Consider the following 121,896-nt stretch of genomic DNA (forward strand, 5'->3'; position numbering starts at 1 on the left):
GATGTACTCAGCCTGTCTTGTCCCTTTGAACTGGGTTCACCGGGACATGATTAGATAGCCACTTTGTTTGCTTTTTTGTTGCTTCTGGTGCTTCCTCATCCCCCACCCGCCGCAACTCAAACTCATCTTTCGTGTAAAAATCCCACAGGGTGCAGTAAATTAGAAAGAGAAAAACCAACACTGTATATTTACACATATATGTGGAATATAGCAAAATGTTAGACTATCTTAATTGCAAAGCAGAAATAGAGAACAAACATATGGACCCCAAGAGGGGAAGATGGGGTGGGAAAGAATTGGGAAGTTAGGATTGACACATATATACTATTATGTATAAAACAGATAACTAATGAGAACCAACTGTATAGCGCAGAGCTTCCCTGGTAGCTCAGTTGATAAAGAATCACCCTGCAATGCAGGAGACCGGAGTTCAGTCCCTGGGTCGGGAAGATCCCCTGGAGAAGGAAATGACAACCCACTCCAGTGTTCTTGCCTTGAAAATCCTATGGACAGAGCCTGGCAGGCTGAAGTCCATGGGTCGCAAGAGTCAGATGTGACTGAGTGACTAAACCGCCACAGTGAGAATGTCCTGCACGGCTCAGGGAACTCCACTCAGCGCTCTGCGTGGGAGGGAAATCCAGAAAATGGGGATGTATGTACACATATAGCTGACTCAGTGTGCTGCTCAGCGGAAAGTAACACAACAGTGTGAAGCAGCCACACTTCAGTAACAATTTTTAAAAATCTCACAGAAACAAGTCACTAAAGTATAAATCCTTACAGTTCCATAAGGTTGTATTTCATAGTTAAAGAATAACTGCTAATATTTGCATGTTGCTTCTTATGTGCCCAAAATTGTTATAAATGCTTTATATAAGGAGCTTTTTCTTTCTTTCCATCAACTCTGTGTTGCAGATACTAATATTATCTCCATTTACCAGGTTAAATTATTAAGAATTTTAGTTGCTTTATTTGAATTCCACAGTACTTGAGGGCTAGAAACAACCTTGAAAGTTCATTTAGGTGATCTCTTCTTGGCAAATAGAGATGTTTCCAAGAGTTCCAGGATAATCATAGACCCATACCTGTGAAGTAGGTTACAGATGCTGTGAAGAGATGCTGCTCCCCACCCCCAGAATTCATATGTTGAAGCCCTAATCCGTGGGGGTGATGGTGTTTGGAGGTGACTAGGTTTGGGTGAGACATGAGGTCCTATGGGAAGAGACCAGAGAACTCATCTTGTTCTGCCTTCACCACATGAGGACACAGCAAGAAGATGATCATCTAAAAGCCAGGGAGAGGCTTCCCAGGAGCCAGACTGGCTGACCCCTTGACCTTGCCCCGCCAGCCTCCAGGACTCTGACAAATAGGTTCAGGCCACCCAGTCTATGGTATTTTGTTACAAGCATCCTGAGATGACTAAGGTGACAGGTGTCTGCAGGACCCAGTGCGGCCTGTGTCTCCAGTCCAACCTCAAAGCAGGGTCCCCGCCCCCCAACTGTGGCACTGTGGTCACAGCACTTCATTCTGTTTCTGCCACGAGACAAACTCCCTCTATGTCTGGGTTTCCATAAATTCTGCTCTGTCTCACACTCCCTGGTAGACAAAATGGTGGTCCCCAAAGATGTCCATGTCATAATCCCCAAAGCCTGTCCATATGTTACTTGAGATGACAAAGGGACTTTGCTAAGTGTGACTAGGGATGCTGAAATGGGAAGCATATCTGGATTATCTGGGTGGTCCAATGTGATCCCAAGTGTCTTTGTAACAGGAACGCAGCGGGTTCCAAGCCAGAGGGAAAGAGAGCTGATCACAGAAGCAGAGCTCAGAGCAATGTCATTAATGCCACCGTCCAGAGAAGTCCAGGAGCCAAGGCCTGTGGTGGGGGCTAGAATCTGGAAGATGCCACCCTGCCCTTAAACAGGTTCTGTCCCAGAGCCTCCAGCAGGAATGAAGCCTTGCTGACCCATTTTAGGCTTCTGAACCCCAGAGCTGTAAGATAATGAACAGTGTTCATTTATGCCACTGTTTGTGGTGATTTGTTACAGCAGCAAGAAGACACTAATACTGTCTTCCCACATACTCCTCTATTTAAGTCTTGGTGAGCCTTCAGATTTTCATTCAAACGTCTCTTCCTCAGGAAAGGGAATGTCATTTGCATTACCACTTCAACCACAAACTCATCAAAGAAATGCCTCTGTTGCATTTTCACAGTATTCCATGCTCTTCCTTCATAACCCTCGACCCTCTTAGGTTATTGGATCGACAGCTGTGTAACCCCCTGGATTCCAACTTCCATGGAGGCAGAGCCTATGCTGTTTTATTCTTACCTTAATGTTCCCAGCATCTCACACCAGAATACTACCAACACTCAAAAAAATAATTGTTTAATGAATAAATAAATGAAGGAACTAATTCATATGGGACATGAAAATGATTTGATAGCTCTAAAAGAGACATGTAAGTATTATTATGAACTTGTTAGACCTCCAAATAAAAAAATCAATGCTATATATTTATAAGGCAACCTAATACTCTATGAGTTTTATTCTCATGTTAAAAAGCATCAGAAACAGTTACTGGTTAATAAAAACCTGGAGGCTCATTTTTTTCTCATTTTCATGCTTCTGCTTCTAAGTAATGTCTTTTTCTTATTTCCACCAGTTGAGATATGTGAAAACTATCTTGAAAAGGAAGTTGGCTCTCAAGTTGCTTTTGTAACTATATTAGTCAAGATAATCCTCACTGTCGTGTAGGGGCAAACCCCTGAGTTTCAATGGCTTTCAACATAGATAAAATTATTTCTCATTCTTGCAAAGTCATCTTCCATTTAGTGATTCAAGAATTTAGGCTCCCTTCATCATGTGATGCCGCTGCTTCCGCCTGGACCTCCGAGCTTTGTGCAGAACAAAGGGAGAACTCACGAGTCTGCGCTACCTTGGCCCACAGGTGGCACACATCACTTCCATTCATAAGCCACTGATCTAAACTTGTCATGTGGGCCTGACCCAGCAGCAAAGGAGTCTGGGAGATGTAAGGGGTAAGGGGAATATTTGGTGAGTTTTATCCACAAGGGCTATCAATGTTTTTGGCAAAGATTCATTATTTATACACTATAAGTAAATTAAAATATTGATCCCCAAATCATATTTCACTGTACTTAAAAGTTTCAGCCCTGCAATGAAGCAAGCAACACAGTGACTCATTTGATAAAGAGTTTCTTGTGAATAATCACTGCAAATGGGTCCCTTTCAAACGAAGGCAGGCATGGCTATGTGGGTTTCCTGGGGGAGTGTCCTCCTAGGTGCGCTGGGCCGTCTTGCCCCCAAGCTTTTCTACCCCGCTCCCAAGTTCACACCCGGTGACCTCACAATGGGAGCGTGAATTTGACCACAGTGGGTTCATCCATACCACAGCAGTTAGCAAATGCTACAACTTACGACACTTTTGTTTTTCAAAGAAGCAGTTGTTACACATTTACCAGTGCACCACTGTACACACTGGTGATTAAAACGATTGTTTGGTCCTAGAAATCAGTTTGTAACATAGTTTTAAAACTAATGAGTTATATAATTTTAAGGCCAAGTCATCTTTTTAGCCCAGTGGGTCTGTGCAAAACCCCTATGCACATGCTCAGGGCTGAAGATTCAGTACAGGTAATTGCAAAAGGCTCCAGTCAGGAAACCAAAGGTCTGTCCCAGGTTCTGCCACTAATCCCTGATGAGTCCTTAGCCAAGTCACTCAGTCTCTCTCAGTTACACAAAAATGAACTCAGAATCACAGCAAGATCTTTTTTGACCCACCCCCTAGAATAATGGAAATAAAACTAAACAAATGAGACTTAATGAAACTTAAAAGCTTTTGCACAGCAAAGGAAACCATAAACAAGACAAAAAGACAACCCTCAGAATGGGAGAAAATAGTTGCAAAAAAAAAAATGATACATCTCCAAAATACACGAACAGCTCATGCAGCTCAATATTAAAAAAAAGAAAAAACCGAATCAAAAAATGGGTGGAAGATCTAAATAGGTGTTTCTCCAAAGAAGACATATTAATGGCCAAGAGGCACATAAGAAGAAGCTCAACATCACTAATTATTAGAGAAATGCAAATCAAAACTACCGTGAGGTATCACCTAACACTGGTCAGAATGGCCACCATCAAAAAATCTACAAACAATAAATGCTGGAGAGGGTGTGGAGAAAAAGGAACCCTCTTGTACTGTTGGTGGGAATGTAAATTAATACAGCCACTATGAGAGCAGTATGCATGCATGCTAAGTTGCTTCAATCACGTGCAACTCTTTGCGACCCCATGGACTTCCAGTCTACCAGGCTCCTCTGTCCATGGGATTCTTCCAGCAAGAATACTGTAGTCACTTGCCATTCCGTCCTCCAGGGGATTTTCCTAACCCAGGGATTGAACCCCCATCTCGTGCCGCTCCTGCATTGCAGATAGATTCTTTACCACTGGGGAAGCCCAGAGAGCAGTATGGTGATTCCTTAGAAAACTAGGAATAAATCTACCATATGACCTGGCAATCCCACTACTTGAGATGTACCGAGAAAACAAAAAGTTAAAAAACACATGTGCCCCAATGTTCATTGCAGCACTCTTTACAATGGCCAGGTCATGAAAGCAAGCTAAATGTCTATCAACTAAGGAATGGATAAATAAGATGTGGTACATATATATATATGATAGAATATTAAAGGAAAGAAATTGAGCCACTTGTAGAGATGTGGATGGACCTCGAGTCTGTCATACAGAGTAAAGTAAGTCTGAAAGAGAAAAACAAATGTTTGTATATTAATGCATATATGTGGAATCTAGAAAAATGGTACAGATGAAGCTGTTCTCAAGGCAGAAACAAGAGACCCAGACATAGAGAATAAACATGGACAGCAAAGTGGGGTGAGGGGGGGGTGAGATGAACTGGGAGATTGGGATTGACATATATACTCTACTGTGTATAAAAAAGTTAACTAATGACAGACTGCCCTGGTGGTCCATTGATAAAGAATCTGTCTACCAGTGCAGGGGACACCAATTCTATCCCTGGTCTGGAAAGATCCTGCATGCTGCTGGGCAACTAAGCCTGTGCACTGCACTACTAAGCCCATGTGCTGCAAGCACTTCAGCCTGTGCTTATCCTGGAGCCAATACTCCGCAACAGTGGAAGCCAGAGCAATGAAAAGCCCACGCTCTGCACAACCAGAGTAAGCCTGCCCACAGCAGCGAAGACCCAGCGCAGTCAAACACAAACACACAATTAAAAAGATGAAGAGTTTAAAAAAACTGACGAGAGCCTGCCGTATAGCACAGGGAATTCTATTCAATGCTCTGTGGCGACCTAAATGGAAAGAAAATCCAAAACAGAGGAGCTATGTGTAAACAGGTAGCTGATTCACTTTGCTGTATAACAGAAACTAGCAAAGCGCTGTAAAGCAACTATACTTCACTTTAAGTAAATAAGCATATGTGTGAAAGAATGGTGCTGTTACTATAAAATAAGAGAAAAATTTACAGTGCAAGGAATTCACATGGCAAGCTCTATGTTGAGACTTAAACTACAGCTGCAGAATTTACTTTCTTTCTAGATCGTACTCTTATATTGGCTTTTGTTCCAGTCATTTATTGCTGCATGTGCTGTGCTGTGCTAAGTCGCTTCAGTCATGTCCGACTCTTTGTGACCCCATGGACTGTAGTCCAACCAGGCTCCTCTGTCCATGGGGATTCTCCAGGCAAGAATACTGGAGTGGGTTGCCATGCCCTCCTCCAGCAAATAAATCACCCTAAAACTCAGTAACTGAAAACATAAGCTGGTTTACTATGCATCACAATTTCCTGGGTCAGGAATTCAGGCACATGGGATCAGGAGTGTTGCTGGGTACCGTTCAAGGTTGCTAAGCTTACCCAGAAGCTTCAAGATGGCTTCACTTATCTTGGTGCCTTAGGAGCAGCGGAAAGGCTGGGCTCACCTTGGCTCCTCTCTTGCTCTGCATCAAGGTCGTCATGGCGACCCAGGATGTTCAGAAACCAAAGCCAGTCCCCTGAAAGGTCCACAACTGGCAGGGTGTCACTAGTAGCAACCTCTGCTTATCAAAGCAGTCACAGTCCCATCCACATTCAGTGGGAACAGTGTCAAAAATTTGTGGCCACTTATAATCTTCCATAAAAATCAAGAAATATCTTAAATACCACTAGACCCTCTATAACCTTGGTCTTCAAATACACCACTCCCACCACCAACAGCAGAGATCAAATCTCTCGTGAATTCTCATGACATTATGCCTTGCCCCTATGTAAACCTTGCAACATTCAGCACAGTCTTGATATAGAATAGTTATACCAAAATATGTTAATTTTATCAATATGGTAGAAACTGTTGTCTCTCTACAAAATAATTGTATATGTAAACCTTTTCATTTGTTCTTCAAATAAAGAATCTCTTCCCTGATAAATCTTCAAAGATATTTATATATACATACAATTTACATATATATTTATATATACTATTATGTATGTGTAACATATATAATGTTGTGTGTGTGTGTGTGTGTGTGTGTGTGTGTATACATATCTATATAAAGAGAGAGAGATTTATTATAAGATATTGCTCATGCAATTATGGATGCTGAGAAGTCCCACTATTTGCCATCTACAAGCTGGAGGTCCAGGAAAGCTGTTGATGTAGTTCAAAGACTTGAGAGTCTGAGAGCTGGTGGTGTAGACTTCAATCTGGGCCTGAATGTCTGAAATCAAGGGCAAGAGATCAGTGTTGCAGCCCAAGCAATCCAGCCCAATTAATTCAATCTTCTTCCACATTTTTGTGCTATTCAGGCTCACAATTGACTGGATGATGCCAACTTACATTGGGGAGGGTTTTCTGCTTTACTTAGATCACCATCAACTGCTAATGTCTTCCAAATATACTGTCACAGACACACCCAGAAACAGTGTTTAACCAGCTATCTGGGATATCTGGGCATTTAATGGGTCCAGTCATGATGACAGAAAATTAAGCACCAAAGCTAGTAAATTTGATACTTTATTTAAGTGACAGTAAAGAAAATTTAAAAGACTATGCCCATGATCTTGCCAATAAAATTGACAATATCAAACTTTAAATAAATCTCTATTATGAAATACCATGAACAAAGTTCAGAGAGAAGTGGCAGATTTGGAGAAAACAGATTTGGAGAAAACACAAATGACTAAAAAAAAGATGCTAAGTGAAAAAGAGAAGTCGCTCAGTCATGTCAGACTCTTGGTGACCCCATGGACTATAGCCTACCAGGCTCCTCTGTCCATGGGATTTTCCAGGCAAGAGTACTGGTTTGGGTTGCCATTTCCTTCTCCAGGGGATCTTCCTAACCCAGGGATTGAACCCAGATCTCCCGCATTGTAGGCAGACAGTTTCCCACCTGAGCCACCAGGGAAGTCCTGTTGGGGAAGTAGGGTTATCTTCTTGTGGTTTTAATGTTTATTTTCCAATATCTTTAAAGTATTTTTTCAAACACTTATGGCTTATTTGTTTATCCTTATTTGAAAAGATGCTAAAGCTCATTAGTAATCAGAGAATTTCAAATTACAATCAATTAAAGAGTGTTCTTCACCTATCAGATTGATAAAATTTTAAAACCTGACAATATCAAGCGTTAACGATATTGTGAATGAGGGGAACTGAAATCCCTACAGTTCTGAGGCCAATTCAGCAGAATATAATAAAACAAAAAAAATATGTACCTCTGTGACCTAGTAATTGCACTTCTCATTAACCTCCTTCGTTCCCGTGCAAAAGGAAGCATTTTTTTTCACTTAGTGAAAGAGTATTTTGTAACTCATGTAATCAACAAAGATTGCATCCACAATATATAAGTAAATCTTTCAAATCATTAAGAAAAAGAAAGGTAACCCAATAAAAATATGCAGAAGACAGCTGAACAGCATTTCACAAATAAGGATAAACAAATAATCCATAAGCATATGAAAAGATACTTTAAAGATATTGGAAAATAAACATTAAAACCACAAGAAGATAACCCTACTTACCCAACAGAAAGCCAGAAATAAAACTGACCCAAAATTTGATAATACCAGTGGTTGTAAAGAATGTGGAACAAAAAGTACTCTCATAAACCAAAAGGAATTATTTTGATATCATCAAAATTATTGACAAAGTCACCTGTTTTTCCACATCTTTTATCAGTTAAGTAAAATTAAATACTATCACAAAGTTTACCATCAGTTAAATACAATTTATTATTAAATAAAATTTTACCAGTTAAATTCCAGTCATAACCTAAAATTTTTGGTAGGCAGTTATTGCTTTTAATGCATTAATAAATTTAGGTTTTGTGCAATTATTATATAAGGAACTACATTTAAATTTACAAGAGTTATTATTGATAAGCATGAAAAAATATAAACAGCCAAAACAACTCCATTAATAATGGAGGTGCTGAGCTAAACGTGCATGCATGTGTGCTAAAGTCACTTCAGACAGCTCCAACTCTTTGCGACCCCACGGACTGTAGCCTGTCAGGCTCCTCTGTCTGTGGGATTCTCCAGGCAAGAACTCTAGTGGGTTGCCGTGGCCACCTCCAGGGGTTCTTCCTGACCCAGGGATCGAACCCGCATCCATTATGTCTCCTGCATTGGCAGGCAGGTTCTTCACATTATTAAAAGCAAGGGGGTAGATTTGTGTGTATTCCCGTGAACAGGTCTCCAGATAAAGTTGCAGAGTGAAAAAGAGCAAGGCAGAACATTCCCTGCATGGAAGACTGAGTTAAATGAATATACGAAACAAGAGTATAAATTGTTGTGAATTCGTAGGTAATGGCACGTAAACGCGAAGAATAAAGCCTGGAAGCACATTTTCAGCGCTGCTCACAGGGGCAACCCAGAGAGTGTTGAGGGCGGGACAGAAATCAAAGCATGATAGAAAGAGCTGCAGTCCCATTTGTAACATTTTAATTTTGATCATGAAAATACATTTTTGTAAAGAGTTAAAACAATTTTTAAAATAAACCACAAAATTTTTTATTTCAACACTTTTGAAGAGATAAATTACAATGCGTGGGGCTTCCTTGGTGATCCATTGGTTAAGACTTCACCTTCCAGTGCAGGGGGTGTGGGTTCTATCCCTGGTTGGGAAGCTAAGATCCCACCACATGTCTAGGGGTCAAAAACCAGAAGATAAAACAGAAGCAATATTGTAACAAATTCAATAAAGACTTTTTTTTTTAAAGGATAAATTACCATTATTAACAAGATGAGATACCCACATTATACTTTTAAGTGAACAAGATAAATTTTAAGTCATTATGTCCAGTACAACTTCATTTGGGTAAAGAGAGAAAGAAAACGTGTTGTGTATATACACGGGGTATTTAAGTGGAAAATACATGGAAAGGGAAAGATCCCTGCAAACTGATTGTGATTACTTTGTGAGAAAAGGGAGAAACATGTTTCTGCACAGTTTCAGTGTTTGTAATGAGTGCATTCTTCTTACAATGAAAAATCTAATTTAAAAAGTTAATCAGGGTTGGCCTATATGATTATGAAACATCCTACATTTCACACCTTAACCATGGCCTATTTCCAATCTCACTTTTGCTTAGAAGGTGGAAACATTTGTATCTAGGAGATTGGCTTAAAGTTCACACATTAAGTCAACAGAGGACAGCCTCCTTTCATGCAATTATTCTCGTCTAGGGTTAAGGAAAATGTCCCAAAAGGGACACATTGTGTTTTATTATCATCATTGGTTTGTGGCTCTTTGGGCACAGGGTGTTGAACTAAATAATCTGGACCAAATCTTAGGCAAGAATTTGTTGATTCAAACCAAATTATGTATGGGAACTGGAAGAGACTGTACTTATTGTTCAATGACATTTTTTATTAATAGAAGAATAAGTGTATAAATGAATGTTGTTACCATCCCACACAGTTGTGCACAAAAAGAAAAAGATTCTACAAAAAGTGTCTGCTTTGATGGTACCAACAGACATGGTAGGAAGAGCTTCTTCCTTCAATCACTTCCTGTTTGTCACTTATCTTTCTAGGTGTCAGCTTTAAATTTGGAACACACAATATACAGTGAATTTATCTCAAGCTAAGGAGGAAAAAAGGGAAGAGTGAAGCCAGACTATGCATCAGAAAACAAAATATGATTTCATATACAAGGTAACATAGCTTCTCCTTATGATTAAAGTATTATGCTAAAAGGGGAGGTGATTTACACAATGATGATGAGAGCCATAAGCACTATGGTTCTGGTGGCATATGAATTGTTAGACTGTGATGAAGATGGATTTGGAAACGACTGACACCGAAAGGCTACAAAATAAAAATGATGATGAAAAGTAATGGACTCCAAAATCAGTATAAGTCAAAAGTGAAACGCCAAGAGCAAAGTTAATGTAAGAACCTCTAGACAGACAGAGGAAAAAGGAAATAATACTCTAACAGAAAACAAGAAGTACAATATGGTGATTAAATCAAACCCAGGTCTCCCTCATTGCAAGCAGATTCTTCACCATCTGGGCCACCAGGAAAGCCCAGATATCCCAGGACAGAACCAGTTTACTTAGCTTTAATTGTAATATAATTGCCACAATAAAAACGCACAAGCCTTAGTTGTACAGCACATTTTTACATTTGTATCCAGCCATGTAACCATTACCCAGATCAAGCTTTACAATATTCCGTCACCTTAGAAGATTTTCTTATGACCTTTTCCAGTCAATTCCTCTTTCCCTAAAGGAAGCCAGCCTCTCCTACAACTCCCATCATCATAGCTTAATTTGCATGTTCTTGAGCTTAATATGGGCTTCCCAGCTGGCACTGGTGGTAAAGAACCCACCCGCCAATGCAGGCAGATGTAGAAGATACAGGTTCAATTCCTAGGTCAGGAAGATCCCCTGGAGGAGGGCATGGCAACCCACTCCAGTATTCTTGCCTGGAGAATCTCATGGACAGAGGAGACTGGTGGGCTACAGGCCATAGGGTCACAAAGAGTTGGACACAACTGAAGCAACTTGGAGTGAACTTAATGTATATAAATGGAATAATACAGCATGTAGTTACATAATCAGTAGAAGGAGCCAGGTAGCACTTTCTGCATTCTGCCTAGAAATCTCCATAGTCAAGCCCATGACTATTTCAAGTACCCTTTCTATTTACAAGTCTCCATAGGCAACAAAATTGCCCAACTGTGAGCCAGCACACAAAAGGATCCCTTCTTCCCCGTATTCAAACAGCACTTTCTTCACAGTCATAGGAGTCCTCAGCAGTGGCCTCTTGAGGAGTTTGAATTTACATTTATAATATTCTTTTTTTGAGTATTTATTTACTTATTTGGCGGCATTGGGTCTTTGTTGTGTTGTGAGAAACTCTAGTTGTGTCGAGAGGGCTCCAGAGCACACAGGCTTCAGGAGTTGTGGTGTTCAGGCTTACTTTCTCTGCAACAGGTGGGATCTTAGTTCCCCAACCTGGGATCAAACCCGTGTCCCCTGCATTACAAAGAGGATTCTTAACCACTGGACCACAGGGAAGTCCACATTTATAATATTCTTGAAACACTACCAGCGTCCAGCCACTGCCCATCCCAAAACCAATGTCACATATTTAAGATCTGGGTTATGGAGCACCCCCTTTCCAGATACCATTTGCACCAAAATGTAATGGCTTCAAATAGTCAGTAAGTACATTCATTTTGTTGGTCAGGCATTGGGCAGGCTCTCCAGAATGATTCTTTTGCTCCCTGTGACACTGGCTGAGGTCACTCAGTGGTATTCAGTTGTGGCAGGTGGGTTGGTTTGGAGGGCCCAAGACAACCTTGCTGGGTGTCTGAAGCATTCTAGTGGAATGGCTGGAAGTCTGGGCTTAACTGCAGGGCCCACACATGATTTCTCCAGCATGATCTCGGGACATCAAACTTCTGAGACAGCACATCAGCATTCCCAGAGAGTATGTCTCATGAGATACTAAGATTCTTCTGACTTGACCTTGAAGCCGCACAATGTGCCATTTCTGCCACATTCTAACAGCTCTGAGTAAGTGATAGGACCTTAGAGGTAAACACGAGTTATGGTTCACTGTGGGATCATCTTTGGAGACTTGGTAGCGTATATGAAACAGAAGTAGGATGTTGCTTGAAGACTAAGCAGAATCGTCATAATGTCACTGTTCCTTATTCAACTAGCGAATAAGCATGTTCTATTTTTTAGCTATTATGTGTCTTCTCTGTATTTGTAGTCTTAAGTCATTATTTAACATTTCTGTATTTTATTTGCCATATTTGCTGTACTTCATAAATTGTTGTGATGCTTTAATTGAGATTATAAAGTGCTTGGGGCTTCTCTCTGGTGGCTCAGTGGTAAAAGAATCCATCACAATGCAGGCGATGCAGGTTCAATCCCTGGGTCAAGAAGATTGACTAGAGAAGGAAACGGCAGCCCACTTCAGTATTCTTGCCTGGAGAATCCACAGACAGAGGAGTCAGGCGGGCTACAGTCCATGGGGTTGCAAGAATCAGACACGACTTGGCGACTAAACCACCATAAAGTACTTAGCTGAGTGTCTAGCCCATAGTAAATATTAGGCACAATAATATAAATATTTGATGTTAATAGTCTCTGTTCCTATAAGAATCCTACTGCAAAGGAATTATTTATAACAAATAGTAAGCAAACACACACACACACACACACAAACTAATGATCTATTAGCCAAGGTGATTTTATTTTATTGTTGAACCTTGGATATCTATAAATCCTTTCTCTTCCATGCCACACAGCTTGCAGGATCTTAGTTCCCTGACTAGGGATTGAATCCAGGCCCTCAGCAGTGAAAACACCCTGTCCTGACAACTGGAGTTGTCAGGGAATTCCTTATGAATCCAATTTTTAAATGCCAAGCAGAAAACTGGAAGGGCATTGACACATGTCAATACTGACTTCTACTCCTAAATCTCTAGGTGGCTCTGTTATATCTTAAGATGATTCTGGAGCGTGTCCCCAAAGCTAGGAGTGATGAGGCGCGTATTGTCTTCCACAGGAAACTCTCTTGCTTAGACTGCTCCAATGAATGGGAGAGGTCACCTGTTTCATATCCCAGAGCATCATTCTGTCTCAGAACCAACTCTTGAGTTTAAGAGAAACTTCAGAGTTATTATATTTTTTCCCCAAATTAGAGAGCCTATAGACATTAAGGCTGGCAAATGTATGGCTCTAGTGAATATATTTGGAGTTGGTGAAAACATTCAGAATCTTAAATGTGAAGATCTGAGGTTTCCCATACCCCAAACTCCCCCTGCTTTCAACCCGCTTGTGTTTTCTCTCCGTTAGGCCTGCAGACGGGCGGCAGCAGGGTTGATATAAGCCCCAGAGGGCCCAGCACTCTCCCTCTTCGGAAGGCAGGCCCAACGAAGATGATGCTGACTTTGCTGGAATCTCATTTACAAGAACAAGTTTCTGGCCTTGGTCACATCTCACTTTCTTCTTTTCAACTGATTTTCTCCCAAATATTGCTGTTGGAAAGTTGCCAAATCGTCCACGATGCTGCCGGAGCTGAAGTCAGATGTTGCCTGGTTAACTCAGGCCTCCCAGAAGGTCAAAGTCAGTTTGAGAACAAAAGTGTCCTGTATCCAAGTGGGGCCATGGTGATAAATGATGGCCATTCTGATTTACACAATGGCAAGTGCATTGGTGTGGGGTTGGGAACGTAGATTAGGGAAGAAGACTAAATATGAAATTAACCATTTCACTTGTAGTGATGCAACATGGTATGCTACTAGTAGGCTGGTTAGAAACATTGGAATAATGCTACTTCATCCAAAGCCACCAATGTTATTTGGTGTTTAACTCATTTTCCTGCTACCCCAAACCCTCATGGCTTGACATTTGTTTGCATGGTATCATAAATAAGCCAAGAAAGAAGTAATTGGAGCTCTGTATTTACTGCAAAAGTGAAAGTCACTCAGTCGTGTCCAACTCTTTGTGACCCCATGGACTATACAGTCCACGGAATTCTCTAGGCCAGAATACTGGAGTGGGTAGCCTTTCCCTTCTCCAGGGGATCTTCCCAACCCAGGGATTAAACCTAGGTCTCCTGCATTGCAGGCAGATTCTTTACCAGCTGAGCCACCAGGGAAGCCCCGGAATACTGGAGTAGGTAGCCTATCGCTTCTCCAGCGGATCTTCCAGACCCAGGACTCAAACGAGGGTCTCCTGCATTGCAGGCGGATTCTTTACCAACTGAGCTACCAGAGAAGCCTGCAGACACTTAAAGAATAAGGTTGCCGCTCTGTGGTCTGCAGGCTCATCTGAGTGTCTACACGGGTCTGGGAGATGGTCTCACCCACTCTTTGGAAGAAAGAAGAAAGCATAGGAAATGGAAGAGACAGCTTCTGAATGAGGAAAGTAAATTTGTGTTCGTTTTCAGCACTTTGGTTTTTATAAGGTTTTTAGGTTATTAATTATCAATTGTACCACTTTGCGTAGGGGCTAAAGCTAAGACTGCTCTAGGGCTGAAGCGCATCACCTCTCATGATGGGTTAAAATTTGAATGTAATATTTACTTCATAAAGAATGAGGTTGAATGTCTCTGGTAGTTCAGTGGTTAAGCATCCACCTGCCAGTGCACAGGACACAGAGTCAGTCCCTGGCTCAGCCGTGATACCACACGTCAAAACTAACAACTCACTAGGAGAGAGAAATTAAGACCCCAAAGAGAAAGGGAGCCAGACTCTACATTAACAGATCTCATCCTTAGGGTCAGAAAGCAGCAGTGAAATCAATCATGATAATTATAATCATGGTTATTGTTGTTAGTTTAAGCTATTCCAATTCCAATCCCCAAGAAAGGCAATCCCAAAGAATGCTCAAACTACTGCACAATTGCATTCATCTCACATGCTAGGAAAGTAATGCTCAAAATTCTCCTAGCAAGGCTCAACAATATGTGAACCGTGAACTTCCATATGTTCAAGCTGGTTTTAGAAAAGGCAGAGGAACCAGAGATCAAATTGCCAATATCTGCTGGATCATTGAAAAAGCAAGAGAGTTCCAGAAAAACATCTATTTCTGCTTTACTGACTATGCCAAAGCCTTTGACTGTGTGGATCGCAATAAACTGTGGAAAATTCTGAAAGAGATGGGAATACCAGACCACCTGACCTGCCTTTTGAGAAACCTGTATGCAGGTCAGGAAGCAACAGTTAGAACTGGACATGGAACAACAGACTGCTTCTAAATAGGTAAAGTCAAGGCTGTATATTGTCACCCTGCTTATTTAACTTCTATGCAGAGTACATCATGAGAAATGCTGGACTGGAATCAAGCTGGAATCAAGATTGCTGGGAGAAATATCAATAACCTCAAATGTGCAGATGACACCACCCTTATGGCAGAGTGAAGAACTAAAGAGCCTCTTGCTGAAACTGAAAGAGGAGAGTGAAAAAGTTGGCTTAAAACAACATTCAGAAACTAAGATCATAGCTTCCGGTCCCATCACTTCATGGCAAATAGATGGGGAAACAGTGGGAACAGTAGCTGACTTTATTTTTGGTGCTCCAAAATCACTGCAGATGGTGACTGAAACCATGAAATTAAAAGACGCTTACTCCTTGGAAGGAAAGTTATGACCAACCTAGACAGCATATTAAAAAGCAGAGACATTACTTCGCCAACAGAAGTCCATCTAGTCAAGGCTATGGTTTTTCCAGTAGTCATGTATGGATGTGAGAGTTGGACTATAAAGAAAGCTGAGTGCCAAAAAATTGATGCTTTTGAACTGTGGTGTTGGAGAAGACTCTTGAGAGTCCCTTGGATAGCAAGGAGATCCAACCAGTCTATCCTAAAGGAAATCAGTCCTGAGTGTTTATTGGAAGGACTGATGCTGAAGCTGAAACTCCAATACTTTGGCCACCTGATGTGAAGAGCTGACTCATTTGAAAAGATCCTGATGCTGGGAAAGATTGAAGGCAGGAGAAGGGAGATGACAGAGGATGAGATGGTTAGATGGTATCACCAACTCAATAGACATGAGTTTGAGTAAGCTCCCGGAGTTGGTGATGGACAGGGAGGCCTGGGGGATCGCTAGAGTCAGACACGACTGAGCAACTGAACTGAACTGAACTGAACCAGAGGGCTCAGAAGGCTCAATTTCAGAGGACACATCTAAAATTTCCAGTTTTGTCTTAATGAAATTACAACTGTCGATAAAATCTGATAAACAGCTCTGTTCCCTTTTCTAACTCCGTGAAAGACTAATACATGTGTAAAAAGCCTCTACTCCATTCACTCGTTTGTAAAGAAATAGATGCATCAATCCACTCAGGAAACAAATCTTGTTACACACAAGATCAATTGTTTTATGAAACAAAACTAAAAGTGTAAATGCGGTTAACATTTTAAAGATATGTCAATTGAAAGTATGCCTTGAACTCATTTGACCAAGTATTTTTTTCCGTTTTTTGAAATCACACCTGTTTCAAGACATGCACTCTCTTCCTCTATCTGGTGAGCACAAGGTGTGGGAACTTGTGCAATAGATAATTAATCTCTATTGCTATCTATAGTTTCATAGTTAACACTGTCTTAGCAGAAGTGTGAAAACACATTCACACCTTTGAAAATGGATGATTAACTAATCAAATGACAATATGAATGTTAGACAGAATTACAGCAATGACTGCAAGGCAGAGCTATTTATGATTACAACCTTCTATTTCATTTTGAAGGGTGGATTGTGCAGTATAATCTGTGCTCCTCAAACATCTAAGCAGATTCTCAACTTTTTAATTGCATGACTCCTCAAAAAAGAAGGAAGAAAGTTGCAGATTCTTCCCTAATTAAGCATTTTTCCAGTTTTACAGAGAAATGATATATATCACTGTATAAGTTTGGGATTTCCCTGTAGCTCAGATAGTAAAGATTCTGCCTGCGATAGAGGAGAGCTAGGTTTGATCCCTGGGTCAGGAAGATCCCCTGGAGAAGGGAATGGCAACCCACTCCAGTATTCTTGCCTGGAGAATCCCACAGACAGAGGAGCCTGGCAGACTACAGTCTGTGGGGTCTCAAGAAGTCAGACACAACTGAGTGACGAACACTGCCACTATTACTACTGTATAAGTTTAAGGCGTACAGCAGGATGGTTTACATATATTGTTTTCATATGTTGTAATGATCACAATAGGCTCAGCTAACATCCATCTTCTCATGTAGATACAATAAAAGAAAAGATAGGGAAAAAAATTCTCCTTGGGATGTGAATTCTTAGGATTTACTCCAAACAGTTTTCCGATATGTCATACAGCAGTGTAGCTTAGTCATCATGTCGTATATTATGTCCCTAGTACTTACTTATCTTGTAACTGGAGGTTTGCAGGTTTGACCACATTTATCCAATTTTCTCTCCTCTCACCCTCCATCTATGAAAACCACAAGCACATTAAAAATTCATTCACCATGATCATGTGGGATTTATCCTTGCAATGCAAGGATTATTCAACATACACAAATCAATCACTGTGATACACCACATTAATAGAATGAAAGAAAAGAATCATATAATCATTTCATTAGATGCAGGAAAAATATTAGATACAATTCAACATCTACTCATGATCAAAATTGTTAAGTAATTAGTCATAGAAGGAACATATCTCGACATCATAGGGGCCATATATGACAGGCCCACAGCTGGAGTCATACTCAGTGGTGAAAAGTTGTAAGCTCTTCCTCTAAGACTGGGAACAAGGCAAGGGCGCTCACTCTCATAACTCACAGTCAGCATAGCAGTAGAAGTCCTAGCTAGATCAATCAAGGAAGAGAGAGAAATAAAAAGCATCAATTGGAAAGGAAGAAGCAAAGTTGTCTTTAACTGCAGATGACATGATTTTATATACAGAAATTCTAAAAACAACCAAAAAACTGTTAGGTCAAATCAATGAACTCAATTAAGTTGGTGTATACAAAATTAACCCACGACAATCAGTAGTATTTCTATACACTAACAACACATTTTCTGAAAGTGAAATAAAGAAAGCAACCCCATTTACAACAGCATCAGGAACAATAAAAAGCTTGGGAATAAACTCATCCAAGCAAGTGAAAAATCTCTACTCTGAAAACTATGAGACATCGATAAGAGAAATTGAAGAAGACACAAATAGATGGAAAGGTAGCCTGTGTTCATGAACTGGTAGAATTAATATTATTAAAATGTCAACACTACCAAAAGCCATCTATAGATTCAATCTAACCCATATCAAGATTCCAAAGGTAATTTTTTAAAAGAAGTAGAAAAAACACTCTTAAGATTTACCTGGACCCATGAAAGACCTCATATAACTAAAGAGATCCTGAGAAAGAAGAGCAAAGCAGAGGCATCACATTTCCTCATTTCCAGCTGTGCTATGAAGATAATAGTGTTTGAAACAGTATGGTACTGGCATTAAAACAGACAAATAGACCACTGGGACAGAAATCAACCCAAGCGTATACAGACAACTCACACTTGACGAGGGACCCAAGAATATTCAGTGGAGAAAAGATGGTCTTTTCAGCAAATGGCACTGGGGATAATTGAATAATCACATGTAAAATAGTAAAATGAAGATTTTATTTTAACAGATTGAACTTTACACCACTCGCAAAAATTAGCTTGAAATGCATTAAAGACGAGTGTAAGACCTGAAACCACAAAACTCTTAGAAGAAAACAAAGATAAAGCCCCTTGACATGGGTTTTGGTTATGAATTTTTGGATTTGACACCTAAAGAACAAGCAACAGGATAAAAAATAAACATGTGCAACTATACCAAAGTAAAAGGCTTCTGTATAGCAAAAGAAACCATTGACAAAGTAAAAAGACAGTCTATAGAATGGGAAAAAATATCTGCAAAGCATATATCTGATAAAGTGTTAATATGCACAATATTAATATATAAAGAACATAGGACTCAACAGCAAAAAACCCAAATGACCCAGTTTAAAAAATGGACAGAGAACCTGAATAGACGTTTCTCCAAAGAAGATATACAGAAAGTCATCAGGCAGTACATGAAAAGATGTTTAACGTCACTAGTCATTAGAAAAAAAGCTAGTTAAAGCCACAGTGAGATATTTCCTTACGCCTATAAGAATGGCCATCATCAAAAATACAAGTGATAACAAATGCTGATGTGAACGTGGAGAAAACCTCGCATGCTGTGGGTGGGAATGTAAAATTGATACAGCCAACATGGAAAACAGCATGGAGGATCTTGAAAAAATCAAAAGCAGAGCTACCATAAGCATTTTAAAATACAAGAGATTAAGAAGATTAGCTCTAGTTCAGGGTTGTAAGCAGGGAACAGCCAAGAAAGGAGAAGCACATTTGAGTGAATAGTCAGTTATTTTTTTCCTGTGGACTTAGTCATTTCTATTTAAGATACAGACTAATCTGAATAAGCAATTCAACATCCAATCTACCTCAGCAATTTCTTTTTCGATAGTCAGATGAATAGCAATCCAAATTGAGAGATAGGTTTCATGACTTCATTGTTTTGGTAACTTTCTAAGTGTATCTGTGTATTCTCTTTAAGAAATGATAATTGGGAAAAGGCTGTAACACTTTAGGAGGAATATGGATCTAATAATTGAAGCTTTAAAACCAGCATTTCATGTTCATCATAGTAAAAGCCTCTAGATAAAAAGTATTTGTCTATATTTACATTTAAAGCCAAAGTGCATATTTGGGGCACATAACACTTACTGATTCATAGTGTGGTATTTGAAAGACACATTAACCCTCTTGAAATGCCTTGAAATCTGGCTGCATGACCCCACCCAAATTAGCCAAGTGCTGAATGATAAGTAGACATCCTTTTCTACAGAATCAATGCTAAACAGTAAATGATGAGACAAAAGTTACTATAAAAGTTGCATTTTCATAGAAACACTTCATTTCTTTCATTTTATCTTATTGAAGTACACTTGACTTACAATTTTGTGTTAATTTCTGCTGTATAGCAAAGTGACTCAGAATACATGTATTCCGTTTACTATACTTTCCCATTATGAGAAAATAGTGAATATAGTTCCCTGTGCTGTACAGTAGGACCTTGTTATTTATCCATCCTATATTTAATAGTTTGTGTCTGCTAATCACAAATACCCAGTCCTTCCCTCCTGCACCTTAATCTCACATTTTAAATGTCAATTTCTCTCAGAAACTTTTCTGGGCTGCCCACATCCAGCCTCACTCCAAGCAGGGCTGGATCAGGCAGCCCTCCTGTGCACGTACAACCCGGTCTCCTTAAGGCCCCACCACCTCTCGAGAGCATCACGATCATTAAAAACTCACTTGCAGACATAAGCATCTTGAAAGCTACAAGCAATATTTTATTCACCCTGGATCATCAACACCTGTGTCAATGCCCAGGGTATTAATGAGAAACTCAACAGAAATGAGAGAATTTACACTTTCAAATAAATCCTGACCTTTAACATGATTTATTTAGCCAACGATCAGCTTACACTGTTGCTACACAAACCAGGAATGCCCGTCATAAATGGAGGGTTCTAGGCTGGACTGTTCTCCATTGGGCAATCATGTAAGATCTACCAACCCCATCCCCTCTTTGAAATCCTGTATTTCTTCCCACTGCTTTGCTCCAATGACTACAGGAGCCAGACTCATCTATGGGCCATGAACAGAGACCGAGACACCTCATTTGTACAGTGAGGGGCTTCAGTGGGCAGTTCTCCATTTGTAAATAATTCAGTGAAATTCTTTCCCTTTTCTTTTTTTTTTTTTTAATCTTTTGAATTTGAGTCCTTGACTATCTTAGCAAAATGATGAGAAAATTTGATAGATCTACATCAGTTTTTTGCTTGTTTTTTAGTAGATCAGGTAAAAATTTGGTGTTGAAGAGAAGGTAGACAGTAAAATGAAACTGAAGCTTTCAGATCACTGTGGATTTCATGAAAATTAGTCTTTGTTATCCTCTTTTAAAACAAATAACTACCAATGTCATATCTATAAGAAATGTGATTAAATCTGTGATGAAATATTGTATCTTAGAATTCTCTGATGACTTTCATCAATATGTCACATTAGTATGTTGAAGTGTTTTTTTTAAATCCCCACATGTTCAATAAATGATTAAATTCATTTTTTAAAAACATGTAAATAAGATGATGAAGAATAAAAAGCTGTTAAAGGAGAGGAGAATAACAGATGTATCAGGGACCTGGGAATGAGTTAATTTTTCAGACTTAGCAATTAAAATACAGCAAGTTTCCTGGCAGCTAAGACATGATGGGGAATTCACCAGGTAACTTAACTCTGGTCTCATAAAAGAATACCTACAGACTTGTTCTTTCCTAAACAGACTCTTTTTCCATTCCGACTAAGCCATAGGCAAAATTTAAGAAAAATATTATACAAGTCTCAATATACTTTGTATCTTCTGAGTCATTGCCACAGTGTTAATTTACAGAGCTTCAGGTGAATGGGGAGTTTGGGTCACAGGACTCATTAAATCTTATGACCCTGAGACAATAGAAATAAATGCAAGTTTATTTTCTTCTTAATCAACAGATTAAACTTATAATATCCAATCATTAATAGATATCAATGAGCAAGCATTCACTAGTAGAATGTATCACAGTAAAAACCATTTTCTAAACTGACCTGTAATAAATGTCTTTTGACCTTTTCCATTTATTAAATATAATATAAAGAAAGCTGAGCACTGAAGAATTGATGCTTCCAAACTGTGGTGTTGGAGAAGACTCTTGAGAGTCCCTTGGACTGCAAGGAGATCAAACCAGTCAATCCTAAAGGAAATCAGTCCTGAATATTCATTGGAAGGACTGATGCTGAAGCTGAAACTCCAATACTTTAGCCACCTAATGTGAAGAAATGACTTACTGGAAAAGACCCTGATGCTGGGAAAGATTGAAGGCAGGAGAAGAAGGGGATGACAGAGGATGAGATGGTTGGATGGCATCACCGAATTGATGGACATGAGATTGAGTAAGCTCCAGAAGTTGGTGATGGACAGGGAGGCCTGGTGTGCTGCAGTCCATGGGGTCACAAAGAGTCGGCCACAACTGAGCAACTGAATTGAATTTATTAAATCTGGTGATGGTAAAGGGCTTACATATTGTATCTTCTACTTTTAACAGTTTATAATAAAAATAAATGTAAAGTGATAAACATACAAACATTGAAAGATTTTTTTTTTTTTAATGATCTTTGTATGAATGAAGAAAAAACTTGGGAAAATTGCCAGTTCTCAATGTTCAGATTATAGAGGAAGTGGCAAAAAGTGTTAATCAGGGGTGACCTCTAGAACACTAGTGGTACTTTGAATTTTTGGAGTCAAATTGGGTCTCTAAAGAAGGGGGTTTTAATCATAAGAAAGTGTCTTACACAGAAAACAAAGTATCTCAGAATGGTTTAAGACAGAAAACAAATTATCTCAGAATGTTTCACCCTTTCTTTAAAGAGCCACTGCTTTTCTGAAATCCCCTATAAATAAAATAATCTGGGGCCCCAGAGGGACAGAGTTAAGTGGGAAGGAGTGGGATTATACACTCAGATCAGGCCGGAGGTAGGCCTAGTGATTTGGAAATCAGCCTGTGGAAAATCTAGGGTCATTAAACAGGTTGCCGGAAGCAGTGACGTGATGGCATAGAAGATGGTTTTACAAGGTATAGTGTGGTTGAGGTGCACAGAATGATTGAGAAGAAAGCCTGCAGGTATGAAGTAGTTGGGAGGCTACAGAATCAGTGTGGGTAGGAAGGGGTATGGATCTGCACAAAGACACTGACTGTGAAGAAAGACTCACGGTTTTATGGACAGTTACACAATGTAATTTGGATTTAGGGAGTGAAATGCAGAATACTGATTCAAAAGTACAGGCTGAGTTCTGAGAAAATTAGTTGAAATAGGAATGACAGAAGGTAAGTCTTTTCTAAGGTGCTGAGTTATAGGTATTTATAAGACATCAAGGCTGTTCTGCAGAGAGCTGAGGATTCAAGCCTGAAACTTGAGAAATTAGAACTCAAGTAATATTTCGGAACCCTCCACAAAAAAAATGCACCAGTTGCATCCCTGAGAATGGATCAATTTTCTAAGAGGAAGGCCACAGTGAAGGCTAGAGCTCTCAGATTGAACATAATGGGAAAGCCAAAGATTTTAAAATGGTAGGGGATTAGTTAACCAAAAAAGAGCAGAATTCATGAGAGAAGTAGGTGAGGATAATATCAGTCTTATTCTGAGAAAAGCTTTCTAAAAGAACAGATGGGTGTTGGAGTGTGGGCAATAGTGTTGGATGCTTCAGAGAGGTTGAAATTGCTCCCACACATTTTTGTGGAAGCAAAACTTTAATCATTTCCTATGTCTCATCCCTTGAGGGTAAAGCCCCTCTTAGGGAACATGATTCCATTCTGCATGGTGGAAAATGCACCTCCCTCCAGGGTCAGAACTCCCCCTGCTCCCCTGGAATAGCCTTTCTAGAACACCTGGTGTGGCTCATTGGGTACTTATGAGTTTAACATTCTTCTCTGGACCACTACAAGGGCAACTCACTCTCTTGCTGAGAGTCGATTCCTAGGTAGGTTGATAAGAAGTCCAGGGTCTCTGAGGAGGAGAAAGGGGTCCAGAGCCCTCAAGAAAGAGAAAGGGGTTGGGAACTCTTAAGGAGAGAAGGACAAATGCTTTTTCTACATTGCTTTGTCTAGTCAGTATAACAGTGTATCTTGCTCCTGGACATGTTTCTCCTTCACAAGAACCTTTTGACTAATTTTGTTATCTTAAGACACGTGTTGTGGGAGAAGGTCTGGTAAGACCTTTCTCTTGTTAGTTCTAATCTTGTTAATTTGAAATGTATGTTGTGGGAGTGGGTCTGGTAAAAGTATATAAAGCCTTGATTAGGCTAGTGAGTGGGGGCACTGTCTGTCCCCCTTCTGAAGTCTATGTCAGAAGCTTTCTCTGTCCCTTTAACTACTTAAAAAAAAAAAAAAAAACTCTACTACACAAAAGCTCTTGAGTGATCAAGTCTGGTCTCTGGTCCCAAAGCTAAATCTTCTTTGGAGAACATGAATCAGACACCGTTCAATGTAAGCTATCATTGCCCGGAAAATATGATGACTTATGGCCATTTCTGTTTCCTAAGAGTAAACTCTTTGATGCCCAAGATATTTCTGGGATTCAGAGAGTGTTAAAGTACTATTGTAGGATGCTTCAGTTCAGTTCAGTTGCTCAGTTGTGTCCAACTCTTTGCGACTCCATGGACTGCACCATGCCAGGCCTTCCTGTCCATCACCAACTCATGTCCATCAAGTCAGTGATGCCATCCAACCATCTCATCCTCTGTCATCCCCTTCTCAACTTACCTTCAATCTTTCCCAGCATCAGGGTCTTTTCCAATGAGTCAGTTCTTCGCATCAGGTGGCCAAATTATTGCAGTTTCAGGTTCAGCATCAGTCCTTCCAATGAATATTCAGGACTGATTTCCTTTAGGATGGACTCCTAAAGGTTGGATCTCCTTGCATTCCAAGGGACTCTCAAGAGTCTTCTCCAATACCACAGTTCAGAAACATAAATTCTTAGACACTCAGCTTTCTTTATAGTCCACCTCTGACATCTATACATGACTACTGGAAAAACCATTGAATTGACTAGACGAACTTCTGTTGGCAAAGTGATGTCTCTGCTTTTTAATAAGCTGTCTAGGTTGGTCATAACTTTCCTTCCAAGGAGCAAGCATCTTTTAATTTCATGGCTGCAGTCACCATCTGCAGTGATTTTGGAGCCAAAAAAAATAAAGTCAGGCTCTATTTCCATTGTTTCCCCATCTATTTGCCATGAAGTGATGGGACCAGATGCCATGATCTCAGTTTTCTAAATATTGAGTTTTAAGCCAACTTTTTCACTCTCCTCTTTCACTTTTATCAAGTGACTCTTTAGTTCTTCACTTTCTGCTATGAGGGTGGTGTCATCCGTGTAACTGAGGTTATTGATATTTCTCCCGGCAATCTTGATTCCAACTTTTGCTTCATCCAGTCCAGTGTTTCTCATGATGTACTCTGCATATAAGATAAATAAGTAGGGTGACAATACATACTTAACATACGCCTTTCCCAATTTGGAACCAGTCTGTTGTTCCATGTCTGGTTCTAACTGTTGCTTCTTGACCTGCATACAGATTTCTCAGGAGGCAGGTCAGGTGGTCTGGTATTCCCATCTCTTGAAGAATTTTCCACAGTTTGTTGTGATCCACACAGTCAAAGGCTTTGGTGTAGTCACAAAGCAGAAGTAGATGTTTTTCTGGAACTCTCTTGCTTTTTTGATGATCCAGTGGTTGTTGGCAATTTGATCTCTGGTTCCTCTGCCTTTTTGAAATCCAGCTTGAACATCTGGAAGTTCACGGTTCACATACTATTGAAGCCTTGCTTGGAGAATTTTGAGCATTACTTTGCTAGCGTGTGAGATGAGTGCAACTGTGCAGTAGTTTGAGCATTCTTTGGCATTGCCTTTCTTTGGGACTGGAATGAAAACTGACCTTTTCCAGTCCTGTGGCCACTGCTGAGTTTTCCAAATTTGCTGGCATATTGAGTGCAGCACTTTCACAGCATCATCTTTCAGGATTTGAAAAAGCTCAACTGGAATTCCATCACCTCCAGTAGCTTTGTTCGTAGTGATGCTTCCTATGGCCCACTTGACTTCACATTCCAGGATGTCTGGCTCTAGGTGAGTGATCACACCATTGTGATTACCTTGGTCGTGAAGATCTTTTTTGTGTGATTCTTCTGTGTATTCTTGCCACCTCTTCTTAATATCTTCTGCTTCTGTTAGGTCCATACCATTTCTTTCCTTTATTGTGTCCATCTTTGCATGAAAAGTGCCCTTGGTATCTCTAATTTTCTTGAAGAGATCTCTAATCTCTATTGTAGAGCATCTAACATTTATTGACCACCAATTACATGCCATGCATTGGCTAGCATTTCAATAATGGTTTCTTTATGTAATATTGACAATACTGCACGTTGGACATTGTTGGGAATTATTGTTCCTCATTTTTCGGAGTAGCCTCCCAAGGTTGTTTTATACTCCTTGAAATGGAAGGCAATATCTCCATACCTTTGAAGCTGAGAAAATAGTCTACTTTTGGATCAAGAGATCAAAGAATGAAAGTCAAAAAAGCATCAACACTAGAGAATAATGCTAACCAGGCCATGTATCACCCATTGTTCTTATTTGTTACCAATAATCATTTGAAACTACAAATTATATGAAATTTCATCTAGTTGCAATAAAAACTGACCTCCTTATGTAGTACCATAATTTCTGAGAGTAAGGAATGTTTTTTGCTGTTAATTCCATTGTCTCAGTTAAACTTTTAATTTGAAATTTGACATAGTGGCTTAGCTGTCATCTCTTGCATCTAGTTTACAAAAATTCACAGTTTCCTGTTTTAAACCTATTTAGCTTCTGGGAGAAATATACTATAATTTATACTTAAACCCAACCTACGAAACAAAATAAATCTACAAATTCAAGAAGTTGTTTTTGATTCTGAAAGTAAGCAGGGTATGCACTTTTTCATAATTAATATTTCCTATAATTGGGGTTCTGTGTGCTTCCAGTATAATTAATGAAGAGTTGGGTCATTCGCATCTTCTGAAAATCTAACTTATGTTGCCCTCTTAATGGTAAATTGAAGAGACTGTCATTAGCAATATTTAATAGGTAGCTTGTGATTGACTATTTTCTTTTTATTTTTCAGCCCAAATTTTTTCCCCTTTTGTGATTTCTGAGTGTAATAAGAACTAGTTTGAAGCACAACTACAGTCGATGATGTCATAGCCTTTGTCCCAAGCAAACTCTTGAGTTAAAGAATGAATAGAAGAATGAGTTGCGACATGGTTAAATAATGACTGAAGATCAGTGGACAGCGTTGACTTGTGAGCACTAGGGGAAAGGGTAGTAGGAGAGGGAGATCAATCAGGATTATAGTCGCCACGGCTGGAAGGGCCTTTTGTCTAGGGCTGTAGCTGGGTTCAGGGAGCCAAAAACCAGATTAAGGAAAGGGTCTGAGTTCTTCTGGCAGCAAGTAGAGGCGAGTCAGGAGACAGCTGGAGAACCTAGTCTGAACTTCAAGAGGGAAGTGTGTGGGCCAGAGAGACTGCTGGAGGGAGCCCCAGCCACAAGCACGACTTTCATTTTACTTAAAAACAATTTTTTCTGTGGCTGCTCTGGGTCTTCCGTGCTGCAAGCAGGCCTTCTCTGACTACAGTGAGCAAGGGCTGCTCTCCGGTCGCAGTGGCTTCTCTCGAGCACGACCTCTGAGGAGCAGGCTCAGTGATTGTGGCACACAGGTTAAGTTGCCCCACAGCGGGTGCAGTCTTCCCCGACCAGGGATCGAACACATGTCCTCTGCACTGGCAGACAGGCCCCCAACCCCTGGACCACCAGGAAAGTCCTGTAACCTTCATTTTAAAACGCAAGTAATGAGAACCACCCCCTCATCATTTATTTATTCAGCAATTATTTACTGAGTACATTACACATGCCAGGTACTAAACAAAAAATTGCTATGCTCAGAGGCTATAATAGATATTAAAAACAGATATGGTCCTTTACCTTTTGGACCTTATGATGTAGACAGGGGTGGGCAATAATGAATGAATTGCACATATTTGTGTTAATTTGTAATTACGATGAGTGCTTCTGCTTTTCCCTAAAGAGAGATGCTTCACCCCACCATGCCCTGTCCCAGGGAAGTGAAAAGTGTGTGAAAGTGTTATTCGCTCAGTCATGTCTGACTCTTTGCAATCCCGTGGACTGTAGCCTGCCAGGCTCCTCTGTCCATGGAATTCTCCAGGCAAGAATACTGGAATTGGTTGCCTTTCCCTTCTTCAGGAGGTCTTCCTGGCCCAGGGATCGAACCCGTGTCTCCTGCATTGCTGGCTGATTCTTTACTAGCAAAGTTTGGTCCAAGCAAAAGGAGCCTGTCGCTCCAATTCAGGACAATCCAGAAGGGCCATCTCAGCTCAGACTTCATGGAGTTGGCTAAGTCCTTGTTATGGCTACACCTCAGCTCAGTTTCCCCCTCTGCCTAAATCTGTTTCTTTCTCTTTTGCTCCCAAAGTAATGACCACCAGAGCACTCCTGTGTGCTAATCTTCACCTCAGAAATTGCTTCCCAGGGACCCCACCCACAGGAGCAGGTTGTATGAGATAAACATAAACACGCTCTGAAAGCAGGGATGGTATGCCAGGATTCTTTAGCTGAACCGGGAACGGGGCTACGAGCTCCACCGCTCATCTGCCTGCTCACACACAAGGAGACAGCAGGCGTAGAACCAGGACCCTGCTCACTGTCCTGACACGGACCACTCACAGATCTTGTCTTGAGCCTTCAATAAGTCCAGTGTTCAAATGTGCTGAGACATGGCCTGAAATTGGAAGAGATGAAAACATCATTTGCCCCTTTCAAGTTACTGATCCAGAGCTTGAGTCTGTTGAAAATAAGAAGACTATGACAGTCACAGAAACAGACAGAGAGATGGCCAGGATAAATAGCCTAGAAATAGATTCTAGGTTAGAAAGAGCTGAAAAGGAGGTTCTGGGGAAATGGGTTAGTTATTGGGAAAACAAGCCAACTTGGATACTCAATTCCTATGGTAATAAGATGAAATAAAGAGGGAGAGAAGAAATAGATGTAAAATAGATAGCTACAGAAAACAGAAGAAATATAGAGGAGTAAAAGAAAAGCAACAATTATAATAAACAAGTGCCCAAAACCAAACAGAACAAGTCTTTATATAGAAAGATAATAAAATCTATAGAAAAAATAGTAACAGCCAACTTTTAAATGTGAAAGAATATGGATAATTCATAGACAGTTAAGCATGCATGTATTTATCATTGTCAATGAGAGTCAATAAGTTGTAACAATATACCTGTTTGTATCAATTTAGCAAATATATTTAAAATGACTATTCCTATTGTTGACAATTTATCCATAGTAATTGGCACAATAATTCCACTTCTTTCTAGAAATTATCCTTCAGAAATAGACAGAGCTAGAGATGAGAGCTTTATTTTTAGAGTGTTTATCTCTGTGTTAATTTTAAAAGAAAAACGAGAAACAACCTTAAACTTTGACACTAGATAAACAGTGAAGTAAAGTATGGTATGCACACTCAAGTGATGCAGTGGTAAAAAAATTCACCTGCCAATGCAGGAGACGCAAGAGACACTGGGTTTTATCCCTGGGTTGGTGAGATCCCCAAGAGTAGGAAATGGCAAACTATTCTGGTATTCTTGCCTGGAGAATCTTACGGACGGAGGAGCCTGGTGGGCTATAGGCCATGAGGTCACAAAGAGTTGGACACAACTGAGCGCGCACACACACACACACACACACACACACACACACACACACGTGCACACACACGCGCGTACATTCAGGTCACAACAGCAAAGAGCAGGCAAAGAGTGAGCTAATGACAGTAGTCTGGTTTTTCTGCTTGGATTTTTATGTATTTCTGGTGTCATTTTGCAGATAGGGAGAATTTGATGGTTTGGGGAGAGGGTGACAGACAGTCACACAGCAGCAGAGAAGTTAAGAACGTAAACTCAGGGACTTTCCTGGTGGTCTGAGGGTGAAGAATCTGCCTTGCAACGCAGAGGATGTGGGTTTGATCCCTGGTCGGGCAACTAAGATCCCATATGCCTGGAGCAACTAAGCCTGCCTGAGATGACTAGAGAGTCCCTGAGCCACATGGAACGACCCCACGTGACATGATGAAGATCCCCTGTACCACGACTAAGACCTGCTGCAGCCAGATAAATAAATATTTAATGAAGAATATTTTCTAAAAGAAGAATATTTAATATTTAGTAAACTCTGGGTCGGATTTCCATGGGTTCCCATTCAGTTCTGCTGCTTTACAATCTTATTCTGTGGGCAGTGAGGGAACCATTGCTGGTCTCTGTATTAATTAGGACGATGAACTTGAATTAGCTTAAACAAAAAGTAGGAAGCAATCAGCAAGTGCTTTTGTAGCCTAGTGAAAAAGTGAAAGTGAAAGATGTTCAGTCGCGTCCAACTCTTTGTGACCCCATGGACTACAGAGTCCATGGAATTCTCTAGGCCAGACTACTGGAGTGGGTAGCCTATCCCTTCTCCAGTGGATCTTCCCAACCCAGGAATCAAACCAGGGTCTCCTGCATTGCAGGCAGATTCTTTACCAACTGAACTATCAGGGAAGCCTTTTTGTAGCCTAGGTTGTGTGCAAGTGGATTGTCTTGGAGTATAGTCCTAGGAGCAGGAGTGAGAGGGAAGAATGGGGCTGGGAAGGACAATACATGGACCCACACTACAGGTCACCAGGGCTGGATCCCTCAGAGCCTTCAGAACTGTCTGCCCAGGAAATAGAAAGCAGGACATATTCACACACTAGATCCCACCGCTCTCGAGCAAGTTGGCCAAGCAAAGGTGTGTGTGACAGCTGAGGGAGCCCCCAGGTACCCCCTCCAAGGTGTCAAAGGAGCGTGTGAGACACACCTGGGGCAGCTAGGTTGCTCCTACGTGGTGATGGTTGAAACCTACAAAGCACCCCTACGAAGCACATGTAGGGGACAGAGGTCAGAGGGCTACCAGACATGCCCCATACCTGAGGCTTTGGCCCCTCAAAGAAGAGCGAGAACCCAGCAAGGCAGGAACAGGGCTGAGCCTCAGTGAACCCAGCCAGAAGATCCAGTCCACCTGGACCTTCTCACTCTCGAATCTCTGTATCTCACTGGCTGAAGAGACATCACTTTTTCTCTGCGTGATAGAAAACTTGTCTTTTAATGATTTCTACATTTCGCATCTTACAATTTCACCCTCAGAAAGTAAACTGATAGAATTAGACCCACATCTAAAATGTCCCAGGGCAAAGCATCATTGACCTACTTAAGGTCAGGCATCTTAAAGAAAGGAGTCATGTCAGGACATGAAAGTGAAAGTGTTAGTCGCTCAGTCGTGTCCAACTCTTTGCGACCCCATGGACTATAGCCCACCAGGTTCCTCTGTCCATAGAATTCTCCAGGCAAGAATACTGGAGTGGGTTGCCATTTTCTTCTCCAGGGGATCTTCTTAACCCAGGGATCAAACCTGGGTCTCCCACATTGCAGGTAGATTCTTTACGGCCTGGGCCATAAAAAGTCCTCAAAATTCAAATTAATTTCTCCCTCCTCTAGGTTCCCACATCGTCTTCTGTCATGTTGGACTGTAATAATTTGTTGATGTGTTTGTCTCTCTCCCTCTGGACTTCAGAGTTCCTTGAGGGTAGGGACTTCGTCTTCTTTCTGTTTTCCCAGGATCCAGCACAGTACATGGCACATCGTTAGGTTCTCCAGTTTGGGGGAGAAGCAGATAATAAATTGAGCAGGCTTGTCCTCTGAAAGGCTAACAAAGCACAGACATTTGGTGTAGGTCACTAAGGTTCTCACTGCTTATTCCTTGGATATAAGCAAAGGATCCTAGAGATGTTTCCAGCGCAGCTAACTAGGATGCCACTGATATTTCAGACTCACTGGACAACAAAAAGCTCTACTCTTTTTCATTTGTCAAGTTTGTCAGCTCCTGTAAAAATGTCTGTAGAGGATGACAGCATCTGTGGGAGATCGAGGTAAGAGATTTCCAGTGCAAGTCAGGTTGTAGTGTTATCTTTATTATGATCTTTATTATCATCATTTCTTTTAGGAAGAAGAGCCTCTGACCCCAGAGAAAATTGTGGTCTGTCTCATAGGAGGCCACCCGAAAAACAATACAGAGTAAAAACAAAACATAAAATACAGAAAGACTTCTGCAGAGGTGAGAGGTGATTTTTTCACACCTTTTTTTCTCACCTGATAAGTGATAGGGCACACTGTTAAATCTCCTTTGAAGGGTGTTTCACATAATCTTGATTTAAACATACCATTACCTAGATTTCAGTCCTGAAGGCAGAGTAGCTCTGAGCTACTCTATCAAAAAAAAAAAAAAGAACAAACAAAACAAAAACCAGAATATAGTGCAATAATAGTTCAAAAGAACAGTTTTTAAAAACTACTTTTCATGGTAACAACAGCTAGAATTTGGAAACAGCCTACTTTGTGCCAGAAAGCATCAGTGACACTTGATACAGGTCATCTAACCCTCACATCAGTCATGTGGGGATGGTGCTATTGAGAAAACTGAGGCTCAGGAGAAGAATTATTTATTAAATGGAGGTTAGATGTAGGAGGGGAGACAGGTAGGTCCTTTCAGCAAATGAATGAGTCTCCCAGCTTTCGAGGTGAACAAGAGCTGGATATGAAAAACTACACATTGTATTATTTCATTTATTAAAATTCAAAAGGGTTTCCCTGGTGCTAAATTGGTAAAGAAACTGCCTGTAATGCAGGAGACGTGCGTTTGATCCCAGGGTCAGGAAAATCCCCTGAAGAAGGAAATGACAACCCACTCCAGTATTCTTGCCTGGGAAATCCCATGGACAGAGAAGCCTAGTGGGCTATAGTCCATGGGGTCACAAAGAGTCAGACACAACTTAGTCACTAAACAACAAAAGAGTTCAAAAGCAGGCAAAACTAATAAATCCTCATAGAAGTCATGAGAGTAATTACCTTTGTGGGGTGGGTTTGGATATGAAGGGTTATCAGGGAACCCTCTACAAATGTTTTATATCTTGATGTGGATGGTGTTTCAAAAGCATGGACACATGTTAAAAAGTCATTCATCTGCACAAATATCTGTGCCCTTTTCTATATATAAGTTGTACCTCAATTAAAAAGTTAAAAAAAGAAGGGGGAAAGGAATTAAGAGTTCAGCTCTGTTTAGTTCCAAAGGCTCTCTTTTTCCACTGCACACTATATTTCCACAATGTTTCAAAAGTTTATGTTCAACATAGACTCTGGGATATTGCACAGAAAAGTCTCACAGATACTTTAATAAACTATTGCAAATGAGCTCATGTGACAGAAATTGCAGGGTACAGGAGTGGTTATGATAGTACAGCAGCTAGGACTGGTTTATAAAGAGTTTTGTGAGCCTTGTTCAAGGAAAGTGTTTTATTTATATGGGGAACCACTGAGGTATTTGATATGACAAGCTTTATGATCATATTTGCCATTGTCGGTGAGATGGATGATAGACGATGGATGGACGGGTGCGGAAAAGGTCAGGGAGCAGAGAGCGGGATGGAAAACTATTGTCATCATCTCTGTCATTGAACTGAGAACGGCAACGGCAATGTGGTTTAGAAGAAACAACATCCGTTTAGTGGACATTGTGAGCGACTGGATATGGGCGATAGAGTTTCCCAATGGCTCACTGGTTAAGAATCCTCCTGCAATGCAGGAGACACAGGAGACATGGGTGGGATCCGTGGCTTGGGAACATCCCCTAGAGGAAGCGCATGGCAACCCACTCCAGTATTCTTTCCTGGAGAATTCCATGGACAGCGGAGCATGGTGGGCTACAGTCCCTTGAGTGGCAGAGTCGGTCATGACCTAAGCAACTGAACAGAACATACAACACAAAGATGAGGGGTAGACAGGAGCTCTGATATGACTTGGTGGGCTAATTCCAAGTAAAGGGGGCTCTACTCACCTGGAGCCAAACATCCTGGAGTGTGAAGTCAAGTGGGCCTTAAAAAGCATCACTACGAACAAAGCTAGAGGAGGTGATGGAATTCCAGCTGAGCTATTTCAAATCCTAAAAGATGCTGTGAAAGTGCTGCACTCAATATGCCAGCAAATTTGGAAAACTCAGCAGTGGCCACAGGACTGGAAAAGATCAATTTCAATTCCAATCCCAAAGAAAGGCAAAGCCAAAGAATGCTCAAACTACCGCACAACTGCACTCATTTCACACGCTAGCAAAGTAATGCTCAAAATCCTTTAAGCTACGATTAGAAAGTACGTGAACCGAGAACTTCCAGATGTTCAAGCTGGATTTCGAAAAGGCAAAGGAACCAGAGATCAAATTGCCAATATTTGCTGGATCATAGAACAAGCTAAAGAATTCCAGTAAAGCATCTACTTCTCCTTCATTGACTACGCTTCATTGACTGTGTAGATCACAACAAACTGTGGAAAATTCTCAAAGAGATAAGAATACCAGACCACCTTAACTACCTCCCATGAAACCTGTATGCAGATCAAGAAGCAACAGTTAGACCTGGACGTGGACCAACAGACTGGTTCCAAATTGGGAAGGAAGTATACAATGCTGTATATTATCACCCTGCTTATTTAATTTCTATGCAGAGTACATCATGTGAAATGCCGGGCTGGATGAAGCACAAGCTGGAATCAAGATTGCGGGGAGAAATATCAATAACCTCAGATATGTAGATGACAGAACCCTTATGGCAGAAAGTGAAGAGGAACTAAAGAGCCTCTTGATGAAGGTGAAAGAGGAGAATGAAAAACTAGGCTTAAAACTCAGCATTCAAAAAAATGAAGATCATGGCATCCAGTCCCATCACTGCGTGGCAAATAGATGGGGAAACAGTGGAAACAGTGACAGACTTTGTTTTGGGGGTCTCCAAAATCACTGTGGATTGTGACTGCAGCCATGAAATTAAAAGACACGTGCTCCTTGGAAGAAAAGGTATGACAAACCTAGACAGTGTATTAAAAAGCAGAGACATTACTTGGTTGACAAAGGTCTATATGGTCAAAGCTATGGTATTTCCAGTAGTCATGTATGGATGTGACAGTTGGACAATAAAAAAGGCTGAATAATTGATGCCTTCGAACTGTGGTATTGGAGAAGACTCTTGAGAGTCCTTTGGATAGCAAGGAGATCAAACCAGTCAATTCTAAAGGAAATCAACCTGAATATTCACTGAAAGGACTTTTGCTGAAGCTGAAGCTCCAATACTCTGGCCACCTCATGTGAAGAGCCAACACATTGGAAAAGACCCTGATGCTGGGAAAGACTGAAGGCAGGAGAGAGGGGCAACAGAGTATAAGATGGTTGGATGGCATCACCGACTCAATGGACATGAGTTTAAACAAGTTTTGGGAGATGGTGAAGGACAGGGAAGCCTGGCATGCTGTAGTCCATGGGGTCACAAAGAGTTGGACATGACTGAGTGACTGAGCAACAATAACAAGTAACCATCAGGGAAACAGGGACAAAGCCAGTCCTCTGGGGAGAGGCTGATGCTCGACAGCTTGTCTAGGCTCCAGGCAAGTAATTTGGGGTTCAGGGAAGAGCTAGAATGTTGTCATGGGCTTAATGGTGTATCCCCAATTCATATGTTGAAGTTCTGACCCCCAGGACCTCAGAATGTGACTTTATTTGGAGATAGGGTCTTTTAAAAGGTAATTAAGTTAAAAGAAGGTCATTAGGGTAGGAGGCCCTAGTCCAGTATGACTGGTCTCCTGATAAGAAAAGGAAATGTGGATACAGACACACACTGCAGAAGACCATGTGGAGAGATAGGGAGAAGACCCCATCAACAAGCTGGGACGAGAAGCCCGGAAGACCTGCCGAAATCTTGGACGTTGGTCTCGGACTTCTTGCCTCCTGTTGTAAGAATACAAGCGTCTGTGGTTTAAGCCACCCCGCATGTGGTACTTTGTAATGGCAACCCTAGCAAACAAGCACAAGTGTCATCCTGGACTTCAGACCATTTAGATCACAGAAGGCACAGCCGTAATCACAGTTCAGAAAGCAGACAGGGCTTCTAGCCAAGAAGTGGTCCAAAGTCCGTCTACTGGTAGGGATGGGGCTGTTAATATTCCTCTGAATTTAATTCTTGTTGGTGCAAAGACTGGGCAGAGAAGAGCCACAGGTGGATTAAAGGTATGGTCTTGCATGGAAACACCCTAAATGTCCATCAGCAGATGAACGGAAAAAGAAGATGTGGTACATGTACACAGTGGAATATTACTCAGCCATTCAAAAAAAATAATAATGCCATATGCAGCAACATGGATGGACCAAGAGATAGATTATCATATTAAGTGAAGTCAGGCAGAATGTCACATGACATCACTAATATGTGGAGTCTAAAATATGACACAAAAAAACATCTATGAAATAGGAACAGATCCACAGAAAGAACAGACTTGTGGTTGCCAAGAGGGAGAGGGTTGGAGGAGGAGAGTGGGAGGCTGGGGTTAGCAAACGAAAACTATTACACACAGGGTGGGTATACAGCAAGGTCCTACTGTATCCGTCCATGGGATTCTCCAGGCAAGAATACTGGAGTAGGTTGCCATTCCCTTTTCCAGGGGATCTTCCCACCCCAGGGATTGAACCTGGGTCTACTGCATTGCAGGCAGATTCTTTACCATTTGAGCACAGGGAACTATATTCAATAACTTATGACAAACCATAATGGAAAAGAATGCAAATAAAACATCTATATATATGTAAAACTGAATCACTGTACAGCAGAAATACCACATTGTAAATCAACTATACTTCAATAAAAAATAAATCACACACACAAAAAAGAAAGAGTTTTTAATTTCAATGCTAGGCAGAGTTAGAAGCAAGCTGGGGCTGACTAACCATTTCAATTTAAAAAAATAATGGGCTATCAACTCTGAGCAAAAAGGAATGCTAGATCCAGTCAGAATTGACTTGATAAACAAAATATTTGTTTACATTTGCACATTCTCTGGATACTAGACCAAAAAATAAGTATATGGGGGCTTCCCTGGTGGTCCAGTGGTTAAGGATCTGCCTGCCAACACAGGGGACATGGGTTCGATCCCGGTACAGGGGGGATTCCACATACTGTGCAGCAACCAAGCCCCTGTGCCACCACTACCGAGCCCGCCCACCACAGAGCCTGCGCTCTGCAACAGGAGAAGCCACTGCAATGAGAAGCCCACACGCCACAACTAAAAGAGTAGTCCCCACTCGCTGCAACGAGAGAAAGCCTGTGTGCAGAACAAAGACTCAACACAGCCAAAAAAAACAAAACCCACAATAAACACATGCATACCATACCTACACACGTATTCCATCTACACACTACACACCTCACGTGCTCTGTCGTGGGTCAGCCTCAGTCTTGGCTCCCTGGGGTCCTCCAGCTTCCTCCTAACTTCCCCTCTGTTGTGGTACTCCTCCCTAGTAATGAGGGTCAAGGGCAGATCACCTGAAACGTAAATCACCATGACTTTCTCATTGGTCTGTACACACCTAGAAATCCTTCTTGACTCCTTTCTGTTAAACACAATAGGAAGTCTAGATCCTCCCTTTCTAATCACTCTCTGACTCACCCTTTCTTGGAAATCTCATATATTCCAGTGTCAGTTATCATCTGATTCGCCTCAGCAGTTGCAATAGCGTCCTGACTCTTCTGCTCACCTCTTGGCTCTCTAAATCTGTCCTACAGATCTTTGACAAACATCACTTTGACCGCAATGCCATTTTCTGTTGTACTTGTTAGCCTTCAACTGCTTATAGCAACACATTCAACACCTCCTCAGTCTAATGCTTAAGGCTTTGGGAATCTGTTTGGTTTTTTCCCCAGTCTTATTTATAACCATCCTTGCTTCCCCACATTCATCCAGGTGGTTTCAGGCATTGCCCACCCCCATGCCCGCAATGCAGTCATGAGTGTCCCTGCGCTTCTGCTCCTGTGTGTCCTTCCCTTCCCCCTCTTTTCCACGTCACACTGTCCTTCAAGAACATCTCGAACCCCAGAGGTGTCTGCTCCTTCTCCTAGCATGACAAGCCTTCTTCTCTGCTTACCTGTTACTCATCTTTCAAAGTCAACCTTAATTTGTCCTCATTTTTGACATCTTTCCTAACCACTCTGACACTCAATCCTTGGTGACAGCAACCATGGGGCCTTTAGGGTCTGAACCCTAAAGGGTCTGATTTCTGAACCCCAGTGATTCCCGGTGGATGAAGTTGCAGCTCATTCCCAGGACGATGGGCCCTCCTCCCTCTTCCGCTCCTGTGGCAGTGAGCCCTTCAGCCCCAAATTGTCTATTCATAGTGTGATTGCTTATGAAATTTCTTGTTTTGAATTGCCAATTACATTTCTATGATTTAACTTAAAAAAAAAAAGACTTCTCTTTCCCAGGCAGATTGTAAAGACTTTGTCCCCAAACAACCTAGTCTCACGTGAGGGAGGAGATGGAATATACTATCTGGTACCAGGCAGTGAGTTGCTGTTTTTGCCAGTACTTCTCATAGTGTAATGGTCTAGCTGGCTGTTTGTTGCAGAACTACAAGCCTTATGTTGTCCAGCTTTAAGACCTAAGAAAGAGCCTGGAGTTGGCAACAGAGACATCAATGGTTTAATGGCAGGGGGATCTTACACGTCTGAAGAAGGGCACTGGACCAACATCCCACTGCGTGCAGCGGACAGTGGGCAGGATGTGGTGGCAGTCTTCGCTCCCCAGGGACAGAAGGATATTGTCAGTTCTAGAAATAATGGATGTCAAGCTGGCTCTTGGTTACCATGGAAACTAGCAGAGGGGCACGCCCCTCACCATTCCTTGGATTAGAACCATGACAAGCTGGGGCAGGAGCAAGTACATAGGAAGGTCAGACATGCGAGTAGCTGCTTGGGCTGGGGATGTAGAGAGCAAGAGAACAGTCATTTTGTGTGGCCTGACCATACACTGTTTTATGGGCACACAAAAACCATGATTTTACAGATATTCTTGCTTATGATAAGGCTAAAGTAGGGAGTGTCCATTTAAGGTATTTTTTAAAATTCAGTTTATTTAAATAAAAAATTAATAGTGGCTCAAGTGATACTCAGTTGTGGAAAAAACTATGGAAGTGGTACATGAATGACTCAAAGAGTGTTAGATGGTGTATTTATTTCTCACAACAACCTTGCAAATTAGAAACAAAAGTCTGGAGAAACATTGGGACTTAGCCAACCTAGAAAGAGTAGGGCGTGAAACAGGATTCAGGTGGAGATACTTACGTCTCTGACTCATGCTCTCCAAGGTTCCCCTTTACCAGGATGCTTTTATTTTTGTATAAGGAAGATTTCATTCAACTACTTACGCGTGTGACTGACTCATATTTTTTTTTACCCCACTTCATCTCCTCAAAAATATTTCCATCCTAAATTAAATCCTTCCCCTCCAGAATGAATTTGGTGTGTTTTTAAACACACTTATAAAACATACAGGGAACAGGGCCCGACTTCCTGCCTGGCTGAGTGAAACATTAATTCTCCAGCTTGGCACCTCACCCTGCAGCTGTGATAAGGGCCGTTATGCCCAAATAGGCCCTTAAACGGAAGACCTGCTGCGCAGAGACCCACTTTCCCAGCCCTGCTCCACCGCGTCAGCTTCTCTGCCAACTGACCAGGCGGAAACAGCAGCAGGGGAGGAGGGCCCGCAGGTAGGTGGGGAGGGGGCCGTTTTTTGAAAGCCTTAAATCCCTCACAGGGAAGCAGCAGCTGCTCCTTGTTTTTCCAACATCTGTCCCATCTGTCCCCCTCCGCACCTCACCCTTCGGGGGCTGGAGCTAGCTACACGTAGGCATAACGAGGGAGCCTTTCTGAAGGCTGTTTGGTGAATGGGTATGGGCATCACTGCTACCCCGAGTTCCTACTGAGAAGGGGGAAGTTGGGGTTCTTGACGATGCCTATCACCTTCATTTTTCTCACACACTTAGCAGTTTCAATCGAGAGAGTGGGGATTTGTAGCATCATCCAAGGGTATCGTCTCACAGGACAGAGGTACCCCTTGCGCCCACTTCCTACTTGTAACCTCCAGGAGGGCACAGGCGTCCGATGGGGGTTGGGGGGGCGGGGGGTCGGGGCGGGAGCAAGCTACTGCATCTAGTACAAAGGTGCTGCACCGCCTCGAAGAACTGCTCTCCGCAATTAGCAGCGCAGTGCTCTCACCGGCTTCCTCACCAACACTGTGTTTTTTCGGAATTAGAGATTTCATTTTTATCCAGTTATTTCCCCCTAGTATTCAGAACCGAGGCCAGAACCTGGCAGGCACGACACAAGACATTTCTGAATGAACGAACGTTAACGAAGCGCAGACAAAGGGGCAGGCTGGCTTCTCAGGGCCGAAGGCAGGAATGCTGCGAGAGGCTTGGGACTGAATGGAGTCGTCCCGGGGTGCGGGTCCCCGCCGGACACCTCACAGCGCCGTCGGGCACGGCTCCCAGCCTCGCGCCCGGCGCGCCTGCGGGCTCCAGGCGGCTCCGCGCCCCCTCCCCCGCCCCGGGGCTTCCCTCGGGCGAGCCCCTCCGCTCCGGTCACGCGCCTAGGGACGCGGTCGGGAGTGCGCAGGCGCGGTGAGCGGCGGAAGTCGCGACCAGGAAGTAAGAGGCGCTGAGGCCGCTTCGCTTTGCGCTGGGCGCCGCGCTCCTCTTCTCGCTCCGTGGGCCGCCCCGCCCCGCCTCCCGTGCAGGCCCCGCCCCAGCCACTCTCGCGGGCGGCCGCGCGGCTGCCGCCTCCTGCGCGTGGACATGGCGCTCGACCCCGCAGGTAAGGCGCGGGAGGCGGGGGCGCGGAGCCCGGGGGGCGTGCAGGGGGCGGGGCGGGCTGGGAGGCGCGACGCCGAGGCCGCCCCGCCCTCCCGCGTCCCGGCCCGCGGGCGCTCGGCGCTGGGGAGGGGGCTGACGGGGTTTGCGAGTGTTCACCTGTCTCGCCGCCATTCTTTTGGGCCTTTGGGGGTCACAGGCTCCTTTAAGTATCTCTGGTCCGACTCGAACGCACTACCAGGGCGGGGCTGTTCCGCTGGAAAGTGGCCCCAGAGAGCCAGTCCCTCCCCGTGAATTCCGCGCGCCCGCCGCCACGGGACGCCGCCGCAGGGCTCCCCTCAGTAGCCGGCGCCAGGACCTTCCCTTCGTATCAGTATTATACGTGTGAAAACTCAAGGCGTTGGGAGGACTGTCTTCCAACCTTTGGAGAGCCAGAAGGGGGAAGCCTTTTTGAGGGCCCTAGGAGAAGGAAGTAGACAGTCTCTCGGCTGGGGGAGCCGAGTCCGGCTGGGACTCAGAGAATCCTACGTGCAGGCCTCATGGAGTAAGCAGATACTTGTTGCGAACTCACTGTCTCATCGAGGCCCTGGGAAACTGGTCTATAGGACAGAAAGCCCCTACTCGGACTAGATCTTGTGTTCTAGGGGTGCAAGAAAAGACATCACCCCCCCTCCCCCGCCACACACACTTTTACAGATAGTGCTAAACGTTATGAGGAAGGTAAGCGGTGTCAAGAGGTATAGATGGTAAAGAGAGGACCACTTTAGTGGCAGGTTCGTGTGAGTTGGCATCTTCAGGACCAGAGGAAGCTGTCCTGGAAAGAGGGAAGGAACCAGTGTGCTAGGCGCTCCACGGTGCAAGGGCTTCAACTGTTGGGTTGGATTGAGGTCCTGAGTATGGAGGAGCTGTATCAGCAGAGATGCTGGGAAAGTAGATAGAAGCTGCATGTTGCAGTGCCGGAAGGCCCTGAGAAGTGCGCACTTGGACTTTTCTTGATGTTAACAAAAACCTGTGGAGGCTTTTAAAGAGGGCAGTGACATGATACAATTTATACGTTTACCCCTCCGGTAGTGGTGGTAGCCTTGTAGAGGGGCCATGAGCGGAAGGTTAAGACACGGTGGTAGAGGTTCAGGCCAAATGTGTTGGTGTGTGTTGGCCTGGGATGGTATTAGGGAAAAAAATGGGGAGAAATACAAAGCTTCAGAAGATGTTTTGGAGGAGAAATTGACAGAACTCGCTGTTTTCATTGAAAAATGTGAGCAGAGGGAGGCACAAAGAGAATTCTTAGGCTCTTGAACTGGATGACTGGTGATGGTCAAATCTAACAACACGATAACCATTGGAAACTCAGAGAAAAGCAGACTTGGAAGCAAGATTGGAATGGAAAGTTAGAGAGCGAACTCAGCAACTAGGACTAGTTTTGAAAAATGTCTTTGTTTAGATTCTAGAATACAAATATACTGAGGTCCGCTCTTTTCAAGTTAATTTGTGTTTGGTTCATAGATTGAAGCATAGAGTCATGTTTTGATATTTTGTTTTGCTTCTTACAGTACACAGTGGTATGTTTCTTACTAAATGAGTAGATATGCCAAATGAAGCTTTTGTAGCAAAATCTATTTTCCCATTGGTTTATGTTAGATTTAAAAAAATCTTTATACAAGTTTGATCTTCATTTGGCAGCAGCGTTTAAACTTGCTTTGTACGGTCCATTTTTCTCAAAAAGCTCTGAACCCAGCAATGCATACTTACTGTTAAATGTAGTTTTATTTAAGCAATTTCCCTTTTTGTTAATGTTGAGGTAATAAGACTCTTTGGAAGCTTATCAGCCATAATTCTGTCCACTATTTTCTCTTACTATTTGAATGCGGAGAGTAAAAGCTGGAGAGTGCAAAACAGAGAAGGCGACTGAGGAGAGAGGGAAATTAAAAAAAAATACTATTAGCTGTTTGCACTAGCAGATGTTCAGACTTACTTTGCCCAAGCTTCTGGTGATTTAAAATAGTCCACGGGGAGTTCTAACCTGCAGAGTATTGCCAGGGCTGTGAACTCTCCCGGGTTTATTGACTTGACCTTCAGCTCCCGTTTTCTTAGCAGCCAGGGAAGTTTGCCTTGCATCTTTAGCCCTAAGTGGGACCTTTGATAGTGCAGTAATGATTCAAGAAATATACAGTATAGGTCATTCTCCTATGAAAGGGCTTAAACAGTTTAAGTATACACTGTGTATATTGTATGTACTATATATATTTAAAAAAATCCAGTCAAGCTGAGGTAATTGAAATTTTAGAGGTTGTTTATTGATCATGTGTAGAAACAGTGTTACAAGTGACACCTGTTTTTTTTTTTTAAGATAAAAGGGAATCACCGAATCAAATCTATAGCCCAACACCACTTATGTAGATTACAAACCATGCACATGAACAGCACAGCCTGTTTTCTAAGGATGTGTGTGCTCAGTCATGCCTGACTCTTTGGAGCCCCATGGACTAACTCAAGTGGTACTTGTTAAAGGAGGACTTCCAGAAAGGTAAAATGATTACTTATGGTGATACAAAGTGGATATTTGTTGAAGAGTTTCTCCAACTCAGTAGTGAGGGAACCAGTAAAATGTAAAAAATACTCAAAAAACATTGAAACGGTAGATACATAGAAAATGTCATAGATCATTGGCTTAGGTAAAAGCTGATTAATATAAATAGTGCTATGAACTGTCATTTGGGGGGGTTATCTTTCCACTGGTTAGAAATTATTTCTATTTCGATTGGACAGAGTTCTAGAATTAACCTCTGCCCCTAACACGTTGTAAAATAGCCCAGTTTTGAAAGGACAGCTGTGAAGCCTTTGCTGTTTGCAGAGTTCAGAGAAATCATTTGACATAATTAGTCCCGGGTGACAACTCAAAAGAACCTGGGCCTGAGGAGTTTCTTACTTTTTCTAATAACTAGAAGAGAGTTCTTTCTGCCCCATTTTTCTTTTATTCTTTCCCCTTTGAGCTGGGTAGAGGGTTTCCCTTCCCATCTATTGCCCAGTTCTCAGCGGGCAGCAGGAGAGACGTTTCTTTAAGCGCATGCGCGGCCATTTGTGGCTCCCTCCTTGGGTGTTTTCTTCCAGAAACCTACTCAGGGGAGGAATGGGTAGGAGCAGGCTCAGGGTAGAAAGTGGGATCAGGAATTTCATGACATCCCATGAGTAGAGGTTTCAAGTGTGTGTATCCTGGGAGGATGGCATCTTGGAACTCTGGGAATGTTTAGAGGTTGCAGGGGTTCTTTCAGTGGTTCCCATGGAGGTGGAGGTAGATGGGCTGTAGGTATACTAGCGCTTAGTTACTGGACAAGTCCACTCTTTGAGTTAGACAGCTAAACAGGTTGGGAGAATCTGTTTCTGTTTTTTTTCCTGAGCACTGTGTGATTAATATGTAGGAAAAAAAATACTATTATGTAGTTGATTAGAAATTTTTTTAGTTTGTAACTGCTTCTCTGTTTTTAGTTTCCTGTTAGACACAAATTATACTCATGGTTCAGAGGTAAAAGTGACTTCCACCTTTTATAAATTTTTAAGGTCAAAGCATGTTTGCCACTACTGGAAAATATGTTGTTTTTGTTTGCTCATCTGATTAATTTAACAACCTTAAATTGTTCTCCGAAATTGAAAAGCCCTGGCACAAGCAGAGAGCACAAGGGAGAGAGAAGCTTTGAGGTCACAGAGGCGCGTGTGTGGAGGCCCCGGGGTTTGGGCCATGGATCACGAAATGCTTCTTAAACCCGTTTGTGGGGTTTGGGTTTTATCCAGGAATAGCATGGAGACACTGCGAGTGCTTAGGGAAGGGAGTGACAGTAGAATTCTTCATTGTGCATTGATCTGACTTTTGATCAGATGGGGATCGAGATGTCAGCTGAACCCTCTGCATCAAGGTGTCAGACCTGAAGGCACTGGACAGAGGTCTGTTGCTTGTGGGTGGTTCTAACTTTGACCACCCAGCCAGCGTCTTGCCCAGTTTCTGTGCTGTGTTTTTTTTCTCCTGGAGTTAATAAGCACTCTGTGGGCCTCGCGGGTGGCTCAGTGGTTAAGAATCTGCCTACAGTGCAGGAGTCACAGGAGACATGGGTTTGATCCCAGGGCTGGGAAGATCCCCCAGAGGAGGAAATGGCAACCCACTCCAGTATTCTTGCCTGGAGAATCCCCATGGACAGAGGAGCCTGGTGGGCGACAGTCCGTGGGGTTGCAGAGCCAGACTAGATTGAAGTGACTTAGCATGACCTGGTGCGGGGAGACCACTGAAGGCTATGCGGATGTTCATTCCTCATCAGAAAACTCCTTTTGATGGAGCCTCTGTTGATGATTTTTGCCAGATTCAGTGTTTCCTGTGATGGTTGTAAAATGATTTTCTACCTCCAGCATTCTTTCCACTTAGATGGTTATCTCTCTGTTAGACAGTTGTTTACACTTTGCTGTAAACAAGAATACACTTGTTTCTTACTGATATTATTGGCATGATTATTGGCATGGATTCAGGAATTTGTTTCCTCAATGGTGTATCATTTGTCACTGTAAATATTTTGGTACTCACATTTTCCCAGATTTGGCCACCTAGAGTTCCTTCAGACCAGCTTCTGGGTCCTTGTGACATGTTCCCATCTTTTTTTGAGCGTTTCCTTCACTTATCACACGGAAAGTCCTGGCCCCTCTGGTACTTCCCCGGCCCAGCCACAGGATTACTCATGTTTTGGACAACCCCTGGTTCCTTCATTTGGGTGGTCTTGGAACACAACATGTGGGCCCCTGGGCACTGCGTGAGTTTTTCATGTGCAGGGATTGATTCTTGGAGCGCAGACCTTCCAGGGAGTGAAGGGAGGAGGCTGAGTAAGGGTGTGGTATGGGGGCTTGTCTAGCTTCTGAAGCAAAGGAATTGGGCTCTGTGACTCCCTGTCAGCTTCAGGAGGAGGGAGAGGGGCCTGGAGAAGGAAAACTACCAGGTGCTACCACCCGTGGCCCAGGCGGGGTGCTGGGGAGGTTGCAGGCTCTCGCCTTCCTCCGTCTCTGCTGCGGGGAGAGACACCAGCAGTTCAGTTCAGTTCAGTCGCTCAGTCATGTCTGACTCTTCCTGACCCCATGGACTGCAGCACCCCAGGCCTCCCTGTCCATCACCAACTCCCGGCGCTTACTCAAACTCATGTCCATCGAGTTGGTGATGCCATCCAACCATCTCATCCTCTATCGTCCCCTTCTCCTCTCACCTTGAATCTTTCCCAGCATCAGGGTCTTTTCAAATGAGTCAGCTCTTCGCATCAGGTAGCCAAAGTATTGGAGTTTCAGCTTCAGCATCAGTCCTTCCAGTGATTATTCAGAACTGATTTCCTTTATGATGGACTGGTTGGATCTCCTTGCAGTCCAAGGGACTCAAAAGACTTTTCTCCAACACCACAGTTCAAAAGCATCAATTCTTTGGCGCTCAACTTTCTTTATAGTCCAACTCTCACATCCATACATGACTACTGGAAATACCATAGCTTTGACTAGATGGGCCTTTGTTGGCAAAGTAATGAGTCTGCTTTTTAATATGCTATCTAGGTTGGTCATAACTTTTCTTCCAAGGGGCAAGCGTCTTTTAATTTCATGGCTGCAGTCACCATCTGCAGTGATTATGGAGCCCAAAAAAATAGTCTGTCACTGTTTCCATTGTTTTCTGATCTATTTTTTTTTTCCATGAAGTGATGGGACCGGATGCCATGATCTTAGTTTTCTAAATGTTGAGTTTTAAGCCAGCTTTTTCACTCTTCTCTTTCACTTTCATCAAGAGGCTCTTTAGTTCTTCTTTGCTTTCTGCCATAAGGGTGGTGTCATCTGCATATCTGAGGTTATTGATATTTCTCCCAGCAGTCTTGATTCCAACTTATGCTTTATCCAGTCCAGCATCTCTCCAGCATATAAGTTAAATAAGCAGGATGACCAATAGACAGCCTTGATGTACTCCTTTCCTGATTTAGAACCAGTCTGTTGTTCCAGCCTGTAAATAACTGATCTGAGACTGTTAGGAACTTTAGTATGCGCAGTGAGAGTTTGAATCAGGTGGGCAAGTCAGGTAGGAAGGAGGACCCCTGCATACGTATGAAAATACACGTGTGTACTGTGTCCAAGAGTACCATGGGATTGTGGTAAAAAAGTTTAGGTAACACTGGCCTAAGATATACTTTGTTGTTTAGTCGCAAAGTTGTGTCTGACTCTTTTGCAACCCCATGGATAGTGGATCCTCCATCCATGGGATAACAGATGCCAAATTGTGCTCTCTCTTTTTTTTTTTCTTTTTGCCTCTAGGCCTTTTGACATGCTGTTCCTTCTCTTTGGAATGTTTCCCTTTCTGTCCCACCCTCACATCTGTCTTATTCTTTTTTGAAATCAGTTTCATAGAAGGCCTTCCCTGATGTCACTGCCTCCAGTCTTTATTTTATTTTAATATTTTAACAAAAAATTAATATGTGGAATTTTAAAAACCACCAAATTGTCAAATAACCAGTGTATGGAGTTTCTTTCATTCTAAATCTAGAATTTTTTCTTTGAGAAATAAAATGAAAGCTACGTGTATCAAATAATTTGAGAGATGAATAAAAATCAGATGTGAAGGAATATTTACTTCTTTGGTGAACAATATCTTTCATATGGTTCTGTGTCTTTAACTTTATTAGCATAGGGAAAGGATAGGCCAGTTAATTACACCTAGATAGTAGGAGATTCTCCACTGGCCCTAGTAGGCTTTGTACTGTTATGCAAACAGCACCGAATTGAATTTGGGAATGAGTAGGACTGAGGTGTTTCAGACTTTGCTAGTAACCTCATGCCCTTAAGGAATTCTGAATGGCATATTCTAAGATTTGAGGATGACTGGGAGGGAGAGTAAGATGTATCAGCTAAAGTGTATCAGTAAGATGTAGCAGCTAAGGCTGCTTCAAGCGTTAAACTTGTGTGTTTAAATACTTGCAGGTGTTCTCAAGGGCTTCCAGACTCAGCACAGAAAGCTCATGTTTCATTGACTGGATTAGTGTGGTTATTTATCTCTAGGCGTGTTACTGATGCTCAAGCTGAAGTTCTAATACTTTGGCTGCCTGATGCGAAGAGCTGACTCATTGGAAAAGAGCCTGATGCTGGAAAAGACTGAAGGCAGGAGGAGAAGGGGGGTGACAGAGAATGAAATGGTTGGATATCATCACCAACTCGATGCACATGTGTTTGAGCAAGCTCTGGGAGTTGGTGACGGACAGGGAGGCCTGGCTTGCTGCAGTCCATGGGGTTGCAAAGAGTCGGACACGACTGAGTGACTGAACGGAACTGAAGGGTGTTATTACCTTATTTGTAGAAATCTCCTAGGCTTGATATAAGTGGGCCACACAGAATGTGCCCAAATTAAAACACTGATTCCCAAGTTAACCTGCCCGCATCAGCCAGCTCCTTGTACACTTTTACATTTTTAAGTAGAGAGATTGAGGGAAAGCATTTTTAAGAACAATCCTGTGTTGTGTTTTGCTGGAGAACTGTAACCGGGAGGTTTTCCAGATTTTAATTAACTGAGTGTTCATCACTCAGTTGTGTCCGACTCTTTGCAACCCCATAGACTGTGGCCCACCAGGCTCCTCTGTCCATGGAATTCTCCAGGCAAGAATAATTCTTCAGGCAAAAGGGTAGCCATTTCCTTCTCCAGGGGATCTTCCTGACTTAGGGATTGAACCTGGGTCACCTGCGTTGCAGGCTTTTTTACCATCTGAGCTACCAGGGAAGCCCTAAGCATGAGTAATTAAAAGACAATTTTAGATGTTTATATTGTAGAATAGGGCACATCAGTGTATCAACAATCCCTAGCCTGATAATTGGTAGATAGTGGGCACCTAATGTTTCCTAACAGAATGAATGTCAAATGAATAAATATATTTTTCAACTATTTGTTAGTATAATGACTATCAAATATCAAAATTTTACACACATGTGTCATTTATTACATAGTTTACTGAATTTTTACCTTATACTAGGAGTAGGAGGGAATTATGGAGGTTAACGAGATGTGGTCTCAGACCTCATTATAGTTATATTTCATGCAGTGGTTCTTAATCTAGAATCTAATATAATTATTTGGGAAGCTTTTAAAAATACCAGTTCCTGGATGTTACCCAGCATCTCTGATTTAACTGGTCTGGAGTGGGACCCAGACATCAGGTGTGGTTGTTAGATGCAGCCAGATTTGACAACTTCTGTTATCAAATCCTATCTCCATCCTCTTGGGTTGCCATAACAACATGCTATAGACTGGGTAGCTTAAACAATAAACATTTGTTTTCTTGTAGTTTGGAAGGCTGGCAGCCTGAGGTCAAGGTGCTGGCTGATTCAGCTGCTGGTTTTTCCCGTTCTTGGCAGGGCCACCTATCTGATTAGGGCCCTACCCACATGAGCTCTCCTGATAACTCAGATGGCAAAGAATCTGCCTGCAATACAGGAGATCCGGGTTCAGTCCCTGGGTCAGGAAGATTCCCTGGAGAAGGAAATGGCAACCCAGTCTAGTATTCTTGCCTGGAGAATTCCATGGACAGAGGAGCCTGGTGGGCTACAGTCCATCGGATCACAAAGGGTTGGACACAACTGAGTGACTAACACACTTTCATACACATAGTGTACATACATGTCAACTCATTTAACCTTAATCACCTCTCCAACTAGAGTCATTTCGAGTCTTAGGGCTTCCATGAATTCTACGGTGGTGAGAACACAGTTTGGTCCTTGGCAACCATTGATCAAGAAAAGAAAGTTTTTGTAGGAAGTATGCTATTCTGAGTTCTAAGTGCATGTGTGATTAGAGCCGTGGTGTTTATGTGTGAAACACCTTGGGGTTAGTGGAAGGAGAAATCACTTTCAGGTGCTGGGGTTAGGGAGCACTTTGGATGATGTTAAGTGAGTAAGCCTTGATAAAGAAAATAAAAGGCGGGAGATGGAAAGTAAAGGCAGACAACTGAGACAGAGTCTGACTCGCCTAGTTACTTGCTGCATGGTGCTGCAAGATCGCTCTGTGCCTTCTGAGCCTCGGGTTCACAACACCTGTCCCTGCCTGTGACGGTGTTCATAAAATGATCCCTTCACCTCCACTTTGCCCTTCGTTCTGTAAGTAAAATCTGAGCCGATTGTCTGATGGATTGATTGATTTTTTAGCCAAGGAGGATAATATAACCACTGGGATGGCAGAATAAGGATTTAAACAATAGAAATTTTAAGTTGAACTTCTGATCTTGGTGGGACTTTGGAATTACTAACAGATTCTTGAAAATGTGGATCAAGTAGATTGGTAATAGAGAGCAGCACTGGGAACACAGCACAAAAAGCACCAATTTTAAAGACAGAGCCTTGTGGGATTGCCTGGGCAGGAACGGAGCAGAGCTTGCTTTGGGAGTGTTTATACGGTTTTTAGTATTACCCATTGTTCAGAATATTTTCAAGACTCTTTTAGAATTTGCCTTCAGCCTCTACAGTACATTTATCTTAATATCTTAAATATTTATCTTAATATCTTATTATCTTAATATTCTCATTTTGGTAAATTTTTGTTTTGAACATGAACTTGAATTTTGGCCATAGTTAGCCAGAGGCAGTCTGATGAAGGGAGTAGATGACCCTCCTTGGGGAACACTGCTCCCCAAGAAGGTTGCATTGTAGTTTTAACTCAGCCTAGCTCTAAAGGCCATCCTGAGAAAGATGTTGTGAGTCTCTGGAAATGAACCGATTTCATTCCTTTTTATGTCTGAGTAATACTCCTTTGTATGTATGTACCACATCTTCTTTATCCATTTGTCGTTTTGTAGACATCTCGGTTGCTTCCGTGTCCTGGCTGTTGTAAATAGTGAAGGATCTAGAGACTGTCATACAGAGTGAAGGAAGTCAGAAAGAGAAAAACAAATACCATTTCTTAACATGTGTATGTGGAATCTAGAAAAATGGCCCAAACGAACCTATTTGCAGGGCAGGAATAGAGACGCAGACCTAAGGAATGGATGTGTGGCCCCATGTGTGTGTGTGTCTGTCTGTCTCAGTTGCTCAGTTGTATCTGACTCTTTGCGACCCCACAGACTGTATCCTGCCAGGCTTCTCTGTCCATGGGGTTCTCCAGGCAAGAATACTGGAGTGGGTTGCTATTTCCTCCTCCAGGGGATCTTCCCAACCCAGGGATCGAACCCACGTCTCCTGCATGGGCAGGCATATTCTTTACCACTGCACCACGTGGGAAGTCACAGGGAGGTGAGGGTGGGGAAGAATTGGGAGATGAGCGTTGGCATGTACACAGTTAGTGGGAAGCTGCTCTGTAGCACCGGGGGCTCAGCCTGATGCTCTGCGATGGCCTGGAGGGGTGGGATGAGGGCTAGGAGGAAGGTTCCAGAAGGAGGGGATGTTTGTATGCATGTGCTGGATTCACGCTCCCGTACAGCAGAAGAACTAACACAGCATCGTAAAGCACCTATATCCCGATTTAAAAAAACGTGACTGATTTGAGCAAGCATTGAGTCTTTGAAGTACGTCAGTAAGCTCTCAGTATAAAAATAATTCCCCTGTTCTATTATCAAAATGGTCCATGTTTTTTGTTACATTTTACGGACTGTTGAGAGATGGAGGAGAAGGACCAGGAGAGCTAGGATGGCCAGAAGCCACTGAGGAGCACTCGCCGGTGTGGGGGTAGCCCACCGTGTCCCAGACGAGCATCGGAGGGAAGGTGCGTGAGTGAGGGGTGTGTTGCTGGGAGGCCCAGGCGTGCCGTCGTGTGTTCCTTTCTTAAATGTCTACTTAACGTGAACATGTCTCCTATAGCAACATGACTGATTGCCTATTAGCTATCAGTGGGAAACTGTGCCCATAGCAAGTCTTGGAGTTTTACCAAATAAAGTAAATGTGAAACCTCTTCACTGAAGGCATTATGGCCACAGCGGAGATTGCAGCGCTTTTCTAAAATTGGCAGGTCTTCTTGCATAAGCCGATTTCCTGCTTCGGTATGCTTTGAGACGGGTTGTCCCTTTCTGGCCTCATCTTGGTTAAAACAACGTGGGTGGAAGAGGAAGTTTTCACACCTCACAATCTGCAGAATCTGAGGTCCAAGAAATAGGTGCTTTTGGGAACTGGGCACATGTGGTGTGAACGTGGTGGTTACTACCAGTGGGAGCTGATAGCACGGAGGAGCTCAGATGTGGCACAGCGATGGTGGGACGTTGGCGTGTGTGACCCAGAAGCTGAGCAGAAATAGGCACTTCTACCTCATTGATGTGCTTTCCGGGTCTTGTGAGTTCGAGATTATAAAAAGTTCTATGGTCACCGACTGACCTAATATTTGATGTTTACTCTCCACGAAGGTACTTTTCAGCCAGCTGATAAATCAGTCCTTTTGCCTTTTCTAAAATAGTTTTCTTCCTGGTTGGAATCATTGAGCTTCCTTTCTAATCAAGAAATGTGATCTGTGAAGTTTTGAATTTTGCTTGTTCAAAACGATGCTTCTGAAACCAACGTTCTTCTTATCCAAGAGTTCCTGCAGGCTTCACCAGGCCTTTGGAAGCTCTGGGACCTAGTTTACTGAAGTCCCCTGAAATAGACCACCGCCCTAGGGGAGGGGTTGGGTCTTGGAAGAACTTTGGAACCTGCCCCTGGGTTATTCCCCTCTTTTAGAGTCTCCACATTTTTCTGTGCAAAATGGAATCTAGGTACTGAACCTGAGGGGCTTTTAGAAGACTGAAGGGCATTCCTGGGCTTTGTCTTGAGGTTTCATAACCAGAGGCAGCTGGACTGTTGGGAGTAGAATCTTTCCTACCCTGTAGTTTGTTTTTTGTTTTGTCAATTCAAGTGTTGCTTAAAGGAAAGAGGATGAGACGCAGATCTTCCCTGTCTTGGCCCCCCTGCCCCCCACGCCCTCCTCATCTTACGTTGTCATTGTAGCAGAGGGTGTGAGTGAGCTGGAGGGGACGTGGAGGTCTGGTTGGGGCAGGAGAGTCTCGAGCCACGGAGACCAGAGTCCTCGAGGGCTCTGATGTGATGCGCATAGGGTGAAGGTGTGCCTGGCCAGCCCCGGTCCTGCTGAATGGTGTGCAGTGCCATCTCCCTGGAGCCCTCATTACAGAAGACGGACCTAAAGGAGAAACCGTTGCTAATAAGGACACCTTTGCACATTTCCTACAAGCATTTTTCTGATTTTTCCTACAGAGTAAACAACATCATGGTAATGTCTGCAAGAGCAAATAAAGGCAACTAGGAGGTTCCAAAAAACAAAAAAAAGTGGCATTATCCAAACAGCAATTACATTCGTTGTGTTTCCTTGCCCCCTGAGGTCACCTCTTTCTGCGGGCAGGGTCTGTGATGCTCGAGTTGTGTCACTGTTGTCTTGTGGGTTCAGGGCCAGTACTGCTCTCGGTGGTTTTGTGTGGTCCCGGGTGGCAGTGTTGCCGGAGCACGTGAGCCTCAGAGCAGAGTCTGCCTTAACAAAGTCAGCCAGTGAAAAAGGTAAAAACTGACTTGTAGGTGGTGATAGAATGTCAAGGAGTTAGAGCTTTGAAAATTTGCCCTGGTGGTGTTACTCTGACTCTTCATTTCAATATAAATTCATGTGACTGTAGAGTAGCAAATTCTCATAATTTGATTTTTTTTTTTTTGTCAGCTTTGGTGCAGATGTATAACATCTATGTAGCGTATTGACACTGAGGGAATCACCCTGTAATTTTGTGAATAAAAAGTACCATATCTATATTTGTAGTATCAAAGGAAACTTTGAAATACGTACAGAATCATAATTAATTAAAAATTGACTTTTAATGATTAGTATGCTACCAAGTGTTAGCAGAATTTATTTTTATATATATATATATATTTTTTTTTTAAAGCCTTTTTTTTTTTTTTTTTTTTGACTGCTCGGCATGTAGGATCATAGTTCCCCAGCCAAAGATAGAACCTGTGTCTCCTGCAGTGTAAGCAGAGTCTTAACCACTGGTCTGCCAGAGATTTAACACCAAGAGTGTGGAAAATCGAAATCAACATTAATATGTTTCTATAATTCTCTTTGCCTTAGGAGATTTTAGACGAATGATCAGAAGGACTTCTTAAAACACATTTAAAAAATGTTTCAGGAACACTGCAAGTTGTGGAGAGAAAGAGTGGATTCATGAGGACGCATTGTAGATAAGTCGTCTAGATTATAGGTGTGTCAGTGAAGGGAAGAGCTCGTATTCTGAAGCTGATTATATAAACTAGATCCGCATGTCGCAGCGTTTCTTCTGATCTCTTCAGTAGTCACACTGTTAATTGTGCGTGCATGTGTGCATGCTCAGTCGTGTCCAGCTCTTTAGCGACCCCATGGACTGTGGCCCCCCAGACTCCTCTGTCCATGGAACTTTCCAGGCAAGAGGACTGGAGCAGGTTGCTGTTTCCTCCTCCAGGGACCTCCATGTAAATCCATGTCTCCTGCATTATGCTGTGGTTTACACTATAGACAAGGAGAAAGAAGTGTATGGAGACGACCCCAGTTTTATTTTTCTTCCAAGTAGTACCAGCTTTCGACTCACAGGGTGTCTCGTGGGAACCTCATATTCAGTTTGCCCACTCAGAATTGCCCTCCCCACTGGAGTTCTTTCGTCTCCCTGCCTTGGTGAGTGGTCACCTCATGTCGCTGTGACACAAAATCCCAGGCGCCCGCCTCGCCGCCTCCTGGCCGCCCTGTCCCCACAGCCCCATGGCGCCTCCTGGCCGCCCTCTCAGTCCTCCCCTCGCTCCCCGATACTCGGCAGTTCCATCTGTGTGCCAATGTCCGCTTCTCATCTTACAGCAGCCCTGGCGAAACTAAGGAAGAGAAGGCATGAATCAGTAGTGTAGGCCAGACTTCAGCCATCTATGTCCTGGGCAGAATCTGGTAAGGCTTGTAGGCTGTGAATGGTTAGTCATATTTTCAAAGGGTTGTTTGGAAAAAAATAAAAAAAGGAGCATACGTGACAGAGATGGTTTGTAGCCTACAAAGCTTGAAATATTTACACTCTGGCTCTTAACGGAAAGTTTGTTGACCCCCTGGCAGGCAGTAAAAACTGGGATACAGTTATAAGGGTAGTAAAGAGAAAAAGTCATGTGAACATTTCTATATCATTATTTTGAAGTTTTAGATGAAATGGATAGTTTCCTTGAGAAATACCAACTTACTGAAAGCTGCAGTCGACTCAAGAATGAATAAAAAACCTTCAGAGAATTTGATCAATAGAGAAAAGTCTTTCTATGAATACTGTGGGGCTTTCCTTGGTGGCTTAGAGGGTAAATAATCTGCCTGCAATGCAGGAGATCTGGGTTCGATCCCTGGGTCAGGAAAATCCCCTGGAGAAGTGAATGGCCACATGCTCCAGTATTCTTGCCTGTAGAATCCCATAGAGAGAGATGCATGGTGGCCTATAGTCCGTGAGGTCGGAAAGAGTCAGGCACGACTGAGCGACTAACCCGTTCCGACGCACATATACTCACAAAGCCTGAAAACCTGGTACACACACATAAGCTCAGTTCAGTTGCTCTGTTCTTTCCGACTCTCTGCAGCCCATGGACTGCAGCACACCAGGCTTCCTTGTCCACCAACTCCTGGAGCTTGCTCAAGCTCATGTCCTTCAAGTCAGTGATGCCATCCAACCATCTCATCCTCTGTCGTCCCTTCTCCTCCTGACTTTAGTCTTTCCTAGCATCAGGGTCTTTACCAATGAGTTGGCTCTTCGCATCAGGTGGCCAAAGTGTTGGAGCTTCAGCTTCAGCATCAGCCCTTCCAATGACTAGTCAGGACTGATATCCTTTAGGATTTACTGGTTTGATCTCCTTGCAGTCCAAGGGACTATCAAGAGTCTTCTCCAACACCACAGTTCAAAAGCATCAATTCCTCGGCGCTCAGGTTTCTTTATAGTCCAATTCTCACATCCATACATGACTACTGAAAAAAACGGTAGACGGACCTTTGTTGGCAAAGTAATGTCTCTGCTTTTTAATATGCTGTCTAGGTTGGTCATAGCTTTTCTTCCAAGGAGCAAGCGTCTTTTAGTTTCAAGGCTGCAGTCACCATCTACAGTGATTTTGGAGCCCAAGAACATAAAGTCTATCACTGTTTCCATTGTTTCCCCACCTATTCGCCGTGAAGTGATGGGACGGATGTTATGATCTTCATTTTTTGAATGATGAGTTTTAAGCCATATTTTTCACTTTCCTCTTTCACTTTCATCAAGAGGCTCTTTAGTTCCTCTTCGCTTTCTGACATAAGAGTGGTGTCATCTGCATATCTGAGGTTATTGATATTTTTCCCAGCAATCTTGATTCCAGCTTGTGCTTCATCCAGCGTGGCATCTCACATGATGTACTCTGCATATAAGTTAAATAAGCAGGGTGACAATATACAGCCTTGATGTACTCCTTTCCCGATTTGGAACCAGTCTATTGTTCCATGTCTAGTTCTAACTGTTGCTTCTTGACCTGCATACACATTTCTCAGGAGGCAGGTCAGGTGGTCTGGTATTCCCATCTCTTGAAGAATCCACAGTTTGTTGTGATCCATACAGTCAAAGGCTTTGGTGTAGTCAATAAAGCAGAAGTAGATGTTTTTCTGGAACTTCATTGCTTTTTCTGTGATCCAACGGATGTTGGCAATTTGATCTCTGGTTCCTCTGCCTTTTCTAAATCCAGCTTGAATATCTGTAAGTTCACTGTTCACGTACTGTTGAAGCCTGGCTTGGAGAATTTTGAGCATTACTTTGCTAGCATGGAAGATGAGTGCAATTGTGCGATAGTTTGAGTATTCTTTGGCACTGCTTTTCTTTGGGATTGGAATGAAAACTGGCCTTTTCCAGTCCTGTGGCCACTGCTGAGTTTTTCAAATTTGCTGGCATGTTGAGTGCAGCACTTTCACAGATTCTTTTAGGATTTGAAATAGCTCAACTGGAATTCCATCACCTCCATAGCTTTGTTCATAGTGAGGCTTCCTGAGGCCCTCTTGACCTCGAATACCAGGATGTCTGGCTCTAGGTGAGTGATCACACCATCGTGGTTATCTGGGTCATGAAGATTGTTTTTGTTTTCTGTGTATTTTTGCCACCTTCATATGTTTTGCTTCTGTTAGGTCCATACCATTTCTGTCCTTTATCGAGCCCGTCTTTGCATGAAATGTTCCTTTGGTATCTCTGTTAGAGAGTAGCTCTCTTGAAGAGAGCTCTGGTCTTTCCCATTCCCTTGTTTTCCTCTATTTCTTTGCATTGATTACTGAGGAAGGCTTTCTTATCTCTTCTTGATATTCTTTGGAACTCTGCATTCAAATGGTATATCTTTCCTTTTCTTCTTTGCCTTTAACTTCTCTTCTTTTCTCAGCTATTTGTTAGGCCTCCTCAGACAACCATTTTGGACTTTTGCTTTTCTTTTTCTTGGGGATGGTCTTGATCACTGCCTCTCGTAAAATGTCATGAACCTCTGTCCATAGTTCTCCGGGCACTCTATCTATCAGATCTAATCCCTTGAATCTATTTGTCACTTCCACTGTAAATCATAAGGGATTTGATTTAGGTCATACCTGAATGATCTCATGGTTTTCCTTACTTTCTTCAATTTGAGCCTGAATTTTCCAATAAGGAGTTCATGATCTGAGCCACAGTCAGCTCCCAGTCTTGTTTTGCTGACTGTATACAGTTTCTCCATGTTCAGCTGCAAAGACTATCATCAGTCTGACTTTGGTATTGACCATCTGGTGATGTCCATGTGTAGAGTCTTCTCTTGTGTTGTTGGAAGAGGGTGTTTGCTATGACCAGTGCATTCTCTTGGCAAAACTTTGTTAACCTTTGCCCTGTTTCATTTTGTACTCTAAGGCCAAACTTGTCTATTACTCCAGGTATCTCTTGACTTCTACTTTTGCATTCCAGTCCCCTATGATGAAAAGACATCTTGCTTGATTGTTAGTTCTAGAAGGTCTTGTAGGTCACCACAGAACTGTTCAACCTCAGCTTCTTTGACATTATTGGTTGGGACATAGACTTGGAATACTGTTATATTGAATGGTTTGCCTTGGAAACGAACAGAGATCATTCTGTCGTTTTTGAGACTGCACCCAAGTACTGCATTTTGGACTTCTTTGTTGACTATGAGGGCTACTCCATTTTTTCTAAGGGATTTTTTTTCCCATAGTAGTAGGTATAATGATCATGTGAATTAAATTCGTCCATCCCAGTCCATTTTAGTTCACTGATTCCTAAAATGTTTATGTTCACTTTTGCCATATCCTGTTTGACCACCCTCAATTTACCTTGATTCATGGACCTAACATTCCAGGTTCCCATGCAGTATTACTGTTTACAGCGTTGGACTTTACGTGCATCACCAGTCACATCCACAGCTGGGCGTTGTTTTTGCTTTGGCTCCATCTCTTCATTGTTTCTGGTGTTATCTGTCCACTCTTCTCCAGTAGCATAGTGGGCACCTACAGACCCAGGGAGTTCCTCTTTCACATACACTCACACATACGCATAGATGCGTATGCACATAGCAGGATGTAGGTAGGTGATTGACTGGGGGAGCTAGTTGGGAAGTCTGAAATGTGCAGGGCAGAGTGTCGAGAAGGGCAGGCCTGGAACTCCTGGACATGAGCCGAAGCTGTGGTCTGCAGGTGGAATTCTTCAGAAAAATCTCAGTCGTGCTCTGAAGGCTTTTCAAATAATTGAATCAGGCCCACTGAGAGTTTTTAGGATAAATTTAACTCCTTGGTGCCTCAGACGGTAAAGTGTCTGCCTACAATGCAGGAGACTGGGGTTCGATCCCTGGGTTGGGACGATTCCCTAGAGAAGGAAATGGCCACCCACTCTAGTACTCTTGCCTGGAAAATCCCATGGATGGAGGAGCCTGGTAGGCTACAGTCCATGGGGTTGCAAAGAGTCAGACATGACTGAGCGGCTTCACTTTCTTTCTTTTTTCTTAAAGTCAACTGATTATAGCCTTCAATCACATCTGCAAAATACCTTCCCAGCAAGAGCAGCATTAGTGTCTGTTTGAGTCACCGGGGGCTAGCACCTGGCCAAACTGACCCATACAGCTGACCTTCACAGGTGGCTTCTGTCAGACTTGCACAGAGCTGGTAATAGCCTTTATCTTGTGCAGTGTTTCAGAGAATACACAGAAAAGTCCCTAATTTATTGTTTAAATCATGTGACTTTGATACCAGAACAACACCGAGATAAGAGAGGAAAGTCATGCGCAGATCTCAAAATCAGGATAACTGCAGAAATTCTACACAGAGTTGGAGCACCCAAGGTGCAGGCGCTGCTGGCTTCTGCTCACTGTTCTTCTGAAAGGTGTGGACAGGAAGAATTAAAAAGGGAAAATGCAGAGCTATCCTTATGCTTGCCTGCATGGAAATCGGAAGAGAATCTATCGGCAGAGGATTAGAGTTAGAGTTCAGTAAAGTTGTACTGGGTTTCCGTGGTGGCTTAGATGATAAAGAATCTGCCTGCAATGTGGGAGACCTGGGTTTGATCTCTGAGTCAGGAAGATCTCCTGGAGAAGGGAATGGCAATCCACTCCAGTGTTCTTTCCTGGAGAATTCGATGGACAGAGGAGCCTGGCGCGGTATAGTCCATGGGGTGGCAAGGAGTCAGACACGACAGAGCCACTAACACTTCACTTTCAAGGTTGTATTTATTCAGTCAATTCAATCAAGACTGTATGTGTGTGTGCTCAGTTGTGTCTTTGTGACCCCAAGGACTATAGCCCAGCAGGCTCCTCTGTCTTTGGGATTTGCCAGGCAAGAATACTGGAATGGGTTGCTATTTCCTTCTCTAGGGAATCTTCCCAACCCATGGATCGAATCCGTGTCTCTCACTTCTCCTGCATTGCATTGTCAGGCAGGTTCTTTACCACCAGCCCCACCTGGGACGCCTACATACCAGCAATAATTATTTACAAAAAGATACCTTTACCAATAGAAATGAGTTTAATGAAAGATGAACAGTATCTTGAAGGATACTTAAAAAAAAAAGATTTTAATTTTGCTATCTGAATAATGCTATCCTAATAAAATGTAGTGGGTCCAAGAACTGCCACTGTGTAGTACCACATTACCTCTGTGTTTGGAAAAGTCTCCTTGTAAGTGGGGCTTCACAGTTCAAACCCACACAGTTGTTCATGAGTCAACTGTATGGGTTTGAGACTTTAAATGTGAACATTTATAGTATAAATTTCCCTGTAAGCACTGCTTCAGCTTTGTCTTACACATTTTGATATGTTGTGCTTTCATTTTCATTCAGGTCAGTATCTTAATTCCTCTTCTGCCTTATGAATTATTTAGCAGCAGGGTATTTTTTAATTTCCAGGTATCAGGAGATTTTCCTGCTATCTTTCTGTTATTACTGTCTGGTTGACTCCATTCCATTTGGTTTATCTATAGTGTTTTTGAATGTATTTCTTTGACTTTCTTTAGTGGTTGTTCAGAAGATTACCTTATGCATACATAGCTCATCACAGTCTAGTCGAATCAACATTTTATCTTTCAAATAGAACACAGATATCTTACTACCAAAGTTGCTTTACCCTATCCCCTTTACAATGAAGTCATCTTTAATATTCCCTCTGTGTATACTGAAGATGCTATATTTTTTTGCTTCTGTCAAAAATAAATTTTAAAACTCAAGAAAAAAGTAGTTTACTGTGTTTACCCTTTTTGTTGCCCTTTCTTCATTCCTGTTGTTCTGAGTTTCCTTTTGTTAATATTTCCTTCCTGTATGAATAGCTTCCTCTAGCCATTCTTTTAGAATAGCTCTGCTGGCAGGAAATTAGCTTCTCTTCATGTGAGTTGTCTTTATCTTCATTCCTGAAGAATATTTTCACTGGTTATAGAATTCTTGATTGACAGTGCTTTTGTTTTAGGACTTGAAAATACTATGCCACTTCCTTCTGGCTTCTGTGGTTTCTGATGAGAAATCCTTTTGTTTTTTGAATTTTTGTTCCCCTATATTTCTGATATTTTGATGACTTTTCTAATTTTCAGAAGTATAAGTATGGTTTGTCTGGGTGTGTATTTCTTTGGGTTTTTAACTGCTTTATTGAATTGACAGGGTTCTGTCTTTTCACTAATTTGGAAAACTTTCAGTCATTGTTTATTCAAATATTTTTTCAGCCTTGCAATTCTTCTTTCCTCTTTTTGAGACTGTGGTAAATTCAGTGTTAAATTGTGTTTTTTTTTTTTTTTTTTTTGTCTTCCAGATTCATGAGCTTCAGTTCATTTTTTAAAAAGGCACTTTCTATTTTATAGCTTTGGAAATTATTATTGAATTATCTTCTAGTCCTCTGACTTTTATGTCATTTCCATTAGATTTTTGTATGTTAATGTTGTGTCTGGAAACCTTGCTAAACTCACTTACTAGTTGTAGTAACTTTTTATAGATTCCATTGGATTTTCTATATAGATGATCATATGACCCTCAATTAACTATGGTTTTATTTCTTTCTTTTCAATCTAGAAGCCTTTTATTTTTCTTGCCTTATTACACTGGCTAGAATACCCAGTATAATGCTTAATAGAAGTGGTAAGAACAGCCTTCTTTAGCTCATTCCCTGTTTTAGGGGGAAACATTCAGTATTTCAGCATTAAATATGGTGTTACCAGTAGGTTTTTTCTATAAATACCATTTATCATGTTGGGGAACTTTCCTTCAGTTCCTACTTTATGGAAGTTTAAATTAGGAATGGATATTGGATTTTTGTCAAATATATTTTCTGTGTCTATTGTGATAACCATGTATTTTAATATGATGAATTACACTTCTTCATTTTTTGAAAAATAAGTCTTGCAATCCTGGGATAAAACCCACCTGGTCATGAAGTATTATCCTTTTTTTTATTGCTGGATTCAATTTGCTCATCTTTGTTAAGATTTTTACATTAGTATTCATGATGGTATATTGGACTGTAGGTTTCTTGTAATGTCTTTGTCTGACTTTGGTATCGTGATAATGCTGGCTTCAGAGCAGTTTTCTGAAGGAGTTTATGTGGAATTGATATTATTTCTTTCTTAAATGTTTGATCACATTCACCAGTAAGGGCTCTCTGAATCTGGAATTCTTTTGTGAAAAAACTTTTGATTACAGATTCAATTTCTTTAATAGGTATAGGGCTATACTGATTATATGTCCTTATGAGTTAGGTTTGGTTATTTGTGTTTTTCAAGAAATTTGTCTACTTCATCTTTGTTGTCAAATTTATTGGCCTACATTTACAAATTAAATACATTATTAATATATAAAATATCATTTCTGATATTTGTGACCTCTCTTTTCCTGGCTAGAAGTGAAGTGAAGTCGCTCAGTCGTGTCCAACTCCTTGCAACCCCGTGGACTGTAGCCCATCAGGCTCCTCGGTCCATGGGATTCTCCAGGCAAGAGTATTGGAGTGGGCTGCCATTTCCTTCTCCAGGGGATCTTCCCGACCCAGCGATGGAGCCCGGGTCTCCCGCATTGCAGGCAGACGCGTTACCCTCTGAGCAACCTTCCTGACTAGGTTTTTTATCAATTATAATAATCTTTTCAAAGAACCAGCTGTGGTTTCATTGCTTTCCTCCATCATTTTGCTTGTTTGATCATTTTGTTTTCCATTTCATTGATTTATACTTCAATCTATATTATTTCTTTTCTTGTGTTTCTTTTATTCTTTTTCTGACTTCTGAGGCAGGAGCTTAAGTCATTGATTGAAAGACCATCCTTATTTCCAGTGTAGACTTTTAGTGCTACTAGTTTCTCTATTGGTACTGTTTTAGCTGCATCACACGAATTTTGATGTGTTACATTTTCTTTCATTTACAAAAACTTTCTAATTTCCCTTTTCATTTCTGCTTAGACCCATGGATTATTTGGAAGTGTGTTACTTACTTTCCAAACGCTTGGAGATTTTCAAGAGATCTTTCTGTTACTGATTTCTACTTTAGTTACACTGGTGTCAGGACACATACTTTGTGTGATTTGAATTCTCTTACACTTATTAAGATTTGTTTTATAGCCCATTCTGTATTTTACCTTGCTAAATATTCAGCTGTTATTGAGTGGAGTATTCTATAAATGTTACTTGGGTCAAGTTGATGTTACGGTTTTAACATGTAAATTTAAATGTGTGTTTTCTAATATGCTTTATATATTTCACGTTTGTACATCACGGATTCTTTTCTTTTGATCAAAATATGTTCTGTATTACTTCTTGGGGCAAATTTTGTTTTACCAAGAAGGTTACGACAGTATCTTCCATCTGTCAAGCTCTGTGTGATGTAGCCCTCTGTCCACTGGGGTGTGGGCTGAGTTGAGCCCAGTGACTTGAAATCCACAGAAGGTAGCAGAAATGCAGCTGATGGCTCCCCCGACAGGCTCAGAGAGAAGACTGCTCTCCTTTCCCTCGGTTATCAGTTATCTTGGGCTGCTTGCTTCTGCTCATCACCTCTCTGCTGTGCCCTGTGGAGGTGATTTGGTTTCTCTTCCTCATTGAACCTGCCCTCAGTCTTCCCAGCCCACATGTCAAGACATATATGTGAAGAAAGAAGCCTTGGAGTAAACCCTCCAGGCCCAGTTTCTGTGGGTTTTGAAGTCAAGGCCTGTGGCTGGAGTCTCCCAGACACAGAAGCGGAGAAGAGTCAGTTCTGCGCCACCTGCCTGAGCTCCTCTCTGGGCTCCGTGTGCACGCAGAAGGGTGTTTGTTCTCTGTTCACGCTGGATCAGTAGCTTGGCTTGTCTCACTGTTATAAGATCATTTCTTTTTCAGTGAGGTTGAAAGAGATAAACTTTTCAGTTCCTACACATCTGAAAATATATATTTTCCTCCCACTTTTAAAGTCTTTATTGAATTTGTACAGTATTGCTTCTGTTTCATGTTTTGGGTTTTGAGTCACAGAGCGCGTAGGATCTTAGCTCCCCAACCAGGGATGGAACTCTCACCTTTCACATTGAAAGGCAAAGTCTTAACCACTGGACCACCAGGGAAGTCACTGAGAATATTTTTAATTTCACTATTGACTGACTGGAATTCTTGGATATAAAGTAATTCCTTCTCAGAGCCTTGAAGTTATTTCACCATCATTTTCTTGCATCCACACCTTGCCCGTGAAACATGATGTAAATCTGGTTCTTGTTTCTCTGTGTGTGTGGTGATTTTTTTTCCCTTTTGAAGCTTTTAGGATTTTTGAGCTTCAGACTTTCATCAGTTAGGTGATCTATGATTCGTTTCTGTCTGGGGGCTCATATCTTTTTATTTGCCTCAGTACATTGATTATATTTATTTGAAAGTCTTATTTTCTGTACTCTTTAACTGTCTTAAGAGTTGTTTACTTCTTGATTCATTGTAGTGGGCTTCTCCCTCTCACTGTGTTGTCCTTATCAAATTTGGGTGATTTTTGGCTGTTTGGTTATTGCTGATTTTACTTGCTTTTTGAGACGATGCCCCCTTACCCTAGCTGCAAATACTGTATCACTTCATAGCTACATCCAGAGGCTGTTGGGGACCAGGAAAAGTTTAGGAGTTCCTGGTCTTAAGTGTCACTAGATACATACTGAGAAACTTGCTCATCTTTTGGAGATAAGTGCCTGTATTTACTTATTTTGCCCGTGGTCTGAAGGCAGCAGAAGAGTGACCTACTTTGGCACCTGCTGTGGTTATTTTGACCACTGATGCTTTGGCTTCCTCTAGGGAAATCTCCTTCTCTCCGTTTCTGTTGCTTAAGAGTGTGGGGCGTGCTTCCTGCTTTTGGCATCAGTTTTTTCCTGGAAAAAAACTCTGGGGATAAGATTGCCTTCTTTAATCTGATCCCACCCACCTTTTGCCTTTCAGAATTTCTGATCATTTGGATTCTGGGAGAATCCTTTTGGGTTATAGGGCTCTCTGGGAATTTGAGGAGCATGCTGGGGGGAGTCTGGAGCAGGAGCCCAGGCCTCCGAGTTCGTCTGACTATGGTAATTGTATTTGAGACACGCAGACCTCATGTGCTTCGTTTTTCTTTGCAAAGGTGGTTCCACTTTTTCTTCTTCTGCCAGCTCTTTCTTAAGCTACTCATTGTTAGGTGGAGAAACTACTTATGTATGTCTCTTAATCTTGGATCTCTTCATCTACCCTTGGGTCTCAGTATTGATAAAAATTCTCTTCTTATGGATTGTATGAATTAAAAAATGATAATGCTTTAGTCTATGACTTTAATTTTGTCAAGACTACATGGAATATGTCACCAAATAAAAGTGTTAAAACGTAGTTTGCTGAAATTTTTGGGAAGGTGTTACCTATACCCCTCATGTTTTTTTCTGTTGTTTTTAAAACAGTGTTCAATAATTTTCAGTGACTTAATAACAGCTTCATGAGGTTATAGAAGAGTTACTTTTTAATATATTTGTATAGGCTTTTATTTTAAGTAAACCAGAGTGCTTATTTTTCACCTAAACAGGTGGTTTACTTGAGACTTTATTAAATGAAGATTTTTTTTTTCAGAGCAGCATCTCAGACATGTCGAAAAAGATGTTTTGATCCCTAAAATAATGAGAGAAAAGGCCCGAGAGAGATGTTCTGAACAAGTTCAAGGTAAGATTCAAATATTCATATAAAGATCAAATACGTTTTTTATAATATGATCTGAATTTAATCCTTAGCCTCAGAATGAAGTAGTCAGTGAATTAATATGTATGAATTGGTTCTCGCCCTTTCACTAAGATTCCAGTATTTCAGCTTTCAGAACTTACAAGTGGTGTTCATTTACAATTTAAAAATATTCTCCCAAATTCTCAGTAAAGAACATTTTCTCCCCCAGATGTACAGTTATAGAGAAAAAACTTGCATCTGTATTTTGGAGAAACAAGTTATTCTGGTGATTTTGATAGGGAAAGAAGAAATGTCAAGTGTAGTGTATACCTATTTCTCCTCTGTCAACATATTAATATAGGAATAAATTCTAAGATGATTTCTTTGGGGTCATTGCTATTATTGAATTATCAATGGAATTGCAGTAGTAAATACAGTGAGTCTGATTTTTAAAATTTTTCTATACAATTTTAAGTGGAAGGTATTTATGTAAATGCATGTACTGGGCACCCACATGTGCCTGTGTTCTTTGGAAAATATTTTTTAACATGAAGTATTCCTGTATTCTATAAATCTAGAGATATATTGTTGATTAATATGTAATATTATAGTGAAAAATATAAGCAAAGGCATGGACAGTGAAAAATGAGACCTTAAATGATGGGTAATTAGAAAACAGATGGCAGTATTACTGTAGAAATGTCTTATAGTAACAGTCTACCTCTTGGAATGGCCATGTCAGAGAAGCAGTGGCAAAGTCTTGCAGACATGGACTTCCCCCGGCTTACCTTTTTTCCCTCTCCTTGGGCCTTTGCTGAGGGTCAGCCAGGCGGGGCTGACCGACTGCAGTTCCCTGCACGTTTCTCAGCAGTTGTATCAGCAGTAGTTTTGGGACTATGTCAGGAGCATTTGGGTGTCAGGCACATTCTTGTCCCTTCGATGCTGTCTCCTTAGAGAATAACCTCTGGGACTGATGGATAAAGACAATAAAAGAGCAGTTCCTCAGAATCAACACTGTGTGATGATCATCTCTCTTTCTTAAATGACTTATTATGAGCTATTCCCATTTTAAATCTGTCTATAAATTCAGTTTGAATTAAATCCATCAGTAAACAAGCTTATTAATAAATTATCAGGAATTTGTCAGTATCATTTGATGGTCTTGCTTTCATTATGAACTAGCTGTCTGACTGGAGCACCTTCCCTCCCCCCCACCCCAGATGTCAGGAGAAGTTGCTCCGTTGGCACCTGCAGTGGGATTCAGTACACACCATGGAACATGCTCATGGTCTCAAGAAGTAGTCTTCCATCCACCTCACAGATCCTGATTCTGGTGATGGAGGAGAAAACTTAAAAATGGATAATAAAATTGTATGGTTAACTTTTTACTACCAGCAAGATTATTTACTTTTTACTGATGTATTGGTTCAAAATTGTAAACATTAGTTGTACTTACTCTGTTTTGTGGGTCTGCCCTGGTATTCAGCTGGTGAAAGAATTTGCTTGCAACACAGGAGATCCCGGTTTGATCCCTGGGTCAGGAAGATCCCCTGGAGTATTCTTGCCTGGAGAATCCCATGGACAGAGGAGCCTGGCAGGTCCCACTTTATGGGGTTTGCAAAGAATCAGACACAACTGAGTGACTTTCATTTTATTCTCTTTTGTAACATGTTATTCTGATACTTAGAATGAAAGCTAGCCAATTCAGTTACAGACTGTTTACTCTCATGATTCGGATGAAAATGCAAAACTGCAAAACGGTTGAGTTTGAGTTTCAGAACTACCTTTGCTTTGCTCTTGGACAATGAAACTTTGTTTTTGTCCTTTGAAATGAAAGAACTGGAGTATAACTTTAAAAGGTATTTATTTGTGTTATGCACCTACTACTTTGTAATGGTACAGAAAAAAATATTTAATTTTGCTTCTTTATTAAAACTTAAGTTGCTTACAGTGTTAAGGTTTTCTTTCTTTTTTTATTTAATATACTTAAAATCCTTTGAAGACTGAAAGCACCTTGAAATTTGAGGTTCATTTGAGCTGTTTCAATGCATTTATCCCTAATAGCACGTTATAACAAATGATCTTTGAGTGTTTGGACTTTTATAATCATATATTGATTTTTTTTTTCTTTTAGGCCATATGGTCCAAAATGGTATTTTAGGATCTAAAATTGATTATTTTATAGAGAATGATCTTGCTGTTTAACCAGGTGAATTAGGAGAGCATGTACACTGGCATTGCTCAGGCAGGAGTAGAACAACTCCATTTAAACTGAACAAAAAGGCATAATGTAGAATCAGGAGACTTCCATTGTGGTTTATTTACTGTTTATAGCCTTTGCTTTATTACATAATTATAGGATTCTATTTAAAAGCATTATGCATCCTAATTGTATAGTTCTCAGATAAAGATATAGGAATTCTAATAAATGATCTGACTTTCTTTTAAATGCCTGAAACAGATTATGTCAGAAAGCTTTTCTGTTTGATTTTTTTTTTTTTTCCTATGTCATTTCAACCCGGCTGATCATAAGAATTGGGTCAGGCTGCCAGCAACTTAGGTTTGTGAAGGGAATGGAACAGCTTTTCCAGTGACAAAGAGAAATGAAATCACTTTCAATGAAAAAAAAGAGATGCCTCATTATAGTCAGCAACAGCAGTTATTGACAGCTACACTTCCTATTAACAAGGAGCATTTAACTAAGAGTTTGGCTGTTGGATCTTTGGACTTGATCTAATTTGCCAGCATTAATTAGTTTCTTTTGAACACAGACACTTGGTGCTCACAGCTATAGATTTGCAGGGCTAATTAGGATGGAAAATGGAACAGAATGGGGTAAGGCATTAACCTTCAACCATTACCAGCTGGGACACTGATAAAGACCACAGGGTCCAAATGCTCCTATTGATGTGAAGAGCGCCCTAATGAATATCAATTTCAGCCAGGTTGCTATATTCTTACTAGTTCTCTCTTCATTATAAGTTTTCACCAGCTTTCCCCATCCCATCATTATCTGTCTCTGTACAACTGGGCTTTACTCTACACAGCTTCAGTCGTTGTTGCGCACTTCACCTTCTGTTTAAACACAATTAAAATTTGTCTTAAGTAGTGGATAATGTTTGGAATGTTCCATGGTTACACCCCCTATTGCTTCTAAAATTTGACTTTTCCCTATAATTACATGATTCTAATTCTGCAGTTCATTATTTATAAAGTCATGGTAACTCCACCATTGCCATATAATGAAAATTATAACCTGAAACAAGAAAATCTCAGCTTCATGGTAACAATTAAGCAGTGTTTGTATTAAACGGGGGTTAACCTGAGAATTTTTGTCTTTGTAAAATAGATATACTTCTTTGTTTCTTTTTGAAGAGAAAAAGAATGCACATCACCTTTTCCCTTAGAACTTAGTTTTGATTTGATGAGTAAAAATGGCTTGGCTTGGTGATTAAATACAGAATTGAGAATCCCAGTCTTACTATTACATAAACTTTCACAAGATGATAGACTCTGTTGGTAGAGCATACACCAAAAGAAAGGCATTTGCACAGTTCATTTAAATAGAAAACTCAGTTTTATAATGTTCTTCTTTGCCAGTGGTGTGAGTAGCACTGAATAGAACGACTAAAATAAATGAACAAAGTAATGATGAAGGCTGAGTGTACAGGGGATGAACAGAAGGAAAACTCTTGAATGGCTGGTCTCTGCCTTTCTCCGCACTGTGTCCCCACCTCCCAAAGGCCAAAACAGCAATCCCCTTCTACCAAGTGCGGTGGTGGAGTCACTGCTGCTTCCTGAGTCTGCGACGTACCAGCTTGTGCTGTCTCAGGGGGTGGTTTGATGACCTCTGGGGGTTACTTTTTACTGTGTGACTTTCTACACGCTTGACTCTTCACTGATTTAATGATCTGTATTTTCTATGTTAGTAATATCTTTAAGAATATTATTTGTCATATGTATTGATAAAGTATGCATTCTGTTATATATTTTTTTAATAGAGCCTTCATAAGAGGAAGAGTCACTGGATTGCTGTGTTTTGTAAAAATTCATTGTATTTCTTTGCTTTTTTGAAATGCGTAATTAACGTTTTATAATAACGTCTCTGTTGACTAAAGAAGTTTGCCTTAAAAATAGTGCATGCGTGTGCTAAGTTGCTTCAGTTTTGTCTGACTCTTCGTGATTTTGTGGACTGTAGCCCGCCAGGCTCCTCTGTCCATGGAATTCTCCAGGCAAGAATACTGGAGTGGGTAGCCATGCCCTCCTCCAGGGGATCTTCCCGACCCAGGGGTCAAACCTGTGTCTCTTAGTCTCCTGCATTGGCAGGCAGGTTCTTTACCACTAGCGCCACCTAGGAAGCAAGAACTGTTTTTTGTTTTTGCTGTGACAGATCAAGACCAGTAAAGGACTTGGATATCAGCGGTGGCCTGGAACTTTCTTTAGCTTGGATATGTTCTCCTGCTCTCTGACTCTTTTCATCCCTTGCACCTTTTATGGTATTTCAGTGTTTCCTTTGAATCAGTGTTTTTGTGGCTGTCTTTTTCATCCTTTGGCCAATAGGTAGCATTGGTTCTAAAGGAATTGTAAGAAGTTTAAGGGCATGGATTGTTTATTTGACACATCACAGAACTGTTGTCAAATAACAGAATCTTGATAGAAATGCCTGTCCTCTTTATCAGTCACATACAACTGAGATATGTTGCATTTTACTGAATTCCAAAGGTAGATGAGTTAACAAAAGAGGAACTTCAAATTAAGAATGCTTAGGATATTCTTCAGGGTCTTTGCAGGCAGAGAACTATCAAGGCATCATTAAAACTGATCAGAGGGCTACAGACTATAAATGGTCAAAGTAATCAGTCTTTCCAACTCTGTTACTTGAACCTGCCCCAAATTTCCTACGGGTTGTTTGAATTGTACCTGTATTATCACATAATGTTTTGCCATATAATTAGTACCAACATTAACTCACACTGAAATGGAGATGCAACACATCTTTAGACTGGTTTGGATCTGTTAGGAGGATGAGATATAAGATCATCAAATCTGATGAATATCTGTTATGTGTAAGAGTGTGTTATATAGTCTGAGAAGCATAAGGAGATCTAAGGCACGAGTCCTCTCTTTGGACCTTCACTGGACGGTGTCAGTTCCTGAGGCCACCCTGGGTTTAGTGCTTTCTGACGAAGACTCACTGTTGTGAGCGTACAGTCATGCTCACGGCTAAGATTTGTCGGAGCAGAACCAGCCCAGGGAAGAGGCTCCTGGGATGAAGGTTAGAGGAAGCCCCGCAAGAGCTTCCTCGAGCTCTTACTCAGTAGAGTCAGTCAAGTTGAGCTTAACTCTTCTGTGGCCAAACTGTGGGGACATGTGACTTGCTGCCTCTGGGGAGACTCACCGGCGGCTCAGGGAGTTGGTGATGTGGCAGCTTCTGCATAGCATGTACTGAAATTTCAGGCTCCCGGAAGAAAGCAGGTGTGGAGCACAAGCCACATGGTTTACCTGGATGGTTGAGGTGCTGGGAGCGGCTCTGCCAGTTAGGGAATGGTGAGAGTTCTCCCCAGATCCAGGCCTGACACAGAGCAGGGTCAGCCTTGGAAGCACTTCTTTCTCAAGAGTGCAGTCAGGCCTGCCATGGCAACTCTTTCTTGCACATGGACACAGCAAAGTCATTATTTCTAATAACTGTATTATTATTATTTTTTTGGTCATACCACATGGCATGCGGGATCTTTCCATCATGGATGGAAACTGCAGCCCCTGCTGTGGAAGTGCAGAGTCTTAACCACTGGGCCACCAGAGAAGTCCCTGTGTTTAGTGACTTTCTAATACTTAAATAATTTTGTTTAATTAAAGTTACTGTGTATGCCTATTGGGCTTGGTGTCATGCCAGTGGAATCATGGGTAGTAGACCTCTGTCAGTCACAAATCCAGCTGAATGATTTTTAAAACAACTGAGCAAAGTGTTTGATGGTCATGACTCATTGACTTAGCGGTTCTTGGTCACACTCATTGATTCACACTTCTATTGTAGGGCTTATGATTGTCTTGACTTATGATGGTCTTATTTCTGAATAACAGCAATTTTATAATGAAATTGTTTAAACTTGGACATCAGTACTCTTGAATAAAATGTCCAGTTCTTATTTCACAAAGAAAGCTGCTGTGTATTTGTTTTAGGAGTTAAGCTAAATCTTTAAAAGACTCAATTAGCAGGGAATATTGTTAGGGCAGATGAATTTAGTATTTTTTTCTTTTTCTTTTGGCTGCACCCTGCAATGTGTAGGATATTAGTTTCCCTACCAGGGATCACACATGCACCTGCTCAGTGGAAGGGGAGATGCTTAATCACTGGATCGCCAGGGAAGTGCTGAATTTAGTATTTCAACAACTGATTTATGCAACTTATCTCTGAAGGCTTAAGAGTGAGAAGTCTACATTTTCAACACAAAGCCAAAAAATTTCATTACTTGGAACTTAGGAATATTGTTAAAATGAGTAAATAATATAAAATATGATTTATAACTGTTTCTATCAGTACTTCATTAACAAGTTTGTGTTATTTTCCTAGATTTCTTAGCTGTTCAACTTTCAAATATTTTGCCATAATAGACTTAAATCCTGTCATCTTATGTGCAGTTAATCCAAACTTAACTGTGGTCTTTAAACAGTTCCATGCCTTGTTTATAAAATCTGAATATGAGATCACACTTCATTGAAGCTACCTGATGATTTTGAGTTGTGATTGCGATTCTTTGCAGGTAATCACGGACTAATACTCACAGCCAGTTATATTTTGGCTAGATGCATTATCATAAGAATCTTATATGTTCGTGTAACGATAAATAAGGGGAAATTTGGCTTGTACAAACTCTGGAATATGTTAAGTTGATAGATGTAGAACTATTTAAAGCATAGTTCTAGAATTTGCAGCCCATCCTAAAGGAAATCAGTCCTGAATATTCATTGGAAGGATTGATGCTGAAGCTGTAATGCCAATCCTTTGGCCTCCTGATGCACAGAACTGGCTTATTTGAAAAGACACTGGTGCTGGGAAAGATTGAAGGCAGAGGAGAAGGGGACAACAGAGGATGAGATGGTTGGATGGTGTCACCGACTCGATGGACAAGGGTTTGAGTAAGCTCTGGGAGTTGGTGATGGACAGGGAAGCCTGGCATGCTGCAATCCATGGGGTTGCAAAGAGTTGGACACAACTGAGTGATTGAACTGAACTAAACTGATAATATATACAAGAGATAAACAGTATTTTTTTTGGTTTTATGACAAGTTATTGATTTCATTTAAGGAGTCAGTACGTGGAAACAGTGTTGTGGTGTTTCCATGAAGCAAACCTGAACTCAGATGTTATGGAGCACAGTTGTAGCCTAGTAGGTCTTTCCCAGTTCATTTTTGTGGTTTACTCTTTTGGGGGGTGCAAGTGTAGAGTAAATCCTAAGTCACAGAAGAAGTTCTAAATAGAAATGATTTCTTATAATTTACTCAAAGAATTGTTCAGTAGATGTAATAGAAGTTTTGTTCTGAGGCTCAGAAACAAGTTTATCTGGCATCATATTTTAATATATTGGTTGTCTCCAAAGTGTTATATACTATTTGCATGTATTTTAGCATTTTTCAACTTTTACATGACTAAGATATATTTTTACAAAGCAAAACAGAATTTTCAGATTCCCTTAAGCACTTGCATGGACCTTTGGGGTTATATGGAACATAGTCATTCAAAAGTATTTACTGAGTATTTCCGACGTGCTCTCACCATTATATGAACAGTCAGTAAAACAGACAAAAATATTTGCCCTTATAATTCTTAGATTTCAGTGAAGGAAGGTGGTGAATACCATAAGTTATTGTGAAAATCTGAGTGATCTAGAGAGTAATGAAGTTGGGTCAGAGCAGTGAGGATGCCGATGTTAGATGGGGCTGCAGTTTTTAGTAGGTGGTCAGTGTAGGTTGCACCAAGGAGGTGACATTTGGACAGAATTATCGTAGGAGGTGAAAAGGTGAGACACACAGGCATCTCTGGGAGGAGTGGTGTGAACAGAGGAGTGGCATGTGGGAAGAGGCAGACACTGTCGGCGTGCCTGGCATGTTGGAGGGGCGCCAGCGAGGTCCTTGTGGTCAGGGTGGGGAGTGAGAGTTCAGGAGGGGGACGAGTGCAGAATCAGGGTCTTGAGGCACTGAGGAGCCAAGTGAGGGGACGCGATGACTTAGAGCAGTGGGGGGAGATGGGTCTCAGGTACGAAGCACTGCACCCCTCCCTGCTGCATCGGGGTAGATGGGTCAGGGCGGGCGCTAAGCGGGGCTGGTTGAGGGATGTGAGTGTGATGGTCCCGCTGACACGGTGGTGGAGCAGAGGGTGGTGCCAGTGAGCAGACCTGGGGTGTATGTGGAGACAGGTTGAGAGAGAACAGGTAACGGATGGACCTGTGGTTAACAGAGATGGGAAACCTGCATGTCGAGAAGTTCTGATTTTATTTTAGTTTCTGGCAATTGATAGACTGGGAGTTTGGACACTTGAACTCTGAGGTATCTGGTAGACATCTAAGTTTGAAGCCACTACATTAGACAGGGGTGAAAATTCATCACTCTCTTCAAGGGAAATGAATATTTACCCAGTTGTGGTGGGTCTGGTATGTTTCTAATGTTTTTGTGTAAGTTCTTTTAGAATATGTTTGACACATGGTGTTGACTTAGTGATAAAAACTGACACTTTTATTCCTTGGTTCTAAGATGCCACCTGGAACACTTTCCTTCCAGAGTAAATCGTGACTAGGCTGATGTGTTTATTCAGCACACTGTCGGTAGTGCTGCTGGCTGTGGTACTGGTGCTGGGTACCTGGACTCACACTCCAGTGAAGAAGCCGAATTAGCCATTTGTGTCACGTGACATGTTGCCAAGGGTAGCGATTATGGCGCCTCTGTGCTGACTCTAATAGTTTGTAAGTGTGCCCAGCATGGTGGTGCAGTGTCTGCCGGGAGTGGTGGGTTTTTTAGGCAATGATACACTTTGTCTAGTACCTGTCCTTTCAGCCTACATGCTAAGTTTGTTTGTAGTTACTGCTTTTTAATTCTGGTTCGTGTTTGCTATGCATATACTATTTATCTCAGACTTCACCTAGATTGAAAAGTTATTTTCTTCCAGTAGCATAAGTAATTTTTATTATTCACTTCATTTTGTACACTTCCAGTGCTGTTTTCTGTAGCACTCTTTTTGGGGGGTGTAGCCCTACATATGTAAACTGTAGACCATTTATTTACTTGTTAAAAATGCAGTCATACTCACATGGTGTAGTAATTTGGATTGTGTGTTGAACTTAAATGTTTTATTTTTATAATTTATGATTAATAGTATCTACTTTTTTGATGTTTAGTTTTGACTGAAATTGAAAGTCTTCCTGATTTTCATTACCCTAGTAATCTTATGAAAAATACACTCAAAATATTATGTGCTAATTAATGGTTAATTTTAGGAAGGATTGTTAGCAAATCTGAACATGTTTATTTATCATGTGAACTTTAAAAAAGCATGATGTAAAATTGTGTACATAATTTAAGCCTAATTATAACAAAATGATAGATGCATATAGAAAAAAGCATTCAAAGCTTAATGAGTATCTGGAAACGTGGGAAGGAAGAAGGTGGATCGTAAGTTATTTCTTTCCCTGTGTGTAGTTTTTTCATATTCTCCAAAGCATTACGTTTTTACATGACTTTCTTGAAATAAATGTATGCCCTGTGTGTGCAAATGGTAAGTGCGTAGCTTGATGAGTCACGGTGTAGCAAACGTGCCCGCGTCACCACTGTGAAGTCCAGAGACAGAGAAGACCAGAAGCCGCGTTCTTTGTGCTCCCTCCCAGTCACTGTCCTTTTCCTCTTCCCAGAAGGCAGCCACTGTTCTGACTGAGGACTGTACAGATTCGTTTGCATGTGTTTTAATTTAAATGGAGTCGTATGGTATGTGTTCTTTTGTGCCTCACTTCTTTTACTAAACTTTGTGAGATTCACCCGTGTTCTTGCATGTACTAACAGTCCTTCATTTTCATGTCACATGGTACCATGATGTGAATGTGGTGTTCCTCCATTCTACTGTGATAGAGATTTAGGTCATTCTTGGTTTTATGCAAATAATTCTCCTATAAACATTTTTGTTCATGTTCTTTGGTACCTGTGTACATGTATTTCTATTATTTATATACTTAGTAATGGGATTTCTGGGCCCTATAATGTGCATGATAGACTTCCAAATAACTGGACACACATACACCCAACTTTTTTTTTTTTTTTTTTTTTTAAAAACAACAAACATTTATTACATAGCATGGTTTTGAAAGGTCAGGAACACAGAAACCTCTGGCAGTTCTGGCCAGAACCTTGCATCCAGGCTGCTATCCAGGGCTGTAACAATATCAAAGCTCAACAGGAGCTTCTAAATATACTCAGTTGGAGGTCTAAGGTGTTCCCTGGTGGAAACTGGCTCTAATTTCTCATTATATGGGTTTCTTCACCGTGTTTCTTTTCTTTTTTTTTTTTTTTTTAATTTTTATTAGTTGGAGGCTAATTACTTTACATCATTACAGTAGTTTTTGTTATACATTGATATGAATTAGCCCTGGATTTACATGTATTCCCCATCCCAGTCCCCCCTCCCACCTCCCTCTCCACCCGATCCCTCTGGGTCTTCCCAGTGCACCAGGCCCGAGCACTTGTCTCATGTACCCAACCTGAGCTGGTTATCCGTTTCACCCTAGATAATATACATGTTTCAATGCTGTTCTCCTGAGACATCCCACCCTCTCCTTCTCCCAGAGTCCACAAGTCTATTCCATACATCTGAGTCTCTTTTTCTGTTTTGCATATAGGGTTATCGTTACCATCTTTCTAAAGTCCATATATATGTGTTAGTATATTGTAATGGTCTTTATCTTTCTGGCTTACTTCGCTCTGTATAATGGGCTCCAGTTTCATCCATCTCAATAGAGCTGATTCAAATGAATTCTTTTTAATGGCTGAGTAGTATTCCATGGTGTATATGTACCACAGCTTCCTCATCCATTCATCTGCTGATGGGCATCTGGGTTGCTTCCATGTCCTGGCTATTATAAACAGTGCTGCGATGAACACTGGGGTGCACGTGTCTCTTTCAGATCTGGTTTCCTTGGTGTGTATGCCCAGAAGTGGGATTGCTGGGTCATATGGCAGTTCTATTTCCAGCTTTTTAAGAAATCTCCACACTGTTTTCCATAGTGGCTGTACTAATTTGCATTCCCACCAACAGTGTAAGAGGGTTCCCTTTTCTCCACACCCTCTCCAGCATTTATTGCTTGTAGACTTTTGGATAGCAGCCATCCTGACTGGCGTGTAATGGTACCTCATTGTGGTTTTGATTTGCATTTCTCTGATAATGAGTGATGTTGAGCATCTTTTCATGTGTTTGTTAGCCATCTGTATGTCTTCCTTGGAGAAATGTCTGTTGAGTTCTTTGGCCCATTTTTTGATTGGGTCGTTTATTTTTCTGGAGTTGAGCTGGAGGAGTTGCTTGTATATTTTTGAGATTAATCCTTTGTCTGTTGCTTCATTTGCTATTATTTTCTCCCAATCTGAGGGCTGTCTTTTCACCTTGCTTATAGTTTCCTTTGTTGTGCAAAAGCTTTTAAGTTTCATTAGGTCCCATTTGTTTATTTTTGCTTTTATTTCTGAAATTCTGGGATGTGGGTCATAGAGGATCCTGCTGTGATTTATGTCGGAGAGTGTTTTGCCTATGTTCTCCTCTAGGAGTCTTATAGTTTCTGGTCTTACATTTAGATCTTTAATCCATTTTGAGTTTATTTTTGTGTATGGTGTTAGAAAGTGTTCTAGTTTCATTCTTTTACAGGTGGTTGACCAGTTTTCCCAGCACCACTTGTTAAAGAGGTTATCTTTTTTCCATTGTATATCCTTGCCTCCTTTGTCGAAGATAAGGTGACCATAGGTTCGTGGACTTATCTCTGGGCTTTCTATTCTGTTCCATTGATCTATATTTCTGTCTTTGTGCCAGTACCACACTGTCTTGATGACTGTGGCTTTGTAGTAGAGTCTGAAGTCAGGCAGATTGATTCCTCCAGTTCCATTCTTCTTTCTCAGGATTACTTTGGCTATTCGAGGTTTTTTGTATTTCCATACAAATTGTGAAATTATTTGATCTAGTTCTGTGAAAAATACTGTTGGTAGTTTGATAGGGATTGCATTGAATCTATAGATTACTTTGGGTAGTATAGCCATTTTGACAATATTGATTCTTCCAATCCATGAACATGGTATATTTCTCCATCTGCTTGTGTCCTCTTTGATTTCTTTCATCAGTGTTTTATAGTTTTCTATGTATAGGTCTTTTGTTTCTTTAGGTAGATATACTCCTAAGTATTTTATTCTTTTTGTTGCAATGGTGAATGGTATTGTTTCCTTAATTTCTCTTTCTGTTTTCTCATTGTTAGTGTATAGGAATGCAAGAGATTTCTGTGTGTTAATTTTATATCCTGCAACTTGACTGTATTCGTTGATTAGCTCTAGTAATTTTCTGGTAGAGTCTTTAGGGTTTTCAATGTAGAGGATCATGTCATCTGCAAACAGCGAGAGTTTCACTTCTTCTTTTCCTATCTGGATTCCTTTTACTTCTTTTTCTGCCCTGATTGCTGTGGCCAAAACTTCCAAAACTATGTTGAATAGTAGCACATACACCCAACTTTTAAAAACAACCCATGAAGGAGTATGGGAGGAAGAGGGTGGATTATGGGTGATTTTTAAATTTTCATAGGTTGTTCTCCATAATGAACATATATTTCTTAAAAAATAAACCTATAAAAACTCACCGTATATTTTATAATACAGTAAAGCTATAAATATATAAAGAGTAAATTTTTCCATATGTTCTATAAACATAAAGAAAGATCATAAACTAGGAAAATATTTCTAACATGTGTGACAAATATTTGATATCCTTAATAACACTAAAGATGTACTATCCATGAAGAATCAGTGAATATCCAGTTTAAAAAAAAACAAGAGCAAAGGACACAAAGTTTCTTTCTGATAAATATAAATTTCTGATAAAGTACATATTATTAAATATATTCTCACTTTCAGTGGGTTAATTGAAAACCACACCCAGTATGTAATCTGTGAACTTGATATGATTTAAAAATTCTTAATGGAGACTTTCTGCTTCTGACCTGGCCTAATAAGCTCTATCACACACATCCTTCTGTAGAAAAAATATAAACTATGAACAAAATTTAAAGAGAACCACCTGAAGGCCTTGGAGGGTAAATAGGAACAGATGGAATTCAAAGGGGAGTCGAACATTGATGTTTCACTGAGGGGAGGCTGAGACAGACCAAAACAAAAACACGCTGGTCTTACTGGTTTGAAGAACCAAACACAGAATTTGGTATAACTGCAAGCCCTGGAAAGTTTGTGTTTATACGTGGAGAAGGGGCGAGCATAAACCCAGGGATCAAGCCGGAGAAGAGGAGCTTCATGCTCTGTGCACGAACTCTGCTCAGTCCTGAACTTCATGTGGGGCACATTCCAAGCAGCTCAGTGAAGGCTGAAAGATCTGAACCAAAATTCAGACTCTGCTCACTGCACATTGTTGGGGAGATAGGCTTCTGCAGTTTGAATTCTGTGAAGAAAATTGATTGTTTAAAGGAAAAAGGAAAAAAATAATCTTGAGACAGACAGAACAGGATCCAAACTTTTTACATGATATCATTCACAGTATTCATGATCAATGTGAAATTATTCAGTGTACACAGAGACAGGAAAATATGTTCTTAAAAGAAATCAGCAGAGGCTAACTTGAGGTTTGCTAAAATGTTGGAATTGGTAGACAGGGATATTACCTCAGCTGTTGTAGTTGTTTAAGAATGTGACAGAGAGTATGGTTGCAATGAATAAAAAGAAAATCTTAACAGAATCTGAAACAAAAAAGACCCAAATCAGAATTATAGAACTGAAATATCTGGTATAGAAAACCATAGATTAAAAATGGCAGAAGGAGTGATGAATATAGTGATAGACCAGTAGATATATTCAATCTTAAGAACAGAGAAAAAAGATTAAAAATGATGAGCAGAATCTCAGGGACCTGTAGGAACATAAGAATGATAACCTTTAAGTAATAGGAACTGCCTGCTTACCAGAATGGCTACAGTGAAAACACTGACAGCATTCAGTAAACATAGACCTGCCCCTGACGCAGCAATGCTACCCAGAAGAAATGAAACACGTTTCATCCCCATACAGTTAATACATACAGTAGCCCCAAACTGAAAAAACCCAGGTATCTCTCAAAAGGAGAAAGGGTAGGCTCTGGAGTACTTATGCAGTGGGTACTGTTCAACAGTAAAATGGAGCATACTGATGTTATGCACAGTAGCATAGATGAATCTCAAACTGTCATTCTGAGTGGAATGTAAGTATGAGAGTACACAATTTAAAAATATTGTGTTCTAGAACAGGCAACGTTTGTACAGTGTTCTGGAACAAGTCCCACTAATCTAAATGATGCTTGAATAGCCAGTTTAAGAAATGAGCAAAGGGCACAAAATTTCTTTCCGATAAATCACATATAAATTTCCGATAAAGTGCATATTCAGTTCAGTCTGTCAGTTGTGTCTGACTCTTTGCGACCCCAAGGACTGCAGCGCGCCAGGCCTCCCTGTCCATCACCAACTCCCGGAACTTACTCAAACTCATGTCCATTGAGTCAGTGATGCCATCCAACCATCTCATCCTCTGTCAGCCCCTTCTCCTCCTGCCCCCAATCCCTCCCAGCATCAGGGTCTTTTCCAATGAGTCAGTTCTTTGCATCAGGTGGCCAAAGTATTGGAGTTTCAGTGTCAGCATCAGTCCTTCCAATGAACACCCAGGACTGATATCCTTTAGGATGGACTGGTTGCATCTCCTTGCAGTCTAAGGGACTCTCAAGAGTCTCCTACAACACCACAGTTCAAAAGCATCAATTCTTTGGCACTCAGCTGTCTTAATAGTCCAACTCTCACATCCATACATGACTGCAGGAAAAACTGTACCTTTGACTAGATGGACCTTTGTCAGCAAAGTAATGTCTCTACTTTTCAATATGCTGTCTATCTTGGTCATAGCTTTTCTTCCAAGGAGTAAGCGTCTTTTAATTTCATGGCTACAGTCACCATCTGCAGTGATTTTTGAAGCCCCCCCAAAATAAAGCCTGACACTGTTTCCACTGTTTCCCCATCTATTTGCCATGAAGTGATGGGACCAGATGCCATGATCTTCATTTTTTGAATGTTGAGTTTTAAGCCAACTTTTTCACTCTCCTCTTTTACTTTCATCAAGAGGCTCTTTACTTCTTCTTTGCTTTCTGCCATAAGGGTGGTGTCATCTGCTTATATTTGAGATTATTGATATTTCTCCCGGCGATCTTGAATCCAGCTTGTGCTTCATCCAGCCTAGCATTTAGCATGATGTACCCTGCATATAAGTTAAATAAGCAGGGTGACAATATACAGCCTTGACATACTCTTTTCTCAATTAGGAACCATTCTGTTGTTTCATGCCCGGTTCTAACTGTTGCTTCTTGGCCTGCATACAGATTTCTCAGGGGGCAGGTAAGGTGGTTTGGTATTCCCATCTCTTGGAGAATTTTCCCACAGTTTGTTGTGATCCACACAGTCAAAGGCTTTTGTGTAGTCAATAATGCAGAAATAGATGTTTTTCTGGACCTCTCGCTTTTTTGATGATCCAGTGGATGTTGGCAATTTGATATCTGGTTCCTCTGCCTTTTCTAAATCCAGCTTGAACATCTGGAAGTTCACAGTTCACATACTGTTGAAGCCTTGCTTGGAGAATTTTGAGCATTACTTTGCTAGCATGTGAGATGAGTGCAATTGTGCAGAGCATTCTTTGGGATTGCCTTTCTTTGGGATTGGAATGAAAACTGACCTTGTGGCCACTGTTGAATTTTCCAAATTTGCTGGCATTTTGAGTGCAACACTTTCACAGCATCATCTTTTAGGATTTGAAATAGCTCAACTGGAATTCCACTAGCTTTGTAGTGATGCTTCCCAATACCCACTTGACTTTGCTTTCCAGGATGTCTGGCTCTAGGTGAGTGATCACACCATCGTGATTATCTGGGTTGTGAAGATCTTTTTTGTACAGTTCTTCTGTGTATTTTTGCCACCTTTTCTTCATATCTTTTGCTTCTGTTAGGTCTATACCATTTCTGTCCTTTATACTAATGGCTGAGTAAAGAAGAGACGCTAAAGGCAAAGGAGATAGCAAAAGATAACCCATTTGAATGCAGATAGCAAAAGATAACCCATTTGAATGCAGAGTTCCAAAGAATAGCAAGAGGAGAGGGATAAGAAAGCCTTCAATGATCAATGCAGTGATCAATGCAAAGAAATAGAGGAAAACAATGGAATGCTAATGACTAAAGATCTCTTCAATAAAATTAGAGATACCAAGGGAAAATTTCATGCAAAGATGGGCTCAATAAAGTACATATTGTTAACCATATTGTTAAATATGCTCTCACTTTGAGTGGGTCAATTGCAAAGCACACCCAGTATGTAACTAATAAACTTGATATGACTTCCAAATTCATAACACAGACTTAACTGCTAGGGGACAGGTTCTGATTAGAAAGGGACATTAAAGCAACATTCTGGAGTGATTTTAATGTTTTGTGCTTTGATTTGCATTGTACAGGTGTACGCTTTTGTTGAGTACTGTATTTAAGATTTATTTATTTCACTATATATACATGTCATTGACTAAGAAAAATATGGAACTATGATCATGCCCATCATGAAGTATGTGGTAAGAAAATGTATATGAGGTATAACATTAGTGAGGCTTTGGAGAAGCAATTTCTACACTGCTGGCTTAGAATATAGATCAGCATGATGTCAGCAAAAGAGTTGGTAAATATTTTAAAAAATTAACAGAGATCCCTAAATATGGCTTCTCCGTGTGTCTGAAGGCAATGATCAGAGACATGCCATAGTGTTGGGTGTAATATAAAATTCTGTCAAAAACTTTGACGTCAAGAGTTGACTGGTTATAGAGATGATGTTATCAGAAGTGATGATATGCACATTGTGGCCTTGTGATCATAATGATTCATTTTCAGTATGATAGTGGCACACTAAGCAATTCTCATCAGGGCTGCTGGTCTGCGGTGGTCAGCCCCTGCCCTCTGCCTGCCTGTCCCCCTGGAGCGCAGCCGTGCCCATTTTCTTAGGGTGACCTGTGGCCCCCCTCAGGCTGCTGGTCTGCGGTGGTCAGCCCCTGCCCTCTGCCCGCCTGTCTCCCTGGAGCGCAGCCATGCCCATTTTCTTAGGGTGGCCTGTGGCCCCCCTCAGGCTGCTGGTCTGCAGTGGTCAGCCCCTGCCGTCCGCCTGCCTGTCCCCCTGGAGCGCAGCCATGCCCATTTTCTTAGGGTGGCCTGTGGCCCCCCTCAGGCTGCTGGTCTGCGGTGGTCAGCCCCTGCCGTCCGCCTGCCTGTCCCCCTGGAGCGCAGCCATGCCCATTTTCTTAGGGTGGCCTGTGGCCCCCCTCAGGCTGCTGGTCTGCAGTGGTCAGCCCCTGCCGTCCGCCTGCCTGTCCCCCTGGAGCGCAGCCATGCCCATTTTCTTAGGGTGGCCTGTGGCCCCCCTCAGGCTGCTGCAGTAGGTTGCAGTAGTTGCAACAGAGACAGTACAGCTCACAAAGCCTGAAATGTTTACCGTAAACTTTGTGAAAAAATTTCCTAATCCCTTGTTTGTGTGCATGCATGCTGTTGTGTCCAGCTCTCTTTGACCCCATGGACTATAGCCCGCTAGGCTTCTCTGTCCGTGGGATCATCCTGGGCAAGAACAGTGGAGTGGGTTGCCATTTCCTGCTCCAGGGGAATCTTTCCAACCCAGGGACTGAACCTGCATCTCCTGCACTGACAGGTGGATTCTTTACCTCTGCGCCACCTGGGAAGTACAATCCTCAGTTCAATTAGATAAAATTTTTAAAACTATGGAAGGCCTTGCCAAAAGTAACTAATTCCATAAATTCTTCTGTGCCTTTCAGTTCAGTTCAGTTCAGTGGCTCAGTTGTGTCCGACTCTTTGCGACCCCATGAATCGCAGCACGCCAGGCCTCCCTGTCCATCACCAACTCCTGGAGTTTACTCAGACTCATGTCCATCGAGTCGGTGATGCCATCCAATCATCTCATCCTCTGTTGGCCCCTTCTCCTCCTTCCCCCAATCCCTCCCAGCATCAGGGTCTTTTCCAATGAGTCAACTCTTTGCATGAGGTGGCCAAAGTATTGGAGTTTCAGTGTCAGCATCAGTCCTTCCAGTGAACACCCAGGACTGATATCCTTTAGTATGGACTGGTTGCATCTCCTTGCAGTCCAAGGGACTCTCAAGAGTCTCCTACAACACCACAGTTCAAAAGCATCAATTTTTCAGCACTCAGCTTTTTTCACATTCCAACTCTCACATCCATACATGACCATTGGAAAAACCATAGCCTTGACTAGAAGGACCTTTGTTGGCAAAGTAATGTCTCTGTTTTTTAATATGCTGTCTAGGTTGGTCATAACTTTCCTTCCATGGAGTAAGTGTCTTTTAATTTCATGGCTGCAATCACCACCTGCAGTGATTTTGGAGCCCCCCAAAATAAAGCCTGACACTGTTCCCACTGTTTCCCCATCTATTTCCCATGAAGTGATGGGACCAGATGCCATGATCTTAGTTTTCTTTTTTTGATCTTCGTTTTCTGAATGTTGAGTTTTAAGCCAGCTCTTTCACTGTCCTCTTTCACTTTAATCAAGAGGCTTTTTAGTTCCTCTTCGCTTTCTGCCATAAGGGTGGTGTCATCTGCGTATCTGAGGTTATTGATATTTCTCCCAACAATCTTGGTTGCAGCTTGTGCTTCCTCCAGCCCAGGGTTCTCATGATGTACTCTGCATATAAGTTAAACAAGCAGGGTGATAATATACAGCCTTGACGAACTCCTTTTCCTATTTGGAACCAGTCTGTTGTTCCATGTCCAGTTGTAACTGTTGCTTCCTGACCTGCATATAGGTTTCTCAAGAGGTATGTCAGGTGGTCTGGTATTCCCATGTCTTTCAGAATTTTCCACAGTTTATTGTGATCCACACAGTCGAAGGCTTTGGCATAGTCAATAAAGCAGAAATAGTTGTTTTTCTGGAACTCTCTTGCTTTTTTGATGATCCAGTGGTTGTTGGCAATTTGATCTCTGGTTCCTCTGCCTTTTCCAAAGCCAGCTTGAACATCTGGAAGTTCATGGTTCATGTATTGCTGAAGCCTGGCTTGGAGAATTTTGAGCATTACTTACTAGTGTGTGAGATGAGTGCAATCGTGTGGTAGTTTGAGCATTCTTTGGCATTGCCTTTCTTTGGGATTGGAATGAAAACGGACCTTTTCCAGTCCTGTGGCCACTGTTGAATTTTCCAAATTTGCTGGCATGTTGAGTGCAGCACTTTCACAGCATCATCTGTCAGGATTTGAAATAGCTCAACTGGGATTCCATCACGTCCACTAGCTTTGTTCATAGTGATGCTTCCTAAGGCCCACTTGACTTCACATTCTAGAATGTCTGGCTCTAGGTGAGTGATCACACCATCGTGATTACCTGGGTTGTGAAGATCTTTTTTGTTTAGTTCTTCTGTGTATTCTTGCCTCCTCTTCTTAATATCTTCTGCTTCTGTTAGGCCCATACCATTTCTTTCCTTTATCAAACCCACCTTTGCATGAAATGTTCCTTTGGTATCTCTAATTTTCTTGAAGAGATCGCTAGTCTTTCCCATTTTGTTGTTTTCCTCTATTTCTTTGCATTGACCACTGAGGAAGGCTTTCTTATCTCTCCTGGCTGTTCTTTGGAACTCTGCATTCAAACTCTGTGCCCTTACCATGTGCTAATAAGCACAACACTGTGTATGTAAGTGTGACTGAGACCAGGTTGGTCTTTATCCTTACAGAGGTTAAGTATGGGAGGTGGTAGTTAGAAAATAAATGCTTAAACCGAAATTATGACTATTGGTATAGAGACAGCTGTGAAGACTTGTTAACAGAAGTTGTTTCTAAGTGTTGGGAATATTGGTGATTTCTAAAGTTTGTCCTTTTTCGGAGTTTTCTAGGTTTCTGTTACATTTGTCAATTATTTTTCTTTGGGGGGAGATAAAGAAGATTGAGTCGATAACCAGACATTCGCTGCTTCAGAAATTTTTTAAACTTCAAGAAAATATTGCTCCTAATTTAAAGAACTTTGACAGCAATCTTATTAAATACTTGTCGAGTGCCTGTCACTTGGGTGGCATAGTGAGAAGTGCTGAAGAGAGTGGAGTGAGAGTTGTGTTAAGGACCTCTAGCCTGACTGAGAGGCAGCCCAGGCACACGTGTAATAGAATCCTGCAATTACAGTTTACAGTGAAATAGTGTGGATTCGTTTGGAAAAGCCCACGAGTCCTGCTGTAGACAGGGGCGGTGGGCTGGCACTGGCTCTGGAATCACAGCTCCGGACTTGGGTGAGGCAGGTCGGCTGGAAAGGCCCCTCAGGCCCCAGACTCAGGACTGAGGCAGGGAGCTGAGAAGGGCCTGGCGTGTCCCTGAAACAGTAAGGACACTGGCCTTGCGAGAGCAGGGGTGCCCTGGTGAGGCTGCTGGTAGATCAAAACTGGGAGTCGAGCTGAGTCTGACTTTGTAGCACATTCAACACCTCAGGCAGAAGTGTAGACTCGGGTTCTAGTTAGAAATCAGAAGCATCCAAAGTGGCTCTTCCCCTCTTCCACTGTCTTTCTCGCTCCCTTCCTAGGAGACTTTATCCAAAGAAAAATAGAGGACTACATTCTGCAACAGAATGCAAGACAAGTTGACAAGTTTCTGAAGTTTGACCTTCTTCATTCTTTTGCAGCTAGAAGCTGTTTTTCATTCAAGTGACCACGATGTGTGTTTGCCAGAGCCTAGGGTCACCCCTGGACCACCCCGTGCCCATCTGCTGTGGTGTATGTGAGGTGGGCATTACTGTGGCACCAGCTTCTGCACAGTCTCTTCCTCCTTACAGGTGTCCTTAGACTTGTATTATTCGTTATCTTTTCTAGAGAAATTGAGTCATCACATTTATCAGATTTTAGCATCTAACATTTTAAAGCCCCCAGAGCTAAAGAACAACCTTCTGTGGCCTAAGAATGGCTAAATAGCTAAACAGTTTATCCTTTTATTGAATAGCAATTGACTTCTACTTACATAAAATCTGAAAGTTCACATTGCCACATTGCCAGTCTGCCTTTGTGTGTGTGTGTGTGTGTGTAATCAACATCCATAGTTTTGTTCTGCTTTGGAATATCATATACAAGTCCTTACTTTCAAAATGCATAAATGCGTGATCTGTTTATATTGAGTTTTTTTATCCCCTTGATTCTACATCATAACCTTATAACTGGTTTTAGTGATGACCAGACTCCAAAAACACAGCACCGTTTTAACTCTGAATATATGGTGTTAGACATCTTTTCCTGTTTTTTGTATTAACTGTGTATGTTTTGGTTGCTCTGTGGTTGTAGCTGTCCTTAGTTTTCATGTGTCACATTTTCTGAATCTTAATTTCCTTTGCTTCCATCATGGAGGCTCAGCCCCCAATTACATAGGCAAGCCTTCCGCTTCTTTTCCAGAGGCTCCAAGATTCTTAGTAAACTCCTCTTAGGAAATGATAAATCCAAGTATATTTTTGCAGTCTTCATTCTCAACCCCCCTTTATCCTGTAAATTACACAATTACCCCTTTCCCTCTTTCCTGTCAGGAAGATCACTCCCCTCGTGGCACACAAGCTTCCTCTTCCGTGGTGGTCTTTCCTGTGTTCCATCAGCACGATCTTTGATTTGTCAAATTTCAAATCTTGACCCTAATCTCCATGAGCAGAGATTGACTTGTGGTCGTCTTAGATCCCTGAGTTCGCAGATGCCATGTGAGTGATTAGCTTACAGTTTTAGGGAAGACAGTTGCTCTGACATGAAGCTGTGGTCCTTTCCCAGTGGTGCTCCCCATGCTGAGAGGTGAGGACACACCTGCGACACCCTGCTGGAGAGGAAGGCCCTGCGTCGTGGCACGTTTACACTCAGAAACTCTCTACTGATGGAGTGAAGACATTGTTCTAGTTAGCAAGTATGTGTTATAGAGTATATGTATAAGCATGAGAATTGGTCCTTTAAAAATCTTCATTTGGATTAAACAACACACACAAACATAACTTAATCGAGTTATTACTCTAATCCTGCATGTCATCCAGGGAAATTCTCAGCTCATTTTTGTTATGTTACTGTCATTATATATGTATATTAGGCTCATATATGCCCCATTTTTGAGTTTCACTAAAAGAAAAGGCTGAGTCAAAGACACCACCGTTAAGTCTATAGGTTTTTCACATTGATATACAATAACTCTTTTTTTCCATGCCAGTATTTTGAGTGGGCCTATTTGAATATCAAGACTTCTGCCTCACTGATGCAGAGTCAGCTTAGATGGGCAGTCAGGAAACCCCTTCATGTTTTTGACCTTGAAGGAACGTTGGTTTTCTGTAGTGGGTTATACTGGGACCTTTTTAGGGTTAATTGTCATTGGACTGGATTCTTTACCTTTTTTCCCTATACCTTTTAACATACCATTTAATGAATGTAAAGTTATGCAGAGCATTTATATTAAATAGACTTGTTAAGTATGTCTTTCCTATCTGCTGCATGGTTCCTGCTGAGAGTGTTAATATTCAAATATGCATCTATGATGTGAGCTATTCAGGAATACGCCTAATAAAAATATACCATATTCTTCATCTTCACATTATCACTGCTCAAGAATATCTTCCATAATGATATTTTTCAGCAGTGGGTGGGATATCTCCATTTTCTTCTGTTTCCTATTTGTTTTAAAGGAAAAGTTCCACGGTTTAAGGAAATAGGTCATGGCATCTATAAACTGGTCAGGAACTGAAGTATATTATGAAATAAAAAATGAAGCTGAGTTGCCCTCTAGGGGTTCAGTTTTAACACAGCACATGTGGAAACAAGGTAATGAGATCTTGGGGGGAGGGGTCTGCTGAACAGGGAAGCTCTTCATTTCCTGTGGAGTGTGACCAGTCAAAGCAAGCTGACTTTGTAATTAAAAATGAGAACATCCCAAGTTTGTAACCTACAGGCAGTTTGATTGAACATCCTTTTGGGATTTCTTGGTTGGTTTTAAAGTTAGAGCATGTGTGCCTGACTGACCCAGCCATCAATGTGTCTTCAAGAACTCGGCCTGTGGACTCTGCTCTGACGCTGCTTTGTCACCTCATGTCGCCTCACGAGCACTCACCAGTCCGCAGCCCGCCTCTTCTGCCCGGCAGAAACCGCGGCGCCGGGGGTTCCTCATGAATCTTGCTGCACTCGGGCTGCGCCGGTGGCGTTCTCGTGGCATCTTTGTGGACTGGGTCTCCTGGCCGGAATGGAGTCCAGCTTGGCACCACTTAAGGTCCAGTTGCTCTCTTCAGACTGTCTCTGACACAGAGCGCTCTGCTTCGTAATTACAGAATTAGGCTCTTCACTGTTCAGGCACTAAGTCATGTCCAGCTCTTTGTGACCCCGCAGACTGTAGCCCACCAGGCTCCTCTGTCGATGGTATTCTCCACGCGGGTATACTGGAGTGGGTTGCCATTTCCTTCTCTGGGGGATCTTCCTGATCCAGGATCGAACCCACATCTCCTGCACGTCTCCTGCGTTGCAGGCGGATTCTTACTGTCGAGCTACCAGGGAAGTCCCTTACTGTTTAGTAAGAGGGAGCAGTTTTTTTCCATTATTGAAAATGTTAACTAAACTTGGACTTGAAAGTGAAAGTCGCTCAGTTGTGTCCAACTCTTTGTGACTCCGTGGACTGTAGCTTGCCGGGCTCCTCTGTCCCTGGGATTCTCCAGGCCAAAATATTGGAGTGTGTAGCTGTTCCTTTTCCACGGGATCTTCCCAACTCAGGTATCAAACCCGGGTCTCCTGCATCGCAGGTGGATTCTCCATCGTCTCAGCCACCAGGGAAGCTCAGGAACACTGGAGTGGGCAGCCTGTCCCTTCTCCGGCAGATCTTTCTGACCCAGAGGTTGGACTGGCGTCTCTTGCGTTGCAAGAGGATTCTTTACCAGCTGAGTAAATGGCAAATATGGAGTTCATGTGCAGATATTTAAATGTTTTATGTGTTTAAGCACATTTCTATATCAAATATAAAAATTCACATGGTTGTTGACATTTTTAAAAGATTAGTATGTATTGTATGTGTGTGCATATTTTTTTTCATATGTTTTAATAATGCTTTTTGTCCCTCTGAGGGGTGCTATAAAACTTTACCCCTTTTAATATATATTTTCACTTCTCTAGTTGTATTCAGCTTTCCCATTCTTTTCCTCATGGTTATGGAAAAACCTTGATTATTAATTGTCAGAACCTGTTTTTTATCATTAGTTTGTGCTTTTAAAGCTCAGGTTTTATTTAATTGCTTTCATACCTGAAACTCATTGGATTTTGATATATGTGGTATAGATTTGTGCTGTCTGGTTGTGGTAGTCACTAGTCACAGAAGCGACTTCGTGTTTCTTGGTGGCAGTACCCAGACTTCCAGTGCTCACTGGCTGCATGTGGCCTGTGGCTGCCACACTGGATAATCCAGGCACTAGTCGTCTCTACCACTGCAGACATACGAAGCATCCTTGTCAGTGTATTTTTAAAAACATCTTAATACTGGTAGTTTCCTGTGTAAAATGAATTGAAATATGTAAGCATTATGTGCTTTTGTATTTTCTTCTCTTTTAGCAAAAGAATATTTTGGAAATAACTGTAATTGAAACTCATCACATATGAAATAGTTTTACATATCAATATATTTAAAGATCAGCCTGTATTTCTGATTACAAGCTAAATGATATCAACTGTTATAGTAAAAATTATGTATTTTTGAAATATGTAAACATATCTCCTTTATCTCCATCTTGTGGTGAAAATACATGTAAATCCTGTTCTTAAGAATGTTGTTAAACTATTCATCTTAACATTGACTTTCTCTGCTCTTTCCCATTACTGTAAATGAAGTGTTTATTAACAAAAGTTTAGGTCTTATGCCAGGAGCCAACTAAAAATAACTTTAGGTTTTATAATTACTATAAAGGGGGAAAGATAGAACTACAAGCCATTTGAGTATGTTGGAATATTAAAACAAGGAATACAAACGTTTTAGTCATGGTTGAGAGATAAACACATACGACAGTTTTAGCTTCTCACCTTGAGATACAGTTTGCTGTCATTAAAGAGGACTATGGTAAATATGTTTCTGTGATAAATCTATGAAGTTTCATAAATTGTCTCTTGCTGACACAGTTTTTTTGGTAAATAATTTTTATTTTTTATAGTTTCTAGGTTTTGAGTGTACTCAACCTTTTTGAAGATAATTATCATTGTAAAATTATTTTTGGAAGTAAATTTTAAAATGTGCATTAAAATAATTTGTAAACTATAGCATTCTACATAAATGCATAAAATTATCTTCTTAAATTCTAATATGAAATATCAAAGACTTAAGAACATACTTCAAATCAGATTTATTAGAATCAGATTTATTTAAAATTTTTTTAATTAAAATAATTTTTTAAAACTTTCTTAAAGATTTTTAACAGATTGTATTTAATATTTTGGTTTTTATATTCTTTTAAGCTTGGCAAGTTTTTTTTTTAGTTGACTAATATAATTTACAAAATAGCATTAATTCACAGTTTAGTTTTTATATGGAAAAGTCTGTGAATGCTGTGGGAATTCTGAAAGAATATTTTAGTTAAATTCCAAGAGCTTAGGAAGAATTTTATGCAGCAGATAGACTTTTTAGCTAGGTTAGATTTAGATTTAACTTTAAAAAAAAATATCCATTTATGTTATGAATTATTAGGGAAGAAATAGCCTAAAAATCGGCAACATCTCAATTACCTATTTAGAAGATAGGAGTTAGAACATGAAAGCTGAATATAATGCAAATTCTCTGTGGGACAGTGAATAGAAGTCAGCCTAAAAATAAGCCTAATTGTAAGACTAGTTTAGGACCCTGTTTTGGTGCTCCTTGAAAGCTTAGCGAAAAAAGCCTAGACCTAATATAATAGAAAACAGGGATTTTCCTGCAGCTAAGCTTTATTTAGGGAAATTCTGGGATCTTAGAAATTTGCATTAGATGGATGTTTTGAGGTTACTGGTCCCAGTTCAGGAATCTTTCCAACTATATATGAGATCTTCCATTTTTGATATCTCTGCCCCAATTCAGACTTTTATTCTTTACGCCCTCCTATATCTTATTGTTAGTTTTTTAGAAAACACCATTCTTGAAATAAAAATTATAAGTACTATATAAAACTATAAAATTCATATAATTATATAAAATTATGTGTTATATAAATTTATATAAGAAACATAGAAAATATGAAATCCCTTCCACAAAATTACCCTGAATGGCACCATTCAAACATACAGATATCTTTCTGTGATCAAGGTATTGCTTAAAATACATGATATTTTAAAACTGAATTTAGCAAACCAGAACCACACTAAACTGAAAGATTTGCTGATGTTCAGATAAAATTTTTTGATTAAAAAGTGTATTACTTCTAAGTTTGCCTCAGATCTTAAGATTATATAAAAGCCATTAATAAACTTTAGTCATTGGGTTTTTTTAAATTTCATGATCTAGTTTGGCACAGTATTGAAAATAGTATACTCCCCCCACATCCTGTCTCTTAGGGTCCCAGTTTTTGCCAGTTGTATTTTTGCATGGTCACAGTATATAATACTTCTTTTCTATAACTGAAAAATTCAGTGCTCACCACATCTCATTCCATTTTTTTTTGTTTCTATTCATTGCTTCATGGGCTAGATTTCATTGCCACGTAGTTTATTTAAGAAGACTCTTTGGATCCTGGAAGTCCTTACTGTCTGTCATATTTGGAAATGACCGCTTGTTGCCTTGCATGTGTGTGATGTAGAGGGTGGGTATAAAATTATGGTGTTCTTTTCCTCAGAACTTGGCATGTGTCACATTCATGATTTGTGACCCTGGATGTTGCTCTGGGAAGGCAGAGGCCAGCCTGACTTTCATCCCCTCCTCACCTCGCACCCACCGTGCCACAGATGATCTGATTTTTCTGCTTTGATAGTAGAAACATTCTTCCTTTTTCCCTGCTGTGTCAGTTCTTTCTGGGATATGCTGTGTCCATTTAATTTGTTCATTCAACTCTTCATCTCAGAAAACGTTCCCTAAATTGTCATTGACAGTGTCTTTTCTCTTTGCCTTTTTTGAATTCTCTGCTCAGAGATGCCAGTCATGCTCGGAACTTGGACATGGAATTAACTCTTGGTGTCATTTTGGCTGCGTCACAAATCACCCCAGCCTCGGTGGCCCAGCAGTGTGCACTGGTCATCTCATGGTGTCTGCAGGGCAGCGCTGTCGGCTCACCTGCGGCCTCCCCAAGGGGGTCTGCCAGCAGCGCCCCAGCTGCTCTCCTTCCTGGTCGCGGGAGCCGCTCCCATGGGCAGTTTTCCTCAAAGCGCGGGAGCTGGGAAGGCGGCTGTGAGTGTGTGCGCACAGGGAAGCAGTCCTGACCCTTTCTCAGGCTGCGCCCTCTGCCCGGAAGCGAGTGGCTGGTTCAGCCTGCCCTCCGGGCCTGGGCCCCAGGGGGCTGGCATCTGTCCAGCCTCCTTAGAACCTGCCTCCTGTGGTAACTGCCTGCCACACCTTGGCCTTTTCTACCTCTCTGTGACCTTTTTTATTTTTCTCTGACCTTAACCATGATTTTCCCAAGTCATTTCTATTAAAATCTCCCACTTGAATTTTAGCTGTGTTTACTCTATTATTATTGGGCTTCCCTGGTGGCTCAGAGGTTAAAGCATCTGCCTGCAATGCGGGAGACCTGGGTTCGATCCCTGGGTCCAGAAGATCCCCTGGAGAAGGAAATGGCAACCCACTCCAGCATTCTTGCCTGGAGAATCCCATGGACAGAGGAGCCTGGTGGTCTACAGTCCATGGGGTCGCAAAGAGTCGGACATGACTGAGCGACTTCACTTTCACTTTCACTCTATTATTTATTAACACTATAATGGATTTGTCTTGGTCTTCAGTTTATTTTTATCTTGTCTTTCATCTCGCTCTGTTTTATCAGCCATTCCTTGAAGTCTGGCTTTCTTGAACTTAGGTTTCTGTGAAGTTCTGTAGTTTGACTTCTGAGATGAATCTTCTTTTCCTTCGGGCATGTTTGCAGAGTTGCCCTGCTCCCTCTCTGAGAAATTGTGGGTTAATCCTCTCTAACACTCTTGCCACCTTTCTCTGATGTCTCTCGTCCCTTGTGGGAGCCTGGAGGGAGGCCGGCAGGGCCTTGTTTCTGTTAAGTAGCTCTCAGGGCCGCATCCTCTTTCCCGTGGGGTGGCCTTTGGGTGCCCCTCTCTGTTAGGTTTGGAGCTTGGGTGGGGAGCAGAAGCCCGGGGGGGTCTTCTTCCCCTGCAGGATCTTCTGCAGGGGCCAGAGGCTTTTGTTCTAGATACTTTATTTTGCTTTTTCTTTAGGATTTCTGTGTGTGCCTCATCTGCTTCTCTCGAGGTTACGGGGCTGGCAGTGGAGATTCCAGGACTTTCTCAGCTCTTTTCTCTGTGACTCCAGGGCTCTAGGGGTGGAGCAACAATGGGGTCTGAACTGAGCTTTGCCAGAATCTTTTCTTTCTTTCCTTATTGCTCCTTTGTGAAGCTTAGAGTGTCAGACCAGAGATACACCTTTTTTCTTGTATTGTGAGAGCTAGCCAATGTTTCCTTTTCTTAAACTCCTTGTCGTTTATTTTTCTGAACCAGCAGAGCAGGAGTTCATACTCGTCCTGGTTCAGAACTCCTGGAAGGCAGTGGCAGAACACACTCGCCCCGGGGACAGGTGTTGCTACAAACCAGCTCCCTGGGCTCTTGAGTGAGTTCTCTCAGCACCTTTCTCCTTCCTGTAGATTCAAGAGGTAGGTTTAGAGACTTCACGTGAGCCTGAAATAATCTGCCATTTTTACCCAGGACTGTCTTCAGTGTCTGCTGCTTGTTTTCTTAGTGTGCAGACTGCTTTCCCTGTCTGAAGACTTGCTTTCCTTCCCCTTTCCTGACTTCACCCGGAGTGTGCCTGCTCGGTAGAGCTTGCTGAGATGCACAGTCTGGTCCATGTCTTTCCCCGCTGCCTCCAGGGTCCAGGCTGCACTCTCACGTTTAGCATCTTCCAGGATGTCCCTTGAACTTCCCAGTGGCTCTCGTGGTAAGGAACCCACTTGCCAGTGCAGGAGATGTAAGAGGTGTGGGTTTGATCCCTGAGTTGGGAAGATCTCCTGGAGGAGGAAATGCAACCCAGTCCAGTATCCTTGCCTGGAGTATCCCATGGATTGAAGAGCCTGGCAGGCTATAGTCCATGGGGTCGCAGAGTCAGGCATGACTGAAGTGACTTAACACACACACACAAGATGTCACTTTAGTCTGCCTTGCTAGTCACGGTCTCTTTCTTGAGCTTCAGCTCTAGTTAAGTTTAAATATTTTCAGTTTCCCATTGGTTTCCCCAGTGGCTTAGTGGTGAAGAATCCCATCTGCAGTGCAGGAGATACAGGAGATGTGGGTTTGATTTCTGTGTCTGGAAGATCCCCTGGAGAAGGGCATGGCAATCCATTCCAGGACTCTTGCCTGGAGAATCCCATGGACAGAGGAGCCTGGTGGGCTATGTCCAAAGGGTTGCAAAGAGTCAGACACGCCTGAGATGACTGAGCATGCATACCCCAGGTGGGTTTCCAAGATGCAGCTAGTCCATAGCATAGCATGTGCACCCCTTGTGCTTTCTGACCGCCCAGCTTCCTGCTCCCTTCTCTGGGGATGACATGCTTTGTCCAGAGCCATCTCGGACAAGGGCAGAGACCATGAGCTGCCACCGCGACTGTGACACTGACCTCCTGTCATTTTTTATATTGTCGGAGCACATTGGCTTTATAGTCATTCTCTTCTCAAATTCGTTTTTCAAATGTAATAAATGCAGAAATTTGTATTTATTCCTGAGAAATTTCACCTTTAATCAAAGGAGACCTTCGCAGGACTTGGTGATCACTGAGGAGAAGCCTGATGATGCCAGGGAAAATTTGGTTTCAGATGGTTTGCCAGAAGCAGTGAACCTGAATTCCTTAGGTCTGAGGTTGTGAGAGAACCAGGAAGATACCCAGCGTTCAGCAGAAACTTTTCAGTCTTAGGTTTCTGGTTAGATTACAACAAAACATGCATGTTTGCAAAGTATTCTTATTTTTTTTAATATATATTTTTAATTTTTTTTAATGTGGACCATTTTTAAAGTCTTTATTGAATTTGTTACAATATTTCTTCTGTTGTTTATATTTTGTTTTTTTTGGCCACGAGACAACATGGGATCTTAGCTGACCGGGAAGCAAACCCATACCCTCTAAATTGGAAGACGGAGTCTTAACCATGGGACCGCCAGGGAAGTCCCCAAAGTATTTTTATTTAACTCAAAATCTTGTTTTGAGTCCTGTAAAGTCCGTGTTCATTTTCTTCTAACATCTTCCTAAGATATTTTGCTGTGTGATTAAGTTTGAACTGTATGGATTTCAAATAAGGGAAGAGGATAATTTTTTTTTAAGAACTTATTTTGATAAGAGGTTAAAGTATGTGTGTACAAAAGTACTTATTGCCACATTGTTTTTAATAGTGAAAGTAGTGAGCAATCTAAATGTCCATACAGACATATGCCCATATATCTATATAAGTAGACTAAATAAATGCTGTTACATTTAAAATAACAAAATAATTCTAATTTTCATGAAATGAAATAAAATACTGTTGCCAACATCTTTTTACAAAATGGGTTAAAATGTAAGGTTAGTGATTTTTTTTTAAAACCTTCATGATAATCATGCACAGTGATGTAGAAAGGGCTGCTCCAGGGCCCTGTGTTCACCATAACATGATGTGTGCCTGTGAGTGGTTCCTGTCTGTGGGGTTGTTACATAAATGAATTCCATTAAAAAAGTTATAGCACTGGCACTACACTTTTCAGAGCCTTATCAAGTATTCCAGTTCCAGTTTAGTCAGTTGTGTCGGACTCTTTGCAACTGCATGGACTCCAGCACACCAGTCTTCCCTGTCTATTACCAACTCCTGGAGCTTACTCAAACTCATGTCCATCGAGTCGGTGATGCCATCCAATCATCTCATCCTCTGTTGTCCCCTTCTCCTTCTGCCTTCAATCTTTCCCAGCATCAGGGTCTTTTCCAAGGAGTTAGTTTTTCACATCAGGTGGCCAAAGTATTGGATTTTTCAGCTTCAGCATCATTCCTTCCAATGAATATTCAGGATTGATTTCCTTTAGGATTGATTGGTTTGATTTCCTTGCAGTCCAAGGGAGTCTCACGAGTCTTCTCCAACACCACAGTTCAAAAGCATCAGTTTTTCTGTGCTCAGCTTTCTTTACAGTCCAACTCTCACATCTGTACGTGACTACTGGAAAAACCGTAGCTTTGACTAGATGGACCTTTATCAGCAAAGTAATGTCTCTACTTTTTAATATGCTTTCTAAGTTGGTTATAGCTTTTCTTCCAAGGAGCAAGTGATATCAGGTGTTATGGTTACAAAAAGACATGCTTGTTTCTCACTCAAAATATACCAGAATTTCTGTAATTGCTTTATTTTCTTAGCAGATAGCTTTCTAGCATTGCAGTAAGGGAGCAAATAGAATTGGAGGATAGTATTTTCCTTTTCTGACATGAAATAAATTTCTTCCTTCTATAGTATAGGATAAGTAAACTTTCATTAACCATTTCAGATGTCAGATGGATTTAGGAGAATATTTCATAGGCTTTTACAAAGTGAGTAAAAGATAACTTGTATGGCCGCATGGCCAGTACAGAATACCAGAAGTTAACTATTAAACCCCTTGTATTTCATAAATAAGAAGAACGAGAACTCTGTATTTACAAGTTAAAAACTCATTTTAACCTGACATACTTCGTCTTATTTTTCCCATCTTGAGGAAATCTGTTTGTGTTCACTGATTTATACAACATAGAGGACTTAGGCTCTTCATGGATGCTCGTAGGGTTATGTCTATATTTATCATTCCAGACATCAACCAACACGGAAGTCGCTATTACTCAGGATACTTGTTTTATTAGAAATCAGGCTTGGGTTAATTAGCCAAATTTATTTCTTCATTCTTTTGTTACTGTGGTAGAAATTGCAGACATGTTTGTGTCATTGAGCTTTCAGAAAACCAAAGAAAAAGAATCTGTAACTCTGGAAGGAGTAGAGAATGCTATTTTCACACTTTTCTACCCTAGAAATACTGTTAGTGAATGTTTTTTCAATAGATTTATTTTAATCTGAGCTCAGTTTATGATTTTAAATCAGTTTTTATGTATTTCTTTTTTCTTGAATCTTTGCTTTCATTTTAGTGGCATCTTAAACTCTGATTTCCACAAGAGTCATGTATTGACATCAATAGCTATGCCTTCTCTCTGGTAGCTGGTGAGGGGCCAGCTGTTTTGTGTTTAGGAATCCATTGCTGGAAATTTAATCTACAGTTACTCTTTCCTCATGTCCCATTTTCCTTATATTTTTTGGATCTCTCAGGTGTAGAATTATGAACTAAAATTTTGGGGACTTCCCTGGTAGTCCAGGGATTAAGACTTTGCACTTCCACTCCTGGGGGTGTGGGTTCAATCCCTGTTTAGGGAACTAAGATCCCACATGCCTTGAGGCGTGGACAAAAAATAAGTCCAGTTCAGTTCAGTTGCTCAGTTGTGTCCGACTCTTTGCGACCCCATGGACTGCAGCACACCAGGCTTCCCTGTCCATCACCAACTCCTGGAGCTTACTCAAACTCATGTCCATCGAGTCAGTGATGCCATCCAATCATCTCATCCTCTGTTGTCCCCTTATCCTCTGCCTTCAATCTTTCCCAGCATCAGGGTCTTTTCACATGAGTCAGTTCTTTGCATCAGGTGGCCAAAGTATTAGAGTTTTCAGCTTCAGCATCAGTCCTTCCAATGAATATTCAGGACTGATTTCCTTTAGGATGGACTGGTTTGATCTCCTTGCTGTCCAAGGGACTCTCAAGAGTTTTCTCCACCACCATAGTTCAAAAGCATTAATTCTTCTGCATTCAGCTTTCTTTATAGTCCAACTCTCATATCAATACATGACTACTGGAAAAACCATAGCTTTGACTAAATGAACCTTTGTCAGCAAAGTAATGGCTCTCCTTTTTAATAAGCTGTCTAGGTTGGTCATAACTTTTCTTCCAAGCAGCAAGCTTCTTTTCATTTCATGGCTGCAATCACCATCTGCAGTGATTTTGGAGCCCCCAAAAATAAAGTCTGTCACTGTTTCTTTTGTTTTCCCATCTATTTGCCATGAAGTGATGGGACCAGATGCCATGATCTTAGTTTTCTAAATGTTGAGCTTTAAGCCAACTTTTTCACTCTCCTCTTTCACTTTCATCAAGAGGCTCTTCAGTTTTTCTTCGCTTTCTGCCATAAGGGTGGTGTCATCTGCGTATCTGAGGTTATTGATATTTCTCCTGGCAATCTTGATTCCAGCTTGTGCTTCATCCAGTCCAGCATTTCTCATGATGTACTCTGCATATAAGTTAAATAAGCAAGGCGACAACATATAGCCTTGACGTACTCCTTTCTCAATTTGGAACCAGTCTGTTGTTCCATGTCCAGTTCTAACTCTTGCTTCTTGACCTGCATACAGGTTTCTCAGGAGGCAGGTCAGGTAGTCTGGTATTCCCATCAAAGAGTAAAAATTACATTAAAAAAGAAAAAGAAACTAAAGTATTTGTATTATGCTACCATTGTGTATACAAATGATATTATTGATTCCTTATTTCAAGTTTTCCCTCCAAATTCTCAGCAGGTCCAACCTCAGCGACCCTGCGAAAAATAGCACCCACTGCCTCTACCCTCCCGTAATCCCCTTACCTCTCTCTGCTTTTTGCCTATAATTGTGGCCACATTCTGACCTGCCTTACAATGTTGTATCTCTTGTCTGTCTGGTTGTTTTGAGTAAGCTTCTTTTGAGGACAGGGAGCCAGGTTTGTTTTACTCACTTACTCCAAGTGCCTAGAGTAGGTACATATACAAATGTTAGGTATTTAACAGAAGAATGAAGTTGGAATATGTTGTTTCAGTTGTTTTCCTACTGTTGTGGAGGATAAGAATTAGCATGCACTAGGCCAGTGGCTTTCAAAATTTTTTTTCACCAGGCTGAATGTAAGAAATATACTTTAAAGTACAACCCAGTGTCTACATAAATCAGTATGCACTTTTGTATGTATGTATGTGTTTATATAGATGAAATGCATGATATCTGCTATTTCCTCTTCTCTTTCATTTTTAAAAACAAGTGTTATTTGCCATCTGCTAAATTTTCATGATCCGTTAAAGGGGTTCAGACTTGGGCAGTAGATAAATCAAGAAACATTTTTATGTAAGTAGTACCCAGTTTTTCCTTTGTCTTATGTGACTGTTTGGAAATGTTTTGTTTTCATTTCAAATTGATCTTTGAGAGTATTTTTCGGGTTTCTGTATTAGCTGCTGTTTTGAGAAACTGATTCTTACAAAAACTATGGATACATTATTTAGTAAAAATGTACTTAATTTGTAATTTGTGCGGTTCCTCTCAAGTGTGTTTTTAAAATTTGGATTCATTTCTTTTTGAAGGAGGAAGAAAGCCAGTAGTTGGGAGACAGAAATGAAACTGCAGGGTAGTGAAAAGCAGCCATTGATTAATTTTGAGATCTGAATCACTCAGGACCAAGTGGATTGGGAACAGATTGTTAGAAATCTGAATTCCTATCTCCCCCAGCTGTTCTAGGATTTAACAGGCCAGGAATTATGCATATATTCAGTTAGCTAGAATGTGAGAGATATGCCCCATGAAAAATGTAATGTGGAGAATCCTTTAAATGGTTGATTGATTACCTTTGAAACCATGTAATATTTTACACTAGAACCAGAAGACCCAGGAAATAACTCTGACATTTAAAAATATGATGATTCTTTAGTTTTAAAGTTTGTACATTTTGAGAAAGCTCTTTTTAGCTTAATGTTAGCAAAACAGCTGCTGTTTGAATTTAGTTTGTAAAACACTGAATTATTCATTTCCATAAACAAAACTTCCTTAGTAATTATTTAGCATTAATTTATTTCTCTTTATTTCAATCAACCCTGTTGACATTCTGTTTTAAAATTAAAAATATTCTTTGTGGAATCTACCAACATGACTCTGTGACAGCTACTTTCTCTACCTTCTACTGTTTCCTATGACATAAAATTTCCAAATCCTTTTTTCATTTTTATACTTAGAATATTTTATATTTTAACTTAATTTTTATTGTTTATTTTTATTATTTTAATGACAGTTACTAATAAGGTACAGGTCAGAAGTAAAATTCTTATTTAGCATTGTTTTCTGTAAAGTGGCTTCTTAAGACCAAGCCTGATGTGTTTGACTTGTTAAATTTTACCACAGTGCATGAGTATAACAAACAGTATTATATTGGATTCTGAAAATGTAAAATTATTAGAAGTATTTTAGATTCACTTCAGCGGTTGTACTCACAGACTTACTAATAGACAATTTAGTAGGAGAAGGAAGGTAAAGAGTGTAGTTTTACATTTCTTGGGACTCTTGCGTCTGTCTTTGCAAACGTGGGGGCAGTCCTTTCAGTGTCCTGCTTCCTCTCTGGCCATGGTGGACCCCTGCACCTTACAGTCTGTACACTTGCCCCCCTGGTGGCATTTGCCGCCTTGGGATGTTTGTTGTGTTTTTCCATAATTGCTGTTTAGTTTTATGTGTCATTGCTCTGCTGCTCCATGGGAAACTTCAGGAGGGCAGCAGACACACTACTTTTTAGGTTACTAAATGTCTGATAATGTCATAGAGGGTGCGATGAAGTGGTGCAGTGGTAAAGAATCTACCTGTCAAGGCAGGAGATGCAGGAGACACAGATTCGATCGCTGGGTCAGCACGATCCCCTGGAATAGGAAATGGCTGCCCACTCGAGTATTCTTGATGGGGAATCCCCTGGACAGAGAGCCTGGCGGGCTGCAGCCCGCGGGGTCGCAGAGTTGGACACAACTGAGCAGCTGAGCACACACAGTGTGCTAAAGGAGGAGCAGAATTCCCTTACTTGCATTGTGAAGTAGCGTCCCTCTGGGTGAAGCTGCCCTCTGTGCTCGGGTGCGTCTTGGCTGATGAGCCTAAAGTCAGCGAGGCTCAGCAGCCCACGCGGTGTCCACCCAGTGGAGACTCGAAGGGAACGCACACTCAGCGAAGAGTGCGTTTCGATGCCCAGGAGCATTCTCCATCCATCTCAGCCTTGTAGGACTGTGAAAAGGCTGAGGCCCGTGGAGTAGGAGGTTGAGGAGTTGGAGATGGGAACACCTCCATTGCATTCCTCTGCTTCTAGGGCGGCAATGCTAATTCGGCATCTGTAGGAGGCTTCTGCTTTAGTGGTTGTCCAGTGAGTGCTGGTAGGACCCAAGGGGGCTGCCACATGTGCGTGCTTACTCCGACCTGTCCATGAGAGGTGACACAGACCGTCAGCCTGCAGCCAGAAGCCACTGTACAGGCCTAGGTGTTTTGTATTCGTGTTTCCTCTTCATGCTGTCCTAGAAACAGAGCTAAGTGAGCTACTTAAAATTGTGAGATTTTACATAAAACAAAAATTCCAGCTTAGAAAGAAGCACGAATCCTTGGATATGGCAACGTTCTTTTCATTCCTGCAAGGCAGACAGTATCAGGGATAAAGCAGCAGCTCCACCTTTAAACAGGGGGCACGTGCACTAGCTCAGTAGTCTCTGGGCTTGCACTGTGATTCTTGTATACATGTGAAATATTTTATATTATAAATATACTAGTTTATACATGTGTACTATATAATATGTATATAATGCTTATAGTAGACAGCTATTTCTCTGAAATACATTTCAGTTATAAGAAAATCAAACAGATGGTTCAAGAACAATTGGGAAGAGTCTTCCATGAAAGTCAAGAATACTCTTTGAGTATGACATGCAAGTAGCCCAACTTCACGTCGCATAGGTAGCTTCAGATTCTGCAGGTTTGTGCAGAATGGCATAGCTTAACAAATTCTGGTTTCATGCCCCTAGTTCGGGTCTCTCAGTTACTTCTTTGGCTGTTTCTCATCAGATATGAAGTTTGGAAATCTACATTTCTAGGTTAATTTACTTAATTTTTTGGTTCTTCAAATTCTTTTCTGGGGCATAAAAATAGGTAAGACATGAGAAAAGGTGCACCTAAGGTAAGTAACACCTGTGAATGATTCAGGATATAGGAATAACCTCTATTGTGAGGTTTAAAAATAATAGATAATAAATAAATGCTTCATATATTTTATGTAAAATACATCTTTACAATAGAACATTTTACATATTATATATAATACATAATATATATAATGAGCAATATTTGGCATGCATTAAATACTCTAAATTGTATTCTTATTTTCAGTTCTAACAATTAGTACATTTAACAGTGATTTTGCTTTCTTCAATGTATTGTTTAAAATTTGAAATTTTTCTGTCATTTTCATGTGAGTTAGTTGAGTTTGCTAACAAGACAAACAATACTTCTGTTCAGTCGACCCAATGAATAATTTGACTTTCCTCTTCTCCGTCTTGGATTGGAAGGGTGCTTAGGAGTGAAAGGGGGGAAGATGTGTCTCAGGTTCTTTTTAGAAGTGTAGGTTACAAGTGTGTAAGCTTTTTGTCACTTCAGGATTCACTAGTTTTTACCCTGCTCCGTACGTCCAGCTTTTTTTGGAAGAGTCTAACAGTCATTTGGTTGTTTCTAGGTGTGTGCATGCTTTTTGGAGTGGTGATCATGGAAGGAGGATGACCTGAACAGAATTGTTTTTTTTCTTTGACTACCTTGTAAATATCTGTGCCTGAAACAAGACCCTCCAAGAGCAGTCAGTCTGTAATAAAAGCACATTGCTAACTACTTGAGCTGATAAATAGTGAAGGTTTGTTTTTAAAAAGTCAGGTTTATTTTATGTCGATTTTCTATTTGCCCTGTATAAGATATATTTAATTACTTTATTCCATCTCTGTGTTCAAATTAATCAGATTCTGACTACATATTGGTGTTCAAATTAGAATAATTCTTTAATCAACTGTGTCATCCCTGCCATGGTAGACTAGAATGGAAAAGCTACTCTTGGCATATTGAAGACGTGTGCATTTTATTTTCTATTGTAATTTAAAAGTAAAATCAGAAATATTGATTTCTACTTGACTGGAGAGATGATTTAGTTTGAATATCAGTCTGATCTTAATCAGGTGAGAATTAATTGAGTTGGAGGTATTAGATATTCAGTGATGTTAAGTGAACCATGGTCAATCTAGAGAGAAGCTTTCTTTTGTACTATGTTAGAATTATCAAACAGCCTATGCGCCACCATGTAAAATCATCTTTTCATGTTCATCTTTCTTGTCTCATTAAATGCACCACTAAATTCATTCCGTACCCAGTCTAATCTTTAAAGTAGCAAGCTAATAAACCACAATTTAATAGAAAATTAAAAGCGTAATAATTTTGTCATAAAATGCTACTGTGGTCAGAATTTTCTAGAGATATATTTTCTAGTACCTAATTTTAAAAACCAAGTGATAAAACCTGTTTTTCAGGTATACCTGGGACTTAAAAAAATTAGTTTTACTATTTTTCTAATATTCAGCACTGCAAGAATCAAGTGAACAATACAGAATGATTTTGATGTTTATTTCCAGAAATAGAGTATGTAGCATTATATTGGTCCACCACACGGCATGGGCTTTTTATTTATTTTAAGAGTGTGATAGCAATATCATAAGTGTTGTGAAAATATAAATGGTGAGATAACACCTCCATAGGACTCGCCCTTAAGTAGTAAAATTGTAAAGTCTTTAAATAACCTGCAGCCTGAACGGAAAGGATGGATTTGCCTTGTTAACTAGGGACACTACACTTATTAAATGTCTAATTAAATTTAACATCACATGTCTTCTGTTCTCTTTTTTTTTTCCTCTTTAAAACCGAGAATTGGGACCAGTTTCTGAGCAAGGGAGCACGCGTTATCAGTGTTGTGTTTCTTCCATTTTGGCAGTTGGTGTGACCGTGTTAAATTAAAAGAAAGCCAGGAGTGTGGCTTTTGATGGTGTCTTTTTACCTTGGGTTAGGGCTCCACGTGGCATTGGTGGGGTGAGAATCGTAGGATCTCTGCAGCTCTGTAATTTGTGAAAGGAATGCCCATATTTTTATTTGAGGACAGTCGGCATTTAATGAAATGAAGCCATCCAGGCAGAAGTGTCATTGAATGTGAAGAGTGGGGTGTTCTGTTGCAAGAAAGACAGGTCCCCGCCCATTGTCACATTCGGGCAGCTCCGAGGAAATGGAAGAGGATTGTTTAAAAAAAAAATAGAGAGAGATGACCTCTCACTCTGCATCAGAGCCAGACCTCCTCTCTTCGCCTCCTCCACACAAAGGTATTACTTTATTGACTTTCCTTTTTTAAAACTGCATTTTGTAAGGTTGGCACAGGGACAGACTACCACATACAATAGAAACCTGCTGCTTCCGTTCCCCCCCAGACTCCAGGTTTTCCCCTGAGACCATGCCTGTCACCCGTCCCTTTCTGGCCCCCAGCCCTTCTGTGTTGTCTGTATAGACGTGTGTGTGTGTGTGTGTGTGTGTGTGTGTATGTGTGTCCTTGCTGTTTTCACTTTGAGTCTTGGAGATCGTCCCCAATTGTGCACTTTCTTTAGTGGCCGGATAGAGCTTTGTGGTTTAGTATTTCTACTCAGGCTCTTGGTGTGACTCTGTTAGGTTAAAAGAAAGCTGGTAAGTGGCTTTGAACAGTGCCAAGGCTATTTTTTACTCACATAAAGATATTCTTTGCATCAGCTAAGAGAAGACAGGATGAGGAATGGCTCGTGATATACCATTCTCTTAATGATTCTCTACAAATGACTTTTGTTATAAGAAAGGTGCAGTCCTAGTCATTTGTGTGTTTGAATTGTCCCCCTGTGTTTGGATATGAAGAACATGACTGTCTTTTCGAATGCTGTCCCTTGAAGGGACATGCCAAGCTCTGCCGACTCCTCTTCTGGAGCAAAGCAAGGTGCTCGATACACAAGAAAAGTCGACAGACCAGCAGATTAGACAGCGGGTGAGCAGGTTTTGTCCACAGCCTGGAAACCACCTCCGGCACGGAGGAGGGAGCCATGTTCATGCTGGTTCTCACCAGGAGGAGACACAGTAGGACTGCTGCTGCCAGTGGGGTTTGATGGGAGGCGGCAGGAGCCTTAACTCTGGCTTCTTCCAGTCTTAAACCTCCCCCACGCCCCTCAGCACGCCCGCACACACACACCTACATACACAAACACCCCCCACCTCACATCACCCCCTCCCCCACAATGGAACTGGCTCCCTTGTTTGGTAAGGTGTTTTCTGTTCCCACAAGGTTTGCCCAGTGAGGTGAATTAGGACTTTCTGAATTGAGGAAGGGTCTAGGGTTTGGGTTAGTGACGTCCGAGTCCTTCCTCTCTGGCTGTTTCCACCGAGGAGTTGAGAACAAGGTCCTTTGCTGGCCCTTCCGTGAATGGTGGTGAATGGTCACCACTGGCTCACCCTTGTCCACAGAAGAGACTGTGAAGCCGCCTGCAAGGATGGGAAAGTCCAGCAAGCTGGTTTGTTGCTTGCGTTACTGGTGTTATTTACAGTGTTGATCCTGCTTCTTACCAGGGGATGTTCAGAAACATGGTGCCTTTGTTGGTTGCTCTGATGGGTGTGTGTTCATGAATAGACCTTTTAACTTTAGAGGCTCAGGCGGGGGTGGAGGGCCAAAATGTGTGGCGTGAACCAGATTGACGCACTTAGAGTTTCTCTGGCTTTGTCACTCTCCAAGTCCTCCCCGCTCACTGCTAGTGATTCTCACGGACTCTCCTGCTCAGGAAGGCTGGCGGCCTCTCTTGTGTGCGTCTCACTGGGAGATGGGGTGAGCCAGTGCTCTCCTTGGCCACAGCTTGGCTATGCTGACGTCTCCCTTTCCGATTCTGAGAGCTCTTCGGACCCCAAGCACAGAACTTAGCAGTTTCTTGTAAACTGCTTGGAAAAGTCACTTTCTAATGTGTAAAATCCTTATTTTAAATACTTAAATGTATTTTGTAGGCATTCTGGAAATGGAGGTGTGGAGCCAGAGGGCAAGGTATCTGGCATCATTTTATTTTAGATGATTGCTCAGGAGCAGAGCATCAGAGCGCTAAGCTTGTAGCTTTTTCCCCCAGAGGTAGGGACCGGAAGGACTGAGCCGTCCCACCAGCTTCCTGGGCCCAGCGGTGACCTTGTGTGTGGTGACGGGCAGTGCTCTCGGCTCCGCTGTGACCACGAGGACTTCTGCCCCGTGTGGAGAGTCTCCCGTGTTCTCACTATGAAGAGGAGTCAGTGGGATCCACAGGAGTTATGGATTTCTTCAGGAACTGAAAGGTCCGGTTCCAGGCTAGTCCTCGACACACTGTCCATCTTGGAAATACGTGATGTCACCTACTGAAAGCTCAAGTCCTTGTCTGGCAAATGAAGATGATGCTAGCGCTTATCTGTTAGGTTTTTGTAAAATTCAAGTCAGCTAATGAAGTGCTCATTGTGTCTCAGTTCAGTTCAGTCGTGTCCGACTCTTTGCGACCTGATGAACTGCAGCACGCCAGCCCTCCCTGCCCATCACCAACTCCCGTAGTCCACCCAAACCCATGTCCATTGAGTCGGTGATGCCATCCAGCCATCCCATCCTCTGTTGTCCCCTTCTCCTCCTGCCCCCAATCCCTCCCAGCATCAGGGTCTTTTCCAATGAGTCAACTCTTCTCATGAGGTGGCCAAAGTATTGGACTTTCAGCTTCAGCATCAGTCCTTCCAATGAACACCCAGGACTGATCTCCTTTAGGATGGACTGATTGGATCTCCTTGCAGTCCAAGGGACTCTCAAGAGTCTTCTCCAACACCACAGTTCAAAAGCATCAATTCTTCGGCGCTCAGCTTTCTTCACAGTACAACTCTCACATCCATACATGACCCCTGGAAAAACCATAGCCTTGACTAGACAGCCCTTTGTTGACAAAGTCATTGTGTCTGGTACATAGTAAATACCTAGTATATGTCTGTGGCCATTATTAATTTGATTTTGTTGCTGTTATTATTAACATCTTTAAATACCTTGCAAGAAAAAATTATGAAATCACATAGGAAAATGGGAAAACAAAAACTCCACCTGAAATAAAGTAATTTATTCTAATGGAGATACAGATCCTGCTGAGCAGTTGATGTATTATTAGCCTTTGTTAGAAATCATCTCTGTTCCAAGAGCTACATGCTAAGGGCTCCTGGTCAGAATCACAGTTTGTACCCATTGAACTTCATTCCAGTACATGGAGATGAGCAATCTGAGGTTCTCATCAGCAGCCTCCTGTCTCCGTCTGACCTGAAGTGCAGGGAACTAAATGTGCTCAGGGCTGCCTCTTTCAATATGGCAGCCGCTGCAGACGCGTCACTGTTTAACCTAATTAACTACAAAGACACATTCAGTTCCTCAGTTGCATTCAGCCACATTCCGAGTGCTCAGTCATCATTCATGGCTCATGGTGGCACTATGGGAAAGTACAGAGAACACCTCTGTCATTACAGAAAGTTTCACTGGACCATAGAAAGGGACATGAGCTACATTTATAATGTTAAACTGTAGTAAAGTAAAAGTCACTCAGTTGTGTCTGACTCTTTGCGACCCATGGACTATATAACCCATGGAATTCTCCAGGCCAGAATACTGGAGTGGGTAGCCTTTCCCTTCTCCTTAAACTATAGTAGCCACATGTTTTTAAATGTGACATTAGTTTTGAAAGGTAAGCTTAATTTTAATGTTATGTTTATTTAATTTATGTATTAAATAAATAGTATCTATCTTACTAGGGCTCCCCTGGTGGCTCAGACGGTAAAGCATCTGCCTGCTATGCGGGAGACCTGGGTTCAGTCCCTGGGCTGGGAAGATCCCCTGGAGGAGGGCGTGGCAGCCAAGTCCAGTATTCTTTCTTGGAGAATCCCATGGACAGAGGAGCCTGGCGGGCTACAGTCCATGGGGTCACAGAGGCAGACACGAGCGACTAAGCACAGCACAGCACATTTATCTTATTAGCATGCAGTCAATATAAAAACTGTGAAAAAGATAGTTTGTTACATTTCTCATCCTAAGATCCCACAATTCGTTTGTCTTGTCTTTGTTTTTTAAGATGTTTTTGAAGTCTCTGTTGAATTTGTTATATTGCTTCTGTTTTATGTTTTGGTCTGGCCACAAGGCATGTGGCATCTTAGCTCCCCAAACCAGCTTAATGTTGTACCACCAGGGGAATCCCTCCAGTGTGCCTTTATACTCACAGTACACGGAGATTCAGACCGGGCACGTTTCAGACCTTGCTTGGTAGCCTTGTGTGTAGGGTTTAGAGGGCTACAAACCCAAGCTGACCAAATGAAGATAATTGCTTGGTATTATTGAATTCCTTCATGCATCTGCCACTATATTATAAGCCCATTGAAGTTAGGAACCATATTTTGTATTTAATGAATACTTGATTAAAGAAATAAGTGTCCTGGAAATAAAAGCTATGTTTAATGCATCTGTAATAAGGAGCAAGGATTTTTGTTTGTTCTAATCCTCTCCCTGACCTTATGTGAATCAAAGATATTCCTAGACAGCAGAATGTCACAGAGTCTTAACATAAAAACTAACAGGTGACTTTATCTTAGCATTTGACAATCATGACCATGCCTTCTTTAGTTCATACTGTCCTAGAAAAGGTAGTCATCTGTGGATACCTTTTATTTATTAATTTTTCTATTTAAAAACCATTCAAAAAATTTTTGAAGGAACAAAGGAAGAGTGACCTTAAAATTTTAATAATAATTAAATATAGCTGTACCAGTTTTTGTCCTCTATTTCCCTGTTATGACCGTTTTACACTTGAAATGGGCAGTGTTGCCTGAACGAAACCAACTGTTCCTTGTGAGCCTGAGCACACCTGTCTCGTCAGCGCCGCACCAGGTCCCAGCACACCTCCAGTCGGCCCCCGCACCAGCGGTCCTGATTCTTCTTGTGCCTGCTTTCATAAAATACAGTGCTTTTAAAACATTGCTGGCTACTATTTTTTTTTTAAGAGACGATAGTCATCTTTTTTGCTTCTTAATTTTTAAGAATTTTAATTTTTTGACTTATAGATCTTATCCCATAAATACTTTTTCCTTGTGATTGTCTTTGTTTATAAGCCAGGCGTAAGTATTTGGGTCACATACACATTAGCATAGAAGATGGGAGAACACCACCGTGGGTCCCCACCACGTGGGATGTGCCGGTTCCTGTTACAGGAGACCAGGTGTCTCTTGTCAGACGACTGATGGGATGAGGAGGCCTTATTCCCTTTTTGTCCTGCAGAGTTTGTTGTTTACTCCTTAGTTCCTGAATTTTGAGAAGTTCATCTGGGATACTGTCATCTGAAGATACTAGTTGGTGGTTGTGTTCATAGTAGCTAATTTTGTCGTCGGCAGAATCTGGAGCTCTGCTTTCGGGTCTTAGCATGCATTTTCTGATTCATCTAATAAATGAGAATCATCTTTTTGTCAGTTTTCCTTCTTCTGCTACAGGCAGTGTAGTTAGTTCATTATGGCTGCTATCCACAAATTACACACATTTAGTGCCATAAAACAACACAGATGTGTCACATTACAGTCTGTAACTCAGAGGTGTGACAGGTCTTTCTGGGTTAATATCCACATGTTGGCAGAGCTGCATTCCCTCCTGGAAGCTCAGTGAGAGAGTCCATTTCTTTGCCTTTTTCGCTTTCTAGAAACCTATCTTAGCATGAGCTGCTTAACAAAAATAACAAACTGATGATTCATAAACAACAAAACTTCATTCTCACAGGTTTTGATGCTGGAAGCCCTAGCTCAGGCTGCTAGCTTGGTTGGTTCCTCTTCCGGGCTGCAGACCTCACTGGTGGGGAGCAGAGAGCACGCTACTCTGTCCTGACGCTTACCAAGGTGTTGCCCCATTTATGAGGATCCACCCTCCTGACCTTGTCTCATCCTAATTCCTCCTAAGTCCCCACCTCCTAATACCATCACAAGGCAGGTTAGTGGTGGGGGCGGGGGCAGTAGGGTTTCAACACGTGGATTTTGTGGGGATACAGATATCCCATTATAAGGCACCCTATTTGTTTTATTGTCTAGTGTCCTCTCTCCCATTGTTCAAGCCGCCAAGGTGACCTCTCCCCCCTGTCTCATCATCACGTCTCTCTCTCCATCTCTGCCTCCCTCTTCCCTTACTCAGGACCCTGGCGATTCCTTTGGGCCCCGCTGGATAATCCAAGATAATCTTCTTCTTTGAAGGTCAGCTGATTAGTAACTGTAATTGCCCTTAGCCATATAAACTGACACATTCATGGGGTTCAGGGAGTAGGATTTGGAAATCTTTGGGGTCTGATATTCTGCCTAACATAGTAAGGAAGTGAAAAAAAAAATCTCAGATCTTAACTGTGTTCAAGGAAAGCAAACATCAAAAAGATTCCTTTTCTGTATTGATAAACGATGATGTAATATGCGAGATGATCCAATAAGAAAACTGATAAAATAGTGGTTTATTTCACTGTTGCATCATTCTTCTAGCTGATTCCGGGCTTCCCTGGTGGCTCAGAGGTTAAAGCGTCTGCCTTCAATGCGGAAGGCCCGAGTTCGATCCTTGGGTTGGGAAGATCTCCTGGAGAAGGAAATGGCAACCCACTCCAGTGTTCTTGCCTGGAGAATCCCAGGGGATGGCGAAGCCTGGTGGGCTGCCGTCTGGGGTCGCACAGAGTCGGACACGACTGACGTGACTTGGCAGCAGCAGCAGCAGTGCTTACCCGGGCCCTCTTTACTTTTCCTTATTTTTCATGTGACTGCTGCCACACCAGTGTCTTCGACCTGCCTCAGCCCCATAGAGCCGAGGGTTTTCTGGACAGTCCACTTGGGTGTGTCACAGGCTCCTCCCAGCCCGGCGTGTCTGAAACACGTGCTGATCTTTCCCCATCACGTGCGTTCCTTTCCTGCCCTCTCTGAGACCGCAGACCGCGCCGGCTGCACGCAGCGGAGGCGTCGGCATCATCCTCGACTCCCTGCCGGTCACCCTGGGGCTTGGCGGGGTCCCGTGTCCGTCACGGTTCCCTGGCAGCAGTGCGCGCCTCTCCGGAGCCGCTCCCTGCCTTTCGCCCCTTGCCGTCTCTCGGTCTGATCACTGTGCTCGGTTCTCCCCCGTTTCCCTGTGATCCCCACCTCCGCTTCCCTCCAGCTCGTCTGGTTCTCTGCAGAAGAAAGTCTGATCGGCCGCTCTGCTGTGCGAAACCTTCGAGGGCTTCCGCTGCCTCAGGACAGAGCCCGCCGCCGAAGCTGCCTGCGGCGGAGCTGGCACACGCGCGTCCCGCTCGCCTCCCCTCCCCAAGTGGAGTGAGTGAGCCTGCTTTCAAGTACTGAAAGAATACATGGAAACAGAGCTTTAGAGTAATCAGCTAAGGCCTGTGAAAGCCTGTCCTAACTCGTTGGCTAGTGCCTGGTACACAGGAAACAGAAGTGTTAGCTATCGTTGTTACTATTATGAGGCAGGAATGTAAGTGACTTTTTTCATTTTCATTCTATTCTGATAATTTAAGAAATAAATGATATGAGATTAACATATACATACTACAGTATATAAAATAGATAATTAAAAAGGACCTACTGTGTAGCACAGGGAACTCTTCGCAATACGCTGTAGTGATCTGTGTGGGAAAAGAATCTGAAAAAGAGAGTGAGTGGGTAGAGTATGCAGATGACTGACTCACTCTGCCGCACACATGAAACTAACACAACGCTATTCATCGACTATATGCCAATATAAAGTAAAAAACTAAACAAGAAACACATAAATGAAGTATTTGCAGCTGGATCCTCTCCTAAACGATGGCATGATTTGGTGATTTCCCCTTCTGCAGTGTTTTCAGCTCACCTTTGGAAATGGAAACATTTTGAAGGCGTGAGTGCAGTTAAGAAGTCACTTCTGGTGACTGAGCCTCGTGAAAGATGAGGTGGCTTCTACGTGTTATGTTTTCCATTGAGTGATTAATTTTACGGATCTCTTGAAAAATTGTCTCTGAAATTTTGTTGTTGTCAGAATGTTTGCTGGCAGATCATTTATCCATCATTTCAAGTGCATTTCTGTTTTTATTTTTATCAAGTTCTCTATAAGGAAGCAGTTTTATGCTTAAGGTTTCCTGTTATGCAGTTGATGAAATGTTTTGAATTGAGGGTGATTTAAAAATCTGCTTGCTACAGTTCTTCAGTAAGCAAGACCTCCTAAATGTTTTCTTTTCGATTAAATTGAAGTTCCAGATTTAAAAGTGAGACTATCAAGATGGTGGTTTAGTCACAGAAATATTACACAGAACTTACATGTTAAAAATTCTAAATTACATTGGTACCTAAATACAGCTCTACTTTTTATAATGCTGGAAACAAAATAGGTACTTTATTAAGTACTTCCCTGATTGAGGAGATAAAAGTACTAGAAAGTTAGAAATAAGTGCTATGTCTAAAGATAGCTGTGTAAAAATTCATAAGCTCAGGATTGTTTAGAAAATATAAATTGTTGGAATTATAAAAGGAGTGGTTCTGGTCAGAAATGTGAAACATTGGAATTATTTCTTTTAATCTGGTATGTTTTTAAATTGCTGTCTCTCACTGAATGCTGTAGTCCTACCTGGATGACTGGATGACTGTGTCTGCAGAACTGTGTGCCGCTTGACACTGATGACGTGTGGGAGGTCAGTCTCCCTGCTCCCACGCACACTTTGCTGCTCATCTTTGGCTTAATTAGGAAACTTAGTTATGGTGGTTATTTCAATATTAAGATACATTCCAAAGTTCATAAATTAAATGAGTGAAAAGCAATGAATTCCAAACCATTGCTTTCTCTTACTGCTTTTATCTGGAGTTTCCCTAAGTCGTTTCTTATATAAACTGGAAAGTATGTATTCTTGAACTTAATTACAGTATGATTATTTTGCCCATTATCTTAGACTAAAGTTGGGAGAAGACTTTATCTCTGTTTTCCCTAGCTTCACTTGATGCAGATTTTATCATGCTCACACAATATGTTTACCTATAGTTTATTTTATATGATATTCAGTGGTTTCTTTCAGAAAAAGGAGGGTTTACAAAGTAAGGATTTCATGTTCTTGACATTTTAAAGAAAAAAAGTCTTGAATGCTGTTTTTAAGCCTAAACTTCTTTAAAGTTTGGAATAACTTTTAATCATCTCTCTACTCTCACTCTTTACTGATATTTATTTGCATTACATTAAGGTATATGTAAGTGAATGACAGTTCATTTTTGTAGTGGTTAAAGGTGAATATTTATTTACAGGTGTACAAACACTTTAACACTTATTATTGAGAGACAGAAGTGATTTAAATTGGGCTGTTTCAGAATACCATTGTAGCGACATCACCATCATATGAATGTTTGCTAATGTGGTTTGAAAGAAGGATCCTCATTAAAATCTTGTTGCTAAACAAGTGACAGAAACCTTATAAACAGCTTGAGGCTTCGGGCCAGTCACAGTTACTCCTGAAGAGATCTGGACAAGTGTGAAAATGCAGAGACTGTGCCTTTATGGCCGTCAGAACACACACATGCTATCTGGAGCCACTTCCCTACTTGAGGACATTTTGAGTCACGTTAGGGAAAACAGATCTTAACATAAGTCAGTGCCTGAGCATTCGGTTGTGGATTTGTCAAGTGTCAGAGTACTGAGTGTTAAATTCAGAAAGTATACTGTTGGTAAGAGCCCTTGCATTCATGTTTTCTGGAAAGGGACTGGGGTTTGGCCAACTCCCACACGTTTACGAGGGACTGTGGACTCCATCGTCTGAGTGAGCCAGCCCAGGTCCCCGAGTGACAGTGGGCTGCGAGGAGCAAACCCATGGCCCGTCACCATCGCTGAACATTCATCACCTCTGGATCAATTTTGTGTTCACACTCCTTTTGAGGGTAGCTCATGCTTTAATTCTTGCTTAGGATCATAACCCTTGCCTATGGAAAGGCAGGTCTTACCATCAGGCTGTGTGGAGAGCAGTTAATGTGTAAGGATGCTCATGACTTCCAGAGTGCAGGTTGGTGGACTTTCATGGGCTTGCTGCCTCCCTTCAGGACCTCCAATGAGAATGAACTGATCTTGCATTTACTTTGCCTTTTCTTTAAAAAAGAAATGTTTTTTTTTTTCCCTTTAAAAAAAACCCAATTTTGCTTATTTCTCTTTGGCCTGCTGGGCCTTTGTTGCTGTGGAGAGCGGGGCTCCTCTCTAGTCGCAGGCTTCTCACTGCGGTGGCCTCTCTTGTTGCGGAGCACGGGCTCTAGGGCGCACGGGCTTCGGTAGCGGTGGCTCCAGGCTCTAGAGCACAGGCCCCGGAGTCGTGTTGCACAAGGCTTAGTCATGCATGTGAGGTCCTCCCGGCTCAAGCATCGAAGCCGTGCCTCCTGCCCTGGCAGGCCGGTTTCTTTTCCCCTGAGTCACCAGGAAGCCTCTGCTTTGCCTTGTTGGGTTGCAGAGGACACAGGAGGGCCCCTTCGCCCTGATTCAGCCACATGCCCAGCTCGTTGGCGCAGAGGCCACAAGAGCGCGCGTTGGTGAGTGTGACGGACGCCTGGTTCAGTTCAGGACGCAGAGTGAACGGCGGCAGTCCTGAGCCTGGTGAGCCAGTTCCCGGAGCCTGTGACCTGCACTGGAGCACCCCTGCCCCGCGGCTGTGACCAGACATGCCCTGAAGGCCCCTCCCGCACCTGCAGGCCTGGTTTCCGCCCGCCGCACCCCACAGACTGCGCTGATGCTGCAGACAGACAGCCGTCCGCGCCCTAGGCCTCTGGGTCCGGCAGAGCCCCTCGAAGTTCTCGTGCGTTTACAAATCTCAGTCGTTTTCAGTTTGCCTGTGGTTTAAAGCCCCTTTGGTTACACGTTACATGTCTTCATGGGGACTCCTGAAGTTACCTGCTTGTCTTAAGATGATTGTAAATCATATTCCTTAGTAGCTCGGAGGGTAAGAAGAGAATCCTGATAATTCGATACTAAATGATGATACAAGCTTCTTGGTGTCGTACTTTAAAGTCTGACATGGACGTGGCTGGTTACAGCCGGGAGGTGGCCGAGGCTGGGACTAGAGACCACCCGGGAGGGGAGAGACGGAGACAGCTGGGGAGAGTCGCTGCTAGAGCAGGGGCGCCCCGCACCCTGTCTCCAGGAGGGGCTGAGGGGCAAGCTGGTCCCTCCCAGCGCAGACTGGCTTGAGCAGCAGGCCCGCTGTGGCTGGACTCCGGCACCAGGGTTCTCTGGGTTGGGGTTCCTGAGAAGGCAGGCTCCTGAGGGGGCCAGTATGATTTGAAGGGCAAACTGCCAGAATGGAAATGTGATAGAAAGCCATTTGGATTCTGGGGCACTTCAGAGTTACTCGGGAATGGGATGGGAGCCCTGGGATCAAAGTAAAGGACCATGGCAGGTTGTCTGAAGGGGTTGAAGGATGCCATCAGAAGTCATAGAAACTCAGCCCCAGGAGGGCTGGTGTCTGATACAACCCCTTTAGTCTTCCTGCACATTTCTTCTGCAATATACTCCTTTATTAAAAAAACAAAAAATTGGGAGTATAGTTGATTTATAGTGTGTTAATTTCTGCTGTACAATGAAGTGACTCCGTTTTATATATATATAAGTTTATGGGTGTATATATATGTGTGTTTGTGTGTATGTGTGTGTGTGTGTGTGTGTGTGTGTATGTTTATGAGTTTCCCTGGTGGCTCAGTGGTGAAGAACCTGCCTGCAATGCAAGAGACACAGGAGACGTGTGTTCGATCCCTGGGTCGGGAAGATCCCCTGGAGGAGGGTATGGCAACCCACTTCAGTATTCTTGCCTGGAGAATCCCAGGGGCAGAGGAGCCTGGCGGGCTACAGTCCATGGGGTTGCAAAGAGTCAGACACGACTGAAGTGACTGAGCACACACACACGTGTGTGTATGTGTGTGTATATGTGCGTGTATCCTTTTAAAATACTCTTTTCATGATGGTTTGTCACAGGACATTGACCATAGCTGCCTGTGTTGCACAGCGGGACCTTGTCCGTCCGTGGAGTACATGCTTCCTCTCTGTAGACAGACCTTGGACATGCTGTGGGTTTGTTTCCAGACCAGTGCAAACACTCAGTATCACAGCAGAGCGAGTCATGCCGTCTTTGGCTTCCTGGCGCATATAAAAGTTACACCCACACTGCATTGTAGTCTACGAAGTGTGCAGCAGCATTACGTCTAAAAAACTCTGTACATGCCTTCAGTGAGGATACTTTATTGCTGAAAAATGCTAACGCTCCTCTGAGCCCTGATCCTTGAGTGACTTGTAATCTTTTTGCAGAAAGAGGGTCTTGCCTTGATGTTGGTGGCTGCTGACTGACCAGGGTGGGGTTGCTGAAGGTTGAGGTGGGTTTCTTAGAATAAGACAGCAATAATAAAGTTTGCTGCATAGGACTCCTCCTTTTAGGAATGATTTCTCTTCTGCCTGCAGTGTGCCAGTTGGTGGCATTTGATTCAGTTGGAGAACTTTCAAAATTGGAGTCAGTCCTCTCAAACCCTGCTGCTGCTGCTTTATCAACTAAGTTTATGTAATATTCTAGACACTCTGTTGTCATTTCAGCAGAAACACTCTGTTGTCATTTCAGCAGGGTTGATAGCATCCTCACCAGGAATAGACTCCATTTCAGGACACCGCCGTCTTTGTTCATTCTTAAGAAGCAGCTTCTCGGGTCAGGTGTGATCCGGAGGCGGAGCAGTCCATCCCATCTTTCAGCCCCACTTCTAACTCTAGCTCTCCTGCTGTTTTCTCCGCGTCTGCAGTTACAGTAGGCACATCAGAGGTCACTGACCACAGGCCACCATGACAAGTATAATACTGAAGGAGTTTAAAACACTGCAAGAATTGCCAGCATATGATGCAGAGACATGAAGTGAACAAATGCTGCTGGAAAAATGATGCCGGTAGACTTGCTTGGTGGAGGGTGCTGCAAACCTTCCATTTGTGAAAAATGCCGTCTCTGCAAAGCAGTAAAATGAAGTTATGTCTGAGTTAGAAATCCTGCTTCGTCTCTGCATTCCACGTGTCACTATGAAGCCAACTCCTTCTTTACCTCAGGGGTCCCGTCCCTCCTTTCAGATCCACCACCTTTTATTCACGTTCACGTCTTTGTGGACAAGCACAGTCTAGGCCATAGATGTTACATGAACGAAGATTTTAGAGCTGTTTAAAATTATAGAGATGTAATTACAGATCATCTTTTCTCTTCCAAATTTTTTATTTCAGATTTCACTAAGTGTTGCAAGGACTCTGGAGTCCTTATGGTAGTAAAATGCCGGAAGGAAAACTCTGCACTGAAAGACTGTCTCACCTCTTAGTAAGTAGTTACCGTGGTATTTGTGTTCCTGCGTGTATGTGTGTGTAATGTGTGGGAGGTAAGAGTGTGTTATTTAACTCACTACATGTCATATATTCTGTATTTCTCCCCCACCAGATTCATCATATTGTTGGCTGAGTCTAAAATTTTAATTTTAATTTTAAAATTAAAAATTTTAATGCTTCTAAGACAAGTGATACAACATATTTATGAAGGGTCTTTTCAAGTTATGTGTGTTTGTCAGCATTTTATCTGATTTAAATATTAGGTCAGCCACAAAAATACATGATTTTTCATAGGATTTAATAAAATGCCTTTTCATGAACTGGTTGATCTATCGAATATATTATGCTTATGTTCATCCTTTAATGAAAAGGTAATTTTACCAGCCTTAGGATCTTTTGGATGAATATAATTTAACTTCTAGGAGAGTTGTAATAAATCAAATGAAGGAAACAAAGGTATATTTAGATTTCTGAAGTTAAATTACTTTAAAAAATAGTTCTTAAATGTGTTCACTGATACTTCATTGTAGTTTGTTGAGTCTTAAAGTAAAAATGTGTGGAGTTCTTTGAATGCAGGTGCTTTCTGCTCATCTCCCCAGATTTCATCATCACTCACATTACTGACAGGTAGCGTGGCGGATGCAGTGCTTTCGTGAGTAGGTAGCTGACAGTTGTCTGTGACACCAGACAACTGTGAGGTCAGATCAGATCAGTACCTTCTGTACTCCGCTCGCCTGGCCTGCCAGCATCTATGTTAGCTACTTCTTAGATGATTACATAAAAAGAAAGTGGTGATTATCAGGATCTTAAAGTGTTTTCTTTTTTGATAACAAATAATGGACACATGGATTTACACCTTCTTTTGGAATACTGATTGTCTGCATTTATAAATAAGGAAACACACTACAAGTCCACGTCTTTTCTCAAGTTAATAATAAATAAAAACAATTCTAACAGCTGCTCTTTCTTGTGAGCCCAGACCTGCCCTGAGCATGTAACTAGAGAAATAAGAGTTCTGGTCCCTGGAGCTCCCAGGAGATCCTGGATGAATATGGACCTCTTGCCTCTGTGTGACTGGATTTGTTGAATTCCCTGTGCGCCTGATTAGTGGCTTCTGACACCTCAGTTTCTGTCTGCATTGTGCCTGTTACTCTTAGTTGGGACAGCGCGGCCCTGAAGCTGGGAGCAGGACTGGGGGCAGGGCGGCAGGCTGGTCCCCGGGCCCCCCGGGTTTAGCTCTCCCGGGCCCTGGGCAGGCCCTCGCTGTCCAGCAGGGTGATTATTCCACGCGTGGGAACACATCTCTCCAGCGCTGGGCATGTAGAGGGTCCTGATACCAGGTGCTCGGTAGATGCTGGCTCTTGTTAAAAGTTCGTCTGTGTTATTTTCAGCTTCTGTCATGTGAGCATTAATCATTGGAGTATCCCGCCATCTCTAGCCCTTGAGAGGGGAAGAGAGGTCCTAGACCCTCCGGGGGGCTGGGGGTTTGGGGGAGGCTCCCGCTGCTGAGAAGAGAGAGGAGCCGCGGGGAGACCGAGGGGAGGGATGGACACTGTGGGAAGGGAGTGAGAGCTGCTGAGGAAGAATTCTGCTTCAGCACCAGCCTCCACCAGGTGGCTCAGTGGGAAAGAACCCGTCTGCCAGTGAGATGCGGGTCTGACCCCTGGGTCAGAAAGATACCCTGGAGGAGGAAATGGCAACCCACTCCAGTGTTCTTGCCTGGAGAATCCCTTGGACAGAGGAGCCTGGAAGGCTGTGGTCCATAGGGTCACCGAGAGTCAGATACGATTAAAACGACTTAGCACTAGCACTACAAGTCTCAACATACTTGAAGAAATACTGTTTCTTCATCTTTGCACAAGAGGTGGCTTTGTTGTATCTACTGTGGACATTTTGTGGGTGGACCTACTACCCTCTTGCATCTCTGCCCAGTGACACAGGAGGCATTGATGCTTTCTGTTCTTTTATTTCTCCCTGTCTCATCTCACTCATCCCTCAGTGACCATGTCTGGCTTCTGCCCTCACCCCTGGAACTGTGTTTCTAAAGGTTCCACCAAGTGTCTTTTACATTCTTTCTGTTACTAGACCCCCTTTCACCCTGTCTCCCCACCGTCTCTGCCTACTTCTTCACCTTTTCCTCCTTAACCTCTTCCTGAAAGCTACTTGCCTGGGTTCTCCTCTCCATCTTTGATCTGAGAAAGCTCAGTCTGCACCCGTGGAATTCAGTGCTTCCTGGGGCTCATGGCATTTCTCTGCTTCCTCCTGCAGGTCCCATACTGAACTCAGCTCCTTGTCAATTCTGATCATCTAGGATCCAGGATCTTCCTGATTGCATTTCCCCAGTCTCTCCCAGCTGCACTGCATCCTTTTCACCAGAAAGCTGACTTCTTTAGATCATAAGGCCTTGTCATTTCCTGTCTGGATTATTGTAGTAGTTTATTTATTGGGCGTTCGGCCTCTAACCTTGCTGTCCCCTGGCCCCCCTTGGCCTGTGTGTGCTCCACAGGCCACACACACTCCACACGGTGAGATTCATCCAAGGCCCTGAGCTGATCTCCCAGCCACTCTGTTAACAGTGCCCGTCTAGGGCAGATTGGGCCTCTCATGAGGCAGGAATGGATGCCATGATGTGGCCCTGGCCTTTCCAGCTGCATCTCAGGCCCTTTCTCCAGCCCATGACCTGCTGTCGTGGTACCAGCTACATGTAGTTCTCCACATAGCTCAGTTTCCCTCATCTGTGGGTTCTTCCTCGTGGGCCTTCTATGGGGATTTGTTGGTCCTCCAAAATGCAGCTCACACGTCTCCCCGCCAGCTCCCCATTCTCCTCTTCACCCCGTCTCTCCCTGGTGCCGTGGGCCACACGCGTGCTGTGTGCATGTCATTGTGACGTTTGCTCACACTGGCCCCTGAGGACGTGGCCCTGCTCCCCACTGCCCTATCCTGGGACATTGCTATTCAAGAAAGAACTGTTAAGGTTTTTTGTTTTTTCCTTTCATTTGGTAGCCTCATCTTTATAATGAATTTATGACTATTCCTAAAAAACCTACTTGTAAAGATTGTGCTTGATGAACTGGATGTCTGAATTTATTATTAAATCAGGCTTTTATTACATGCTTGCAAAATGATTTGCTTTAAAACATTTTTGTTTTCCTTCTCGAAGCTATAAAGATCCAGCCTTTTATGAAGAATGCAAAATGGAATACCTGAAGGAAAGGGAGGAATTCAGAAGAACTGGAATTCCTACCAAGAAAAGGCTACAGAAGCTTCCCACAAGTATGTAGGCAAATATTCAAGATGATGCTCATGGAAATCAGTTACCTGAAATAATGGACTCAGGGAAGTGTGTTTCCTTTATCCTTAATTATGGAAATAACTTTATTTGAAATAAAGATTTTTTTTTAACCTCCAAGTTATTGACTGATAAGAGTAAGCAGGGAACTGGGACATTGTTTGCCTGGTCATAATGGATTTTAAATAGATGGTCTCACAACTATAGTTCTCTAACAGTGACACTGAATTTTAGGTTGCCACACGAATATTATCTGTCAATATATGGACTAATCATGGAGCCAGAAGTGAGCAAAGGTTGGGAGCAGGAGTGGACAGTCTGCAGAGGAGTTAGTAACTGCGCAGTGTCGCAGGGTGGTCATGAGCCTGGCTTGACCGTTTCATTAATAACTAAGCAGCTGTGGATGTGAGTGGTCTCCATAGTTACAGAGACTGTGGATGTGGGGACTAACTGTGTGTTGCAGGAAGTGGAGTATGCAGCACAGTGTCTCAGGCGAGGTAAGTGCGCTTCAGTGCCTGTCAGTAGTGAAGGCTTATTTGGAAACATAGACAAGTGCTTATACATCAGTTAGTTTTACTTACTTTTTTTTTTTAAAATTTACTTGGCTGCATCAGGTCTCAGTTGCAGTGTGGGCCCTTCCATTGTGGCACACGCTGTCTAGTAGTGGTGCCTGGGCTCAGCAGCTGCCGTACTCAGGCTGAGTTGCCCTGTGCCGTGTGGGATCCTAGTACCCTGAGCAGGCATCATACCCCTGTCCCAGGCAGGGAGGGTTCTAACCAGTGGGCCAGCAGGGAAGTCCCTGCTTACATCTTCAATAGGAAATTTCCTAAAGTGTATTAACACTCCATGACCTGTTAATTC

The 121,896-nt window shown here is 41.9% G+C and overlaps 1 protein-coding gene and 1 long non-coding RNA gene across 6 annotated transcripts; one reads left to right on the plus strand and one right to left on the minus strand.

Annotated features, from left to right (window-relative positions):
* Positions 1-8,498: 8,498 nt before the first annotated feature.
* Positions 8,499-37,377, minus strand: LOC139031187 (uncharacterized). The gene is made up of 4 exons (XR_011483573.1): positions 37,295-37,377; positions 37,052-37,170; positions 17,375-17,442; positions 8,499-9,182 (listed from the first exon to the last, which is right to left on the minus strand). It is a non-coding gene; the product is annotated as an uncharacterized lncRNA (long non-coding RNA).
* A 1,919-nt stretch (positions 37,378-39,296) lies between these two features.
* On the plus strand, positions 39,297-121,155 carry CMC1 (C-X9-C motif containing 1). Of its 5 annotated transcripts, none has more exons than XM_020878340.2 (4): positions 39,297-39,389; positions 64,974-65,063; positions 117,651-117,741; positions 120,907-121,155. In XM_020878340.2, the coding sequence occupies exons 2-4, from the start codon at positions 65,021-65,023 to the stop codon at positions 121,025-121,027; spliced, it is 255 nt and encodes an 84-aa protein (XP_020733999.1). In that variant the 5' UTR covers positions 39,297-39,389; positions 64,974-65,020; the 3' UTR covers positions 121,028-121,155. The 5 variants fall into 5 exon arrangements, with proteins under 5 accessions (XP_020733999.1, XP_020733997.1, XP_020733998.1 ...); XM_020878338.2 differs by lacking the exon at positions 39,297-39,389 and adding an exon at positions 40,310-40,494; XM_020878339.2 differs by lacking the exon at positions 39,297-39,389 and adding an exon at positions 40,312-40,494 and having other exon boundaries at positions 64,979-65,063.
* The last annotated feature ends 741 nt before the right edge of the window (positions 121,156-121,896 follow it).

Source organism: Odocoileus virginianus, chromosome 26 (assembly GCF_023699985.2).
Source record: "Odocoileus virginianus isolate 20LAN1187 ecotype Illinois chromosome 26, Ovbor_1.2, whole genome shotgun sequence".
Lineage (NCBI taxonomy): Eukaryota > Metazoa > Chordata > Mammalia > Artiodactyla > Cervidae > Odocoileus > Odocoileus virginianus.

Bases quoted from the DNA above. Each gene is read 5' to 3' on its own strand.
- CMC1 (XM_020878338.2), top strand. The intron at 65,064-117,650 runs GTAAGATTCAAA...TTTTTATTTCAG, and splicing joins ATGTTCTGAACAAGTTCAAG to ATTTCACTAAGTGTTGCAAG. The intron at 117,742-120,906 runs GTAAGTAGTTAC...TCCTTCTCGAAG, and splicing joins AAAGACTGTCTCACCTCTTA to CTATAAAGATCCAGCCTTTT.